Source organism: Ambystoma mexicanum, chromosome 13 (genome assembly GCF_040938575.1).
Source record: "Ambystoma mexicanum isolate Mex_15411 chromosome 13, UKY_AmexF1_1, whole genome shotgun sequence".
Classification (NCBI taxonomy): Eukaryota; Metazoa; Chordata; class Amphibia; order Caudata; family Ambystomatidae; genus Ambystoma; species Ambystoma mexicanum.
This window is the reverse complement of record NC_090938.1, coordinates 157,064,447-157,208,625: the sequence shown is the minus strand read 5'-3', so window position 1 is coordinate 157,208,625 and position 144,179 is coordinate 157,064,447. Positions and strand designations below refer to the sequence as shown.

Sequence of the window (144,179 nt, the reverse complement as noted above, 5' to 3'; positions counted from 1 at the left end):
AAGGACACGCGTGGTGTTAGCGAACATTGAAATTGAGTACATGCCTTAGTAAAATGTTTTTTTGCTATGGGTGTGCTATTGATTTATACGCCGCCATGGGTGTGACATGCTGCGGTGGTTGTGGCCAGGGCCTAGAGTCTTGGATGCATGGCCGTAGGCCGTAGGCCATACTTCCAAGACTCTAGGCCACCTGTAGTATTGCTTACCGCTCAGATGGTTGTGGGGAGTGTGTACAGTCTTGGGTACATGGCCGAAGGCCATGCACCCAAGAACAAAGTTATAAGCACTGGAGTTATAAGCAACTATGGGTTTTATATACTGCATACCCATACATTGAAATAACTATGGCCTTTCACCCAAGACTCTAGTCTCTGGCCACAACTACTGCAGCATATTATAGCTATAGGTGCACCCATATTATCAAACATCATTCAGGTGGTTGAGGGGAGGACCTAGCATCTTGGGTGCATGGCCGAAGGCCATGCACCCGAAACCAAATGTATACATAGTGAAGTTAGAAGCCACAATTGGTGTGATACAGTGTGGTGGTTCTGGGCAGGAGCTAGAGTCTTGGGTGCATTGCCGAAGGCCATGAACCCAAGAACAAAGTTATAATCTCTGAAGTTATAGGCCAACATGGGTTTTATATAGTGCGGTGGTTGTGGGCCAGACGTAGACTTTTGGGTGCATGGCTGCAGGCTGTAGACCACACACCCAAGAGTGTAGACCCTGCCCACAACCACTGCAGCATATCACATTCATACATCACACCCATACAATCAATTATGTATCTGGTAGGTGTGGGCAGGGGCTAGAGTCCTGGGTACAAATTGAGTACATGCTACAGTTATAATGTATCATTCTATGGGTGTGCTACTGATTTATAAGCGACCATGGGTGTAATATGCTGTGGTGGTTGTGGCCAGGGCCTAGAGTCTTGGGTGCATGGCCGTAGTCCGTAGGCCATGCTTCCAAGACTCTAGGCCCTGGCCACAACCACCACAGCATGTCACAGCAATGGATACACCTGTAGTATTGCTTATCGATCAGATGGTTGTGGGGAGTGTGTAGAGTCTTGGGTGCATGGCCGCAGGCCATGCACCCAAGAACAACGTTATAAGCACTGGAGTTATAAGCCACTGCACACCCATACATTGAAATATATATGGACATACACCTAAGACTCTAGGCCCCGGCCACAACCACTGCAGCATATCACAGCTATAGATACACCCGTAGTATTGAACATCACTCAGGTGGTTGTGGGGAGGGCCTGCAGTCATGGGTGCCCAACAGCACATTTATACGCAGTGTAGTTACAAGCCTCAATGGGTGTGATATGGTGTGGTAGTTGTGGCCAGGACGTAGAGACTTTGGTGCATGGCTTAAGGCCATGCACCCAAGATCAAAGTTATAAGCACTGGAGTTATAAGCCAATATGGGTTTTGTATACTGCATACCCATATAATGAAAAATCTATGGCCTTACACCCAAGACTGTAGGCTCTGGCCACAACTACTGCAGCATATTACAGGTATAGGTACACTCGTGGTATCAAACATCATTCAGGTGGTTGTGGGGAGGGCCTAGCGTTTTGGGTGCATGGCCAAAGGCCATGCTCCCAAACCCAACTTTATACGTAGTGAAGTTAGAAGCCACAATGGGTGCGATATGCTGTGGTGGTTCTGGCCAGGATCGAGAGTCTTGGGTGCATGGCCAAAGGCCATGCACCCAAGACTGAAGTCATAAGCAGTGAGGTTATAAGTGAGCATGGGTGTGCTGTGGTGTAGTGGTTGTGTGCACGACCTAGAGTCTTAGGTGCATGGCTGCAGACAATGCACCCAAGAGTAAACTTATAAGTAGTGAAATTACAAGCACCATGATTTTGATATGCTGCGATGGTTGTGGGTAGGACCTATAGGCTTGGTTGGTTGGCTGCAGGGTGTAGGTGGTAGGTTATACATCCAAGACGCTAGGCCATGCCTACAGCCACTGCACCATATTACTGCCATAGATTAGAAGTGTAGATTTGATTATGTATGACAGGAGTGCAATTATACTTACTGTTTACTTGGTTGAGAATCCATATATTTCTTGCATGACTTTAGTACTTGGCGGAAATATCCTTTTTTAATTTCTGTGATAAAAGAAAAGAGCATGTTAGTGTTTGTATTTTATGAAGACTTATTACATTGTACAATAGATATTTTAGCTTTTTTTTTACCCTCATATTTAGTTTACAAACCAGTGTACTGTGCATTTTGCTCAGTTTCTGTGTTTGTTTTTCAAATCCTTCGGTCTGGGGAAAAAAATCCTTGTCGGATTAAAAAAAAACTTTCTTTGCTATGCTACAAACTATTTCTTTTTTTTCTTTGAGTGTTTCCTTGTTCTTTCTGATTAATGTTATGTCTGTTGGCTTGTTACAGATTTTTAAAAACAGTTAGATACCTGTTGGCGTATTCTAACTGTGCATTTTCTGTTACGGATCTGTGGTATTCATTTATTTGTGTGGTTGATATACACTCTTGGGCAGTTAGATACCTGTTGGCATATTCTAACTGTTTATAGTCTTTTACTTGAATTTTTGGTAATGTTGAAGTACACATTAGTTATTAAATTTTGGCTTTAAGAAGATTAAATACACATTTGTAAGATCAGCTGGCAATCTCTGCTTTAGAGTTATGGTGCTATCATTACATTTGAACCATCCACATTTCTTTTTAATGTATGAAGTGTAGTGACCTGCATTGGTTGTAGCTCCTGTGTGGTAGATTATACCTATTAATGTAGAGGTTTTCTGTCCAAGTGACACTTGATCGTGTGTGAATCCAGTCAGCTTGCAGTTGTTTTTGATACCATCTGCATTATAACGTAGAAGCATATGTATTATGTAGTTACTATGTGTTTGTATCAGTAAAGTGGAGCGATTATCTGAATTGCACATAGTACATAATCTGCCATGGTTTGCATTCTGTACAAGTTGCTGAAATGGAATGGATTCACAATTAGGTATGGATACATACACAAATCGCTCATTTAGGATTTGTTCGTGTATCACATTGTTACAGAGAGTGCATGTATGTTTCCACATGTATGAAATCTGGAAGATATCATTTATAGGTATGTTTTTGTTTTCCAGTACTTGTAGTAAGTACATTAGAAATTCTTGTGGATCTTCTTGTGAGTTTATAGTGAATCTCACCATTCCAGCACAGTAGTCCAATTCTTGTCTTATTCTGTGAACACTGTACGTGTTGTCAGGATTGTTTGTTGCGTTTCTATGAAGGACTAACATTTGCAAACACAATTGGTCTGTACTGTGTAAGTAAATATTGTTAACAATTGGTGGCAATTGTTTGTTTGTTTGTTTGTTTGTTTGTTTATTAATTTGTATAGCGCACCTGACCCAAAGGTATATGGGCGCTTAAACTTCGAGTTACAGGCAAGGTAGGGTACAATTATACAGTGATGAAGCAAAGGTATACAAGACAGGATAGCAATTCGTGCATAGATAGTAATATAGCAATTCGTGCATAGACAGTAATATGCTGGCATGGTGCAAAATACAATCAAGCAGGAGGTATGCATTCAATCATGGTAGGTTAATTGTTGAGTAACCAGGTGATGACCTTAGTTCTGAAAGGTTGGAAGGTGGGTGTAGATTTGATATCCAGTGGAATGGTATTCCAAAGTTGTGAAGCCAGAACTGGGAAGCTGGAACCACCAGCTCTTTTGAGGAAGAATTTGGGCACAGTCAATTGTAGTGTATTAGAGGATCTAGTGGTTCTAGTGTTCTGTCTTAGTGTGAATTTGTTGGTTAGATAGGGCGGGGCAAGGCCGTTGAGTGCTTTATAGGTGAGGCAGATAGTTTTTAGATCTATTTTTTGTTGGATGGATAGCCATTTGCATGCGATTCTGGTAGCCGAAATATGTTCTCTTCTGGGAATATTCAGGGCGGCACGGAGTGCATTATTTTGTATAACTTGCAGTTTATTGATTACCGTTTTGTTGGCACCTACGTAGAGACTATTGCAGTAATCTAGTTTAGATTGTATAAGTGCTCTGGCTAGGGTGAGGCAGTTGTTAGGGGAGATCAGCGGTCTACAGGCCCTGATTAGTTTGCCTGTGTAGGCCGTGGCTGAGGCAGTCATATTAATTTGTTTGGCTAGGTTAGTGTTCGTGTCGAGGTAAAAACCAAGGGTTTTTACATTCTTGGCGATAGTGATGGTGTTGCCGTCAATGGTAAGGCTAGTGTAGCTAGGACTAAGTTTCCGAATGGTGTTGGGTGAAATAGAATATTCATTGCTACATTTGCATAGCAACTTACACCAGTTTCATTTGAAAATTTGAATGGACCAGCTACTTCTGTCTCTGAGTCCTTTTTTAAGGGTTTATGTTCCTTATTTGAAGAAGTACCTAATTTACTTTCCCTAATAGGTTCTTCTTTGCTTGTGCTAATTGATGAAGTTTTAGCTTCTTTTGTTTTCTTTGCCGTCGGATTATGTTGCATTTCTGTTTGAATTAGTTTTCTTTTACCACGTTTTACTTTTTCTGGAACAGAATATGGTTTCAGATGGGGGGTGTACAGTGAACACAGTCTATTGTATTCTAAAATGCAAGGAATATCAGCATTCAGTTTACTTGCATCAAAGTTGATTAGAAATAGACTGTCAAGTGTAAGTAAGCGTGATAGTTCTACGTAGCTCATGCCTTCTTTAAAGACTGTGTTTCCTATATCTATCAATGCTTTGTCTAAGGTAAGACCTTGGGATTTATGAATGGTGACTGCATATGCAAGAGTTAGAGAAAATTGTTCGCTACGTACATACATGTCTTTGAAGAGAAGGAATCGAGCAGTTGAGCGCCCTATCCTTTTCACTTCTGAAAGTTTGTCAAAGCGAATATTGACAAACTCTATGTTGTTGTCACGTGGGTATGTTTGAAAGCCAACAACTGTACCCAGTGCCCTATTAACTAGTCCTTGCTCCACGTCAAGGTTACGCTTAAGCATTACTCTACAATTTAAGGATAATTTTAATATTTTTTTAAACCCAGCTGTGTTGGAGATTGAATTTTCTAAGGTATTTAGTCTTGTTGTGGCTTGCTCACACATGGGTAGTGTCATACCATGTACATCTAGTTTGTCTGTGGTGAAAATTTCCATTTTTCTTTGCATTTCTTTTTTTAACATTGTTTCATTGAATTTGAAACGGCTTGTTAGAGTTGGCATTAAGGCCATACAATTGACATTTTTGTGCGCTAATTGTTCCATAACATCAGTAGCACATGCTTTATCGCCATAGAGTGCATGAATGTTCCGTTTTTTCAATATTGCTTGTGCTTCTTGAGATAGTACACCAACTCTAATACTTTTAAAAATGTTGCCGTAAGTGAGATCTGCAGATTGCTGCATGTTTTCTGTTAATTCTCTGTATTGGAAATGTTGCCAAAGGTTGACATTTCCTATGCTGCCAGCAGTTTTACGGCAGAGTTTGTGTCCTAAGGTTTTAAAAATAGGTTCACCTTTCACTGGCGTCAATTGTAGAAGATCTCCGAAAACGATAATGTGTTTCCCTTCCTAAGAGTTCTTCGTAGTTTGTTTTAAGTACTTCTTGCAATCTGAGGTGAATCAAAGCCAACATTAGGTTGGAGACCAGGCTCACTTCATCTATTAGTAGCATTCTTGTTTTAATACTCTGCATATTTCCATTGCAGCTTCTGTAGAAAGTTTGTAATAGTCTAATTTGTTTTGGTGTTCTACTGGCAGGAGTAGTAATCGGTGTAAAGTGACACCGCCTATGTTATAGGCAGCTAAACCTGTGGGGTCAGTTACAACAGCTGACAGTTTGTTGTTAGTCAATTGTTGAAGGAACTTGCTGATGATTTTGATTAAGAATGTTTTTCCTGACCCAGCTTCACCACTGACGTACAGCAGTATAGGTTTGTAATTTTGGCAGGTACATTCCTTATTTTCGTGTTGTACGCCATGTGCAATTTGTTTTGTTACTTCTTCAAGAATGGTGCGCTGATTTTTGTTAAGTTTTGCATGTTGTACAGTTAAGTCTTCTATATCTTCTTGATAGTGACACAGGGTGTTTTCCACTTCTGTCATAGCTAATTCTGCCTCATTTGCTATTAGTGGCTGTCCTTGTGGTTCTTGGCTTCCTGTTACAGAAGGTTGACTACTGTCAGAAGTGTCCTTATCTAGTTGGGCCTGAAGTTCTTCTTCGTGTTGCTGTTCATTGTGCAACATTGTTTTGTACTGCGTAAAGTTCACATCGGTGATAGCGCTTTCATTTGCTTTGAAAGCATCTTCATAGCAGTCATAGTTATCTAGTATATCTTCCTCTTTTCTCCATGGTTTAAAAAGTTTTAGCAGAGACATGCAATATAGTTGTTTCTGTTGAGGAGTTTTTAATGTCAATTTGACATGATTAATTAAGATTCGTTTGGTAAGTGTCGCTAAGCTGCCTTCACAATCTGTCACTCTATATCTATCTTTGCTTTCATCGGGTTTTATATTATTTTTGTTTGCAAAGTTTTGAGCTATTGGTATAGACTCATGCTTTTCAAAGTGCTACTCCTGTTCGGATAGTATGTGTCAAGTAAATTGTTTTTTAAAATGTCTTGGCTGTTGTGATCATTTCTGGCATTTGTTTTATGTCCTCATATGATTTCAGAGCTCTTTTTCTAGATTTAGCAGGACCAAGACTTAGCCATACTATGTTGTCTGATTTTCCATACAAAGCAGTACTGGTTAAACGATCTACCGCTTCATAGGTGCCACATTCTCTATGAGAGAACATTTTTATGCCTAGGCTGTACAATTTCTGAGATAGTGTTTTGTCTGATGATAGGTCATTCCAGAGGTCTTAAATCTCTGTTTTTTCTGCTTTTGTTAAGTAGGCTGTAATATATCGTGCAACTGCAGTGGAATTGTCTGCAATGTTCTGCACATCTATGTTTGCATTCCATAAGAGGGCAATGATTGCATTGTAATCATTGATATATTTTGATTCTTCTTTTCTTTTTATGTAATACGTGTTCTTAGGTGATTTACCTTTAACACTATGTTGAACTGAAGACATGAAGTTGTTCACTTCACCTGTTTCTGTAACTGGTCTAGGGAAACGAAAGCGGCATTTGGTGTAGTATTTCCCTTTGCTTTTGTATTTGCGACGACAATATTTGCCACATTTGTGTCTTTGAAATTGTAAAATCTGTCCATGCAGGTCACTATGTGTCCGTTGTGAAGGGATTTCACAAGTGACATATTTTTGGATAAACTGCAAAACAGTGGCATCACTGTTGTGACCAAATTTAGGTGCACCTTTGATCCATAAAAGCATGTGAATATGTGGTGCTCCTCTCGCTTGGTATTCTTTTCTCCAAAAGAAGTGTAGCACTTCTCCGAGGGGAGGAACAGTTTTATTGCAAATAAAGTGTAGCATAGGAATGAAACGATGATGGAAATATCTTGACACATTAACTGGATCTAGAGAGCAAAGTTCTCCAGGTGTTAATATATCTATGTTGGTTTTGTTGTTGTTTGATATGCATAGAAACTCATGTAAATCTTCCCATGCATATTCTGCATAACTTAGTGTAAGAAACCAAGTCAGTGGTCCAAGATTTCTGATCATACAACGTACGTCTTTGTGCCATCGGAACCAGTATTCTTTTGTACCACGCATGTTTGCAAACAGATTTGTTATACTTGACTGTAAAACCTCATCTTTTTCTTGTACTTTTTGTATTAATTGCGTAGCTGACATATTTTGAAAGTGGGTTCCAGATTTTAAAATGTGTGCAACTCCGTAACATAGGGTTGCTAGTTCACTTTCAAAGAGTAGGTGGAATATGTATTCCACATTTTGTCTAAATCTGGGATCTTGAGAATACATTCGTAATGAGCGGTATTCTGATGCCGTAATCTGAGTGGGTCTATCATCGTATCTTCCGCCTTTGCCAGTAGGAAATAGCAGTGGAAAAGCACGTGCTTCTATACTTTTTTCCCACATGCTCATAGGTGACCATTTGGTTTGTCGCATTTGGTAAGTTTCTAGTGCATCATCTATGCTTTCATTGGAATGCAATGGATGAATTGTGTAATGGTCCAAAAGAGTGGATACTGCAACAGGATCCAGAAGTTCAAATTGTCTAGTTTCTGATGACTCCTGAATTATTTCAGTTGTTTCCCTTAAGCTTTCTTCAATATTAATTTCTTTGTAGTATTCGTTACTGCCTTTCAGATATTGCAAGGCTTGTCTCACTTTATGTAAGTCCACCAGTTGTTGCCAAAATGTTTGGCTTTTGTTGGTACACCATTTACCAAGACAATTAAAGAATGCTCTATTGGACTTGCACTCTTAGAGGGTGTACATTTTCTGTTAGATCTAATGACAAATAAACTACTTTGCCACAAATGCCTTTTACCAATTCAGAGGGAGGTAATTTTGCTGTTTTTGGTTGAAGGCGTATAATTGCTTGAAATGGGTGAACTGTTTGAATCATGATGCTCTCGTACAAATTGAGTTGTTGCAGGGGTTTTGGTAGTGGGAACAATTCCAAATTATTTGTGGTAGCATGTGAAGGAGTTTGGTTGTTGTCCAGTTTTGTACTGCAGTAGCTGCCACATATTAGGGGTTCACTTATTTGGTATTTGTTTTCTGCTAAAAGGTAGAGAGCTAATTCAAACCATTTGGAATCTTCATTGTCTTCTATTTTGTATGTTATGTCTATATTTTTTGTGTTTCTTTTGCAAAACGTTCTGCGGTAACACACCACACATTGTTTGGTACTTCAGCCGATGCACTTTAAAATGGTATTATTTCTTTTTTGTATGTGTGTAATAGAAGGTTGTTATGTGCAGATTTGTTGCTAGTCTGTTCTAAAACTATTGCATTTTGTAAGTGGCTTTCACTTCCAAAATATTTTCTCTGGATATGGTTGATTTCTTCTTGTAGGTATTTGGGTGTACCATGCAGAAGAGTGTTACTTAAATTGGCTAATTCTAAAGCTGGACTTTTAGCTTAGTATATTTTACACACTAGATTTCTTACATTTGAATGATGTATTGATATCCTTTTGATATCATGGAAGGTGCTTTTGCAAATAGGTCCTGAAATGCAGGCTAATGAATGTCCTTGTAGTCCTGTGTATTTGTGCACTGGACAGATATCCATACTTTGCAGCACTTTCATTTTAATTTTGTCATTACCTTTCACATACTGATTGAGGAACTGACGTAAAGATTTGAAAAATTTGTTAGGAATGTCACACATTGACATGCACAGCCATTTGTATACTGGACGGTCTGTTTCAGTCGAATCGAGAGGTAATTCTGAGTTTTCATGGGATACTTTTCTAAGCAGTGTTTCTTGTTCCATGATGATGGTATTGAATTTTTTCATACCCTTGTCCACTGCTATGGATGGCAATTGTGTTTGTTTAATTTTGTTTGTATGCTTCTTCATTAAAATATGGTTCTGTGGTTGTTGTGTGACTCCATTCACCTCCACAAATATTTAAGAAGTTATTTTTGTTGACATTCCGTTTATTGATAAGTTCCTTTTGTAGTTTAGTACTTAGTTTTGTTAATGGTTTCATCCTATTTAACACTTATATGAACAACTTCCTCTTGAGAAGGATTGCACTGTCTACGAGAGCTTGTAGGATTAATTTTCTACGGTAGGTTTTAAGGGTTGAGGATGATTTCGGTCCTCTTCTTATTAGAGTCTGAAGGACTCTGTGGCGAAACATTTTTGCTAAAATACTTTTTTTACTATGGGTTCTTGTTACTATATCAGGATTAATAGGAGCATTGTTAGCAGTACTGGTAGCCGATTTTTTGTGAAGCGTTTTGTGTTGCGTGCAACATTTTGATAGAGGTAAAGTTTCGGTGGTTGAAGCTTCCTTTGTTTTGCTAAACGACTGTATTAACTGTTTTGTTCCAACATTCTCTACAAACTCTGCTACTGAAAGATGCTTACTTTGGGCACTTTTATTTTCATTTGTTCTATTTCTGCGTTCTTTTCTATGGACTTGCTTTTTGGTAGGCATTCTTTGGGGTCTGTTGAAAAAAAAGAAGGCATGGTTTGGTCTGTTGTACAATGTATGTGTGCTGTGTGCATGCGTGCATGAATTTGATGGGGAAGCTCTTTGTGGTGGTGTGTGAATGTGCATTGGGCTGTTACAATGAGTTGGGAAGGCTATTTTTCTGTTTGTATACTACTACACTGTGCTTCAGATGAGAGTACAAAGTGAGCTAGTGGTGTGGAGAAGCATTAGTAGTAAACGTAATGGTATAATATTGAAACAGCTATTTGTTTTCTAGTACTAACATTCTAAGGTTTCTGTATGTTATTTGAGTTCCAAAAATACAGGGATTTGTGAGCCATTCTGCCTGTTATTCTTTGTTTAATAAATGGGGATTTGTGGGTAGAATGGTACAGAAATCAATGTTTGTTTTGGTGCGCAAATTAAATAAATAATCCACACAGTCTCTTTGAAGAACAGTAAGAATATAAAGGTAGTACTGTACTTACTTTTTTTTGCGGAATGACCACGTTTCTTTGGATATGTCGTTTGCAGTGTAGATGCTGTTGATTTTCAGGAGAGTAGTATTCACTGTGATTGTAAAAAGAAGAAGTTAGTAACTTTGTGTGTTTAAAGCAGTGATGTTACTGTACACGTTAATTTTGCATCTTTCGTCAGAGTATTCTCCTTTGATATCTCAACACAGTGCATGTGTGCATTTCACTTCACTATGTGCTGCCTTTGTATGTTATTTGCAGTATGTTAGTTGAACGTGATTCGCAAATGAGTACAATTTTTTGTTTATGAAAATACCTGTTTTTTTTTTAAGCTGTGTTATCCATAGCAGAGAGTTTTGTAAGTGGTAGGTCATTGTAGTAGATGGGTAAAATTTCACTACTTTCATATTATAAGTACAAATCCGAAAATCGGGAGACCCTCAGATGGAGGTGTCACCACAGCAATCGGGAGCGTTTATTTTTCTCATACGATCGCATTGGAAGTAGCATTAATATAGGCGGTACACAGTAAAAAATTGTGACATTTTCAAATGGAAAATCGAGTTTCGCTCTAAATAGGGAGGGTTGTTAAGTATGTATAGGTTATGCGGGAGACAGTAAGAAGTAGTGTGGTTTGTCAATGAAAGATCGGAAATCTTGCACTTAAAGGGGGAGCGTTGGTATGTATTGGCTATGCAGATTTAGTGCCATTAATCTGTTTAAATGAAATCATAAGGGTTGCACATGTTCTCTGATTAAAATATGCATACCTGTACTTTATACTCATGCATGTGCGCATGCATGGAGCTGTACGTAGAAATCCGCGACACTTGCACAGTAGTTTTTGAAGTAGGTGCTTTGCAATGATATGAGACTTGCATTCAGAGTGATCAACAGTACATTTGAAGTGCGGAATTTTGATGACAGAGTTAGATTTAGAGATGTTGAATGTGATTGGTGGATGGTTGTGTGACTGCTTAGCTGTGTCCAATGAGGGAATGGATTCACGAGTGATGTGGAAAGGGTAGAAGGACTGCTTAAGAGTTACGTGCCGTACGTAGACAGCGCTTGTCCGCAGGTAGGGCGTGTCACATACGGGGTTCTACAGCAAATCCAGCATGCAAAGGGGACTGTAGGCATCAGCCAATCAGATGTTCACATTGCTCTTTTGTGTCGAAAGACGGTTCGTATACTGAAGATGGCAGAGGTGGAGAGAGTCAGGGTTTTGGTGCTTGGAGATATTTTTCTCCATGGTTTACTACACTATTCCGAAAGTAGGCATGTGGCACACAATTTCGATGTGAGAAGAGTGGAGGTGGTGTGGAGCGCTGAGACAGATCCCAATGTTGCGGCAATTCTCCAAGTTTGCAGAGACATGCGTAGGATGACCACTCCCCATGTGGTACTTTTGCACTACGGTGGTTGCCATTTGGGCTACGTGAGGTAACGTATTTTGTTGGAAGTTTTGGAACAGTTGGTGCAAGCAGTTATGAACATCTTTCCAACTGCAAAAGTAATTTTTTCTGGGTTACTCCCTAGAGGAAAATGGGACAACAGTTCTGTTTTCTGTCCTGATCAAAGTATTGGGAGGTGTAACATCAATCGCGGCATGCATGTTTTCATGTTACGAGCTGGTATGTTTTTCTGCAGCCACTAGAACATTGTTCCCAGTAATGCGGCTTATTTTGAAGCAATGGTGTTGCGTTATCTTCTTTGGGAAATGCCATGTTCTTTTGGAATGTAAGGCTTGCTTTGGAGAAGGTTCTGTAATGGTTGTAGGAGTAAAGTAAGAAGAAAAAATATTTTAAAAAAAACAAAATAACAGGTGTAAGGCATCTGCCCCAAAAAAAGAAAAAACAGCTTTTTTCAGAGCCCACCTTAAAGGGGAAAAGGGGAATAATATTTAAATGTACAGTCGTCACGCTCTGATCCTCTAGGTGTCAGCGGACATGGCGGTAGTTTACATGCAGCACGTATTACCAACGGGGATTCTGGGGTGGAGATGCATGCAAATGAGAATGTGCGAAGGTAGGGATTGGTCAGTAAAGTTCAGTGGGTGTTTCTGAACGGAGAATTTTCGTGAGAAGGTATTTTCCCTGACAGGAGACCAGACAGCCATGGGTCTGTGTGATCGAAAACAGATTATCTGGATTTTGGGAGACTCATGGATACATTGGTTGAAGGTGCATGCAGAAAGTTGTGGCCTATCTGCAGATATTGGATTTACTCATGTGGAAGTGCACTGGCATGGCGTGCGTGGAATGAGGTGGCTGGACTTGTTACCTCTCTGGGCTATTTTACAGACAGAGTGTCATCCTGATATAATTATCATTCATTGCGGAGGAACCAGTTTAGGCCATGTCTCTGGAATTTCTTTGCAATATGCAATGAAGGAAGGTCTTGCGAAGGTCATGGACATGTTTCCAAATTGCCAAATAGTGTTTTCCACAATGCACAAAGACAAATATGGCTGCGTTCTTCTGCATTTGGTCCACAAATGGAGAAAGCGAGGCGCAATGTCAATAAGGCTGTTTGTGCATGTCCTCATTCCACAATGAAAACATTTTGTTTCGCAGCACTTTCATTTTTCGCAGAGATGGAGTCCATCTCACATAGGCTGGCAATCAGATTTTTCTTCGCAATGTACAAAATGCATTGCAACCTTTTTTGGATTCATAGTCACCTATTTGGCAATCCGTTTTTTTGAGTCCACAGTTTTTAAAACACACAAAACACCACTGAAAGGCTCTTTTCAGAGCCACCACTTACTCCTAGTGAAAAGTGCATTGGTTTTGCTCCGCTTGCACCCTCCATTTCTGTGCGTCCTATGACTGTCCGCTGACTTTTTGAAAAATGCGCGGGGGCCTACAATGGTCACTTGATAGTTCTATTGTTAAACTGAGAAAGGCGGCTCTGAGAGAGCCTTTTTTGTAATTTTTGTTGTTTTCAAGTTTATTGCTTTTCAGCACACGACACATTAGGAGAGGATGGCAAAGGAGGGTAAGGAAGGGACACCAGCCACGGGGATAAGAAAGGGCTACACATGTGATATCATCAGTGATGTCATCAATGACATTTGTGATGCCATCTGTCATGTCCTGGTTGTTACTGTTAGCAGGTGCGGGCAGGTATGGTTGCTTAGTATACCATAACTGGCGAATTTCAGGGGTTTTTCGGTTTTACTTTTCACCATAATGTCACGTTTGTAAAGTTTTTTTTTTGTGAATTTCACAGGTTTTTAGTAGCGCAATCTAACCATAACGTCCCCCTAACAAAGTTTTTTTTAGTGAATTTTACAGGTTTTTAGTAGGGCAACTTAACCATAACGTCCCCTTAACAAAGTTTTTTTTTAATGAATATATATATATATATAACCAAACCAAAATATATATATATATATATATATATATATATATATATATATATATATATATATATATATATGTAGATCTTGGATCTCATACTCCTGAGTTGCCCCCTAGTTTGTGTGCCAGTGGTGGTCCTCTTCTACGTCGCCAGGTAGTTGTAAGCAGGGGTGCATGTGCACTCCTTGGAAGAAGACATGCTTGGTAGCAGTCCGGCTGCTAAGGGCCACAAAACCTCTGTATAAGTGGTCCCTTAATTGTGGCACAGTAAATTATACTTGGGTGGGAAAAAATGTAGCCGAGGTCACTCACCTCCTTTTTTGTTATATATGTATTTTGTGTTAATTACTGGCCCTCCTGCGTCACCTAGAGCAGGGGTAGCTCGCCACGTGTTTTTTGACTACGACTCCCATGACCCCTCACTATTGACTATGTTGGCTAGAGTTCATATAGTAGTTGTTGTCCAAATCATATGGAGAGCCAAAGGTTGCAGGCTCCTGATCTATGGCCCGGAAGAGTGTGGGGGCACAATAAAGAGCTAGGAGGTGGTGGCTTGTGTCAGAATAAGTGGCAAGGCTACAGGGGGACAACTGTAAAATGTCTCATCCAGAGTTGGAATGGATAGCCAAGGACAGCGTCAGGGCCTTTCAACTTTTTCAAATGTAAGGGGCCCGAGCCACATGTGGTCCCCCAGCAATTGCCCCCATGTTGCGTTGCAAGTCAGCAGTGTAACAACACTGTAATATATTCCTTCTTCTATTACTTATGTTCTGGGGCTTGCAGTGTGTGCATTTCAGCGCTCGCCTTACAAGCTGTGTTTGCTGGAGCCTGTCCAGCAGTCACTTCCATTGGGGAAAACAGACGTGTTATCACCTCATTGCTTTTCAAGACTTGTTCCTCCATGTCAGCTACTTGCTTACAAATAAGGATTCATAGCTATTCAGCAGGCATTCAGTGCTTCGACCCCCTGATGGCTCGCCGTGTCGTGATAATTGGCAGCTATTAACCTTATGTTTATCTTCATAATAATGCATGTCCCCCACGGGTGCCTGAGACTGCTTTCCGCTCTAAGCAAGGTGCCCCCAACCATCATGTTGAAATGGCCCCCCAGACATCTTCAGCTGGGCCTGAGGATAGCCCATTTGTTAACTGCTTGCCTTTAGCATGGGACAGCCTCTCGTAGCAAGTGTGAATCCCAGCAAGCCCCACACACAATTCGTCCTTGCTTCGTGGTTGATAATAAATTGACTACGAGTGAATTGGATAACAATTACAGCTCTTGGAAGCTGGAGGAATCTGACACGAAGTGCTATGTGACACTGGATATTAATATCATCATGATTACTGTTGAGTACGAGAGAGTACTTGCAGGGATTGCTTGGAGAGAGAGAGAGAGATATATAGAGAGAGAGAGAGGAGGAGAGAGAGCGGGAGAGAGAGAGAGAGGGAGAGAGAGAAGGAGGCATGGCAGGGTTTGTCCAGACAGAGAGAGAGAGGAGGAGAGAGAGGGGGAAGAGAGAGAGAGAGTGAGAGGGAGGAGAGAGAGAGAAGAAAGTGGGGCGAGATAGGGGAGAGGGAGAGGGAGGGGAGAGAGGGGAGAGAGAGAGGGGGGGAGGGAGAGGGAGAGAGAGAGAAGGAGGCATGGCAGGGATTGCATGGACAGAGAGAGAGCGGAGGAGAGAGAGGGGGCAAGAGAGAGAGAGAGGAGAGAGCGAGAGGGAGGAGAGAGAGAGGAGAGAGAGAAAGAGAGGGAAGAGAGAGAGGGAGGGGAGAGAGGGGAGTGATAGAGAGGGGGAGAGAGAGAGAGCGAGAGGGAGGATAGAGATAGAGAGAGAGAGGATAGACAGTGAGAGGGAGGAGAGAGAGAGAGAGAGAGGAGAGAGCGGAGATAGAGAGAGAGAGGAGAGAGGGAGATAGAGGGAGAGAGAGAGAGAAGAGATAGAGAGAGGGGGAGAGAGAGAGAGAGAGAGAGGCATGCCAGGATTGCATTGATAGAGAGGGAGAGAGGGAGGCGAGAGAGGGAGGGAGAGAGAGAGAGAGAGAGAGAGAGGGAGGAGAGAGAGGAGATAGAGAGAGAGAGAGTGAGAGAGAGAAGGAGGCATGGCAGGGTTTGTCCAGACAGAGAGAGAGAGGAGGAGAGAGAGGGGGAAGAGAGAGAGAGAGAGAGAGAGAGAGAGAGAGAGAGAGAGAGGGAGGAGAGAGAGAGAAGAAAGTGGGGCGAGATAGGGGAGAGGGAGAGAGAGGGAGGGGAGAGAGGGGAGAGATAGAGAGGGGGAGAGAGAGGGAGAGGGAGAGAGAGAAGGAGGCATGGCAGGGATTGCATGGACAGAGAGAGAGAGGAGGAGAGAGAGAGGGGGAGAGAGAGAGGAGAGAGAGCGAGAGGGAGGAGAGAGAGAGGAGAGAGAGAACGAGGGGGAAGAGAGAGAGGGGAGTGATAGAGAGGGGGAGAGAGAGAGCGAGAGGGAGGATAGAGATAGAGAGGGAGAGAGGAGAGAGAGTGAGAGGGAGGAGAGAGAGGAGAGAGCTGAGAAAGGGAGAGAGAGGAGAGAGGGAGATGGAGGGAGAGAGAGAGAGAGAAGAGATAGAGATAGGGGGAGAGAGAGAGAGAGGAGAGAGTGAGAGGGAGGAGAGAGAGAGGAGAGAGCTGAGATAGAGAGAGAGAGAGAGAGAGAGAGAGGAGAGAGAGGAGATAGAGAGAGAGAGAGAGAGTGAGAGAGAGAGAGGCATGCAGGGATTGCATTGAGAGAGGGAGGAGAGAAAGAGGAGTGATAGGGAGAGAGAGAGTGAGAGAGTGAGAGGTGTGCAGGGATGCATGGGGCACAGAAGGCCTCGCCATGTGCGGTCTGAGGTCGCTGCTGTAATTATTGTGGTCACTGAACAGGCTTCTTGCTGAAGGGCCTTTGGATGGGCGCGGATCTGCCACTCGGCCTAATTAATACTGCATGTCACTGATAAAGGGATAAAAGTGTCATAAATAATGCTTTAATTTGTTTGCTTGCCGGCTCAGTCTGTGTTTGTTTTTCATTATTGCTGGCCCCCCCGCGGCTTTGTGTGCATGCTTTCCTTGGACCCTGCTAACGCCGGCGGTTTTTCCTGTTCGAGGAAGCGATGCAGTGCGAGTATGGATCACAAGGCATTCTTTCCCAAGATTCCCTCCCAGTGTCACCCCAGATGCCCACCTTTAAACTAAATGTAATATATTGTAATGGGGTTTTGCATAGCGCCTTTTACCATTGGTATGGTCTTGAAGCGCTGTAGGCTGAACACCCCCTTGGGAACCGAATCCCAGGTATGGAGCATTGGTCAGAGAGTTGTAGAATGGTGTTTGCATTTTAGCCATAAGAAAGGTAGGTAGGGGTGGGCAAGTCCTTATAAGTCCCCCATGTTTTATTTATTTATTTTTATTTATTACATTTGTTATACGCCCAGACCCGGGGGTATCACGGCGTAGTTACAGACAATGGGAGAATGCAATCTAAGAAAGAACACAGAGGACCACAGGAATAGCAATCAATAATATACAATAATATACAAAGCAGTCAGGAATCAATAATATACAATAATATGCAAAGCAGTGAGGTATAAACAGTTAATTGGAGGGGATTAGTGCTCTGGTTCAGTTAGAATTTATTGAAGAGCCAAGTCTTCAAGAAGCTTTTGAATTTAGGGAAGGAGGTTTCATTCATAATGTGGGAAGGTAGCACATTCCAATGTCTGGGGGCCAGTGTTTTGAAGCTACTACCCCCTGCTTTCTCTCTTTTGTATCTGGGGGTTTCAAGGTATGCGTTTTTGTTGGACCTGAGGAGTCTGGTCTGGGGCTTCATGATGACTGTGTTGTTGAGGTATTTGGGTGCTTTGTTAGCCCTGCATATGTGGGTGATGCTCAGGGTTTTAAATAGAATTCTAGCTTGGATGGGGAGCCAGTGGTGGTCTCTTCTGGTGTTAGAGATATGTTCGGATTTTTTGATGCCTAGAGCTGCTCTGAGGGCTTTGTTTTGCATGAGTTGAAGTTTGGCTATGTTGGCTTTGGAAGTGCCAAGGAATAGGATATTACAATAGTCTAGCTTAGACAGTATGAGTGCTCTGGCTAGAGTGACACAGTTGTTGGCTGAGAGGAATTTACGGCTGAGGGAAATGAGTTTGGAGGTGTAGGAAGTGGACGAGGCTAATGTGTTTACTTGTTTAGACATGGATAGTGTTGCATCTAAGTAGACGCCAAGGGTCTTGACTTGTTTAAGAACAGGGATTATGGTTCCATCGATGGTGAATGATTTGAAAGCGGGCTCAAGGGTGTTGATTTTGCTGGAGGAGCCTAGTATGAGGAGCTTGGTCTTGTCGTCGTTGAGACAAAGGCTGTTATTAGCCATCCAGTTTTGGATGAGTGAGTAGATTTGGTTAACCAGGAGGGAGTCTTGTTCATGATTGCCTGAGAGAGGAATGAGGATTTGGGTGTCATCGGCGAAGTTGGTATAGATGACACCCATGGTATCCAACGCTGCAAATAATAGCTTGGTGTAGGCATTATACAGAGTGGGGGATAGGCAGGAACCTTGCGGCACACCTGCAGGGACAGGCACTGGGTCTGCTGATTCTTTGCCGATGGATACTCTGGACATCCTATCAGCCAAGAATGATTTGATCCAGTTGGTAGCGTTCTGAGCTAGGTTGAAATTGTTTGCTAGAGTGTTACAGAGTTTATCGTGGTCAACCAGATCGAAGGCTGCTGAGAGGTCCAGGAGCATCAGTAGACAGAGTTTGCCTGCTTCTCTAGTGGCATCCATTTGGATCTTCAGATCAAGGAGGGCTGTCTCTGTGCTATGGTTGGGACGGAATCCTGACTGGCGGTCTCCTAGTAATTGATGTTGTTCCAAATGGTTCTGAATGTGGCAGTAGGCTATTTTGTCAATTATTTTTAGGAGAAATGGGACCGTTGTAATAGGTCGGTAATTAGTGGGTATTGTTGGGTCCAGGGATGTTTTTTTTAGAAGTGGTGTCACCCAAGCTTTTTTGATACTGGTGGGGACTGTGTTTGTGAGGAAAGAGGCATTGATGAATTCGGTGATGATAGGTGTGAGGGTGGGGGCACATAGTTTCTCTAAGTGGGAGGGAAATTGGTCTTCTTTACAGTTGGATGCTTTGAGTTTCATTATGGTGTCAAATACTTCTTTGTTAGTCACTGGTGTGAATTGAAATGGGGAGCCAGTAGTGGCATTTGATGTGGTCATTGATATGGTGGGTGGAGTTTTGTCAGCTAGGAGCGTTTTTTTACTATCGATTTTATTTTGCAGTAGGAGGATTTTCGATGAGAGTGCGTTTTGAATAGTGGTGCACCAGTCTTTGCTAGCGTTAGAGGGCGCTGAGGTTTGACAAGGGTTTTCGAGCTCTCTAAGGATGGTAAACAGTTCTTTGCTGTCTGAGGACGCATTAGTAATGCGGAGGTTGAGGGCATTGGCTTTTTGGGTGATTATTGCTGATTTATACGTTTTGTTGGCTTCAGCGAAGGCTAATGCCGATTTTGGGGTATTGTTTTTCTTATGGAGGTGTTCAAGTGATCTTTTTGTGCGTCTTAAGGCTACAAGTTCCTCGTTAAACCAAAAACAGGAGCGTTTGTCAGGTCTACGGGTTTTAGTGGTGATGGGAGCAAGTAGGTCAATAGTTTGGGTAAGGCATTGTTGGTAATGTTCTGCTAGATAGGAGGGGTTGTTGGTGCCTAGCGCCGTACGGGCAAGGGCAGCACTCAGGGCTGGAGTGAGTTTGTCGGAGGAGAGCTTTTTGATATTTCTAGTTTCAAATGTTTCTGGTTTTTTAGGGGTGATGTGCTCTGTACTGGCATTGTCTATAGTGAAGTTTATTACATAGTGATCTGACCAATTGACTGGGAGGATGGAGTCAATGGTGACTAGAGAGTTAAGAGTGAGAAGCCAGTCTAAGGTTCTTCCTTTTGAATGGGTGGGTTTATCTATCAGTTGTACGAAGTTCATTTCTGACATGGCTGTATAGAATGTAGATGCTTCTGAGTCCAGGGGGTCATTGTATCCTAGGTTAAAGTCACCGAGGACTATGCATTTACATTTAGGCTTGATGAGGGGCGTTAGGAGTAGTGGGATGTCCAAGTCGGGGTGGGTATTTTTATTGGGTGATCTGTACACCAGTAGTAAATTAGTAGTGGTTTTGGGGTTGGAAGTATACTTAACTAGTAGGAGTTCATAACCTTGTATCTGTTCTATTGGGCAAGCTCTGATTTCCAGAGTGGTTTTGGCAATTATGGCAACTCCACCTCCTTGGGTATTTGTCCTGTCTGTTCTAAGGATGCTGAATCCTGGGGGAATGGCAAGGGCTAGAAGTGGTCCTGCTGCTGGGTGAAGCCAGGTTTCAGTGACCACCAGCATATCAAAGTGATGGTCCTCAATGAGGTCATGGATATCTATAGCATGGGCGCCTAGTGAGCGGGCATTGATGAGTGCACTTTTGAGGGTGGGGGTGGGGGCAGGGGGTGGTGTGTTACCTGAACTGGGGGAAGAATCAGTGGTTTTGTTGTTGGTTTGGTGTTTGAGTGGTGCTTTGTGGAGGCTTTTTTGTTGGAAATTAGTGGGTGTGGTGTTTAATTTGGTCGGTGTATTGGGTGTGGTGGTGAGTGAGGTAGCTCGTAGGGACATTTTAGTTCTAGACATGAGTCTGTTGAGTCTTTCAATACCCAGGATGGGTGTGGTCCTATCATTAATGCTAATAGGTGTGGTGTGTTTGTATATAGTCGGGTTGTGACTAAGGCTCGGGATATCTGAGGTTGCTACATTCTTGATGGTGGTAGGTGTAATGTGGGATTGAGGCAATGGTATTGGGAAAGGGGGGTGTGTGGGGAGGAAAGGGGTGGGGCAGGGGATAGGGAAGTGGCGTGGACAGCCTAGTCTAGCTAATCCTTTGCCAACCTTGATGAAATGTCCTCTGGTACATAGTGTAGCATTAGGGACTATACAAAAAGGGAACATGATAATGGTGAGGAGCGCCAGCATTATATTGGTGGTGGCTGAGTGGGCAGAGATAGAGTTCATTGAACTATTTTGGCACCTGGGCTGGGTGCAATAATCCAGCGCAGGCAGGCAATGCACTAATGCAGTCACAGCATCAGCCAGGGTAGCTAGTAGGGTGCACAGGCAATGGGTCACCTAAATTCGATTTTTCAAGCAGGGCACAAAAGCATAGGTCACTAGCAGGGTGCACAGGCAGTGGGTCACCTAAATTCGATTTTTCAAGCAGGGCACAAAAGCATAGGTCACTAGCAGGGTGCACTGGCAGTGGGTCACCTAAATTCGATTTTTCAAACAGGGCACAAAAGCATAGGTCACTAGCAGGGTGCACTGGCACTGGGTCACCTAAATTCGATTTTTCAAGCAGGGCACAAAAGCATAGGTCACTAGCAGGGTGCACAGGCACTGGGTCACCTAAATTCGATTTTTCAAGCAGGGCACAAAAGCATAGGTCACTAGCAGGGTGCACAGGCAGTGGGTCACCTAAATTCGATTTTTCAAACAGGGCACAAAAGCATAGGTCACTAGCAGGGTGCACAGGCAGTGGGACACCTAAATTCGATTTTTCAAACAGGGCACAAAAGCATAGGTCACTAGCAGGGTGCACAGGCAATGGGTCACCTAAATTCGATTTTTCAAACAGGGCACAAAAGCATAGGTCACTAAATTCGATCTTAGTTAGCATGGTGAGAAATAGCATTATATTACGATCTGAGGATCATACTTTACTAGGGGAGTGACTATGTGTGGGTACACAGAGGTATAGAGTTCCAACTGGAAAGAGTCGATAGTGCAGCACGGTAGCAGTAGCAGCTTACCTGGAGCAGGAAGGGCAGGTGCTGGCCCCAGGCTCCTACAGCTCCGTACAGGCTCAAGACTGGGGGGCCTTTGTATGGAGGCCGGCTCTCATTGGAATCAAAGAACGGTGCGGCGGCCAATAGGTGGCCATGTTGGTGCAGCTGGTGGATCTAAAATGCTGTAGGTCTCAGGATCGGCGAGCAGCCAACTTGGAGGGCCTTAACCGCATGGTAGGCAATGGCGACTTTGCAGTGTGTCGGCCTGTGTCGCATGGAGTGCAGGACTTTAGATACGGCCGCGGAAGGGGGCTGGCCCCCCGTGCGCCACAGTGTGCAAACAGGGGCAAACAGGTTTGAATGGCCTTAAGAGGCCTTCGGATGGCCGCCGGCTCTTCCGCCTGCGGGCGTATGTTTGTAATTAAATATAAATACAAATACGCGTTGCCTAGCAACGTGGAGGCGTCTCAGCCTCGTTTCCATGCCACATCGTGCCCGACATTTTGGAAATGGTGGATGTCGGCGCGTGCGGGTTTAAGGCAATGTTGGGGGGCCAAGGGTGCCGGGGAGGCAATGGGGTGCCCTGGCAGGGCAGGATGCAGCATCAGCTGGTGTCTGCAGGTGGGGAGAGCAGGCTGCCGCTTGGATGCAGCATGCTCCTCGCAGGGACCTCCTTGCAGGGTCCTCGTTCCTGGTGGGCGTGGGGGCTCCTGCCCTCTCCACGAGTGGGGCAAACAGGTTCGAATAGCCTTAAGAGGCCTTCGGATGGCCGCCGGCTCTTCCGCCTGCCGGCGAATGTTTGTATTTAAATATAAATACAAATATGCATTGCCTAGCAACGTGGAGGCGTCTCACCCTCGTTTCCATGCCGCATCGCGCCCGACATTTTGGAAATGGTGGATGTCGGCGCGTGCGGGTTTAAGGCAATGTTGGGGGGCCAAGGGTGCCGGGGAGGCGATGGGGTGCCCTGGCAGGGCAGGATGCAGCATCAGCTGGTGTCTGCAGGCGGGGAGAGCAGGCTGCCGCTTGGATGCAGCGTGCTCCTCGCAGGGACCTCCTTGAAGGGTCCTCGTTCCTGGTGGGTGTGGGGGCTCCTGCCCTCTCCACGAGTGGAGCTGGCAAGTGGGTGGGTGCACAGAGGTAGTCTGGAGAGTGGGATATTTTGTGACACTACTATGGTGTCACGTGCTGGAGAGTGGCCGGTCACCTGACAAGGGCAAGGAAGCGGAAGAATAAAGGTATCACCGGAACTGGCGTCATAACGCCAGTCTGGGTTTATGCATCTTAACGAGTGGTCGTGTTTTTCCATGCGCAGCGACGCGTTGCGCCATTCAGCTTGGGCCAGGTTTCACTTAGTGTTGGGCCCCAACATATGTCCTTGCCCGACACAACACTGGTGACGAGGATCTGCAAGAGCCCCGCGCTCTCAACGCGAGCCACATCCTGCCAGCAAGGGGAGCGAGAGAGAGGCCTACCGACACCCAGCAGAGCCGCGTATTAACACGCACATGTACAGAGCCTCACTCTCACACCCCCAATGTTCCACTACGCGGCCTATTTACATACAAGGAAGCAGAGCCTCACTTCCACAACCCCAACGTTCTGAAGCTGTCAACATAAATGGAAGAAGAAACGAAACCTCGTTCTCAAGCCACTACGTTAATTGGGAAGCACGGACACAGCCACAGCAAGTAACATGTTCCCCAAGCACCACAGGCCAAGAAGACAGGGCTGCAATTATCATATGACATTGCAAACTCTCAAAAGCACCAACCCTGGACATTGGTGAGTGTAATCAAGCCAGCCTGGGCCCACATAGAACACTTCTCATCCAAGGAAGGGCACTACTTACCCCCCATCTCTCACGCGGGAAACACCACAGCGCCAACCATGTCCAGCGCTGAGTTAAGCCCCTCGAGGACTGGTTCGAGCCCGTCAGCAGGGAGAAATGCCAACCCAGACCACCCCGACCCAGCGCTAACAACCCTCATTCCGCCTTTTGACCCCTTCACCACAGGAGCAGCCATTCGCTGGGAGATCTGGCTACAGCAATTTGAAATGCACCTCGATGCAACAACTACCATAAACAATTGTTACGCAAGTTCTAAGAAGTAGACCATGAATCGACAGCTCTTCGTAAGATGTAGAGCCAGTTTTCCATTGATTTCAATTGAACTTTTCTCTCTTATTGAATGTGATGCACATGCCTTATGTGGTTAGCACCTTTTATTCTCTCCTCTGCCCCCTCTTTAGCATTGCCACTTCTCAGATCACTAACAGGATGGCTTCTAGCAGCTGTTTGTTTTGGAATCTATGGTTGTATGAGATGCCTATAGAGGGAAATCTAGTTTAAAGCAATGTGGAGATTATTAACCAAAAAAACAACATTTAGTGACATGGCCATTTCATGCCACAGAATACCCAGCTGGCCTGACAACCAGATATTCTGCTTCCTTCCTAATACCTGCTCCCTATTTCTCATCTCTAACAATGCCTTTTCAGCTAATCCAGAATAAGGCAGCATGGCTTATCCTTGGCCTCAAGCCCAGGGACCGCATTGCTACAGCCCTAAAAACTCCCCACTGGCTTCTGGTTGATTCAAGCATCAAATTCACATCCCTCTGCATCATCCATACGGCTATCCAGGCCGTGGATCACTCTGTCTCCAACTGGCTCTCACCAAATACACTCCCTCTGAATTTGTACGCTCCTCCGGCTCCAACTCCCTGTGTGTCAATCGCTTCACTAAACAGAGAGCTGGTGGCCGATCTCTTTCCTCAGCAGACTCCCTCCTATAGAACAGCCTCCCCCTTCCTCTTGAGCCGATTCTCCTCAAGTTCCAGAAGCTCCCCATGACTTTCCTTTTCACCTCCTTCTTCCCCCCTCCTCTGCTAATCCCACAGTTGCTGAGAGCTATGCAATGATAATAACGAATTTGGAATAACCTACAACTTTTTTAACAACCCTAAAATAATGAAAAATACAAATGTATTTATTTATAATATATATGGGGGTGGGCTAAAGGAATAATACTGGTCTGGAGGGGCTTGGGGTGGGGTATGACCTAGGGAAATTGTGGGCATGGTGGGGACCCCCCAATTTTTTATTTTTTTTAAATCATTTTTTTTCATTATTTTAGGGTTGAGAAAAAGGTTTTATTTATTCCAGCTTTTGTTGTAATCACATGGAACCCTGCTGAGATCGGTGACCAGGACCCTTATGTGTCCTTCTGTGCCCTGGCCTCCCACACCTTATCGTCCTCAGCCTCCGCCCGTTCCCAGCACTTGGCTTGGCACCCACTGGCCTATGCCACCGCATTACTAGACAAGTGGGCAAATTCTACAAAATTAACAGGGTATTGCCCTTAGTAGATTACGTTCACACAATAAGTAGGCAACCCACATCTGTGTTTTAAGCTATTAGCAGCCAGATGGGACCCAGGAGCGGTCCAGTTGGTAAAACCAAAACCTGTGGTAGGGACAACAGTTTAAGCTAGAATGGAGACAAGGCTGTGGCAGAAGACAGAAGGATAGAGCGAAGAAAATACTATCCCTGCCTACTGTGCACTCTCAACTAGGCTGCGGTGTTACAACACCTGTCTAATAGTGACAGAATAAGGGTAAAATTACCACCTTCTATAGTATGTAACATGTTCAGCTTTGTAAGTCCTGTACCACTCTCTTCCAGATGTATTTATATTGGAAGAGACTACAAGTAAAAGAAAAAGCGCACCAGGGAAGGTAAAAAGGATATATTCTAACTTTTTAAACACTCGTGTGGCATCTAATGGGGTAAACAATCCTTTAATAACCCATAGATTGTCACGCTGACCCTGGATTGCCTGCACTTATTTATTGGCAGCTGATCACTCCATAGCACTTCCCTCCTGGCACACCTTGCACTCCCCCTATCCCCATCACTTCTCTTCTCTCTGCACCTACATGTTCTGAATGCCTAGTAGGTTCGCCTCTACCCTTCAACGTTATATTTGATTTTCATTGCCATGTTCCCTCCCTGCTGCCCTGTGGGCGCCTTGAAACACAATTTACTTGCTGTATAAGCGTCTTACGAATGCACAATAAGTACAAATAAATGAAATCAAATGTTTGTGGTTTGCACCACAAAAATGCATCAGAGCCAACAACTTAGGGAAATATATGGAGGGATGGAGAATGGCAAGGAGGGCATGTGATGGGAACAGAGAGGGGAGTTTGCCATCAGTGGGGGGATCAACTGGCTATGAGTGGTTCTTGAAGAGCAGAATCTTCTAGACTGTCCTCAAGTGCATGAGAGTAGTCCATGCTCCGAGTGGCTTATGGGGAAATACGGCAATGACAGTCAGGCCAGACAAACACATGTGTGTGGGCTGGATTTGTCTAGTTCAGTAATTTAGGGCACTGTGTAGCTAGTAGCTTTGCCACTGTCACTGGCCCAACATGGTTTAAAATAGGCAAATGTCATCAAAAAATTCCAATATGTGCTACTCAAATATTTGGTCGCAAAAGTTCTTTTGTTGCCCGGGCTTATTTGTTGTCCAGTCTGATCCATGTTGGTGGCAAACTGGTAAGCGTTGGTATTTTGTTGCAGAGTCCAGAGCAGGAGGCATCCTGTTTTCTGTGTTGTACCCTCTTGCATTTGTTGAAGTCTAGATAGGAGATGTTGTGACTTCTGGAGCCCCCAAGAACGTCCCAGTAAATGGGTGAGTGAGTGGGATTAATGGCACTGTACGCTTCCATTGTATGCTCCTTTTGGTGTAATTCGTCGCTGCAGTTGGGCCCAGACACCAATTAAAAGTTTAAAAGGAAGGCTTCACGATATACTCTAAAGCATTACGGCTCACTTCAAATCTGAGATCCATAGGGAGGGTGTGCTATTGGTGAGGATACCAGATGGCAAAAGGATTGCCACCATGACTGTATGGCAAAAGTGTATGTACCAGTGTATGGAATCTGGGTGATAGAGTACGGCGAAAGAAGTGTGAGTGACAAGGTGCATGGCCAAAAGTACAGCTACCATGAGGGATATAGTCTACTGCCAAAGGACGAATGCTGGGAGTGATAAAGTGTATGGCAAAAGCACGGACATCGTGCTCGATACAGTATCCGCCCTACACTTGTGAGCAGGTATCTCCTAAACTATAAGTCCAAACCCGGGAATTTTGAAGTGCGGCAAAATTGGCGGTAAATATATCACCACCTAAAAAGTGATGCTAACGGAATTACCTCATATTTTTCCTGCACCGTAAATCTAGTAAGGAGCCCCATTGAGCTTGTACTGAGCAGGTTTTTTTCCTGTCATAACACGCTTTTCTTTTTTGGACAGGCCAACGCGACACAGTTCGAATTTATAGTTCCCTATGGTTCAAAAAAGACTACGCGGATTTGAATCAATATATGTCTATTGGTCAAAAAAGCTTTAGACTCAATTAGAACAATAGTGACCTCTTTGCCCAAATTGGATTGAGCAGATTTGAGCCGCGTAGGAGTAGAATTGGACAATTACCAACTCGGCTCAATTCCTCTTTATGAGTCCTATCTGCGGACGCTTGAATGGCTAGAACCGGATCAAACCATTATTTGCCTTCTTGAAACCTGAGAGTGTTCTTCTGGTTATAGTGTTTGATAGATGGTCATACCATAATCCAGAAGCTTGCTACCAAAGGACCAGTGGGCCGGCCCATGGGTGCACTACGTATCTGTTGCAGCAATCTCTTTGACTAATTTGAACATCTTGCCTGAGTTTGTCCTGGCAGGAACTCTTATTGGTAATTTGGGTGTGCTTCCACCATTTCATTATTGATTATTAATATTTATGTTCCTCCGAGCCTGAACTTAAAATCAAGGTTGAGGTGTATTGTTCACGAACTAATGGAGATATAGATGGCCCATTTACAAATCGTACTTATGGGTGATTTCAGGTCTAAAATTCTCCCAACAATCATGACCGCATCTTTGATGCAGACCTCCTGCAAACAAAGCAAGACACAGGTGGTATTGAGTGGGCCAATCTTTTGGGGGCCTTAGACATAGGCATGTTAAATGGTAGATATGAGCAGGATATACCTGGCAAACATACCAGAGTTTCCGGCAAGTGTGTCTCTACCATTGATTACAATTTTGGCTCAGAATGGCTTTTTCTATTGGAGGTGGATATCTTAGTTGTTCCTAGAGAGGAAAGCGATCATTTTCTCCTACTGTTTGTTATTGATATCCTGCTCCCATAGCAACTTAGGATCTCATAGGCGGAGTGGATATAAACTATGGCAAAAACAGAACCAGGTGGAACCCAACTAAACTACACCTAACTAATGACTGCCAATCTAGAATTGACTCCTTGGGCCTCATAAATTTGCCGGTCCGGTAACAACGGTACCGGTAAGCTTGCCAGTACCGTTGTTATGGACCATCAAACTACGAGTACTGCTAGTGGGAGCTTTCCCCCCACCCAGGACTGGCTTGGCAGGCGTACCGGCACCCGCGAGCAGAGCATGTCGGATTCACCGGCACCATTCTCAATGGTGCCGGTGCATCCAAACTCCCCATTCCCATTGAGCCCTATGGGGCTCAAATGGAAAAGGGGAGCATTTTATTCCGGCGCCCGCGAATGGGCATTTATCAGGTACGGCGGGGGCGTAATGACCCAGTAATTGCCCATTCGTGGGTGCCGGAAAAAATCGCAAGTTTAGCAGCAGCCTTCTGGTTTTACCAGCAAGGCTACCGCCAAACTTGTAATGAGGCCCCCGGTGTTCTAATAACTACATCTGGAAAGCCTATGAGCACTGGCTTATAACTATTCATTTTACACCTAACACAACTATTCAAACCATTCCCTTGGCTGAACTGAACTATGTGCCTCGCACTGAGCATTGGATCACTCCTGCCAAGCGCGTTTTAGCTTTATACTCTGGCGTCTTATCTAGAATCCACAATTGAATACCTCCTGATAGATTTAGCAGTAACTGCACTGTCAAGCGATCACACTGTGTTGTACATAGACACAAATTAAATAAAGAAAATACGAGATGATAAAAGATGCTTGAGACGGGACCTATGCAGAATCGTTGCTAATAACCATCTCAATGCCTTTGGGCTGTAGTGCGCTACACAAATTCTAATAAATAAAAAGAAATAAATAATGTGGGGCTCGAGCTTGCTCACTTCATGCGTGAAAGATAAAGAAATTCTCAAAACGGATGAAGTCCTTTCATAAACTCTTGAAACTTGGGCAATGGCACGCCCTGACAATGGCAATTAGACATCACCACGCCCAGCTTTTCTGGCGGCCGGTCAGACCTACGGTCGGACCAGCAGTCGCTTTGGCCAACGTAAACAAGGAGGACAGAGAAACAAATACAAAGTCCACTCTTGGGAAAGATTGCACTGCCCATTTGGAGCTTGTATTAACTGGAGCTAAATGGGTTTATACATTGCTTCCTGTGGACTTGGCTAAAATGCTCAGGTCATTCAAAATCTCCCAGGCCACCGGTCCAGATGGCCTATGTAATGCCCTCATTAAACTCAATCCGGACTGGTGGGCTCACGTACTGTATACGTTATTCAGTGCCTTTAGCCTTACTGACATAATACTTAATACATGGAGAGAAATTATGATCATTCCTATTCACGAAAAGGGATCCAGAAGAGAGGCCAAAAGCGACAGGCTACTTGCCAGACTGGACGCACCGGCCAACATCTTTGCTGGAGTCTAACTAGTTGTTGGATAAGTGGGCTTCTGATCAACGCATCATCCACATGCACCAAACGGCTTCCGTAAAGGAGCTGGCACTTTAACCAACATCCTGACCTTGGCTAACCTGGGTGAATACTCATGGTACACTAGAAGCCAGAACGTCAATGCCGTCTCTATTGACTTGAGTTCGGCCTTTGAAACGGTTCCACATGATGTACCTTGGCACAAATTACACAAATGGGGGGTTCTCTCTGGTTTGTTAAAAACCGTCATCTCACTTTTCTCCAACACCAAAGTGAAAATCGGGATGACAAGTGCAGTAGCCAGCACTGGTTTTATTGGAACACACAAAGGACTAAAACATACATGCACTCTGGACCCCATACTATTCAACCTGTATTTGGCCAACTTACTTGAGGCTCTGCTGAGAGACAAGTTCTTCGCATCCAGATTGGGTATCTCGCGAGTGCGTTGGCTCGGGTAGGCTGAGGACCTTGTTCTACTAGCTAGCTCTCCTAGAGGGCTTCAATACACACTTGCCAAACTTAACGCATACTCGGTTCTCAATGGGCCTAGAATAAACATTGAGCAAAACAAAAAGGTGATGGCTGGAATGTTTTGAATTAAACATAAGCACAGGCACAGCTCTGGGCCACCCTCAAGAGCATTGTTGTTCAGCCTGCCAAGCCATTACAGGAGAAGAAAGACCATATGCAAATCAGGCTTGGTCCCACCCCAAAAGGGGCAGTCCAGCCCGAACTGCTAGTTCACGTCCTTTCTGCACGAGACCGAAAGCTTTCCAGACAGTTTCGGCCCTTAGAATAAACATTACCAAGGCCATGACCTCTAAACCAAAGCAAACTGAGCGTGCAGGTCATGCTGCACTCAAGATCGGGGTTCAACTCATTAGTTTAGTTTAGTTTATTTATTTGTAGAGCGCACCTAACCCTGAGGTATCTGGGTGCTTGGTCTAGTCACTACGTATGACTGTCCAGGTCTAACTATGGACCATAAACTAACGTGGGGCTGCCACGTCAACATGCTGGATGCAATAGTTAGACCAAATCTTGGAGGGATCTTGAAATTTGATCGAGAAAATGCAGGCTTTTCCTTAATCCCTCTTCTAAATTTATACAAGTCTAAAATTTGGCCACTGATGTTATATGGCACAGAGATATGGGTCATCAAACTAGTACCCAAATTACTTCAGATGGAAAAGGGTTACCTTGAAACTATTCTGACCCTTTGCCTGAATCCCACATTGAGTGTGTATTGCTATGTATTTGGCATGGATAAGCATCCAATCTGCTACCACCACCTCTACGGCTACGCTGCGTGGTACAGCGAAACGTCAGCGTTGGCTCTTCTGATTTTAAAGGCTTGTGTAGGAAATAAATAATGCCTTTTTGTGTAACCGCCGTTTGCCCCCCCCGCACCCCCAGTGCTTTTGTTGCATGCATTTCTGCAACGCGTGGCTTGCAGTGCCCGCCTGGAGAAGCGTTTCACAGCGCTTTCTGTTTGTGGGTTGTGTAAGCTTGCCATCGGCTTTGACGTTGATAGATTGAATTTACACTGGAAATTGGTTAATTCTCCCCCCTACCCCCTAATACATTAATATCACTTAACTACGTATTAATTATGGATCAGGTTCCGGTCTATATAAAAACCAGCCCTAGCCTACTGCGTAATGAAGCTTGCAAATAGAACGCCCGTTCTAATGTGCAGCTGAGGGCCATTACTCTACCAAAGTTCACATTTCTTCATTAAAGAAATTATTCTTGATATGGACATGGAACAGTCACTTGACCTCTCAACTAAGTCGCTGAGCCATCCTCATATTTTCTAATATCTGCGCTATTACAATTCCTGCTTGCCAGAATAGCCATATCATTGGATCGTCACTGAGTTTATGCGACTGAAACGTAATAATGTCGATTCACTCGAAGTTTTGGGGGGGCAGATAGGACTGGCTAGAGAACCTCGCCACTGTATTCTATGTGGCACGCAGGTCCTAGAAACAGTAACACAGTAAAGCACTTGCTATTGGGGTGAGAGAGCCTTACCAACATTAGAAGGACCTCACTTTTGAGGTGTGGTTCAGATGTGTCTCGAAATAACTTAACACATCCACCTTTTTTGAAGGAAATGCTGTGGCTTTAATCTTTCATCTGATTGAAATGTGGAGTACAGTAAATCGATTATGGATGCTTTCTGGCACTACTGAGATTAATAATGTGTATATTTGTATTTGATCTTTTATTGAACATTTTAAGTTTATGTGACGTGATTAGCGATTAAGTTCTATGGATTTTATATTGTCTATGACTGTACACAAAGACTTAATAGGCATCGCGTTTGCCTTAGAAGCAAGACAATGCACAGCAACACAGAATCGAATCCCCGGGTCGCGCTTACAAAATGGTCCCGGTACTAAGGGTGTTATAAATGAACAATTATAATTAGTGATAAATAAAATAAATACATTAAAACTTTTTTTCCAGCAGGGTTGATGCACCATTCTGAATAAACAGTCTTTCTGTGGTCTGTGATGTCTTTTAATGCGTATTGGCCCATAAGCTTGGCCCTCTTGCTGGGCAATTCTCACCTCCTGGACATCAAACTGGGGGTCACAATTCAATGGCATGAACTGGTAGTGCCACCTGCTGTCTGCTGCCATGTAACCTGGTAACAGCTTTTCCATGAGGGGTATCTGTTGTGGCTTGTCCTGTGCCCCTTTGCCGTGGCTTATGTCTGGTGTGTGGTATCGTGGCTGAGGTCACTGTTGGAACCCAGGCAGCATCTTGTGAATCGAGGGTTCTAAGTAGTCAGTTGGAAGGTGACCGCCTGGGTGGTGGGCGCTGGTGTGCCACTGCACTGGGAAGAATAAAAAAGAGCCTACACACATACATGTGCTGCTGTCCTTGGTACTACCCATCCATCAGCTTATAACAGTCTCCTTTTCTTTAACAATTGAAGCAGCTCATCATATCTATTGAAATCTAGAAGTAAATACATTTTTCCACTTCTGAAAGCTTAATTCACAGCAGGTGTCCTTCCTTGTTTATGACATTCCATTTTGTAAAATAACACAGATACATTTAGAGTGTTTTAATCGGTATTAGCATAATTGACCTAAAAACATTTGACCTAGAACATTTGATCGAAGTTTTTTTTACCTTTATTTTGGTCAAATCTAATTAAATATATATATATATATATATATGGGCGGGTAAGGCTTTAGATTAGGTTGAGGGGAAGTTAGGGAGAGGGGTTGCGGGGGGGTCTCCCCCACATTTTAGACTGAAAAAAAGTCAAATAAATTTGATCAAATGTGATTAGGTCAAATGTTTTAGGTCAAATAGACCAAACCGTTCTAATCTACTCATTTTACTGCATTACCCGGTGAAGACATGTATTCTGTGTTGTGGTAATTCTTGCTCTAAAAGTGAACCTGCGTGTTTTGCCCACCATGTTTATATAACCGTATATATTGTCCGATTCACTGAGGAGCCCTGGTTGTTTCACAGAAAAGTCAACCAATTGCGAATCTACCTCGTTGCTGTGCAGAGAGATTCCCTGGGGCTGGGTCTTTGAATGACAACACAAATCGAGGAAACATTAGCTGCATCCTATCCCCAAGTCACACAATCAAAGTCACGCCAATCAATCAGTTCGACCCATTGCCCAGTACATGTGTGGGTCAGGTGCTTGGCTCGTTTTCTTGACATGACAATTTGGATTTGTGTGGATGTAAGAGACATTTGTCTCAAACTGTTGAAGACAGAGGTGTATCATTTCTAAGCAGGAAATCTTGATTCTCCACATTACTGAAATTGTGTGATCCTGAGCAAATCACCTCTGCTTTCTACTCCTCTTTCCCCTTAAGTGTGAACATTGGGGATGCATAAAACAGGGTCCACCTTAAAAAGTACTATAAAGAACCTTAACCAGCATTGTTTGCCATTATATTTTGCTTTGGTATAGGGACAGCTGCCTGAAGTCCCAATTAGTGTCATAAGATAGGCCTGACATTGGGTAACTAAATAACACATATTTTGATGAGGTGTGCTGTCCATGGTCATTAGCTTTTAATTATATCAAATCATAGTTTTAGAAAGTGGCAAAACACAGCAGCTTCGGTCGCTTAAAAGTCCACAAATAGGATTTTGTGAGCTGGCATTGGGGATGTTTGGAACAAAATTAGATATAGGCCTCCTCAAAAGCAAGTATTAGGATGGGGCAGAGAATATTTGGGATGCTCAAAATGAAGGACTATGCCTTAGAAATGGCCACTAGGTGGCAAAGGAGGATCTGTCCTGTCTGAAGATTGTGCCCTGTTGGCATGGCAAGGGTGCATGGCACTGACAGCAAGGGCGACAACGATGAGCTTGGTACCCAATCACGACAAACTCATGGCTCTGAAATGAACCTCTATTTAAGAGACTGGCCCTCATTTTACGTTTGTGGAAGTTCCCAGCCAACACGTTGCAAATGTATTTCAAAGGCTCCATGTGGTTGGCAAGTGGGTTCGCAGCATCTTCTACACTACCGTGGAGACACAGAGTTCACTCCAATTCCACCTTGGAACTGGTTATTTGTGTTTAATGAAGTGGACCCTGAATTCACTCCAAAAACGAATAGATGACAATACAAAGCATATGAGCGAGCTGGAACATTCTGCTGCCAGAACATTCTGCCTCCTGCACTGCCTCCGGGCCACCACTTGCACTGGGGTCAGTATCTGTACCCATACAGTCCCCCACCCACTTTTCTTCTGCACTTATCAGATACACCCTATCGGACTAACCTAGCACTTTGCCAATTGCTGGCTGCACTACCACTGTTCATCGCCTTTATTTATTTATTTTACTTATTATAATTGATTCTCTTCTCTCCTCTGTTCCGCACTTTCCACTTCTCCCCCCCCTCCATGCACTTTCCCCATTTTTCCCTTCCCCTTATGCACTTGCGCGCTCTTAATGTCACTGGGCCTAGTAAGATTGTTGTTTTTGTTCTCTCGTGTTCCCCTCCCTTGTGCTCTGAAACAGTTGTGTATGAGCGCAATATAAATAAAGTATCGCTTCATTTAATTTCATAACTTTTGCAAAAAGGGGCATTATGCAAGTACAGGGCTTTCAGGAGGAGCGGCCATGGAGAGAGTGGGCGCATTTGATGACTGAGAGGTTTGATGTTCTGAGAACCTTATTAACACCAACCACATAGAGAAGCAAGGGAACACGTTCTGGCAAGAATCTGGAGGTATATTTTCCCTTGGCTGGAATTGTAATGCACAGTCACCCATTTATATGCTCGATGCTAATAAGGCCACGTCGAATACTCTCATGTCCCATGGTGGAATATGAAGCTGAAAGAGTCACATAGCCCTCATGTCTTTTCTGCTTCAGTACAGCAGAGAGTGATTCAATCTACTCTTTTACTGCAATAGCTATCAAGCTCTAACTGAAGCTCTTCTATTTCCAATATTGAGGCCGAGACATTTAAGAGAATGGTGCGCAAATGTTGCCCTGCATTTATCCATTTACTTTGTGCACACGCTCCAGATGTTTCTTGGGCTCCAATACAATTAATTAACAGAGCTGTGATGATGATAAGAAAAAGAAGATTGCATGTGGTGGCAACGGAGCAGTTTCACCTGTCATTTTATATATATTAAAATATATATATATTTCAAATGCTGGAATATTTGCCATGTTGAATGAGCAGACTGTGTTTGTTGTATACTGGTATAATCACTCTACCATTTTCTTTGTTTTTCTTTACTTCATGATGATGAATAATGCACAACTTTATGAGAAAATGTTATATGAGAAACTGACATCCAGTCCCATGAAGGAACTTGAAAGTAAAGTACGAGCATCTATATTAGAGTGGGAAACCAAAGGTCTACTGGAGGAGGATGAAGAGTGGGAGACCAAGGTCTACTGGAGGAGGATGAAGAGTGGGAGACCAAAGGTCTACTGGAGGAGGATGAAGAGTGGGAGACCAAAGGTCTACTGGAGGAGGATGAAGAGTAGGAGACCAAACGTCTACTGGAGGAGGATGAAGAGTGGAAGACCAAAGGTCTACTGGAGGAGGATGAAGAGTGGGAGAGCAAAGGTCTACTTGAGGAGGATGAAGAGTAGGAGACCAAAGGTCTACTGGAGGAGGATGAAGAGTGGGAGACCAAAGGTCTACTGGAGGAGGATGAAGAGTGGGAGACCAAAGGTCTACTGGAGGAGGATGAAGAGTGGGAGACCAAAGGTCTACTGGAGGAGGATGAAGAGTGGGAGACCAAACGTCTACTGGAGGAGGATGAAGAGTGGAAGACCAAAGGTCTACTGGAGGAGGATGAAGAGTGGGAGAGCAAAGGTCTACTTGAGGAGGATGAAGAGTAGGAGACCAAAGGTCTACTGGAGGAGGATGAAGAGTGGGAGACCAAAGGTCTACTGGAGGAGGATGAAGAGTGGGAGACCAAAGGTCTACTGGAGGAGGATGAAGAGTGGGAGACCAAAGGTCTACTGGAGGAGGATGAAGAGTGGGAGACCAAAGGTCTACTGGCGGAGGATGAAGAGTGGAAGACCAAAGGTCTACTGGAGGAGAATGAAGAGTGGGAGACCAAAGGTCTACTGGAGGAGGATGAAGAGTGGGAGACCAAAGGTCTACTGGAGGAGGATGACTGCAAATTCTTCTTTACTCCTCATTCTATCATTCCTACCATATACTTTCTTCTGAAGCTGCATACAGATATGAGCAGACCTCCAGGAAGACCTAGCATAAAACTGGTGGGATCACTGTTAGAAAATATGTCCAAATATATTAATGAAGTGCTTTTTCCATGTGTGTCCACATTACTCTCCTACCCAAAAGATACTAAAGATTTCTCATGCAAAATTGATGATTTACCGTGGGAATGAGAATATGTCCTAGCCACCATGGACGTTGTATCATTGTATACTTCCCATCTATATAACTTTGGTAAGCAGGCCTGCGCGGATTTCCTGAACACACGATCATTGAACTACTTGCACCTCACTGAAATGATCATGGCGGTTTAAACGCAACAGCAACCTGCGTCAAAGGCTGGTCCACACATATCGAGACAGATCAAAAGAACAATCGATCCTCAATCGATGGGGACTACCGCCCATAATTGGGCACCACAAATGTGGCAATTGCGTAGCATACCTGTTAACGGAAACGAGATGTGTGTTTGAACACAAAAACATAAGATGGGAATTAAAAAAACCTTCCAAACTGCTTGACCAAGAACGCCACATACATTATCTCATGCCCATGTAATCTGTTGTACGTTGGAAAAACAACTCGAGAGATCAGAGTGAGGATAAGTGAACACCGATCAAGCATACGCAACAATGTGAATGACAAGCCTCTAGTTGAACATTTTGGGAAAAAGGGACATAAAGATACAGACCTCAAATAGTTTGTTTTGCAAACCATTAAATACAGAAGCAGAGGTGGTAACATGGCCACGGCACTACATAAACCTGAGCAGCGCTGGATCTATTCTTTAAACACAGTCCGGCAGGGCTTGAACATTTCCGTCGGGTGGAATGCCTTAGTGAACAAATGAACCGGGAAAACATGCATAATGACCGCACTATGGTCTTTTGAGGAATCACGAGGGCACAGTGTTAACCCTAGAACTACCATCAACAGGAAAATAATGCGGGCACCTGGATACTCTGTATTACATCTCCCATAATACGTTGTTGTATGCGGGAAATGTTCGTTGAGTATATGTTGAGAACCAAGATTGTGCCACATCAGACAAGAAAAGTCCAGTAGATTTGTCGCACCCTTCACCAAAAATGGTAGAGAGAGACAAGAAGCAGTGATGCTGACACATGGCAAAGGGCAACATAATGAAACGATTCTGTCTTCTTTCTATGTACAGAAGAGAACATATACAGAAACTCGCGTTTAGATGCTCTACACTGCATCTCCCATAATGCCTTGCGGCACGTGAGAAATATGCAGAAACTCGGGTTTAGATATTCTACACTACATCTCCCATAATGCCTTGCGGCACGTAGGAAATATGGTTGAAATTGTGTTTGACAAATCAAGATAGTGGTACAACAGGTAAGTAAAAGTCCAGCAGATTACCCACACTCTTCGCCAAAAATGGCACAGAGAGATAAGGAATAGTGATTCTGATACACAACAAGGGGAACAGGAGTATAGGATCCTGTCCTCTTTCTATGTTCACAATAGAACATACGTTGAAACGAGCAGTGCGCCTTCACGTAGCAACCGGGATAGTGCGAGCAAGAAACAGGAACCAGGCGAGGCGAATTACCATTCTAAACAAAGCGGTAAGTATGACTCTAGGAGCCTTTCAGTAGGGGCACGCAATGTAAAACCAGTGAATGTAGAGAAGGGGCATTTCTCTGTAACTAAAAATGAAACGCCCAACAAAGAGGGGGGATCGAAGGAGTGGGAGACATTTTTGGACAAGCTCCATATAGTACCATGCCACGAGATGGCATGACTTTATTTTCTACTTTGTCATGTTGTTGATAATGACACGATATTTGGGAATGTGCAACGGAGTAACCCAGCCATATATGTCACTATAGGGATGCTCTGCTGAGAACAGTGTCCCCACGGGATTTGAACAGACATCCATACGTGGTGCAGAGAGGGCCTCCACAATCCACGAGACACGTTTTGGGAATCTCAAATAAGTAAATTAGGCAAAAGGCCACAAAGAGAGATACAATGGGATGGCAATTAGTCATCAATATGTATTCATGTGGGTCTGGGATGGAATACCAGTACCTGCACTAACACCGCAAACTTGCTCCATGGAAGTGGGATATTACCCGGATTCTGTGAGCTGGGACCTAATATCTAACCGCTAAGAAAGTGATTCACTCTGAATTAGTAAGTAGCATTCTCTTTTAAAAAAATACGGATGGCTGAAACCATAAAAAACCGGGTCGGATTGGCCTCTCGGCCTTTCAGGCCGTGGGCGGGCCAAAATCGTCCCTGCGGAGTGAGGGCCGGTTTCTGGCCATGCCTGGGCTGCTTTGGAAAAAAAAGGATTTTTTTTCTTTTTTCAATTTTTTTTTTTCTTTTTCTGAAAGACTTTCATCCTTCTGAGGTCGATAAATGAGTACCAGCACAGGTTGGGTGATATTGTATGCATATTTGTACTATAAAAAAGAGCTTAAGTGCTAGACAATAACATATTATCATTTGGTCTTGGACGTCTGCTTGGATTCACAGTAATTTAGTGTACTTAGGACCAATGCCATTTGATGCCACTTCCTGTTTTTTCAAGGGGTTAAAGGTCGTGTTTCATCGCTTCCCGGATGTCACTTTGGGGTGGGGTCAAATGACATCACTTCCGGTGATGTCATCAGAGGTCAAGGGTCGTGAGGTGAGGGGTGAGCCACTTTTTTTTGGGTGACCGGACCTATTTCTTGTCCCAGTCCAACCCTGATAAGAAATCATTCAAATCAGAACATTGCATTTGTTTGTTTCTTCCTACTGTGTAGGATCTGGTACAGTGTACCGCAATCACGTGACACAATCCGTTGGAGAGTACATTGTCATTTGCATCGTCATTGGAATTTGCACCCTGGGTGAACCAGACTAGGTAAAATTTACCTCCTTGCTCACATTAATTGTGTTTTATTTTGAGATGACATGGATGCCAAAAATCAAAATTGTAATTAGTTTATCATTATATTTGTAGATCACAAAGGCCAATTCCATCTATCATTGAGGGAACAACACTTTTTTGTTATCCTCCGTCCTGAGGAAGTTCGGCTGAACAATTGGGGAAAGATGATCTGCACCCACAAAAATACGACCGGAACACGTGTCGACAAACTGTCACCCTCTATATACAGATAGAGGGATACATCTGTAAAATACCAGAGTTGAAATCTAGGAGATGTGTTTTATGGAGATGGGTAGAATAGACACCCACATGAAAGTATAAGTTTGAATGGAAGAGAACTATACATTGGTTTTGTGAGCTTTTTGATGATTAATTTGAATTGTGTAATGAAGTGAACATTTTTGTATTGGTAAAAAACTTTTGATTTTACATATATGGCTTCCTGTTATTATTTATCTATTGGTCAATGTTTTGTTATTTCCATATAATCTCACCTGGAGGACCATATATTTATACCAGGCACCCTTTAAGTTTATTTATACATGTGATTGACCTGTGGCTAAAAAACAATGCATTTCACTGCATTGACGATTTGTTCGTGATTTGGAAAGGTAACGGAAAAGAGTGGGTGAGCTTTGTGCAATTATTGAATGACAATCAGTACAACTTGAGGCTTACTGAAACACATAGCAGAAGTCCCATCGTTTTCTTGGAGCTGGTTATCAAACAAGAAGGTGGACGGTTGTCTAGTGAACTCTAAAGTAAACTGACAGGCTCGAATACTCCTCTTCACGCTATGAGCAGCCACCTAAAGGATGTCATTTGGAGTATTCCCTATGGGGAATTCATTAGACTCTGCAGAAATTGTTCTTCCATTTAGGCTTTTGACAAGTAGAGCAAGATCACAGCTTGAGGTTTGCAACAACAAGCATACCCCAAAAGGATCATTGAGCAATCTTATATTAAGTTTCGTAAATGCGACAAGAATATTCTGCTGTCAGAGATTCAAGATTCTGAAGTTGGAAGATTGGAGGGGGATGTTACTCAATTGATTCTAACCTTTGGCACTTATGCGCAACAAATAAAAGAGATCCTGAGAAAACATTGGAGGATTTTGAAAGTTGATAAAGATCTCAGTCCAATACTGAACAATTTTCCTGATGTCAGTTGTCGTAAGTCCTCGTATTTTAAAGACACATTGATAATTTGTTGTATGGAGTGGAGTGATGGAAGCGAACCCACAAGGTGGCTTAGAGAATCAGGACAAGGCTTCTTCAAGTGCGCTAGATGCAAGACTTGCTAGTTTGCCATCAATTGATCACCTTGCAGCACCCCATACTGGGCCATCCTATTAGAATTACCACCAAAATCACATGTGACTTTGACTTTGTAGTTTATGTGCTATAGTGCCCATGTAATAAGTGGTATATTGGCAGCACCAAATGCAAACTGAAGGTGCAAGTTCTACACCATCTTAGAGCTATAAGAAATCACGATGCGGCCGACCACGTGGCAAAGCATTTCCACGATGTACATGGAGGCAAATTGGATGGTATTGGATTATTTGGTTTACATAAAATAGATGTAGGACCCAGAAGTGGTGACAAGGAACGCTTGTTATGCCAGCTAGAGACCCAGTATCGCCTTGATTTTTAAACAAAATATCTAATTGGACATAATATAAGTGAGGAGCTGTATACCTTTTGGGGGTACATAATTTGTAGACTCCTCTACTATTTTGCTGACTATATGACTTACTTTGCAACCTGTTTTGGACATCATACTTGTTGTTGTTTCATGTGTGTAATTATCTTTGCTTGCCTGATTAATTGCTCTATAAGAAATTCCTTCTTTTTCCTCTTCTCTTTCTCTTTCTTCTGAGTCTGTAGGAGTGTCTTTTAGTCATATTAATACATAGGGGTTATGTGTAGGTCTAACAATGTGCTATTAATCTATATGGCACCAGGCCCTGTACATCTTGCAGAGTGTAATGCTCCCCAGAATGTATGCCTTTTTCTATTTGTGAAGGCACCATGAACTTTGTCATAGCTGTCATAATGTGTTAGACATCCACATGGCACTTTGCGTTGTAAATTATGCAGATCTTGGTAATGTTCCCCTCTGACATTTTAACTGTGAGTTTTTGGTCCTTGTGAACACATGCACATGCACTTTATATTGCACAGGTTTTTCCTTTTGTGCAAAGTATAAATTGTGCTTTGCAGCAAACTGGGTGTGTGTCTTGGAACGCATCACAGACTGGGAGGTCAGCTGTCTGACATAGGTCAGTGCGCGTTAATTTTTGGGGACACGACATAGTGCATTTTAAAGATGCCTGTAACTGATAAAAGTATTACTTGGCTCATATTTGGCTGCATTAATACCCATTGTTTTGGGATCTAAGGCTGAAATTTCAGTCACTCTTTCCTTATTGAGCCCGTCGCCTTCTTGATGATTATTTCACGGCGTTGCCCCACTTTTAACATGAATTACTGAGACCAAGAGAGAGTGCCTTTGAGATCCTGATGTATGAGGGGACTGGCCGAGACAGAGAGAGAGATGCTTTGAGATCCTGATGCATGAGGGGACTTGCTGAGACAGAGAGAGAGGCTTTGAGATCCTGATGCATGAGGGGACTTGATGAGACAGAGAGAGAGGAGATTTGAGATCCAAATGCATTAGAGGACTGGCTAAGACCGAGAGTGAGAGAGAAGCTTTGAGATCCTGATACATGAGGGGACTGGCTGAGACCAAGAGAGAGGCTTTGAGATCCTGATGCATGAGGGGACTTGCTGAGAGAGAGGAGATTTGAGATCCAAATGCATTAGAGGACTGGCTAAGACCGAGAGTGAGAGAGAGGCTTTGAGATCCTGATTCATTAGGGGACTGACTGAGACTGAGTGAGGCGTGGAGATCCTGATGCAGGAAGGGACTGTCAGACCGAGAGAGAGGGACTTTGCGAGATCACATCCATGCTATATCAAATCAATACAAATTATAACATAGAAGACAGACTGGCAATAGTGGGTTCAGTGTCAGTGTCCACAGAATGACTCCATGAAAGTCTGCCTGCCGGAGTTCCACAATGAAGGGCATGTGGCAAACTCTTACACCTCTCGGGAGTGTGCCAAACCCAAGCGATGCTGGTGCATGCCTGCCCGGCCATCTTGGAAGAAGCTGAAGAGCGTGCACAATTATTAATTAAATTAGCTGCAGTTCCCTGGCAGAAGGAGCGTGTGCATGGCTGGAGATAAAGGCCATGGCCTGGCCACATAGGTGCAGAATCCCTGCACAGGTCCTCCAAAAAAAAAAAACTCTCTTCTCATGAGTTCAACAGCCATATAGTTTGCTGCTGTTAAAAACAAAACTGTATTTTCATTTTAAATAATTATTGTGAGCCAGTGAATTCAATGACGGCAGTGCACTGCTTTTGCGTTAAAGGCCATGGTTATTGGCATCCTAATGGCACCCCCTCATTTGGTGACTGCTGGAGAGGCTGTTAATGGACATCTGGAATTTAAATCTGATGCAGGTCATTTAACTCTTATATTGATATGCTGTGACATTTAAAATATTACTCCGAGATGACGACTGTGCGTGATGCATGCTGCGCAAAACTGTTGAACTATTCTGTCAGCATACAAATGCTGCGCAGCTGCATGTGATGATCTTTGCTTATTGCTTCTTGACAATTAAGTAGCTCATAGACCGTAGAAATATATAACGCTATTAGTGTTTCAAGCAATCATGTTGTAATCTCAGGGCCATTAACAGGTGCTAATGACCAAAGTTAATAGACCTGAACAAAACAAAGGCATTTAACAAGGACCAAGTGACTTAACCACCTATTGGCACCATCAGCGTGTGCAGGAGCCAATCAGGTTGCTCCAAGCCTGGGCTGAATCTACCGATACAAGCCTGGGTTCAGAGCAACCCAAGTGCTCTGCACACCAGCCCTCCACCCAGCACTGATGTTTTCCCCTCCGCTGTGTGATGAACCAGGATTGAGACGTGGGCGCAGAGGATTCATGTTTTGTTTATACATTTTATTCAATAAAGGAGTTGGAAATATTCCTGACTATCCCTAAACTAAGGTATTTCCCTATCTCAACCAAAACGAAGGGCCTGTCCTTCATCAAGATGTCCAAAGCAAAAAATGTCCTGTGTCCAAAGTCCCATGGTAGCCCTCGCACTATAAAAGTAACTCTAAGTTGCTAAGGAAAAATGTCTTTGGCCTTGAAGGTGCACAAATGCTCAAGTTAAAAAAAAAAAGGTGTAACTCCAACACAAGTTCCCAATAAATAGTGTTCACAGTTCCAGTGAATGGCTCCCTTCCCCAGGTTTCTCTTTAAAAATGCAATAGATTGATAAAACTGTCAAAGTTCTTTATAGCCCAAGAGGATAAATCCTTCCTCTTGGCATCACACTCCACTCCTAGGGAAATGTCTCCCTTCCCCAGGTATGTTCAACCAATTCAAAATCCTAAGGGCATGAATCTTCCTTGCGCTTCTTTGTTCATCAAAACAGCTTGGATGTGGGCCCCAGCCTCAAAGGACACCTGGAATATACCCCTGCCAGGTTCTTTTCCCATTCAATGCAATTTGATGAACAAGCTTGTCTTTGCCTGGTGAACTTTCCTCTCAGGCTTTTTTGCATGTGGTTACTTTACACACTTGCAAACTTGACTTTGCCTGGTATACTCCCCTGCTAGAACTTTCACATGTAGTTCACTTTATAAACTTGCAAACTTGACACCTGTTATTATTCCTTTTGACATTTCGGGTTTCAAATCCTCTTTCATTCATTTCACTGGCTCTTATCTGCCCTTGTTAACATTGCTGAAGCGACCAGGTGTCACAGATTCCCTTCTCAGGACTCGCCAGCTTTTTTTGTGGCATTCTCAGGTCCTCTTGCAGTAAACATGAAGCAGCGCACTGGCATCCTGTCTACAGCTTCATGGTTTCACTGGTTTCGCCTAGCGGGTTCCACATCCTGTGCAGCTCCTGCTCTGCTGCTGAGCCCTTCTCTGTGTTTGAGAGCACAGTGAACCCGCTCAGACAGTCCTTCTCCTTCTGTCATCTCTCCACACCTCCAGGCTCTATAGTCTTCTCTGCGGTTCTGCAGTACCTCGGTCAGCACAGAGAGGATGAGGCTTCTCCAGCCAGCGTCTCTCTCCTCCATGCTGGTTTGGGTTTTTAAATGTCCCAGCACCTATCATATGCTCGCAACCACTAGATCGCTTCATGGGCTTCTCAGCATCACCAATCCTCATTGCTCCATTCAGCTTCCTCGTCCCAGTGCTTCCTACCATGAGCAACTGGGAACATTCAAATGTTTATCTTTAGCCTTCATGGAAGGTAGTAGTCTATTATTGCAATATGCAATTGAGACAGGGGATCCGGAGGGTGTGTTATTCACTCTATAAGGGGAATTTAGGTTGTAGGAGTTTGATGAGGAAGGTGTATTATAGAAAAGTTGGCTATTGGGAATAGAAGGAGCATCCCTAAAGGAAAAGGGAAATACCATGTCTTGTCTTGTGAGTCTCTCCTATTCCCCTGAGAGTCTTCTCCCCCATGTGGTCCTCCTGCAGAGAGTCAACCCTAGGGTCAGGTCAGTTAGTGGCTGCCGTCCCCTGGCCATATGAGGAGAGACTTTCCTCCGGAAATGAGTGATGACATCACCAGATGCATCACACCTGCCTTCTGCCCCCATTCCCGCTCCGAAACAGCCGTCCTCTTCTTCCCAGAAAAGAGCTGCTCTGCCCAGTGTTAAGATGAATTTCTGAATGCTGACCTGGTGGGCAGAGGTTCAGAAGGCCAGCCTAGTTTTTTGGAACAGGGTAACATTCTGGACAAGCCAGACCAATCAAGTTAGTTTGGGGGCAGTCAAGAGGAGGGGTGAGGGATGACTGAAAGACCTCAATGAGTACATAGAGTAAAGGACACTTACAAATCACTCCCAGTCAGGTGTAGATATATTAAAAATACAAATACATTTATTTCAAAGCCTTTGAGTTTCAACACACAAATCAAAACACAGTAATACTATTAAGCCAACACAATCCTATCTCAATACATATATACAAGACCAATGGGGTCTAAAGGGTTCATTCATAAAATGGGTCCACAACCTAAATGGGGAGGAAACAGGCAGTACAAATAGTCTTTAGCCCCTTCTACATCCAACACACTCCTAACTAAGAGGCAGTCTCTAAGAGTGGAGCCTAATGCTCAAATGTACATGCAATGCTAGCGCACGCGGTAGTTCAAATGGGCAAAACGGGGTCTCTTCAAGGGTCTGTAGCAGCTCAGGAATGTGGGTGAGGTGATGAAGAATAGGTTCCCACTATTCGAGGAGGGCCTCCACTGGACGGCAGAGTCGACTCAGAGTTAGGAATAGTTTGCTAGTTCGCACTAGCAGTGGAAAGGAGAGGGGCCCTGAGGGGCCACTTGTGCATTAAAATGGGTGGAGGCACTAGGGGCCACCAGTTAAGGTTGCGATTATTCACGACCCCCAGCCTACTCTGGACCAAACTTCGGCACTTCGGTTGCAAGTTCAAATGCAGCAATTTAGCGGCTCTAAGGCTGTCAGTGTCGAAGATACAGTGATGATTCCCAAATGAGAAAGTGGCAATTTCTCCACTTCTGGTGGATGGATCAGGCCAGTTGTGCTGCAGCAGGCTTCAGGGGCAAGAGGGGCACAAATACAGCACACCTGCAAAGTTCGTCACCACGGCTGGGCGACACGGTAACCGCGTATACTCCGGTTCTGGTGCACTCGCCTCACTTCAGACCTGGGAACGCCAAGAGTACGAAATTCAGTGTGAGGGTGCAATGAACACAGAGCTAGTAATATACCAAGTTTCAAGGGCCTCCTCAAAATGGCGGCGGTATAAGGGCATAGAGTCGGCGTAAGCTGGTCAGCATACTGGTTGTTCCAGGAAAACTTCCGAGGCGGCTTACTTGCAGGTTTTGATGAAGGTGCTGAGAATAGTTGGTCCCACTATTCCAATGGGTCGAAGCGTCTTCGCAGACTTTCTAGGATGACCAGATGCAGAGGGGTCCTACGGGAAGACGGCGGTCTCAGGGTGCCAAACCTTCCAGCAGGTCACCAGAGGTTCCTCGAATTGGCTTCTTAGTTTCAAGATACTTGGATCGTATCCTACGTTCAGTGAGAACTCCAGAAATTTACATGGTATGGGTGTTTGGGGACTTCTCTTATCCAGAATCTCCTTCGCGCCAAAACAAAGAGGACCCAATGGTAGAGCTGCTCACATACAGGTTACCATACATGGACCAATCACAGACCACGGTGGTCCCAGGCATTCACAACACTTCAGACTCTCTGGCACCCAGGAAGTGTATTGAGAACAGACATCTCAGCCCACATCCTGGAGGCACACACACAAGGCATGCAGAAGCCCTTGAAAGCTTGGCGTTTCATAGGAGAATGCATTCCCAAATAAGGACTGACCCGGGTTGGCTCCACCTTGGGAAGGTGAAGGGGCAAGATAGCCAAAGGACAGGACAAAGAACCTTGTGGCATGGCCATTTTGGAGTAAGGCCACCTATTTGTGCAAAACGCGGTAAATGCGGTTTACCTGGCAGGAAAGGGTTAAAAATATATGAAATGATAAGCTGCCATAAGCCCTGTTCAAGGCACATCTGCACTTCTAAAAAATCCTTCGAGAGTATCTAGGGCCTTTGGAAATGACTAATAGAGCCAAGTGCTCTGTACTGGAAGGTACATTGTACACTTTTTACATGTTGCAGAAAAGTTGCAACTTTGGAAAGGACTAAGGGAAACAAAGTCTCCCAGTACTGACTGTCTTAAAGGCATGTCAGTTTCCCCATAAAAAGTTCAGAGCAGTGCAGAAGGCTGGGCTTCTCTGGTAAAGTCAGACTATGCGGTTTTGTGAAAACAAAATCAAAATATCGAGGCTAAATACCCGAAAAGGAAATACACCGAACACGGGTTACAAAGGAACATACAAAGTACTTTATTTTATACTGAATTCAGTTACAAAAACAGAGCAAAATCAGATAGCTATCGGCCCTCAGTGCAACACAACGAACTCCAGCGTGGTTCAGTGAGAGACACTGTACATTAGAATGCATTGGCTTTTTATACATTTTGTGAGCACAATGTCCGGCCCCACTTCGGGTTAATATTCCATTAATACATCATCGATCTAGGGCTCATGCCAAGTCTCGAACAACCGCATATAACTGATTTGCTTTTAATACATGAATCAACAAGCCTATACAGCAACTGTGTATTCTGGGATTTTCCATGTTAGTCTTCTTAAACATGAATACAATGTGGTTAAACAAGTGTTCTATGTTCAGTATTTGAATACATTGTCTTTATAGTATACTCGTGGATTAGTTTCTTTACACGAGTAATCCCTTACACACAGGTCAATGTAGGACAAGGTCTCAGTTCACGACCTCAACAAGTGGCCTGCAGGCAAGTTACATATTAGCTATGTACAGAGGTCAAGACGGCCATGTTGTATTTTGGAATGACATTGTCCCAAACTTTCTCTAACATTTTTGTCATCTTATGGGCACATACATGCGTAGGACCATGGGCCATGATGACCATCACCATTACATATGCGTCAGGGGGTAGCCATTTCCCTTCCGCTATATCCACCCAACACCCGTCCACATCAAGTTTCCCGAAGCCTTCAGACCACCTTTTGGATTCTTCTAACGTGGCATCAGCTTGGATATCCCGTATGGACCCCACACCCTCATCCATTGCATAAGCATTTACAGTCTCTATTAAAACATACATCTCCGTAAGGGGATCCGTTGCAGTTTGTCTAGCTATCTGATCAGCGAAAGCATTCCCTTTCCCTATATCATCTGTAACCTTTCGATGTGCTGCACATTTCATAACTGCTAACTGAGTAGGGAGCGCAAGCGCTCAAAGTAGTTGTACTATTAGGGAGCTGTGTTGGATTTTAGTGCCATGTGAAGTTAGGAACCCTCTTTCTGACCAAAGTCTCCCAAAGTTGTGAACCACCCCAAAGGCATACTGACTGTCAGTATATATATTTACTGCAAGCCCTTCAGAAAGTTCACAAGCTCGGGTCAATGCTATAATCTCTGTAGCCTGCGCAGAATTATGCGTGATTCTCTTAGTTTCCACAACCGTACTTAATGTGGTGATTGCATAAGCAGCTGTGGATGTACCATCCGGAAGTTTAAAGCAGGAGCCATCACAAAACAGTTCTCCTTGCGGATTATCCAAAGAGGTGTCTTTCAAATCAATTCTACCCTTTGTCTCATGTTCGGTAGTATACAAACATTCATGTGACTCTTCATCGCTGCAAGTAGTATCTTGCGGGAAAGGTAGGAGTTCAGCCGGATTAAGAACACAACACCTCTTAATTTGAATGTGAGGAGCAAACAAGATCAATTCATATCTTGTCAACCGTGCAGAAGTGAGGTGTTGCGTTTGAGTTCGGTTCAGTAGAACATCTACAGAGTGAGGCACCATCAGGGTTAGATCATGGCCTACGACCATTCCCTCACTCTCTTTTACAGACGCAGCAGCAGCAGCGACAGCTCGCAAACATCTTGGTAAAGCGCATGCTACAGGATCAAGGGTGGAAGAAAAGTAATGTGGGATGTTTTTACCCATGCATCCAAGCCCTACCATAAAACTGTGCAGTACTGGCATGGAAAACATCATGATGGCCAGAACTCCCCAGAGAGTGCACAGGGAAAACATGAAGAATAGCCTGCCACCCATTTTTGCTTATGTTGTGAGCACAGGAGGGCACCGCCTAAAACCACCATTGGGCTACACGCACAGTAGCCTGAAACCATTGGGAATGGCAATGCTGATTGCCAAAAGCAACCCCGAACTGTGGGGAATTAATTTTCTTAATAACAAAAATGGATGCAGTACCGGTGCTCACCACTATCAGAAAGCCGGCGTTTTAAAACCACCAGACTTTTGTATAAAACTGAACCGAGGAACCCAAACCAGGCTAAGGAAAGACTTGCTGAGAGGTGGATACAATGTAAAACTATATTCTGAAATGACTTGAAGGAAGTAATTATTTAATGTATATGTAAAAATTGTAAGTTTGATTTAAACTGGGAACTAAAGTGACATTTAGCTGAATTCTGCCTGACAACTACCCCCGACAGGAGAAACCTGCTCAGCCACTCTTCCCAGGCCTGGCTGCATCCTGTTGCCCCCACCAAAAGGAGATCACACCTCTCTGATTGAATTAAGGGAGGGTGAACAAAGCCTTGCACTGGACTCAGGCAAATGTTATATTGGGGGGGCTGTAAAGTGGCTTCCTCTTGGGAGAAACTGGGAGGGGCAGTGCCTCTGCTAGCAGCTGAGCGTAGGGGAAGTGGATAAACCAGTTATTCCACCATGTGATGTGGGAAGCCACACCCCTTTTTGACCAGGGCATAATTTTAAAAAGACAGATAACTCATAGTGCGGACTGGTCAAAATTATATAATTAATATCATTATTCTTGGGATTTTTCAGTGCACATTTTAAGAGGTGTTGGGACCATGTGGTATGTTCTAGGGGATAGTAGCGGGAAAAAAACGTTGTTACTCCAAATGTATGCATGTTAAAAATCTGACACTTTATCATCTGTAACCCATATCCCTGGTGCACAGTTGTGTAAAATCTGGAAAGGTTTAGAGGTCGTTATCTGGATGAAAAGGGGAGAATTTTGTCATCAGTGGACACAACATTGTACAAAGACAGGGATCGGTTTGGTGCTACAGAAAATATGTTAACTGGACCTATAATATTAGAAAAATGGGACATAGATAAATATGTGTTTGGGTCAGAAATAGATTTGTATGCAATTTGAAAAGGGGAGGTTCCTCTGACCATAAAACCTACAGCATCACTCTGACACTCCATTTCTTCCCCCCAATCAAGGGAGAGAGGAAAGCTTGGCCAATGATAAGTGAGAGGGGCAGGCTTAGCTAGGCCCAGGCACACACCCATTTTCAAAACACATAAAAAGGGCCAATGAAACCCAGGTAGGGGATTCACTTTCCACTTTCTTGCGGGACGCTTTGCCGGGAGACTCCAGACTTCAAATCCATCAACCTCCAGAGACCAGAGATCCAGAGAGACCAGAACTGTGCAGTGCTGAGAGCAGAACCAGAGACCAGACTGCTGTTCAGAACCACCCGCCGGAAGCCCCGTCCAACCTGACCAGACCTTGACGGCTTATTTCAAAAATATAGTGTGAGTACTCATTGTGCCAAAACCAATCTCTTAGTTTAAAATAATCTAATCCAAACTATTTTAGCCTATTAGAACTGCCTCCTAGAATCGTGTCATTCTGTCATCTTTAAAACTGAGAACTGTCATCTGTCATTCTGAGCTTTAAAATTTCAAATCCGAAAAACTACTTTCACAAAATCGGCCGTATCTCCCGAACCGTTTGTGCTAGGAGCGAAATTTAACTTTTATCTTAAAGCTAAGATTCTAAGCTTTCCAACGAGCCTAGACTTCCTACTCCTTATAGTGCCTCCGGAATCGCGCTCGACGCACGTGACTAAATTTGCCGCGATTTGGATTTTGCTCAATTTCAGCCACGTGTAAAAATATTTGTCCTTGCTTTGCTTGCTGAAATTCGTGTGCAACCTGCTAATCATTCATAGAGTATTGTTAAAGTGATCATGAACTAATATAAAGTAGCCATCACCTACCCTGAACCTCTAGAGGGAATTAAAAGCATTTATGGCACATTTCTCACTTCATTGTTATCACATTCAAAGCATTTGGGCCTGTGTTTTAAAACTTCTACCTGTTTTCCTCTAAGCTTGCTGGGGGGAACTGAATTTCATATTGTATTTGATTGCGTTCCTGAGAACTGTGCGCTCCTCCTTCCATTTCTTACATTGCATAGGGGGTGGGGGGTGAATTGCCAGAGAAAAAGTGATTATATTCTCTTTTGCTAAAATCAGATCAAGTTATTTCTGTATTGCATTTCATTCCTCATTGCTTTTCCCTTGAAACCATAAAAGTATTTTCGCTGCCTTATCCATCCTATACCAACTCCTCATTGATTGTAAAGAAGTGTGCTAGTGTTAGGTTACCCATTGTTGATCAACATTATATTCATAAGTGTGATATCAATTATTAATTTCCTATAAAAGTGTGATATATATATATATATATATATATATATATATATATATATATAGTTTAATTTTTCAAATAAACCCTTTTAAATTTGCAAAACAAATCTGCTTCTTGACTCAGTGGGGTCAGGGGGATTCTAAGCGAGGGGTGTTATACAAGGGTTCATCATCCAGATTATAACTTGACATAAAAATATATGAATAAGGGCTTCCCTTGGGCATCCCAGACAAGGCATTGACTTAGCTGTAGTGCTGATTGAATATCGCTTACAAAGTGGGGGCTCGGAGCAGGGATATTCTGGGTTAGATTTACCACCTGTGCAAATTAATACGTGTGCCAACTGACCAGATACAAATATCCGGTTAGATCACCAAGCTGTTTTACACTGTGAAAGCACCCCTCAAAGGAACGCTCTAAGGAAATGGGCTGTTTTGCAAAATAAAATACTAACTGTTGTAAGTCAGGAGGGAGATCAATCTCCAGCATGACGACCGTGGTAGATATGAAAATAGCGAGGGAGCACCTCTTACATAAGCTATTTGTGAGAGGTGAGTGGGCTCATCAGGACCAGGCGGTCTGGTTGCAGGCAATCGCGCAACAGGTCACTGAAACAGGGTCAGATATATGAAGAGATCAGGGTCCCCTAAATGCGGCCCTGAGCAAACTATATATGGCCCCTAAGGCAAAAGATGAACACAATAAGATTGCCAGGATAGCGGCATATTTGTATCTATATATGGGAGCCATGCAGGACAAATGTGCTGAAGGCCAAGATCTGGCAAATAGGCAACAGATGGCGTTAGAGAAGGCCCAATCTGACCTGGTCTCTTCTGAGCCGAGGCTGCACGGGAGCCAAGGGTCAGAAAATGACAGCAGACAGTACATCACTAAAATAAAGGAGGATATGTATAGGCTGCAACAGGAAAAGGCTGACCAGGATACCAGATTTCTGGCCTTGCAGAAGGAGTACCAAGAAGGTTTGGACTCCCTTCTGCAGAGCCAGAAAGAGCTGGAGCAACAACCGGACTTCAACAGGGCATGCAAAGAACAGGTAGCCACCCTGCAAATTCAATTAGACGGAGAGAAAGAGGAGAGCAATAAATTGATTCTGAAAGACCTGGATACCCAGGCAGAGTTTGATCAGGAGCGCCAGAAAGCTGGTGCCTTCCAAAGGCAAAGGGACGACCTGGCAGCACAGATGCAGGCTCTTAGTCAGGAAAGGGATACCTCAGGCCAGGAAGTCTGCCACTTAAAAAGGAAAATGGAAGAAAATCACCTGGCGGGACTGGGTGACCTCCAAAAAGAACACCAGAACTTGTTAGAGCACACCAGGAGGGTGGAGGATGCTCTGGCAAGAAAGGAGCAGGCCAATAGAGACACAGCTCAGGAGGTAACCCTCCTGCAGCAAAGACTGGCCCAGTACTCCAGGACCAATCAGGAGGCACAGAGAGAGAATGAGGCTATCTGCCAGCACAATGATAGGCTCCAGCAACAGGTAGTGATGCAGGAGAGACTGATCGAGTCTAGTAAGGCCTTAGTGGAGGAACTGAAAGCGCAGGCTCTTGCATTGCAAAAGGGAGCAGGGGCTTATAGAGCGAAGTTCGCTGGGAAAGGGAAACGTCTGAGCATAACCTCAGGAGCCCTAGTGCCAGAGGCCTTCACCTCTACCAGTCCCTGGACTCTGCCATCCCCATGTTCCCTGGCGCACATGAGCACGGGGCCACAGGGATGGCAGATTACTATCCAGCTAAAAGTATGGGGCTCATAGGCCAGTACCACCCAGGAATGGAGGGGCGGGCATCCGGGTATGGGCACCCAAGCACAGTGCAAATTAGTGGAGAATTCCAGGAGAGTAGGCCCATTAAGGGCATCCTGAAAACCTCTGCCCGGTTAGGTCAGTGGGGGGGGGGGTACCCATCAAATCCTGGCAGCAAGGAGGGATCTGAAGACTCCTCTGAGCGTTACAGGACACAGGAGAACAGGTCCCCACATTCTGCCAGCCATTCCCAGGCTCGCAGAATCCGGGAAAACCTGGAAGATCAGACGTGCACCTCTGGGAGCAGTGCTTCGGAGTCAGAGGATGAATGGACCAGGGTTGCCCGAACCAAAAAGGCCAATAAGGCAAAAAGGGCCTTGCTTAAGGACCCATTGAAACAAATAAAGGCAATAAGGAGTGTCATCACGCCTTATCACAAGAACGCCAAGTATTCTATTTGGGAACACTTGGAGCTTTACGAGCAAATGATGGAGACTTTCCATTTGAAGGACAGCCAAAGCTGTATTCAACATGTAAAGTGGACCTTCTCACCAAAAAACTCCAGTTTCTTTGCGGGGCTGGAGGACCAAAACCATTCAAGATGGTCCACCTACAGGGCGGCCATCTTGAAACATTTTTCTGTTCACAGAAATCCCCAAGAGGCTTGCAAGGCAGCCTACAATTTACAATGTGGGGAGGATCAGGTCCCACAAGAATTTGTGCAAGAATTGAAGCGTGCTTTTGCGCAGACCACCAGAAGGGTGCGCACGGACAGCAGAGAGTTCATCAATACGTTTTTCCATGCTCTGCCCAAATACATCATGACCCAGCTAGTGAGAGACTTTCACGAGAAGAGGTCACTAGACTGGGTCATTGAACAGGCTACCCGGATCTATGAGGTGCAGAAGCCCATAGACAATAAAAATAATGCACAGAAAAACCCCAAAACCAACAGCAGCCCTGCTGCTGCCAAGGTGGCAGAGGTAAAGGTTGCCCCCGTTTTAGATTTGGAGATGGGGGGCCTAAAAACCTGCCTGAACCAAATAACTCTAACACCAGAAGGCCCTCGGGCCAGTCACAGACAGGGAGTCAAGGAGGTAGTCCCACAAATGGGGTCCCTCGCTCCCCTGATTATGTAAGTCCCCGCTACAAGGGAAACCGACCCATCCTGGGTTATGTGTGGACTCCTCCAGCCTAAGGGGGGGGAATCCAGCCAAGCACCTGACCCAGGGAACTTCCCTCCTAACGTCCACCAGGAGGGCAGAAATTCACCAAATCCTGGGCAGAATTTTTCCCCAGGTATCCACCCAATTTCCAGCCCCAAAATCATCCATCCTTCTTTCCCCAATTCCCTGAGCCCAGACAGCCTAATCCGGGAGAGCGGAGGCCAAGGGTGGAGGGGTTCCCAAATCTTCCCAATCCGGGGTATTACCAGAGAAGGGATAGTTACCCTTCCCGGGATCAGGCCAGGGGAGAAAATAGAGCCCTGTATCAGCCTGAGCGGGTTTCATAACTTGAGCGCCAGGTCCAAAATATGGCACGGGATCTGGGTCACATACTGAGGGCTCAACAGAACCCTCAGATGAGCATGCCACCGCAGAATGCCCAAACCCTGGACCTGGTGCTCCAGAACAATGACGGGGCAACACCCCGATAACCCACCGGTTCCCAGGGAGGAGGCACAAGGGGAAGGGGGGTGTAAAGCCTTGGAGGAAGCTTCCTTCCCAACTTGTAAACAGCCCCTGGAAAACCAGGAACCGGAAACAAAACCTCCTGCCCCTGAAAGCCTGCCTCCCAAGGAGCAGAGGGGTTGGTAGGAGAAACAAAGGACTCAAACAGACCCACTTTGTGGAGGAGGTACAGGTCTTCCAATTTGAGGGAGAGGGATCCTCAGAAGATCCTGGGAAAAGGATCTTCTCCTTCAGAGATGGGGGAACTCCTCCCAAGGAAAAATGGGTCCCAAGGGATGCCAATTCAGACTGGGGAGATGTGGAGACTGAGCTACCGCCGGCCATCATCTCATCCCAGAACCAACAATACCAAAATCCCATGGGCCAAACCGATCCTGATGACTGCCTCCAAAAAGGGGGGGGCAGCCCAGAACCCGAAACCATTTCCAGTTGCCAACTTTTTCTTTCAGATTCCCGAGACTCTGCACAGAATTCTGCCAAAATATCTTCTCTTGCAATGTCCAAAACCAGAAAATTGGCCCACCAGTTGTCCAAAAATGTGCATTATCTGTGCCCCCTTGAGGAGAAGGAGGGAAGATATAATGCCCCGTTACAAGTACAGGGGCAGGGTATAATTTTGGCACTGGTGGACACTGGATCCCAAGCTACCCTTCTGTCCAAAAGGGCCTTTGATGAACTAAATGCAGGAAGGGGGGAGAATACCGTATTCCTCTCACCTCTCTTCCTGGACAACTGCAGAACTTTGACGGGAAGGAAATTCCTGTCGAGGGGACTGCAGATTTGGACATCAAAATAGGGCGACATAAGGTGAAACACCCGGTCATAGTAGTGACTACAGAAGGCACCCCTTGTTTACTAGGGAATTACCTCCTGAGAAGGTTGTCACCCCTAATCGATTGCGTAAACAAGGTCCTCTGGACCCAGACTAGCCGACCAATAAAATTAAAACAGAGTGTCAACCATGTTAGTTTAAATGGCACCTGCCACATGGTGGAACAAAAATCTGACCAAGTTGAATTTGACTTCCAGAACAACCAAATTCCAGACGTGACAGTAATAGCAGTAGGACAACAGACTGGTGATGGGGGGTGCTCTCTATTTCTGAAAATCAACCTTCCTTCCAGTTTAAGGTGGTATTCCACACTGCAAGGAAACATTCTGAAATTCTTTACCAATCCACAATCAGACACTCCCACTCGTATAGTCCAGAAAGATGTGAAATCAGCTCAGAGCCTGGCTGATATTCAGCAAATTGGAGAGCAGTTGTTCATCCCTGTTCAGTTAAATGATGGGAAGGACTCTGTTCTCGCTCGAGTGTGTGTGAACAACGGTAAGAGCTTCATCAGAGAAGCCATGTTCTGCCAACTCCCAAAAGATCCAGCCATTCCCACATTCAAACTGATAGACAAATGGGAAATGGATCTGGAAGCACCCAATTCCAAACATCTCCTGCCAAGCAGGTGTATGCTCAAAATCTCCATTGGCAACAAGAGCATGGTCCATAATTGTTGGGTCGTGCGAGATGTGACTGCCGCCTTTTACTTGGGCAGTGACATTCTCAATTGCTTCGCCATTAGTTTGGACCTAATAAACTTCGAAGCTTGGTCCCGATTAGCGAATAATCCCATGGGGTTTGATGATCCAGAAAAAGCATTTTGGTCAGCTCAATTGCTACCTTATGCAGTTGAAATTCAGATTAAAGAGGAAGTCACCATCCCAGAAAGGACCCGACAATTTTCCCTGGAAGTGAAAGTTAAAAGAGGACATAAAATTGAAAAACCCTGATGCTTACATACATCTAAATGCTTCTCTCCAACAGCAAGGGTTGGGGGTAAACCCAACTCCATTAGTCAACATATAACATGACACCATTCCAATAGAGGTGGATAACAGCGACTTAAAGAGTATTACTCTAGCCGCATGTACCATTATTGGAATGGCGGTTGATGACCGACATTTTTCCATTGATCTAGGAAATGAACTGTTAGGACCAACCCCCAAGGACTGTTTTGACAGTGACAGTGATGACAACACAACACCAGACAGGATTTTCACCCGGCATGGGGGGAACTTCCTGGTGTACACTTCTTGCCCTTAAGGTAAGTAAGATGTGACTTGTGACTTCAGGAGGGATGAGGTGATTTTCCAGGTCCATGAGGGCTGCCTTTCCCACCTGAAGCCTCCAGTCTAAATCAGCACTTTGACCAGGGACTTCTCCACCCAGCTGGAGGAGGCCGCTGAGATAGCCAAACCAGAAGTCTTTCCAGGCTTCAGGCAGATGGTGGAAGAGAGGGTCAACCTAGCTGATGCCTGCGTGACTCTGGAACAGAAGTAAAAGTTGAAACAAGTTTTCTTGGATTTCCAAGATCTCTTTGCAGTAGACTCATATGACTGTGGTCGCACCGACATCCACACCACAACAATTCCCACGGACCCTGGAATTACTCCAGTGTTTGTGAAGCAATATCGTTTGCCTCTCGCATCCATGGAGTCCCTTACTGAAATAATTAAGAACCTTGAGTCCCGGGGAATAATCCGTCCAGTCCACAGCACTTTCAATAATCCGGTGCTGGGAATATTGAAGCCAAACGGCCAGTGGAGACTCTGCGCCGGCCTTAGGAAGCTCAACAAACGGGTCCATACTTCCCGATGGCCTCTGCCCTACATTGACCAGGGGCTGGCCCAGATTCAGGGGTCACAGGTATTCACAGCAATAGACCTGACCAATGGATACTGGACCGTGCCGGTCAGTAGGGAGGGCCAATACAAACTGGCTTTTACCTTTGGGGGCCAGCAGTACACATGGACCCGGACTCCCCTCGGATATCTCAACTCCGGCAATGAATTCAACATTTTCCTACATAAGGCCATGCCCGACCTGGGTGCGAGGGGTAACCTGGCTTATGTAGATGATGTCCTCATCAAAAGTTCATCTGTGGAGGAACACATAGCAGAGATCCGTTATGGTCTGACACAGTTGAGGGCCGCCGGAGCAAAACTTTCCTTTCAGAAAGCACAGTGGTGTAGAACCCGTGTTAATTTCTTGGGGCATGAGATTACTCCTCAGGGTCTCTGTCCCCAGGAAAAGAAAGTGGAAGCACTTCAGAAACTGAAAGACCCCACGACTCTGCGGGAACTAAGGAGCCTCCTTGGACTGACTAATTACAGCAGAAAGTTCATTGAAGGCTACGCAGAGATCACTAGACCCCTGATTCATCTTGTGAAGGGGGGGTCAAGTGGGAATGGGGTCCAGAACAATCCGAGGCAGTAAGACAACTCAAATGAAAGCCTCTCACAAGCACCTTGCCTAGCTTACCCTGTCAGAAACAAGGAGTTCTTCCTGGAGACAGGGTTCTCTAATACGTGCTTAACAGCAGTATTATACCAAAAGCATGACAAGGTCAATAAAGTAATCTCCTATGCGAGCAAAACTTTATCCTCGGTGGAGGAAAAATTCAACGATTGTGAGAAGGCACTCCTGGCAACGGTGTGGGCATTGAAGAATTACCGCCCGTTTATCCAGGGGGAAAACATCATAGTGGAGACTCCACACCAGCCTCTTCAATATCTCCAAAGTGACAGAATCCGGGCCGGAAATGTGAGTAATTCCCGAATTACTTCCTGGATTCTGTCAACGCAAGGCTTTCCTGTAGAGGTCAGATATGGCCAAAACAAGAAGAGTCTCCTCGCGCAAGGTCTGGCTGACTTGCATGATTGTGCCAGAGAAAACTGTCTCGAGGACGAAAGTCTAAAAATCAAGGACAACATGGAGGCATACCTCAATTCCCCACACAAAGTCTTTGAAGAAGACAAGTGTGAGGGAATGCCCACTGTCTATGTGGATGGATGCTCGTACCATGTTGACAACAACGGGGAGAAAGAACTGGTGGCCGGCGTAGGGAATGCATGGGTGAATGAGTCCCCAGAACCCTCCGCTGGATACAAAATTGGTCCCCGAAATAGTCAGGTGGCAGAATTGATGGCTGTGCATCAGGCCATCCTCACTGATGTCCAACATCAACTCCACGAACTGGTCATAATCACAGATTCGGATTATGTACGGAACGGGTTCATGGAGCACCTGGTTAATTGGAAAACCAGAGGCATGTTATGTGCTAATAACAAACCTCTGAAACATGGGAAGCTAACCCAAAATATTGATGATCTGGTCTCATCGAATGGGATGACCATCTACTGGAAAAAGATCAAGGGTCATTCCAAAGTAGAGGGACCAGACAAAACTGGAAATGACTTAGCTGATCAGCGGGCCAAAACCGGGGACATCCAAGGGGATCTAATAGAAATAGAGTCCCTGTTGGGGGAAATCCAGGTCACTGCTATCACTAGGTCCCAGACAAATGCTCACAATGATCATTCAACTGCACAATGGAGTAAGGAGACCCCGGATGCTGATTTGATTACAGCTCAGAAGGGGGATCCAATAATTGGTAAGTTGTACCAACACATTGAGGACCCTGAGAACTTTCCCCTGACGGATACAGATTACATTGGGAAAGAGGACCTAAGAGTGTTGATGAAATGCCCAAAGAGGTTCCGAATCCAAGACGGTTTGTTGGTAAGGAAATCCCAAGCTGGCCATGATCAGTGGGTGGTTCCTACCTCATTCCGAAGCCTGATTTTAAGTCACGCCCATGATGCGGCCACCCCCGGTCATAGGGGATTTCACACAACACTGGAAATCTTAAGAGAGGTTGCATACTGGCCACACATGGGGCAGGACCTCGACCAATACTTGAAGGGGTGTCTTGTGTGTGCACAATTTCAGCCATCATCCCTCACGCACTGTGCACCTCTCCGAAAGAGGGGAATGACACTGCCATGGTCAGATTTGCAAATCGACTTTGTAGACCCTGTAATTCGCTCGTCTAGAGGAAACAAGTACATGTTGACCGTTAAATGCTTGTTTACCAAGTGGGTGGAATGTCTCCCGGCCCCAAACTGCAAGACAGAAACAGCAGCTGCCCTGATGATTAACCACATCTTTTCCCGTTTTGGTCTACCTCAAAAGATTGAGTCAGACAGGTGTAGCCACTTCACCAGTGAAGTAATGACAAAGATGTGGGAGATACTTGGGGTCAAAAGGAAGTTACATATTGCTTACCGGCCTGCTTCCTCTGGGGCAGTAGAACGCTACAACTGAACCATTGTGAGCATCTTAAAAAAGTTTGTGGTAGATTCTGGGCCAAGTTGGGATATCCGATTACCTTTGGTACTAATGGCCATCAGATCTACCCCTTCATCTGCAACTAAAATGTCACCATTTGAGTTGATGACTGGACGCAAGATGGTGCTTCCTCAGCATTTGCTCTACAGGACCCAGGAGCAGACACTGATAAATGCCTCCACAACTCATGAGTATGTGGAGAATTTAAGGAAACACCTCCAACATGCTTTTGCCTATGCTCAGCGGAATCTAGAAAGATCAGCTGAGAGTATGAAAACGCACTATGATTTGAAAACCACCAGGAAGGATTATGATGTGGGAGACAGGGTCTATCTATACAATTTCCAAAGGAACCAGGCCAAACAGCAACATTTTTGCCTATATGGAAGGGACCCTTTGAAATTATAGACACGATCTCCCCTGTTGCCTACAAAATCCGCATCCCCAAAGGTAATTTGGCAGAAGGGGAAGATAAGTGGGTCCATATTAATCAGCTGAAGTGTTGCCATCCCAGGCACCCTCTGCAACAACTGGAGGAATCCACTGGAATCCCAGAGGGGGCCGCTCCAGAGTAATTTAGTTCCAACCTTAAAATATTCCACATATAGTATATAAAATTTTGTGATTCTTGTATATATATGTTCTTGTCTCCTAAAAAAAAAAATGTATATGTTCATATCTTCTGATTTCTAAAATGTATATGTCGCCCCACTATATCAATAGTGGGGGAGAAATGTCTATGAATAGGTATTTCCACTTTTGCTTTCTCATCCTAGGAGAGAGGAAACCATGGAGACTGACCAAGGAGGATGACCTTGGGACCGGGAGCGAAGATCCGAGAGACCCGGGGTACCACCCAATCCTCCCATCAGGACCAGCAAGAAGAACTGATTGATCGACTGGAGGGAGGAAAAGATGCTGAACTGTGCCATCTACGGAATTGGAAGAAGATGAGGCGAACATCCCAGATCTTGCAAGTTCCATCAGTGAAAGTCAGAATGGCCATCGCAAGAGGGGGGGGGCTTGTGGGATGTTTTTACCCATGCATCCAAGCCCTACCATAAAACTGTGCAGTACTGGCATGGAAAACATGATGGCCAGAACTCCCCAGAGACTGCACAGGGAAAACATGAAGAATAGGCTGCCACCCATTTTTGCCTATGTTGTGAGCACAGGAGGGCACCGCCTAAAACCACCATTGGGCTACACACACAGTAGCCTGAAACCATTGGGAATGGCAATGCTGATTGCCAAAAGCAACCCAGAACTGTGGGGAATTAATTTTCTTAATAACAAAAATGGATGCAGTACCGGTGCTCACCACTATCAGAAAGCCAGCGTTTTAAAACCACCAGACTTTTGTATAAAACTGAACAGAGGAACCCAAACCAGGCCAAGGAAAGACTTGCTAAGAGGTGGATACAATGTAAAACTATATTCTGAAATGACTTGAAGGAAGTAATTATTTAATGTATATGTAAAAATTGTAAGTTTGATTTAAACTGGGAACTAAAGTGACATTTAGCTGAATTCTGTCTGACAACTACCCCCGACAGGAGAAACCTGCTCAGCCACTCTTCCCAGGCCTGGCTGCATCCTGTTGCCCCCACCAAAAGGAGATCACACCTCTCTGATTGAATTAAGGGAGGTTGAACAAAGCCTTGTCCTGGACTCAGGCAAATGTTATATTGGGGGGGCCGCAAAGTGGCTTCCTCTTGGGAGAAACTGGGAGGGGCAGTGCCTCTGCTAGCAGCTGAGCTTGGGGGAAGTGGATAAACCAGTTATTCCACCATGTGATGTGGGAAGCCACACCCCCTTTTTGACCAGGGCATAATTTTAAAAAGATAGATAACTCAGTGCGGACTGGTCAAAATTATATAATTAATATCATTATTCTTGGGATTTTTCAGTGCACATTTTACGAGGTGTTGGGACCATGTGGTATGTTCTAGGGGATAGTAGCGGAAAAAAGGTTGGTACTCCAAATGTATGCATGTTAAAAATCTGACGCTTATAATCTGTAACCCATATCCCTGGTGCACAATTGTGTAAAATCTGGAAAGGTTTAGAGGTCGTTATCTGGATGAAAAGGGGAGAATTCTGTCATCAGTGGACACGACATCGTACATCGTACAAAGACAGGGATCGGATGGTTTGGTGCTACAGAAAATATGTTAACTGGACCTATAATATTAGAAAAATGGGACATAGATAAATATGTGTTTGGGTCAGAAATAGATTTGTGTGCAATTTGAAAAGGGGAGGTTCCTCTGACCATAAAACCTACAGCATCACTCTGACACTCCATTTCCTCCCCCCAATCAAGGGAGAGAGGAAAGCTTGGCCAATGATAAGTGAGAGGGGCAGGCTTAGCTAGGCCCAGGCACACACCCATTTTCAAAAAACATAAAAAGGGCCACTGAAACCCAGGTAGGGGATTCACTTTCCACTTTCCTGCGGGACGCTTTGCCGGGAGACTCCAGACTTCAAATCCATCAACCTCCAGAGACCAGAGATCCAGAGAGACCAGAGAGACCAGAACTGTGCAGTGCTGAGAGCAGAACCAGAGACCAGACCGCTGTTCAGAACCACCAGCTGGAAGTCCCGTCCAAAATGACCAGACCTTGACGGCTTATTTCAAAAATATAGTGAGAGTACTCATTGTGCCAAAACCAATCTCTTAGGCTAAAATAGTTTGGATTAGATTATTTTAAACTATTAGAACTGCCTCCTAGAATCGTGTCATTCTGTCATCTTTAAAACTGAGAACTGTCATCTGTCATTCTGAGCTTTAAAATTTCAAATCCGAAAAACGACGATTTTCACAAAATCGGCCGTATCTCCGGAAACGTTTGTGCTAGGAGCGAAATTTAACTTTTATCTTAAAGCTAAGATTCTAAGCTTTCCAACGAGCCTAGATTTCCTACTCCTTATAGTGCCTCCGTAATCGCGCTCGACGCACGCGTCTAAATTTGCCGCGATTTGAGATTTTGCTCAATTTCAGCCAAGTGTAAAAATATTTGTCCTTGCTTTGCTTGCTGAAATTCGTGTGCAACCTGCTAATCATTCATAGAGTATTGTTAAAGTGATCTTGAACTAATATAAAGTAGCCATCACCTACCCTGAACCTTTAGAGGGAATTAAAAGCATTTTTGGCACATTTCTCACTTCATTGTCATCACATTCAAAGCATTTGGGCCTGTGTTTTTAAAACTTCTACCTGTTTTCCTCTAAGCTTGCTGGGGGGGAACTGAATTTCATATTGTATTTGATTGCATTCCTGAGAACTGTTTGCTCCTCCTTCCATTTCTTACATTGCATAGGGGGGGCGGGTGAATTGCCAAAGAAAAAGTGATTATATTATCTTTTGCTAAAATCAGATCAAGTTATTTCTGTATTGCATTTCATTCCTCATTGCTTTTCCCTTGAAACCATAAAAGTATTTTTGCTGCCTTATCCATCCTATACAACTCCTCATTGATTGTAAAGAAGTGTGTGTCAGACAAGCTCCTCCTTTCTCCCGACTTCACCCCTGTTCCCTGTCTTTCTTTGATTCCTTCCTGCTCACCTGGGGGTTTCTCTTCCTTTTCTGCTCCAAATCGCCTTCTCCAGACCGCTTGCTCTCTTGTCTGATGATAAGACCTACCCCGAGAGGATCCACCCTGCCCCTCTAACTCGGGGCAAAGGGGCCCCCGAACCGGGGTAGACCGGCGTAGGGGAAAAAGCCGAGCGGGCACAAAAAACCCCTTGTTGCAGGTCTGGTAGCAGGGCTTGGCAGGACCACTTCCGATAGTAATGCGGCTAAGCAAAGTGGAGAGCCAGCAGGGACCGGGTACAGAGAGAGTGCACGGGGAAAAGATACACACCATCCCAGGTGAGGGAGAGAAAGAACTGGAAGGACGTGGGAGGCAAAGAGGAACGGAAGGAGATGGCAGAGAAGGAAAGAGAGGTAAGGGAGAGAGCGGTGGCAGCAGCCACGGAACGGAAAACTGCAGCGTACCAACCCGAAGCCTGACGCGAAGGTTGCAACGCGCGGGCTTCCGGGTTGGATGACGTTAAATGGGCTCCGCAGAGGAGGGGCAGAAGACTAGACCGCTGCAAGCGGACGCTGGCAGCGTGACGGCCGAATCAATGGCCGCCCCATCGCCAGCGACTCCACAGCCGCCAACGGCGGCCGAGCGTGACAGTATGCCCCCCTCCAGAGCCGATCCCCCCGGGCTTACCCGGATGAGCCCGGTGAAAACTCCTGACTAGTCTGGGTGCATGAACATAGGATTTAGGCTCCCAGGAGTCCTCTGAACTGGGGTAGTTCTTCCAGGAAACCAGGTATTCCAACCTGCCCCTACGATATCTGGAATCATGGATGGCCGATACTTCGTATTCTTCGGGCAGGGATTTGGCATAACTGGACAGCCCTGTAGCCTTCTTAACAGAAAGGTGGGGATCAACCAGACGGAGGAGAGAGGAGTGAAAGACCGGGTGTACCCGGTGCATGGACTTGGGCAGTTGTAATTTATAAGCAACTGGATTGATCTTCTTGATGATTTTATAAGGCCCTACAAATCGGGGAGTCAATTTGGTTGAATGTACCCATCTAGGCAAGAATCTGGTTGATAACCAAACCCGATCACCCTCCTTCCAATCAGGGCAGGGCAAGCGAGCCCTATCAGAAAAAACCTTATACCTGTGCCTAGCAGCCGCCAAACTCCGTTGAGCGGTAGAGTGTGCGGCCATTACCTGATCCAAGGTAGATTCAATAGTGGGTATATTAGAGGGTGAGGAAAAAACAGGAAGTACACTACGAGGGTGAAACCCATAAGAACAGAAAAAGGGGCTAAGACCCGTCGCCGAATGTACTGCGTTATTGTAGGCGAATTCTGCTGTGGGCAGAAGGTTAACCCAATTGTCCTGATTCTTGTTGATGTAACACCTAAGGTATTGCTCGAGGGAGGCGTTAAGTCGCTCCGTCTGACCATTTGTCTGGGGGTGGAAGCCAGATGATAAAGCTCTTTCTATCCCTAGTCGGTGGCATAGGGCTCCCCAAAACCGAGATGTGTATTGGCTACCTCTGTCAGAGATGATTTTATCGGGAAGACCATGGAGTCTGAATATGTCCCTAAGAAAAACCTCTGCCATCTGGACGGCAGACGGTATTCCTTGTAGTGCAGAAAAATGCGCCAGTTTAGTAAATGAGTCTATAGTAACCATGAGACAGGTCGAACCCTGGGATAAGGGCAGGTCTACAATGAAGTCAGTAGAGATTTGAGACCACGGTCTGTTGGGTAATTCTGGTTGCGTCAATAACCCATATGGTTTGCGGGTTGTATTCTTATTCTGTGCGCACACCATACATGTTCTACAGTGACGTCTCACATCCTGGGAGAGCGATGGCCAAAAGAATGAGCGAGAGATCAACTCTGTAGTTCCTTTAACTACTCTATGTCCAGCGGTCACATGGTTATGGCCCCAGACCAGGACCTTCTGCTGTAAGGTTTTGGAGGGAACATACAAACGCTGTCCCACAGGCAAAAGTCCTTCCGACCAACAGATCTGTGGACGTAGATTCCCAGGTATTAAGGTGACTAAGTCCGGTCTGGTTACCATCTTGGTTTCTTGCAGGAAGGAAGAAACTAATCCCACAATCCTGCTTTGGGGAAGCAGAGGGTTACAGACTGGAGGTGTGAGGTACTCGGAAGACTGACTTCTGGATAAAGCATCGGCCAGACTATTCTGAGTGCCTGGTATGTACGTTATAGTAAAATCATATTGGCTAAAGAAATGTGCCCAACGGGCCTGCCTTGAGTTGACACAATCCATACTTCTGAGTACCTTCAGGTTCTTATGGTCAGTACGTAGTACGAAAGGATGGGTCCCGCCTTGTAGTAGGTGTCTCCATTCTTCACAAGGGACCTTGAGAGCCAAAAGTTCTTTTTCTATTAAGGAGTAATTCCGTTGGCTTGTTGAAAGAGTTTTAGACAGATAGGCTAACGGATGTTCCTTGCCATCACTGAGTTGAAGGAGAACAGCTCCCAAGGCGTTGGCCGAGGCGTCGGCCTCAACAATGAAGGGCTGATCCTGATCCGGTTGAGACAGAATCGGCGCAGAGCAGAATCTTTTCTTCAGGTCCATAAAGGCTTGGTTGGCCGATTCCGACCAAAGAAAGGGCTTGGCATCCTTCTTCAGTAGAGCGGTTATGGGAAGCACAATCTGTGAGAACTGATTGATAAATTTTCTATAGAAATTGTCCAACCCCAGAAACCGTTGGACGTCCTTTAGGGATGCAGGAACTGGCCAGTCCAAGATGGCAGAAACTTTCCTCGGATCCATCAAGATTCCATTTTGAGAGAGGATGTATCCTAAATATTGGTCAAGCTGGAGAAATGCCTCTTCTACCAGCATTTCTCCAGCTTGACCAATAGCTGTTGCGACCGTAAACGCTGGAAGACTGTCTGCAGATGACACACGTGTTCAGAGTCGGTCTTCGAGAACACCAAGATGTCATCCAAATAAACTATGACACTGCAATACAACAGATCGGAAAACAGACGATCCATAAAGCGTTGGAATATGGCGGGTGCGTTTACTAGGCCAAACGGCATCACCCGATACTCAAAAAGGCCAAACGGGGTCCGAAAGGCCGTCTTCCATTCATCCCCATGTCTAATTCGTAGGAGATGATGAGCACTACGGAGGTCCAATTTAGAAAATACTGTGGAACCTTGGACGGCTTCTAGAATGTCTGTTATCAAAGGCATGTTTTAACGGTCTCGCACCGTGACCTTGTTCAGGCCACGATAATCAATACAGGGCCTTAGCTCCGAGGAATCCTTCTTAGGTATAAAGAAGAGAGAAGCACCGGCCGGGGATTTGGAAGGTCGAATAAGGCCATTCGCTAAATGGGAATCCAAATATTTGCGAAGGGCCCTCTTTTCCATAAGAGACAAGGAGAACATGCGACTGAATGGCACCAGGGCATCAGGCAGCAACTCGATGGCACAGTCTTCCGGCCGATGTGGGGGTAGTTCCAAAACCAAGTTGTCTTTGAAGAGGTCCGAGAATTTGGTCAATTCCGGAGGGACCTTACAAATCTCGTTTACTCCTTCTTGTAGAGGAGTAAGGACCTGTACCGGTTCTCCTGAAGGAGGGAGTCCACAATTGTGTTTACAAAAATAGGAAGTGAAGGCCAAAGTGTTCTGTGTCCAATCTATAAGCGGATTATGCTTCCTCAACCAGGGGATTCCAAGAATTACTGGGAAATGCGCTGCTCTGATTAAGTCGAACTGTAGCTGTTCCGAATGGTGAAAGATACGAACCGTCATGGTTTCTGTGGAGTGGGTGATAGGACCCGACGAAAGCGGGGAACCATCGACTCCTTCAACCTTTTGGACTTCCTTCCTTTGTACCAGAGGGAGCCCTTGTTTATGTGCCCACGTCGTATCCATAAACACTCCTGCAGCACCACAATCCAACAGGGCCATGGTGGTAAGGACCCCCATCGAGGTAGTCAATTGGATGGGGACTGCCATGAGACGTGAGTCCAGTGTGGTTGGGTGAGGAGCCACCGTCACTGTAAGATAGGGACTAATAGTCCGGCCTCGGTCACTCGTCCCTTTTAGTTCCGAGGTCGTTCGTTTCCCGACCGTCTCGGCGGTACTTCGGGACAATTTCGAAGCAGATGGGAATCCGAGCCACAGTACATACAAAGCCCCAATTCTCTGCGGCGTCTTCTCTCTTCGGATGACAATGGAGTTCTGGCTGAACCGACTTGCATAGGTTCTTCCTTGTTGCTGGGGTGAGCTGGAGAAGGTAAGGAATGGGTACCTTGAGGAAGGGAGACAGGGGACTTATGCTTCCTTCTTTCTGCCTTGCGTTCGTTCAAACGATACTCAATCTGGGTAACTATGGAGAACAAATCCGACAGGGTTGTGGGACGAGCTATTCTTGCCAGCTCGTCTTTTATCTCCTCCTTCAGTCCACGACGGAATACAGTATACTGGGCCTGTTCTGGCCATCCTGCGGTGGAAGCCAAGCGCTTAAAGGTGGATATATACGTCAACAGGTCACTAGAACCCTGTTGAACGTCCAGTAGCTCTTCTGCTGCCACATGAGTAATCGCAGCTTGTTCAAAAGTCTGGCGCAATAAGGTCACAAAACCACCGTAATTATTAATCACAGGATCGTTGTTTGACACCCAGGGAGTGACCCATGCTAATGCGTTCCCTGTCATGTTGGATACCATAAACCCCACCTTGGTGTGATCAGTTAAAAACAAACCTGGTCTGAACGTGAAATACATAGAACATGCTTCCAGAAATTCCTTGAGGCGCTTCGGGGTCCCATCAAACTTGCCAGTAGACAAAGCCATGGGAGGCAAATCGTGATCCCTGGGTTCTCGAGCTGTGATCTCTCAATGCGAGATTGTCAGCCTTAACGTTCTGTAATTCGACGTTCAAGGCCTGGACTGCGGCCAATAACTCTTGTACTTGTTCGGGGGTGGCCATAGTTGCTTCCTGGCGTTGTAATCTGTCAGAAAAGCTCCTCCTTTCTCCTGACTTCACCCCTGTTCCCCGTCTTTCTTTGATTCCTTCCTGCTCACCTGGGGGTTTCTCTTCCTTTTCTGCTCCAAATCGCCTTCTCCGGACCGCTTGCTCTCTTGTCTGATGATCAGACCTACCCCGAGAGGAAGCCACCCTGCCCCTCTAACTCGGGGCAAAGGGGCCCCCGAACCGGGGTAGACCGGCGTAGGGGAAAAAGCCGAGCGGGCACAAAAAACCCCTTGTTGCAGGTCTGGTAGCAGGGCTTGGCAGGACCACTTCCGATAGTAATGCGGCTAAGCAAAGTGGAGAGCCAGCAGGGACCGGGTACAGAGAGAGTGTACGGGGAAAAGATACACACCATCCCAGGCGAGGGAGAGAAAGAACTGGAAGGAGGTGGGAGGCAAAGAGGAACGGAAGGAGATGGCAGAGAAGGAAAGAGAGGTAAGGGAGAGAGCGGTGGCAGCAGCCACGGAACGGAAAACTGCAGCGTACCAACCCGAAGCCTGACGCGAAGGTTGCAACGCGCGGGCTTCCGGGTTGGATGACGTTAAATGGGCTCCGCAGAGGAGGGGCGGAAGACTAGACCGCTGCAAGCGGACGCCGGCAGCGTGATGGCCGAATCAATGGCCGCCCCATCGCCAGCGACTCCACAGCCGCCAACAGTGGCCGAGCGTGACAGTGTGCTAGTGTTAGGTTACCCATTGTTGATCAACATTATATTCATAAGTGTGATATCAATTATTAATTTCTTATAAAAGTGTGATATATATATTTAATTTTTCAAATAAACCCTTTTAAATTTGCAAAACAAATCTGCTTCTTGGCTCAGTGGGGTCAGGGGGATTCTAAGCGAGAGGTGTTATACAAGGGTTCATCATCCAGACTATAACTTGCCATAAAAATATATAAATAAGGGCTTCCCTTGGGCATCCCAGACAAGGCACTGACTTAGTGGGATTGCTTGATTGGAGTCACTTACAGATACCGCACGGCCTATTCTTCCCTCCATGTTCCTGCGTTAATACTGCCAAAGCACATCCATCACATTCATGCACAAACAACACAAAGGCCTTTTCATAGTTTGGTGTGCCCAAAACTGGTGCAGAGCATAATGCAGTCTTAAGCAAGTCAAATGATTGCTGGTGTTCCGCGATCCATAGCAATGGCGAAGAAATGCCCTTCTTTGTCAAAGCCAACATCGGTTTGATCACTAGTGAAAAATGTGGGATCCACAACCTACTGTAAGAAGCCATACCTATCAAGGCTCTAACTTCCTTCTGTGTATTTGGGGCAGACATGGCAGAAATGTGTTTTATTCTTTCAGGTGTCAATCTTCTTCCGTCCTTTGACGGGAGATAGCCTCATTAGGCGACCTCCTGGCAACAATATTGAAATTTTTTAAGCAAAGGTTTGTGACCATGCTTAGCTAGATGGATAAACAATAACACAGTGCCCTCCTTACAGGCTCTCTCAGTCAGCAGCTAAAAGCAAGTCATGAACGTACTGAAGCAATGTACAGGTAGAGGGCAATTCAAGGGTATCAAGTTGTTCTTTCAAAGTCCTACTATAAATGATAGGAGACTCTGGGTACCCTTGAGGTGCACGAGTAAATGTGAAATGAGCATCCCCCTAAGGTGAACGCGAACAAGTATCTACTATCCTTGTGTATAGGAATACTAAAGAAAGCATTCTTTAGATCCACCACACTAAAGTAAGTAGCTGTAGCTGGAATCATGGTTAGGATTGTCGGTACATCAGGCACAATTGGAAATTGTGGAGCCACGACTTTATTAATGGCACGTAAATCAATTATGAAACGGAATGGAATTGCATTATCGCCTTCCTTGTACACGGGTAAGATCGGACTATTACACAAACTTCCTGAAATTTCTTCAATCACCCCGCGATGCACAAAATCGGAAACAATGCATTTCAAAGCTTGCTTACCCTCAACTGAAATCTTATACTGGGGAATGCGTGGCAGCTCAATTACACGTTTCAAAACTATCTTAACAGGTTCAATCTGTAAAACACCAACATCATTGTCGTCAACAGCCCACAAGCTCTCTGGTACATTAATGAATTCTGGTGGCAAAGGTCTAGTCAAGAATTGCGAGACAGAAAATTGCTGTGGTGAAATCGTCAAGCGCACTCCATCAGAACAACAATAGATCACTGCATTTAATTCTTTTAACACATTCAACACCAGCAAGTTCTCTCCACAATTTGAAGTCAACAGAAATGGACAGTGGTCTGTAAAGGGACCCAAAGAAATAGTACCGGCGAAGAAACCGGACAAACAACTGGTGTGCTAGAAAACCCTACAGAAACATTGTTTTGCCCTGACAGTGGAGTGTTTGGAACCCGTGAATGATCAATGGAATACTCCTGTGCTCCAGTATCTATCAAAAACTGATGTTTCTTATTTCTCACCACCATTTCGACATAGGAACCTTTCTGACTGACGGGAATAGGTGTAGGTTCCAAACCCTGCTTCGGGCAATCCTAACGAAACAGAATGTCATCAAAAGGAAGCTCTTCAGATAAATATGCAGCGGAAGGATGATCAAATATGTTCCTGGTGTCCACACTCGAAATCTGATTATCCTGCGAGAAAGGTTGCTGAGGATCCTGTATAAACTGACCTCTACCAGGGCCCCCTACAACCGAGTGACCTCTGGATCGTCTTCCCATATTCCCGAATGTGTTATTCGACCTTTGTTGAAGGACGGGGCATTGTGCACGCTAATGACCCTCTTGACGACAATAGGAGCACTGGTTAATATTCACAGGACCCAAGGGCACATTCCCTTGCGGGACATACTGACCTCTAATCTGAGAACTACCCCCTCTGGGGCCTCTAACAATTTGCTGCAATAGCACTTGGTTTTCAAATCACCTTTTCGTTTTTCAACTCTATCTTTTTAATTATTGACACGGTTCTCATAGTACTGAGCCATGTGCAGTACTTCTGATTGCGATTTCGCCTGCCAAGCGCTCTCAGAAGACATAATTTGTGACTGGATGTCAGGTAGCAATCCACGCACAAATTTGTCCACAAATAACCTTTTACCAGACTCTGTGCCTAGGTCTTGTCCGCTGAAATCCGAGAATACCTGTTCAAACCGATTAAAGAACTCGGTAGCACCCTCAGACTTTCCTTGGACACAGGCCGTACGTTTGTCCCATATAATTCTTTTCTCTGGAATTATAGGTTTCAATTTTGCAATGATTCTATCAGGCAAAGTTAATATCACCTGAGGCGGTCTTTCACCAGCTGGCCTTTCTCCATCGAGTCTAGTTCTATTCACCCATGTATCTCCCAACCCTGGCACATCGTCTATAGTTCTAACTTGCTTCCACAAATCTACGGGCATGAGTACAGGGAATAACAAATCGATATCGCCTAAGGTGAACACTGAGGATTGCAAGACGACTCTATTTCTTTATAGAATCATGTCAGATTTTTCCTAATATCAGGAATAGATTGTCTTATAGTATTCACTTCCTGTCTCGGGAACGGGACGTGAACGAACTGTGATACATAATGTACAGGAATGTTCACAGCAACTATACCCTGTGCAGCATCAGCTGCAACCACAACCTTCGGGACAAATGTCGGAGGAATCTCTCTCATAGGCAACTGAGAAGTAGGTGACTCCGAACGCTTACTAAGCAACAGAGCTAAATCGAGTGCTAAAGCAGTCGAAGAAGTGTCAAGTGAAAAAGCTCTCTTGTAAATGCTCAATAACTCAGTGGGACAACTAATCTTTCTTTTTACACAATCATCCTGCAGGTACTCTATCTTTACCTGTATCACTTTGCTCTGCATTCTGGCGTATACTGACTATATGTGTTATATACTTCAACTGGAGTTATCGACATATCCGAAATCCATCTAAGTGCGTCCTTCGTACAAATTCGTGCTTCCTCAGATATTGATTTACTACAAGGAAGGAACCGTTTCTGTACATACATACTTTCCTCCTCATCATCCTCATTCTGCAATTTTTCAGACTCCTTTCTATACCCAAATAACCTCTCGACATGCTCATTTACTTTCTCCAGTGTCTCTAGAAAACGCTAAATTATTTAGATCCCTTAACCCTTGCGGGAGATCTGTATTATTTTATTTTCCCCACATTACATATAACTGAGTCCCTAAACCTTCAATAAAAACATTTTTCTCTGGAAAATTATCCATGTTACAAAGTGTGGCAAAAACATTAGCTTGATCATCCTTCTCCATACAATACTAAGCCCATGAAATTAACTCACGTTTCTTCTCCGGTGGTACAGCATTGCGAGTGACAATCTTTGACCATGCACATCGATCGATTACAAGCGGCTCAGGACCACTTGGAAGAGAGGGAGCAGGCCAATTCAATGGAGGTACTGTAACTGGTGCAATAAGAAGAGGTGGAGGAGCTGGAGGAAGGGGAACCTTAGGAGGAGCAGGAACAACGGGAACAACAGCAGGTAAAGCAGGAATAACAGGAGGGAGAGGCAAAGCAGCAGGAACAGGAACATACGGAGGTGGCGCAGAGGCACCAGGCCTTCGTTCATTTAACAATTTATCTATAAATTCATCGGAAGCATGGAGGTCTTTGCAAGGATATATTTTTTTAATTCCAAGTAAGAAAGCCCTATCCATCTTCCTAGTCGATTCAGAAAGTTTATCTTGGTCATACAATAATGCTTTTTCGGCGTTCGTCTTATGACGGCGCGCATGCTTTTCTCTACTTTTAAGTTGTTGCAACGCTTCTTTTTTCCAATTCTCCAAAACATCAAATGCTGCAGGTGTAGCCTTTTTCTTTAATAGAATTGGCTCTAAATACTCAATACGAGGGATTTCAAAACTACCATTGATTGGCCACTGAAGTTCGGAGGCATGTCTGGTTTGTCTGTGCCAAATGTCATTAAATACTGTACTTCCAATGCCATGCTTACAGTACATAGTACATGCCGGCGACCCCTCCTGTGGTGCCGGACGGCTAAATTCCAAAGATTGTCTATCACTGCGGAACAACGCCCTGAAGCAGGTAGACAATTTCCCAGGCATATCAAATTATTGGTGTTACCTGGTTAATAATTGTGTCTGCAGATACAATGCGCAAAAATTCAAATTTTCAGGGTTGAATTAAGAGTCGGGTCACTACTCACCTGAACAAACCTAAGGAGGTCTGATCGAATTTCAAAGAATCTTACCTAAATAGTCTTACCTCGTGTATGGTGATTTCGGCAAATCTGCCCGCCTCGATAAGTGGACCCTTGTCAAGATGCCGTCTCGACCACAAGCTAATCGTCCAGGGATCGGGTCGTGCAGCGCTGCTGAGGTGTCGCGTCTTGTTCAGTGGGACCCCTTTTTGTCACACCGTCCGATCCCGGTCAGATAGCGTGTGTCAACCTTCGACAATCCGGCATCAATCTTGAGGGTCCCTATTCGGGCGCCAACTGTGAAAACAGAATCAAAATATCGAGGTTAAGTACCCCAAAAGGAAATACATCGAACACGGGTTACAAAGGAACATACAAAGTACTTTATTTTATACTGAATCCAGTTACAAAAACAGAGCAAAATCAGATAGCTATCGGCCCTCAGTGCAACACGTCGAACTCCAGCCTGGTTCAGTGTGTTCAGTGAGAGACGCTGTACATTAGAATGCATTGGCTTTTTATACATTTTGTGAGCACGATTTCGATCCCCACTTCCGGTTAATATTCCATTAATACATCATTGATCTAGGGTTCATGCCAAGTCTCGAGCAACCGCATATAACTGGTTTGCTTTTAATACATGTATCAACAAGCCTTTACAGCAACTGTGTATTCTGGGATTTTCCATGTTAGTCTTCTTAAACATTAATACAATGTGGTTAAACAAGTGTTCTATGTTGAGTATTTGAATACATTGTCTTTATAGTATACTCATGGATTAGTTTCTTTACACAAGTAATCCCTTACATACAGGTCAATGTAGGACAAGGTCTCAGTTCACGAACTCAACAAGTGGCCTGCAGGCAAGTTACATATTAGTTATGTACAGAGGTCAAGACGGCCATGTTGTATTTTAACTCACAGGGTGACTTTTACAAAGCGAATCCTAAAATGGCGGATTGACCTAAAATGGCGGCTTACATTGATCTAAAGGTCAGGACCTTGCAACACGGATTCTTTTGCAAGCGACTTTCGTGCAGCTTGGCATAGGCCAATTTACATATATTTATTGCAATAGGAGGTACGATATAATTTCTCTGTTGACAGTTTAACATCAGCAAAAATTGAGGGGGTACACAACTGGAGGGAAAATTACATATGAAATGGAAATCTTTCCTAACACCCAGGCCGCACAGTCAGCTTTGTTTCCAGTTCAAGCCATGGAAATGGAAGAGAGGTTCTGAGCAGAGTCCAGAGTTCCATTTCAATGGCAACCCTGACTCGCCCTGGCCGCTGCTGTAAACGAAGCAACGCAGGCCTTTTTTTTCTCCTTTTTCTATTAGCATCTCACGGGTTTGCCTCAGGGTGCTAATAACAATAATCCTAGGTTCTGCATTAGAACCCGGCATTAAGTACCTCTCTTTGCTCAGGCCTTTAACTCAGACCTTTAACTAGGGCTCCTAGCTGTTATCAGCCAGTGAAGCCTGCAGAACGTAGGATTATTGCTTAATTAATGGCTGAGGGAGGTTGGGTGAGATGTGTCATTGTTGCTATTGAACATTCCACACAACGAGGCTAGAACGTTCTTTTTAAAACGAGGAAAGAGCAAGTAGCTACTGTGATGCTGGAAATCCAATGGAGGAACAGGTCCATGTGGGACTCTTGGCAGTGCTGCTCTTCCTGTTTTTGTTTGTGGTGAACAGAGACCCTTGGGGTACCCTTATGGCACCCATGGGTGGGGGTACAGCCCGGTACCCCTAGTGTATATTTTTGGGCACCCGTGGGCGGTCCACAGAGCAGGGCAGGGCCTGGTGGCAGCTCCATGCTGAATTTGGCGGTGCTCTGAGTATCCTCCATTTTGGGATACCCAGGCTCTGCCTTAGGAATCAGTGGATTCCAGATACGAGACAAGATGGCCACTGTTGCCTCTTGAATTCTATTACCGGTTACCTTGTTTTCCCCAAAGTTCTGGGAAGCCCTGACTCTGTCCCTTACCCTAACTGGCTGTTGGGTGGTAGAACCACATATGGTATTGTGGGGAAGTCCAGGGAAGACTGGCTGGCGCATTCCCATTGACTGCGTGTTGTGGGTACACCCTTGGAGTGGGACCTGTATGAATGGACCAATATGCATTCCATGTTATGGGTGTCTGGGTGGAAGTGAATTGCTTGAATGAACTGTGAGCCTGATTGGCTGCCTGCCTGCACTAATGCCATTCTGACTGATTGGTTGACTGAGCGTGGCTCAGCAGTGTGAATGAGGGACCAATGTGTATATCTGGGGACCTCTCACTTACCAATTTGTTCAGAAGCTGAAGTTGAAACTTGAAGCTGCTGAACATAAGGTAGAGCTTAACAGGCCGATGGGTCTTTTTAACCACCTGACATTGCTACCACGTGAACATACGGTCCTTAATCAGTAACATGTCATGCAAAGGATGGGACGCAGAATAACTCTTACATCAACCAATCAGACTGACTCAGGAAGTTGGCAAAGTCTCATCCGACTGTTTTATTATCAATTGTCTAAAACAGCAAGTTACAACAGACATCAACGGACGTTCAATCTTGCTCTTAATGCAAATCACATGAAAATACACTTACATAGCAAAAATGTGTCAATAATGATGTCATACTATGTGGCAAACAAGAAAAACCTACGAGGGATCAGGATTCGATTAAGGGGAACATCCAAGTATATTTTCTATACTGGGGTGGGTTGTGATAGGACATCTACTGTCAGGTGGACAATTTAAGCCTGCCTCTAATGCAAGTCATCCTCAACACTTATTAAGTACACATAATACTATTGGTTCTTAAGCTATAAGGCCTTTCGTTATATGGCCCACTACAATTGGTTGGCATGCTCGTGCCATATCTGGAACATTTGGCTCCTTAGCAGCCATAAGCTCATACCCAGGTGCCAGCAGCTGGACATGACTTTTGCTTCCCACCCAATTATTCCAACTTCTCTCACCACCCATGCCTTCTGCCATGCAAACTGTCTTTGAACGTGGCCTTGCAGTCGATTCTTTTCTCTTGGGAAAAAAAGGGAATATGGGTACATGCTTATCACAGTTCTGGTCTGCATGCCCAACTCCTATTTCCATCCTCAGTTCACGTGACAGGAGACCGCAATTCGGTCCATTTTATAGCATTTAATTTTCTTGAATTAACAAACTTGGCACTCATGGTGTTCCTTCCTTGCACCTTGACGAGGGATAATTCAGCTTCTCACATTCACTGTTCTTTGAGGATAGATGACCAGTTCTTAGCGGCCTTTAGTCTTGATACCAGGCCAGACAGCCCGTCTTGCTTCAAGTATGCGATCTCCAGCTAATTATTTGCTGCGACACACACAGCTCTGAATCCTTTTTTCTCTGTGCGATTGAGCTTACTAAGATTTGTGGCACCAATGTCCAGACACTATACAATGGCGGCGTTGCCTGCAGTCTATTCACTATGTATAGCCAGCTCCTATGATCACTTGGTCTACTTGCGTTGCTGCGTCTGTACATTCATTGAGCAACTTGCGTTTTCTGCAGTGCGTCATAAACATGTGCAATCTTCATTTTGCATAGGATCGTTCACTCGATTCCTTATTAAGTCATCAGTTTCTATAAGGTCCATAAATCATCATCTTCTTAGTGTGTCACTCTCGCTTCTTGTGACATCACCAGCTTCTCTTTCTCTTATTTTCATATTCCTTCAGGGATCTCCTCCAAGAGACTTGTCATCCCTTCGGCCATACATCTGGTATGGCTTTCTTAATGGATACCTTTTCTCGAACACTCGTCGCGGTATGGTCACAACTATTGGTGTCAAATATGGTTCGGTTTCAGGCTTCCAACATACAGGTATCGGGGGTCAGACTTCCTGTAGAGGCATTTGGCTGCTTGTCTACACTCCCCCCTCTGGTCGAGTCATCAACCACACCTTCATTGGTCTCCACATCTTGATGCTCTTTCTTGAAGCAGTGCTTCTTTGGAGTCCAGATCTTCATCACTCTTTTCAGGGAACCAGCTGATTTAACATGTTCGTCCACACTCCAGATCATGTAACTGCATTGCCCATTTGGATTAGAATAGATCCATCATCCCAGGTACTTCTTGTCTTCTTCGGATACAGGAACTTCATTCCCTCAGGAGCTACAATGCTGTCCTGTATTTGTCCTCCGATTTCTTCATCAGTCAATTCCTTATGTTCAAATCCTGATTCAACATTAATCATGATTCTCATTCCCACTGCTTTCTTGGCTGTCTTCTTGCAATGTGCAATTAATATCCTGATCACACAGAATCCAAACATCACCATCACCAATATTGCTCCAAGAAGCTTGAAGATGTTTGCCATCCACTGTGGGACCCAAGAGAAGATAGACGCAACCCAACTGTTGTCTGCAACACCCCCTGTTTCATCTTTTATTTTGTTATGCAGTTTCGTTAGCAACTTTATGACCTCTGTCAAGGTCCCATTCTCATTATCATGAGAAGGTGTAAATGTGTAACATGATGGCCGATTTTGGTGCAAACTCCTCCTTCCATTGCTGTAATCATATCCAGGATGTATCTGTTCTGGAAGGTCATTAGTCATATGGCCCTCAATTCTTCCTCATAGCGTTTAATCATTTTATGGTGGTGTTAATCGTCTACAGAAGTTCCCAGCAAGTGATTTGTAACCGCTTCACATTAGCCACTGTCTGGATCCCAGGCATAAAGATAACCGTAAATATTGAAGCAGTCTTGCTGAACAACCTGTGTTCATATGGGATGGCATCAAAGGCTTCTATTGATTTTGCTGAGAAATAATTCTCCCTTCTTGTTCGATTGAGAAATTCGAGTGATCTTCTCCTTCTCAAATGGGCATCTGCTTTCGGAAATTCACCAATGTTCAGGTCTCGATGTGGTCCTTGATAGTTTTGGAGGAACAGGGGTGAACCTGTTTCGATGAGACTTTCATAGCTCTGACTTGTCTAGAAACCTAGTCTGGAGAGAAAAGGGGAAAGGCAGAGAAGGAGGGTGGAGGGGTGGCTGCAGAAGGGCCAGATGAAGAGCAGGGAATAGCGGGAGGGGGATGAGAGGAGGAGAGTGAGGACAGGATGTCCTGAGTTTTTTAAATGAAGTGAGAAGCCAGTGCCATGCAGAGGGCCTGGGAAGGGACAGGAGAGGTAGAGACTGCGTCAGGATTGGCCAGTTCCTTGCAGATTTTTAAGAGTTCAGCCGAGTTGTTAGATGCCGCAGAGATACGGGCTTGGATATGAGCTCTCTTCTTCGTGAGGACGGAGAGCTGGTATTATCTTTGCAGCAGGCGGCAGGCCAGTTTGTCAGAGGGTGAACCTGAAGCACGCCATTTCCTCTCGGCAACCCTACACTTGCGTTTTAGGTTGACAAGGTCTGAGTCATACCAGGAGATACACTTGGCTTTGGGCTTCAGGCGGATTCTCATGACAGGGGCAAGGATATCCAGAGTATCAGATATAGCAGCGTGGAGAGGGCTGTGTCAGGGTGAGAGTCAGCTATCGGGGGAGGAGAGGGAGAGAAGGTGGCGGCGAAAGCCTCAACTGACACGCGCTTCATGGGTCGGATGACCGAGAAGGTGGGTGGCAGTGACGGAGGTGGATTGGCCTGCGTGGTGGGGAGTGTGAGGTGGGAGGATAGGAGAAAGTGGTCACTACAGGAGAGAGGAGTGGAGAGAGGAAGGTCTGAAGAGATCAGAACATCGAGAGTGTGCCCTGCAGAATGAGTCGGGCCAGAGGGGAGAATGGTGAGTGAGAGAGAGTTGCAGAGGTCGTGAAAGAGTTCAGAGTGGGGACAGAAGGCATCCAGGTGGATGTTGAAGTCTCCAAGAAGGAGGAGTTGAGTGTTTGAGGCCAGGAGTGAGGCTGATGCTGTTCTGCCTTGGAACTGTCCTCTTGTCAGGCAAAGAGCAAGATGCGTCAGGCAATGGGCTTTTTTCACTGATACTTCTGTGGCAATGAATATTATGGAGGTTTCTAAAGCATAAAGTATGAGGGAACACACATAGCAACCCTCCTTAGATGTTCTCTCTCCCACCTTTTTCATGTGCTGATAGCACATGTTAATACTCAGGTGGGCTGCTTTATCCAAGTATTCATCTATCTCCTCATTATCATCCTCCACACTTCTCTTGTGTCTCCTCAATAAAATGGTTGCAGCCCTTGGAAACAACTCTAAAGCAGCTTTACCATGGGAAGACAACAAAAGGGGCTTTGGCTCATCGGTAATAGGTAAATCAACAATAGTTCCTGGGGTGCGGAGGATCAAAGGGATATCTCCTTTGTTTGGATCATAGAAAAGGCAAATCAGGAGAAACAGAAAGACACAAAGCATACTTGTACATATGTATATCACAAACCAACATATGAATCCCCACCACTTGTGCTGTTCTGGAATTGCTTGGGCTTGCTTATTCTCCAAAATCGTGTTCACCTCATTATTCCTCATTTCTACTTTGATCATTTAAGGAAAAAGAACAAAATGCTTTACTCCTGAAGTTGTAATATCTGTTCAATAACTGTGATTAGCAGTCTTCTAATCACTGGCCCATTTTATGAACCCAGTAAAAAAGTGCGAACATCAATGTCTCTTCTGTCAAGAGCAGTATAAGCTTGAAGAATAAACGCAAAGACAGCAAGCACAAGATGAGGTACACCCCCCCATCTGTGAGGACCATAGAGCTAGCCAAATAGATTCTCAGTGAGGAACGAGTCTGGGTATTGCTCTCATTTCCAATTCTTAATCAGGTGTTGTCATTTAGGGATAGTCGTGATGCATCAACACTTTTCTAATGTTCATTTTCTGAATTTCTTTGACTCCTGGCAAAGAACTGCACTCCTGCTATAATATATTTAAGGAGTGTCCAAGGGGAGTCAAAATTCAAATGCAAATCTACATTTATCAGCTATTAGTTATATTGTCCTTCTTCTTTGTCATTGATCAAGTCTGCACTCGCTGAAATTCTTCTTCTTGTCCCGCTTCTAAATTGGCAGCTTTGGGTGGTATGGTCTCACCTCTTTACGGTTTAGTGTCACTTCCCATACTAGAAACTTTGCTGCACAAGTGGAATCAGGCTGTGTACAAGGACCTGCCTTAATCGACCTGGAGAAGGGACACACCACCACCACTATCGGGTATCTACCTGTATCAACTACACACCTGCAGCATATCAACATGGTCAATATGTAAATGCTGAAAAGGAATATTCGGTCAAGGAATTACTCCTCTAATCATTCTTTTGACATATGATTCAGTTAACTACATAAAACACAACACGTTCTAACAGATTTGCAATAAATCAGTCTTCCACAATTGTTACAGCAAGACTTTCCCTAGTTACATGCGTGGGGTAATGCAGCCTGTAGTCATGCTACTGGCATCACCGGCTTTTCAGTGCTATCCTGTTACCATAATGAGTCTGTGGGGGACAAGGAACACCCCCCTGCTCTTCCTGTGGTGCGCTTCCTTGAATTTCCATTAGTTGGGTCATCTGTAATTTATTAAACACTTCTTGCATCACCATAACTGTGACTATCTCTTTCTTAATATTTGGGGTATCAAAACTTGAAATATCTGCAGAATATGCAACCCTCTTGGCTTCTACATCTGTGTCTTTGTTCCCACAAGAAATAAAGTCTGTTCGCTTAGTGTGAGCAGTGCATTTAAGACCAATATGGATAATGGGAGTTGTAGTGCCTTAATAAGCCTGTCCAATAAGGATGCATGTTGCACTGGAGTGCCATCCGCACAGAGGTAGCCTCTCCTTTTCCAAAGTGCTAGCCCTGCATGTACAGTTGACATCACGTAGGCAGAGTCAGTGTTCACATCACTTCCAGCCCTTTGTGTTTGTCGAGCGTGACAATGAGCGCTTCCAATTCTGCTGCTTACGACGAAAAGTGAGACGTAGTCTTGCACTTGCTACCACTTTGAATTTGCCATTTGCTCTATGCCTCACTACAGCCACGCCAGAATGCTGTTCTCCTCTAGTTTGATCATTTTTCGAAGACGCATCAATAAAGAGAATTTCCCCTCCTGGCAATGCAATCTCCTTTATGCAAAGTATATCATCATAAAATTCAACATAACTTGCACAGTCATGCACATGATCGCCCTCTGTCACTGGCTCAGCTATAATTTTGGCAGGGTTCGGGGGCACTTTTGAGCAGCCAAACAAGTTGGCCGCCTAAACAAGGCGCTCCAGCCTCGACATATGCATAGCTGAGATAAATCCATCTGTGCCCTGTATGTTTTTTAAATCTACAACACTGGTACATAGAGGATTGACTGGTGCACATGTGTGTTTAATTCTGTCAAAAACCAGAGGCTCTCTGCGGAGCGCTGGCCCACTGAAGATTTGCTATGGGCCGGCGTCAGGTGTTGGTGAAGAACAAGGTGACTGCGTGGTGAACTGCACAGTGTACTGCCTGATCCCCTCCGGCCCCCGCTGACATTGCAGGTGGAGCGGCTGACATTGCCAACAACAGTGAGCGAAACACCTGCTGCACATACTCCGGCACTCGGGAGTCTACAAGAAACACCAGCCCGCTGAGGTGTCATGTTGAACTGGGGCTGTGGATACTTGGGCTGCATGGTGTACTGCCGTGAGTGCAGCCTGGAGCCCCTTAATTGCCAGGGGCATCACCTGAAGAGGGAAAATCGAGATCAAACCCATGCCCCCTCACCCCAGGCGCATATACAGAAGAACAGCAGGAAGAACAAGGAGCGCACTTATCATTTGAACCAGGCCCCAGCGCACCCATGGGTGACAAATATGCTGAAAGACACCCACTTCACCAACAGTGCAACTTCCATGCTACATTACAATAAATGCAGCAATATCACAATCTACAAATACAAACATCCCTGTTTAAAGGCTTGCAAATGCCTATATGAATTAACATGGTATAATTGTACAGTGTAAAGCCATGTTTCAGGAAAATTACAGCCAAGTTCATTTCTCTCACTGAACACTAGCTGCAGATGCCTTTACCAATACTCCTCGCAAACCCACGAGCAGCCAAGGTCGCGCAGTCAGATAACATTGCTTTCTGCAGACAAACATTTTTTATTTCTCCACTAATGCTACTAAGCCACGGCAAAGCACCAAAGCCCAGTGTGTTTTTTTTTCTTTTCTTTCTGGGAACAAAAGACTTTCGCAAAGACTTGCACAACATTTGAAAAATAATTGTAACAAGAATGGCTCAGCCCTGGCTAATGAGCGCTCAGAGCTCAGGTGCGAAATGCTTGCTTCAGCTAAAAAGTTATGGGAACAAATTCATAATGCAACAAGCTAGAATTAGGTAATGGTGGGCTGGCACAGCTAAACCAACCCACTGACGCAAAAACTCTAATGTCCAATTATCAGGCTCTCTATAAGGGCTACATAGGTAACCTATTACCTAGCAGCCAATAACGGGAGGAGATAGGTTTCTGGGAGCAAAAGTTAGAAAATAATTGAGCATATTTTCAATTTATGTGAGCCTTCTGGGCTCAGCACCTTAGCCAGTGCACTCCACGTTGAACAACCCACTAGCAGCACAGGAGCAAGCAAGGGAGGGGTGCAGTGCATGGAAGCAAATTTGAAGGCACAGGTACAGAGGAATTAAATTTAAAGGGAAGATAACAGGGTAGGTTCAAGGAGTAACAATAGCAACAGAGAGGGGGAACTGGAAAGGGAAGAAAGGGATTGGAGGAGGAGAGAAGGACTGAACGAGACAGCACAGCCAAACATGATAGAGGATCAGCAAGGGGTGGTGCAGCATGCATGGGGTTATGGAAGGCAGGAAGGAAGGATAGCGCGCTAGACATTGACTGTGTGCACTGTAGATTGTGGCAAGAGAAGATGGTTAAAAAAATAATAATAATAATAATAATAATAATAATAAAAAAGAAAACGGCAGAGGCAGAGAAAGGGAGATGAGGACAAATTGGCACAAAATAAATGATTAAAGTATGCAATGGGAGGAGCAGTTAAAAACAGCCACAACACACACGCACAAGCATCACAATAGCAGTATCAACAACCACCACAATATGTACCGCCCATCTGGGGAGGATACATGGGGCAGGACGGGATCATTTCAGCAGACACCACAAGCACCAACGCAGGCACTGTCACCACTACATGTACAGACACAACAAATGACAGCACCACTACCCCAGGACGTACAAGCATCACAACCCAGGGGCAATGCACAGCAGCTAGCACCCATACAGAACACTGACAATAGCAACAGTACCGGTTACATGACTGGGAGGGGTCTTCCTGATGGGGAACAAACCTTTCAAAGGACATAGATTGACATTATACCCCTAATAGGACAGCCCAAGACCAACTTGATTTGACTCACTCTGCCACACACACTCATGCTCCTCCTCCCTGACAGAGCAGACGAGACGCACGCCGACACACACACTCACTCACTCACACTGAATAATGCAGAGGACAATTGCATTGGGGTGGTGATAGGTATCAAAACATTTTCTTTTCTGTGTGACAGTGGGGCGACTAGGCCATGCATTAGGGAAGAGACATTTGGACATCATGAGCGATGTGGATATGACCACCTTATTAACAGAGAAATCCATAGCTTGTTAAACACCAGGCATACACATGTTGAAAGTCAGGAAGATTGTTTAAGCATAATGGGGGTGCACGGTACAGACGAGGGTGCATAATGATAGCGCATCACAAGAGAGTACATTTAGCTACATTTTGAGCACACATCTTTCAGCGAGGAGACTGAGCGCATGAATACACAAATAACACAGAACAATTAAATGAGACACACAAGGTGGGGGGAGGCCTACATTTCATTGACGGTTCACCACGGGAGGAGAGAAATAGGGGTAAAGGGTGGATGATCCATGTTCCCAACAGAATGAATTTGGCGACAAAATAACAGTGCAAGTAGTAATGCCACTAGCGCTTTTGAACACCGCACTGGCACAAATGCATTAGCCAACACACATAGGGAAAGAGGTCATTGCCGCACGAACTGGAGAATAATGGTTGTATTAAAATTTGAGGGCAGATAATGGGGGGAGAAATATATTGTTTAAATGTAACAGTAATTACAGTAGTGGAGTAATAAAATACTAGACTAAATCAGTAATTAACAGAGTAGGTAGGGTTTAAAAAGTGGACATGAGGTGGGATAGAGAGAATGGGAGTAAATTGTGACGGTTGGGTTTGAAAGAAAAGAGGAAGTAAATAAATAAATATATACAAAGAGGGGAGAGGGACAGGTGGCGAATAATTGGTAGCGAATTTCATTAGTACCAGCTTAAAGTGCCTGCAGTTCACTGTGAGACAAGCCCTGAGAAGGTGAGAGAAGAGCCATAGAAAAAAAGATTTGAAAACCCTGAGATTATCTTAACTAAGTAACATGGTCCACTTAATTTAGAAACACAGCCACCCTATATGACAAATGTACCACCCTGATGTTTCCCTGTTTAGCTTATCAGTGCCTGATGCCCCACGGGACAAAGGGCACGCACTATAAATAGCTTACAACAAAAGCACTGTAAATATAAAGATCCAAAGATCCATTTGTACACTAGCACCTAAATTGCGTATATATGATCCAAGTGTGTAATGAGTATCTTCACATAAATTAAGTGCCTACCCATTTTCCGGGTACATTTCAAATAGTGCAACAAGTTACGGTCAGACCGTCATTGAACGCCACCAGGTGGTGACAGGATGGTGCATAAATGTACCATTGGCTCCTCCCACTAGGACACAGAATAGTGCAAGAGTAGTGCAGAGAGGTTAGGTCAAGAAATTGAAGAATATGTAAATGCTCAGGTCTCAAGCGCTTCCATTTAATTTGTCGCCAGATATAAAGGACCCAGGGCAGGCCTGAAGACAACGGACAACTAACACCCAATGGCTACGGACTACAGTGGGACATTTTGCCCTCCTGACAGAATTTGTTAGATGTGTGAGGCATAAAGCCCTACAAAGCGGTGGCTACCCTGGCAACGAGGGAGCAACGATCAACAGGGCCAACACAAGAGATTTTCATGAACTGCAAAATAGCACGAACACTCCCGAGCTAGGGAAATATGGCCATCCTCTGGTCCAACGCACACTAGCAACTAGGATAGGGACCGACACACCCATGTCCAAAGTTTAATTGAGTTTCATATTACATTTTGTGCACCTACAGCTGTAACACTGTTTTGTTCCTTCTCTTTTCCCCGCACATGCAGGTTGTTGCTTATGAATGATGTAATGTTATCTTCCATTAGTAACCCTGAGGCCTACTCATTAAACCATCGTGAAGCATTCCCCACTCAATTGCCCACCCTATCAGGAACCTCAGACCCCTTAGAGCACGTTTCCCTGAAGTATATTGCCTTGCTTTCATTGAATAAACAGCCCAAGATTTTCCCTACCCATATTCAGAAATTTTGAAAACACAAAATGTCCAGGGGGAGGTTTCATTTTTGCCCTTAGTGATTTTTTAGTTCGCAGAGCTTGAGGTTACTAACAAGTACTTACGTATTAACGCCTTTCTTGCGATTTTCAGGCGGGCAACTTTATCATCTCATCAGCTGCAAGGACCCAGCAGCGTAAGTGGTTATGGGCAAGCAAATAAGGACTTTTACCTTCACAATGGGACTATTAATGATGAACGAAATAATGGGGGTGGTAATTTGAAAATGATATGTAATAGTGAGCATTACCGCTGTATCCCCTGCTAACATTCCTTAACCTAAGCAGGAAGAGTTACGGCGTCAGTGGGTGAGGAAAAGCTGCTGCTAAAGTAAGGAGAGGTAAGGGCAGACACAAAGCGAGTAAAACATACACATAACACACATAGCAGAAGTGACGAACAACATGCACACATGTACAAAATTGGTAGGGACACCACTGGAGAGAGCTGTCCTGACTGCTCTTTAACATATGCCGTGAGAGAATTGATTACAACAGAAATTACTACAGCAGAGCACAACGCCCATGTATCCCAAGGTGTAAAGAAGATTGCAAGGGAAGACGGCAACATTGAAATTGATAAATAGAAAATGAAAAAAAAGGGAGGTAATCCCCTATGGAAGATGATTACATAAAGCAGCTAATTGGAGAAAGACTGTATGTGGAAAGTGACCAGAGAGAGAAGAAACAACAAGAAAATGCACCAGTGAGCAAGCTGCAAGAGGAAACATAAATAAATAAATAATAAAAGAAGAAAAAAAAACAAAAGAGAGAAGAAGAAAAAAAAAAGAGACAAAAATATGATAAGTGCCTAACAGAGTGAGACAAAAGAGCGAAGATGGTCACTTGGGTGGAGAATGAAGAAGGACATATACTGTGAAGGTACCAGTCTTATGTTACCAGCACAACAGTGACAAGAAGTGGACAATCATGCTGGATGCAAGAAGGTTGAGAGAAGTTGGGAGATGAGAGCAGGAACATCACTGCTTATGGACTACTATTGGACACATGCATCTAAAGAGCAAGAGAAACTACCACCGAATTGGGGAGGAGACTGTTCGTTGGTGCGCATCAGCATGCCCTTGTTGGTGATGTCCAAGGAAGATGTGAAGAATGACATTCACCAAGATGGAAAACAACGGAAGAGGAGAAGAGAAACAGACAGAGGAGTGAAAAGAGGGGGGGGGGATTACTTGTCGTGCGAGACAGAAGCAACATAGGATAAAGTACCAGCACACAGAAGAATGCTCAGCAGAAAAATACATCTGAACAGAGAAAGACAAGAACTGGTTAGTGCTTGCATGGTTATGGATGACATCATGACTGGCTGGTCGATTGAAGGTGGTAACGGAAGCACTACTACAGAGCGGAGCATCATTGTGCAAGATCAAGATACGTTGCAAGATGTGAGAGAACAGAAGAAGACTTCGGAATGCAAATAAGAGACATGGTGAAAGGAAGAGCTGGACTAAGGGAGAAGATAGCGGTGTGCGACATGGTTCCAGCAGTAATAAAGGTGGCCACTCCCTGTGATCCGAGGAAGTACGAAGGGAAGAGAGTGTGGTGGAACACAGAAGGAGAACACTCCTATATGTATTGTTCATCAACAACAATGCGAACAATTATGGACACCTCAAGGAATTGACAAAGATATGCAGACCAGAAGGAGGTGAATGTTGCTTGGTGGTGTGGTCGACAAAGTCGACCAGAGGGGGGACTGAAGAGGGAAAATCGAGATCCAAGCCATGCCCCCTCACCCCAGGCGCATATACAGAAGAACAGCAGGAAGAACAAGGAGCGCACTTATCATTTGAACCAGGCCCCAACGTACCCATGGGTGACAAATATGCTGAAAGACACCCACTTCACCAACAGTGCAACTTCCATGCTACATTACAATCAATGCAGCAATATCACAATCTACAAACACAAAAATCCCTGTTTAAAGGCTTGCAAATGCCTATATGTATTAACATGGTCTAATTGCACAGTGTAAAGCCATGTTTCAGGAAAATTACAGCCAAGTTCATTTCTCTCACTGAACACTAGCTGCAGATGCCTGTACCAATACTCCTCGCAAACCCATGAGCAGCCAATGTCGCGCAGTCAGATAACATTGCTTTCTGCAGACAAACATTTTTTAATTCTCTACTAATGCTACTAAGCCACAGCAAAGCACCAAAGCCCAGTGTTTTTTTTCTTTTCTTTCTGGGAACAAAAGAAATTTTCGCAAAGACTCGCACAACATTTGAAACATATTTGTAACAAGAATGGCTCAGCCCTGGCCAATGAGCGCTCAGAGCTCAGGTGCGAAATGCTTGCTTCAGCTAAAAAGTTATGGGAACAAATTCATAATGCAACAAGCTAGAATTAGGTAACGGTGGGCTGGCACAGCTAAACCAACCCACTGACGAAAAAACTCTAATGTCCAATTATCAGGCTATCTATAAGGGCTACATAGGTAACCTATTACGTAGCAGCAAATAACAGGAGGAGATAGGTTTCTGGGAGCTGATCCAATTCTGTGAGGTCAGCCTGCAGTGTGATTACAAAGCTGGCTTGCAAGCCGGCCCCGGGGGAGACGGCGCCTGAACTCTCGATGTGCACGACGCTCCGCGTGTTTTTTTCTTTTTTGCTGCCCAGAAATAAACGCAGTTTGGAACATGTGGCTGCCTTCTGGGGTCTCTGTTGCATTTCTGTGGGCCATATGGGAGGTGTTGGGGTCTCCCATAGCTGGTGAGGGTATGGCTGCTGGGCCCCACAGCCCTGGTGGGGGTCGAGCTTCTCCACAGCACACCAATGGCTGGAGTGATGCGGATGCCCACTGAAGCGACCTGAACACCCAATGCACACGGTCTGAAGACTGGCCGGCAACGAACCCTGGGAGACCCGGATCTGGCTCTGGCTTGGGGTGCTGTGACTATGAGCGGAGGAGCCTGGTGATCTTCCCCCAGCGATTTGGGTACTGAGGCGTGCAACTCTTCTGCTGTCCTTGTCTTGGCACCCTGGAAATAAGGATTCCCCACACTGCTTCCCGATTTGCTACACGAGACTTTTCCCTAGAGTGGGCTGATTCCCTGCCCTGACACGAGATAACCCTGCTTGCCACAACAAACATAGGGCCCTGGTGACGCCCTCTACTATACAACGCCCGAAATGCCATCCAGTTGATGTTTCACATGTCCAGCAATCGGATAATTTTGCAATTGAACTAATCGACGACCTGATTGGAACTGGTCGGCAAGAGCAGGGACGGGCCGCTGTGCCTATGAGGACACACTCACTACAACTGCAGCTGACGAGCTGGAGGGGGACCACATGCTGCCACCTCATCTCGCACTGATAGTCTAGTGTGGACCGCCCTGCTGTCCTGGGGGCCACATCAACACCGCCCCCTACATTGACATTGTCTCCTGTGCAACTGACCCACTCTGCACAGTGCAGGGCTGCACTCCAAGCGCACCGGCTGGAATCCACATGCTACTGGGGAGCCCGCTGCCAGATGCATAACGAGGAATAAGGGTCATCTGGAATTGGATCCATTGGCATATACCTACACGGGCGTGGGTGTAGTTTACACACCCCAGCACCTTGGCTGTGCCTGGCCCGGCACATTTGCCCACTGCACAGCGCTCACCTTGTTGACCCTCGCAGCAGCAGTGCTTCATACAACACCCAACAAGCTGTGAAGCGGGCCGCGCTCTCCTGACATACTCCTGGGTCGATTTGGAATTATTGGAGCCCGAGCACCCCCCTACAACACCTCACGTGCAATCCTAATGAAATCTCTCTGACACCCCCCTATATAGCACTGGATCATTCAATGTAAGAATGGGCAGATGAACTCTGTTACAGAACAGCACGGATAGAAGTGAAAGCCGACAAACCTTCACTCTACGAATGGTTGTCTGGGAGGTGCCAACATGACAAAGGGTGCCGGATCTAAAAAGAAGGGCCCTATGGACACTTACACCAGTACTCCTGCAAAGCCTCCAACCACAGCTGATGATCTTCCAGAGGACGAGCAGGTTCCTGCGTCCACTTCCAGCGTAGACGATCATCTCCTTACCGCAATGCAGAACGGCTTCCTGGCGGTGAACGTGAAACTGGATGACATAGGGCCTCATTACGAGCATGGAGGTAAAAACAGATTCATTTCCGGCATGGTGGTAATAGCGTGTCCGTGCACCCTTGATGCCGCTAATAGCGGCTGATTATGAGTGTGCAAGCACGCGCGTACCCCCATGCCGGTAATGGCTGCACCGCCATGCCGCTAAAGGCCCTCCAACCCCCCGATAGCACAATCATGGGACCCGCCGATACCGCCTCCGCCAAGGAGCGTCCCCTTAATAACGACACAGAAATAACATCATGCAAATACCTGACTCGTAATACCGGACCCGGATGTAACGTCATCGCGTCGGAACGGGAAATGTGCCGGCGGCCATCTTTAAAAACGCAATCCATTGCAATCCTCTCAATCCAGCAGTGCTACAGAGTTAAGAGCAGGGCCATACTATCCAGCATGTCCAAGGCAACCCGCAAGACCACCCCCCGCCTGCGCAAGAAGCGCTTCTCCGACGAGGAGCTCAACATGCTTGCTGATACGCTTGCAGCCCATGCGGATGAGGTGTTCGCCAACAACCTCAAAAGGGAAGTCCAACTCAGAAAAAAGAAATATGGGAGGAGGTTGCGTGTAAGGTGACGGCGGTTGGCACCACCCCCCGTACGGTAAAGACTGCAATAAGCGATGGGATGACCGTAACATCCTGGCATCAAATCACAGGGAGGCCCTGGCCACAGGCGGGGTTGCCAATTCACTTGTAAAATAATGCGATGGGAAGAGACCTGCAGCACCACAATAAATATGGAGGCCATTGAGGGCTTTGGTGAAATGGAGATGGGTGCGCCGACATCGGGAGATGGAGGTGAGTGACCCCATAAACCCCAGTAAAATAAAGCATGGTGCAGCACAACAGATGTGAAAGTGAACCAAGCCAATGCATGGGCCATCATACACCACATACACATTCATGTCCAGATGGTGGCCCAAACCCGGGCACAATGAAATGTATGCTGTGTGCCAATACCATTACCAACAGACACCCAACACACAGGGATCAATCACATGACACACATCACGCAAACCGCAATATAACGGTATGACACCTAGAGTACAACACACCAGAAATGAGAGTTCATTGCGTATGCCAAATGGCACCCCCACATTGCAAGTACCCCGAGTGTCATACCTACAAGATAGCAATGCATGAAATGTGAAATACTGAACAGCACCACATCATGAATCTTGCACGTACCACCATCACTGATGCCCTGCATCACTTGTACCCTCACAGCCACAGAAGCAGAAACTGATAGCCAGCAGTCTGCCCCAAAGGCCACCACATCCACCAAGGGTACCAGGGCCACAAAAGAAGCCAGTGGAGCTTCGACCTCCAGGGCAACAATGCCCAGAGTCCAACAAAGGCCAGCAGTGCAGGCCTGGACAGCTGTGGAGGAGACGACACCAGGCAACGAGACATCCACAATGGAATCGACCACACCTGCAGAGGCAGAGGGTGATGGAACCCAGTCAGCTACCGCAAGTTCCATTGGGGAGTTAGCAGCCATTGCCCCCCTCAGCGACTTGGAGGGCCACGCAGAGGAATTCTCTGACATGGAGAACAATATCCATGTTGTATGTCCGTATACACCCAGTCCCCAGCCCACCCCCCTGCACTCTACACAGGGCACACCTGTATGCCCCATGTGAGAACATCCCACATTACTGGCCAGTCCACATCTGTCCAAAACATCTGAGTGAAGTCCAGCATTGGGCTACCCTGCCACAGCACCTTCCACCTCTGCAGCCCCAACAGACATGGAGGCCCGCCTCACGAGGGTTGAAGCCCGGCAGGACTGTTTGATCGAGCTGGTCCGCCAGTATGTTGCGGAGGGAGATCAGACCCGCCGCGAGATTCGGCAGGCAAATGCGGCCTCCATCACTGCCATGAATGCCAACACCATAGTGATCAGGGACAGCTTAGCTGCGGTCACAGAGGTCCTTGGCAGGATCTTGGAGAACATACAGCAACAACAAACGGCGGCGGCAGTGGCACACCCATCCTCCTCCACCCCATCCACCAAACCTGCCAGTTCGACTCGCTCTAGTCCTGTGCGCATGGTCAGGCGCAGCACATGCCATATGGACATGCCGCCCCCAGACCTGGAGAGAGGCCGGAAGTAGCAGGCCCACCGTGCATGTGGCAAGTGCCACCTTGCAAAACTCTTCAATAGAACATCGTGTGTGTGCTGACAATGGGTGAGGGGGGGAGGTGGTGTTGGCGGTGTTTGTGTTGTTGGTGGTGTTTGTGTTGTTGGGGGGGGTATGGGTTGTTGGGGGGGTATGGGTTGTTGGGGGGTATGGGTTGTTGGGAGTGTTGGGGGTGAAGGGAGGGGGTGTGGGAGGTGGAGGGTTCTAGCACTACATTGTTATTATTCCAATACACCCGTTGGGGTAAAAATCATTTCATGACTGGACATTGTTCATTTCGTGTGTGTTTATTCAATTCTTGACTGCGCACAGTGTCCAACTGCCAACATACCCTGTGTCCATATCCACATGGTCCCAGTGTCCAGTGTAGTCCTAACACAGACCCATCTGCATCCCTGTGGTTCAGAAGAAATCGTCAATCAGTGATTGGCGCACAGCACGGCCATCCTGTGCATCGCGAACTGGCAGGGGTGCTGATGCTCCACCATCATCCCCATCATCCTCCTCATCCGGTGCATGCAGGTCAATATCAGGTGGCATTGGTGTGCTTCTCCGGATGCACATGTTGTGCAGCATGGCACAGACCATGGTGATCTTTGCCACCTTCTCAGGCCTGTAAATGAGTGCTCCACCAGACCTACTTAGACAGCAGAACCGTGCCTTCAACAGGCCAAAGGTCTGCTCGATCACAGCACGAGTACGGGTATGAACCCGATTGTACTCCCCTTCGTGTCTGTTCTGCGGGTTCCGTACAGGGATAAGTAGCCACGGGTTCAAGGGATAGCCACCATCACCTGCATGGGGGCACAATGAGGTATGTGTTAGTCGATATCAGACCTGTTTCCTTAGTGATCACTACCATGGCTGCTGCTATTCGGTATTGACATGCACATGTCCCTGGATGCATGCACGCAGGGTCATTTCACACAATGTCATATGTTCTGCTGGTGTGCGTTGCACTGTCTAGCTGATGTAGGGCGTTCACTTGCATGCTGAGGCAGATTTACTGTACTTGCAGGACAATGTTTATGCACCCATGTTGGTGATGTGTGGTGCTCTGTATGTATTCCCAATGGCGGCATTGCCACAGGTGTGATCATGTTCTGTCATCCATCGCTTGACATTCCCATGGTGGCCTGCTTGTACATCTGGCATATTGTCGTTGCTGTGCTACATTGGTCTCATGTGTGGCATTGATGTGTTATGTTCTGGTTGGGATGTTAAGGGCTACAGTGTTTTGCTGTATGTGCATTGTCCACTCGCCACCCAATCTCACCCAGGTGAAGTATGCACCCCCCAATCTCACCCAGGTGAAGTATGCATCCCCCTCAATCTTACCCAGGTGGAGTATGCACCCCCCCCCCCCAATCTCACGCCCCCACTGCACTGCCATGGACCAGTCAAGCAATTTACCAAGCAGCCAGGCACGTCGTCCAGCATGTCGCTTCGCTCCATGTAGCGGGGTAGCGTGGAGTTCCGCAACACCATGGCATCATGTGTGGATCCGAGATATCGGGCACAACAATGTGTGATGATCTTGCTGGAGTCACATACCATCTGCACATTGATGGAGTGGTATTGCTTGCAATTGCGGTACACGGCCTCTATGGCATGAGGGACAACCAATTCGACATGGATGCAGTCGAGGGCACCGATGCAACTGGGCATGCCTGCCAGTGCGTGGAAGCCTACTTTAGTGTCAGCAAGCTCCTGGGCAGTCCGTGGTAGGGATATGTGGGTGCTTGCGTGCTTCAGGAGGGCATTCAGCACTTGGGTCAGCAAGCGTGAAAAGAGAGGTCGTGATATGCCATGCAGCTTGCCCACTGTGTGCTGGTAGGTGCCTGTGGCCAGGGATTGGAGCACAGTCACTACCTTCAGTAGAGGGGCGGATGGCAGTGCAGATTTCCATCAGGCTGACGATGGCGTCGTTTTTCATGTCCACTATGTGGGTGATGGTGTCCCGATCCAACCGGTACAGGGTGTGGATCTGTTCAGGGGTTGGATTGAATGGACTGGCTCTGATGCGAGGGATTGGTGGCTGCCTATGTGGTACCACTAGCTGCACTGGTGGTACATGCTGGGCCTGTCTCGCCCTCCTTCTCCTCGAGCATCTCCTCTGTGCTGACTGTTGTTGTAGTTGCTGTTGTAGAAGTAGAGGCATGTCCTCCAGCCCCAGGAATGCAACAGCTAGTGGGATCATTTTGGAGTAGGAAGGAGTGTGGTGTGTGGGCGTGCTCTTTTTGTACTGGGACATGCTCCATTGACTCCACCTGTGGTGATTGTGTGCACCTGTGGCAGTTGGCTTCCCTGCAGGTTGCTATTTGCGGGTGGTCCACGATGCCTGTATTGCTGCCATCGTGCAGGCCCTAATGACCGCCTTCGGGGTGCCGGTAAGTGCATGCTCGCGTAACTTGTGATGTCCTCCTGTTAGCGACATCCCGGTATTTCCGCCACGAAGGGGTGCATGTACGCGCGCATGCCGGTAAGAAGGGTCATGGTATGGGCGGTGGCAGTATTGCCGGCTTGTCGGCTCGTAATGGCCCGGACCCGTTAACGATGCCGGTAATACCATTTCGTCTTCCTTTTTTCATTAGCTCCATGCTCGTAATGAGGCCCATAGTCTCCACCATCGGCTCGCTGAAGACCAAACTCGAAAAGGAGGGAGCTCGCATCATCGAAGTTGAAACGAGAAAGAGCGAGACTGAGGATCAGGTTGTGAAGCATGGCTGTGACATCGCCCATCTCCAACAAGAATTCAGCAAAGTCCGAAGTAAATGTGATGACCTCGAATCACGCTCTCGCCGTAATAACATTCTAATAGTCGGAATACCGGAGGCGGCCTGCAAAGGCCTGAAGGAGCAATTAGTTGAAAACCTGCTTAAAACGCTATCAGACACCTCCAGATTCTCGTGACATTTCCTGGTTGAAAGGGCACATCGAGTCTTGGCCCCAGTTCCTAAACCAGGAGCACCTCCACGAACTACCCTAGCCAAACTACTCAACTATCGAGACAGACAAATGATCCTTCGCATGGCTAGGGAAACAGGGGCGCTGAGATTCGAATCCTACGATATTCACATATATCGAGATTTTTCTGCGAACGTCCTCACCAAAAGCAAATCATTTGATCCAGTCAAACTTCTACGAATGCGTCAAGTGCAATATGCGCTGTTATACCCTGCAAAATTACGCATACAATGAGGTGGAAGAGCCCACTTTTTTGAAGATCCAGAAGAGGCAACAGCATACATTGAATCCAACATCTCCATACCATTGCCTAGATGAGACTGTGATGACAGGGGACGCTTGCCCTCAAGAGCCAATGTTCCGGACAACGTTATGGACAACGACTGACAATAATGGAAAGCATAGACTTTTTACATATTGTTGACTTGGGCACAAGTAATTCAAACCTCGGGACTGGTGGCAGACCGACAACCATCTGTAATAACCCAAGGCTAGCACGCAGTGCACCCCAAGAGTGTTCGAAATGTTGGAATATGATGGGGGTATCATCGTCAAGTTGGAGGTGAAAATGTGGGTGGGGCTGTGGTGGGGGCATTTTCAGTTGCATTTTTTCTGACCCTATTGGTGAAATGTTTAGAATTTGTCAGTCTATTGTTGGCTGTTTATTTGAGTAAATTGATAACCCGTGAAGGCTGCTCCTCGTCTACAACTCATGATAGCATCCCAAACATATCCCAGCTGCTACCGGGCCTGAATCTTATATGCCCGAGCTATGCTGAGTACTAATATTACGTTTCTATCTTGGAACATACAGGGCCTTAATCACCCTATAAAGGCGCGCAAAGTCGCTGCTTATATTAATAGACAGGCTCCTCAAGTGGTGATGTTGTAGGAAACACATGCTCAGGGGACCACCAATGACACATTTGCTAAAACATGGGGCTCACAAAAATGCTATACCAACTACTCGACTCAATCTCGTGGAGTACTCACCCTAATACATGGCTCTACATCGTTGCAAGAGACTAAACGTGCCATAGACCCGCTTGGCAGGTATATTATTCTGTGGAATGCTCTGGCAGGTGTTGACACCACACTGATAAAATATCTACGGTCCTAATGTGGATGACCCTCAATTCTATGGCCAGATTTTGGACATCCTGCTTGGCAGCACCTACTCTCATCTTATATGGGGCACGGACTTTAATTTGATCCTACACTGCACCATGGACAGATACAGGGCCATGCAAAGAGACCTGTCCGCGGCGGGTCGGATGCTGTTAAACGTGATGAGACACTTGGGTCTTGCGGACGCGTGGCACGACCGAAACCCAATTCAGCGTGAATACAGATACTACTCTTCAGTTCACGACGCTCAATCTAGAATCGACTTATGGTTGGTTTCCACCTCACTGTTACCATGTGTGGCTGGGTCCAAAATCCTCCCTTACACGATATCTGACCACTCGGCCATCACATTAACCCTTGAATGGACTGCATGGCCCACTACACGAACAATCTGGCACATGCCTCCATATTGCCTGGCTGACCCCATACTCCTGGCAGGGCTGCACAATGGGACGATAGATTTCTTTCAGAGCAATGATGGGACGGTCCAACACCATAGTACGGTATAGGAAGCCTACAAAGTCTGGACCAGGGGAGAGATCATCTCAATGGCCTCTGGGACATTGCGTGCAACTAGAAGGGAGCTAGACACAATTGAAGCTGACCTTAAAAAATTGGAAAATGTATACAGCAACACTCATGACCGGGCGCTCCTCGGCTGCATAAAAGGGAATCTCCTAAAGTTGAAGGATCTCGCAGGCAGGGATGTTCAGCTACTGTACAATCATGTGCGGGCGGGGGGATATGTTGAGACTGATAGACCGGGTCATCAACTGGCAAACAGGTTCAAAAGTGAATTTGGGACACAGCACATCACAGAGATTCTCTTCCCCCTCAGGACACACCAAAAACACCCAAGAAACGGTCAACGTGGAATACTATAGATTTAATAAATCCCTATATGCTAATTGCGATAACTGTACGCACACAGAACTAGAGACGTACTTGGACAGAATACTGCTCAAAAGGGTCTCCGCTTAGGGCCGTTTGGCACTGAATAAACCCCTGACCACTGACGAAATTATTGATGCCAATAAGTCTCTCCCTTCTGTTAAGGCATCGGGACCTGATGGGCTGGGGGCCGAACTCTATAAAATATGAACTCCATCCGTGCTCCCAATCTGCTACGGATATGGGAAGAGTCACTCCAGACTGGAAGACTCCCTGCTTCGATGTCAGAGGTTGGGATTACATTATTGCTGAAGCCTAACGGGCCTCCCTCTGACATGGGTTCATACAAAACCACTGTCCTTAATTAACTCTGATACGAAGATTCTTGCTAAATTATTGGCCACCAGACTCCTCCCACATATGTCGGTCCTAGTGCACCCAGACCAGATCAGGCTTTATCCCCTGGCGGACGATTGCATTAAACCTGCGTAGGCTCTTTGCCGTCATTTCACAGCTCAACCCTGGGGCGCAGGCTGTGGCTGCCTTCCTCGACGCTGAGAAAGCGTTTTATTTGGTCTCCTGGCGATTCCTGTTCTCGGTGCTGCGCCGCATGGGACCGGGCAAATTCTTCATACAGTGTGTACTTCTGCTGTACACCTCCACGGCAGCTAAGGTCGGGACCGGAACCACACTATCCCTGATGTTCCTGCTTGAACGCGGCACGAGACAAGGCTGCCCGTTATCCCCGATATTCAGGTTACCGCATCAATGAGGCCAAATCAGAATTGTTCCCTCTGTATGAGGCTACTTCCCCCCCCCCCCAACTAACCTTGAGAGCTGTAGATGGGTTCAGAATACGTTGAAATACTTAGGCATCATCGTCACATGACAGCACCACACTCTGTTACTCGAGAACCATGAAAAATATATGCAGACACTCAAAGACAGACTGAAATTATGGGCTAGGCTTCCAATCTCACTTTACAGCTGGCTGTCTAACCTAAAGATGATAGTATTCCCCAAACTATTATACTACTTCGACAATATCCCGGTCTGGCCTGGGCGCATATTCTTTGACAAGCTAACGTCTTGGGCAATAGGTTTCATGTGGGGTGCAGACACGCCACAGATGAAAAGGGAGGCCATGACCAAACCTTATGAGCAGGGTGGGCTCCAGGCTCCCGACTTTGAGTTGTACTATGAAGTGGCGCAAGCACACTTTGCCGCCTACTAGTACTCCTCACATGGCCGACCACTCCACACATACCTCAAGAAATACAGTGCACCCCCATCAGACCTGTGCACAATAGTTCTATCCAACTGTCACCCTGACACCCGGTCCGCAAAACAGTTAAAGCCTTGTCCAGAATTTTCAAGAGGCCACAAGTCAGCGAACCATACGCAGGCAATATCCATCTCTGGTGTTGCCCTAGGCTGCCCCCAACATATGACAAGGCTATTCAGTATGGGTGGGATCTGGCTGGCACTTTGACGCTGCATGACCTCTTCCCGGGAGGCTCTTACGTAACACTGTCAGACTTTGCGGAGAAACTTGGCTCTGGTCCCATTAAAACACTACAGTACTATAGGATTAGAGCAGCAGTTAGAGCGAGGTGGCCATCGTTCCATAGTGAACCTGAAGTATGTGAAATATTGGAATTAGTGACGACAGTCGGGAATCCCAGAGGTCTGGTCTCCAAATTGTACAAGAAATGCCAGGACACACGACCACGACCCCTGAAGGTGGATTAGGAGGTGGTTTTGGGCACTCAGTTGGATGAAGAACGCTGGACTAGGTGGTGCCGCCTCACCAACGAGGTGTCCCTGAGCGCTAGACATAGGCTCATACAATTTAAGGTACTCAATAGGCTGCACTACACCCCTTCGAAAATTGCAAAATTCGCCTCTCTGGCAACGCAGTTATGGCTGATGCACTTCACATGTACTGGAAATGACACCGGTTAGTGCAATTCTGGCAGGAGGTTGCTGATATACAATTGCACTGGAATCTTGCAGTCTCTAATGTTACCCAAATACTTGTTCGGGGATATCAGAAAGGTTTCAATTAAATTGAGGCGATTGTTCAACATTGGTTGCCTGCTGGCCAAGAAGTGTATTCTGCTCAGGTGGAAGTCCAAACTGCTCCAGATATTACAATGTGGACACATGAAATGACATATGCAAATGAATGTGAAGAGCCCTATGTTTCTCTAATTACACCGAGCTGCAGGCCGAAAGACATCTGGGAGCCCTTCCGTGAATATTTGCGGGAACAGAGTACTGTTTAGTTATTATTAAACAAATGTAAATGCATTCAAAGAGGTGATTACATTATCACTATGTGCGGGCACTGAAAACCCAGGTTGATGTAAATGCTACCACTCAATAATTGCAGACTGTAATTGAGGATTTTTGGCTTTGACTGTGTTGAAAATAAAGTGCTAAAAAATAAATGTGGCAGGGATCACAATTTTACACCTGACAATTTTGATTGTTGGCTTTGAAATCATTACTTCAAAGGCAGAAGCTCTCTGAGATGTGAATGTACCCTTGGGTTTCTCTAAAATGACAAACAGAGCATGCTCCACGAAAAGCACTATAGAACAGCCCATCACAATTCTTGTAGACTTGTCAATTGCGAACACGACGGCTTCCAACAACTGTTCGCAAGGAAAGTGTCCTTCCATAACTGGGTCTAAAATCCCACTGTAATACGCTAAAGGATTGTACCCCAATGTGGTCTTCTGTTTGTTTGTTTGTTTGTTTGTTTATTTGGTATAGCGCAGAAACCAAACCCGAAGGGGTAGCTGGGCGCAAACAGTACAAGGTTGCTTAAGAACTTAGTTACAGGAGAAATACACGTTATACATTCGCAGTTAAATCATGAAAGTGCAGTTTATACAGTTCACCTTAGATCAACGGTAGGTATAGTGAGAAAGCAACGGGAAAAGAAGAAAAAAAAAGAAAAAGGGGAAAAGTGCAGAGCTAGGGTTAAGTCTAGTTGATCGGATGTCATTCAGCTGGTTGCAGATATCTAGTGTCTATGTGGGAGGGGGAGGTCCAGCTAAGTGTCATTGGCACGGATCCAGGTAAGGACTTTTCGCCTGAAACTCGAGTAAGGTTGGTCCATTCTGAGATCCAAGGGAAGTTTGTTCCAAGTTTGCGCAGCTATGATTGGGAAACTAGTGCCGCCGGCTGTACTCTTTTTGAATCTAGGCATCACTAAGGTGAAGGCGTTGGTCAGTCTAGTGGGACGGTTAGAGGTTCTCTTGTGGATTCTGTTGGCCAGATAAGGGGGGACAATGTTGTTAAGACATTTGGATGTGAGTGAGAGTATTTTAAGGGTGATCCTGTCTTTGATTTTTAGCCAATGGATATTTTTCCTAAAGGTGGAGATGTGGGCTCTGTTAGGAATGTTTAAGGCTACTCTGATAGCGTTATTTTGGAGAGTTTGTAGTTTGTTAAGGATATACTTGTTAGAGCCTGCATAAAGGGCATTGCAGTAATCCAGCTTGGATATGATGAGAGCATTAGCTAATGTGATGCAGCTAGTCTCAGTTAGGAAAGGTCTACATGCTCGGATTAATTTGCAAGTATATGCCGTGGAGGATGCTAGTGAGTTAGTTTGCTTTTTGAAGGTGAGCGCTGAATCAAGATAGACCCCGAGGGTTTTGACTGCAGGCATCACTTTGATGACGTTATTGTCAATGTTGAATGTGGCATAGTTGGGGTCAAGTTTTTTGATAGCCAATGCTGAGCCAATGATCAGTAGCTCCGTCTTGTCGTCGTTCAGGCAGAGGCCATGGGATGCCATCCAAGTCTGAATGAGGAGATCTATCTTATTTACTAAGTCCGTGTCTTCCAAGAAGTTACCCGAAAGGGGGATTAGAATCTGAGTGTCGTCTGCGTAGTTAGTGTAGATAACACCCAGTCTGTCCAACTTATCAAACAGGGGCTTAGTAAAGATGTTATACATCGTCGGAGAAACACATGATCCTTGGGGAACACCGCAAGAAACTTGTATGGGATCAGCGGCTGCTGAAGGTGAGAAGACTCTCATTGTCCGGTTTGCAAGGAAGGATTGTAACCAAGCTATGGCATCACTTGAGAAATGAGCGGCTGAGCTGAGGTGATTGCATAAGACTGCATGATCTACCAGGTCGAAGGCCGCAGATAGGTCAAGGAGGAGTAGCATCGCTGTTTTACCATTGTCCTTCAACTCGTCAATTTGGGTCTTGAGGTCAATCAAGGCTGTTTCAGTGCCGTGAAGGGGACGGAAGCCAGATTGCCGTGAACCTAGTAAATTGTTAGTTTCTAGGTAGTCCTGGATTTGCAGGTATGCTACTCTGTCTATGATTTTAAGTAGGAAAGGGACAGTAGTGATGGGTCTGTAGTTAGTTGGTATAGCAGGGTCAAGTGTTTGTTTTTTTAGTAAGGGAAGCACCCAGGATTGTTTGAGGTTGTTCGGTACTAGATTAGACTTAAAGGATGCATTAATGATTTTTGAAATGAAAGGTGCTAGGTCACGAGCTGCATCTTTTATAATTTGGGCCGGACAGTTGTCACCTTTACAGTTGGAGGGTTTTAGAGATAGTATAATTTTTTCTGTCTCTAATACGGATATCTTTCTGAAGCTAAATAGGTGAGGGGTGTTAGATTGGTTAGGGGGGAGCTGAGGTTGCAATGTGGGTTCTGTTGGCAGGAGCAAGGAAGCTTTTTTATTAGCAATTTTAGATTGGAGCGAGCTAATTTTACCCGCCAGGGCATTTTGTATATTAGTGCACCAGGACTTGTTTTTGGGAATGTTGTCAGGTGGGGTTGTGGGTGATTCCATTTCACGGAGGATGGAAAATAGCTCCTTAGTGTCTGATTTGGCTTTAGAGATTCTGTCATTGAAGGTATTTCTTTTAGTGTTTATAATTTCCTTTTTATACTGTTTGGCAAGGGTGGCTAATTTAGATTTGTTCTCCTCGGTGGGTGAGTGTTGCCAGATAGACTGCAACTTTCTTTTTTGGATTCTAAGGTCTTTCAGGTGTGGCGTGAACCAGTTGTTCAGGTGACAGAGTTGTTTGCTTTTGCGCAGCTTGGTGGGGGCAATCAAGTCAAGTGCCTTGATCATAGAGCTGTTGTAAGCTTCAACAAGCGACGTAGGGTCTGTAATGTTGTCTAAATTATTGAGAGTAGGGAGAAGGTGGGGTAGGAGTTGTTCTGATGTGATGTCTTTTTTACTTCTGGTGGGAAGTGGCGGGGCCATGAGTATAGGTTTGGGCCGGATAAGGTCTAGTGAGGCATTGAATACAATTAAGTGGTGGTCAGTCCAGGATTGTGGTATTATGTTGGTAATGCTGATGTTACAGTTCCGATCAGCAACCCAGTCTAGGGTTCTACCTTTGGCATGAGTAGGAGAGGAGACTTTTTGAGATAGGGCGTAGTCATTCAGGAGTGATGCGACAGATAGGGCATGTTTGTCGTTGCTGTCATTAAAGCCCAGGTTAAAGTCTCCCAGTAATAGTATTTGAGCGTGGTCTTTAGTATTGTTGGTTATAATGCTGGTTATGTCGTCTTCAAAGGTACCCAGAGGTCCAGGTGGTCTGTAGATAGCATGCAGGGTGAGAGTCCGGCTGCAAGAGAGGTGCAGTTTGGCAGTAAGGAGTTCGCAAGATGAGAATATCTGGGTAGTAACTAGTTTGATAGGTAAGGTAGCTTTGTGAATGATGGCTAGGCCGCCACCTTTAGTGTTAGGTCTATCGACTCTTAGTAGTTGGTAGCCGTCAGGTATAGCTAGCATGATGGCAGGGCCAGCTGCGTCATGGAGCCATGTTTCGGTTATGACTAATAGGTCTAAGTTTTCGTTGGTTAAGGTGTCCGAGATCTCGGTAGCATGGGCGACCATGGACCTTGCATTAATGAGAGATCCAGTTATTGATAGGGTACTGTTTGGTTGAGTCGAGGAGGGTTGTTTGTTTTTGGAGGGGGTATCTCTTTGTATCTGTGGCTGGTTAGTGGTTATAGGAGCAGGGCGAGGGGTGGTAGGTTTGGGGTATTGCGAACGTTTGCAAGTCATGACGGTCCCATTTGTGTGTGAGAATAAATACAATTCCTCAGCATAATTGGGAATCCCCAAAACAGGAGCTCTACAAATAGCTTTTTTTCAACTCCTCAAATCCCTCCTCCCTCTCCTCAGTCCATTCAATTGTACTTTGTCCACTTGTGCCTTTTTCAAAGCCTGAAAAAGGGGCCTTGTGTATGAACACCCAGGCTCTGACATAATTGAATAATCCCAAAAACTGTTGCATCTGTTTTACCGTAGGCGATTTTGCAGCTTTCATAATTGCCTCAGCTCTTTCAGGTATCACCTTCTTTCCGTCATGTGAGATCAACTGTCCTATGTATAAAAACCTCTTCTTGTCAATACTGTAATTTTTTCTTGACCACTTTTTTATCCCTTGTCTGCTAGGATAGTCATAAACTGAATCGAGTCTTGTCGCACTCATCTTCTGTAGTGCTACAAATTAAAATGTCATCTACGTACTGTATCACCAGGCTTTTCAAATCAATATTACCTAGGTCCATCTGGAGAACCCTGTTAAAGATCGATGGGGACTTACAGTACCCTTGGGACAGCCTAGTATGTTTCGACGTGTCTGGAGGAATGTAAATGAAGTCAAGTCTTGTGAGTCCATGTGCAACATGATTGAGAAAAACGCATTTTTTAAATCAATCACTGTGAAATATTGTGCTTCTACTCGAATACTGCATAGTATCGTCGCTGGGTTAGGAACTAAAGGAAACTCAGTGTCTACCATCTGGTTAATCGGTCTCATGTCCTGTATGAATCTCCTCAACCCTCTCTTTGATTTTTTTCGCAGGATACCCACGGTATTACACAATGATTCTGACTGCACTAGAATAACTTGTACCATCAGGGCTGAAATGGTCTTGAATATACCCTCATTGGCCTCTCGAGACATGTAGTACTGTTTTTCTCAATGTAAAATTGCCCCTCGCTTCAACTTTATTTTGACTTCCCCTATCCCCTTTAACTAACCTACGTCATAGGGGCCTGTGGTCCAAAGGATGCTTGGTACCTTGTCCAAGTCTTCTTCAAAAAGTGCTGGACGCTGCTGCATTATTGCCATTCGCTGTGGGACTTCCCTTTCTCTATCCTATCTAGAATGTAATGCTCACAAAGAACACTACTTCGTCTGTTGGGTCATCTCTAAACATGTCATCGTCAGTAATATCAGGCAACCTGTACCCTTCTTAAAGATCTATCACTGTCCTCCATGGTTTACCCTCATCATCCGTTCCTTCGAGTATTGCCATTTCCCTTTGTAAAATGGCTGCTTTTAGCTTAATAGGGATAGTATGTCCCCCCTCTTCGTCCATAGGTATCTGTGGTCTGAACAAGAATTTGTCAGGTATTCTCACAGTCTTCCCCACTAAGCCAGGTAGCCATGTTAATAGAATGCTCACCCCATAAAGAAAAACCTTTGGGTCAACTGGCACGCCTCACAGAGCCACTTGCCCTGTGAATGCTAGTATAAATGTTCCCATGTTTAAATAGTGTATTCCAGGAGTGGAACACACTATCCCTTCGTCAGTAAATGAAATCGTCATGTTAGGTTTTGTCATCAAATCTCTTCCCAAAATATTAACTGGTGTCTGTCGTGAATACAAAAATGTAAAAGACATGTCACACTCTACTATAGAGACACATACACCATGGTTTACAGAGAACACTTGAGAATTCATGGCAATTATCAACATTGGATATTTTCCCTCTCGTATACATGAATGAGTGGCCCCAGTGTCTACTAAAAAAGAAAAAAGATTTTCCTCCTATTGTCACATCGACCCTTGGTTCCTCTTGGGGGTCTGGTGTCACAGATAGTACTGAACACATGAAGTCACCATGTAAACTGTCATATTGTGGATATATGCATACCCCTGTACATGTGAAAGTATTCCCCCCACTACAGTGGCACCTCTTATTCTAGGTGTCAATAATTGTCCTGTGTTTGCATACTGCTGTGTTTGCATGGAGGCATTTTGCAACTGCCCTTGCGGTGGATTCACTTGCACTTGCTCTGGTTGTGGTGTCTTTTGCATTTGCGGCACTTGTATCTGATACACTGTCCGATCTTGTGCTATCCCTTCCCTAGGTTGTGTGCTACACGGTTGGTGGAGGATAAGTTGTCCCTTCTCTTGAGAAGTTGGCCATTATGTACACTCCTTGGCTCCCACATAAGCTTGCAATGTGTCCTATCATTCCACAAGTCCAACATACAGGGGGAGATCGCCTAACTAGTCCCCCTTGGTTAAATCCTCCTTGCACCTTCTGATTCTCATTCTGTGCATTTTGAAACCTGCCTTGATTATTTTGAAATTCACCTCTCCCTCTATATCCCATACCTCTGTCTCGTGACATGAGCCCACTCCCTCCTTGGTCCATCGGGCGTTGATCATTTGCACTCACTGTTTGCTGCACTCCCAATCTTTCTCTGCTTGTCAATACTGCCCCTTCTATGGCATATTTTGACAATTTATTCTGAACTAATTTGGCTTCCTTAGTTTTCCTAACCTCATCTTTCTTCTTGTTTTTCTCCTGCAATAGCCAACAATGATGCCCTATTGTCAACTATATCTCAGCCCAAGGTTTGGCTTCCATTCCCACCAGTTTCTTCATTTGTCTCTGAACTGGCTCAGGCAACCCTTGACATAAAATGTTTTAAAATAATGCCACTGTTTTTTCCATGGGTCTTTCGATTCAAGTTGCCACCGCTCTCGATTATCCTGAATGTGAGCAATAGGTTCTTCATCTTCTTTCATCTTACGTGGCATAATTGCACCAATATCTGATGTGCAGGATACTGTACCCTGAGAGCCCTTCACACATCTGCTCTGCAATTATTAAACATCGCTCCATCATGTGCTGTATTTTGTGCTGTTATACTTAGATATCCTGCTCTCCTCCAGATGTCATCAGCTCTTTCTCCAATAATGGCTGTCAAGAGACCCTTAATGTCCCCTATAGCCAACGTGTTTCCTCCTGTCATCTTTTCTAACTCATATATCCATATATAGTCAATAACTAAGTGTGGTACCACATAGACATGTATATATTTGCCACATTAGATTTGCCAAAGTACAAAGTGTTTTATTAATTGTGTATATATTATGGTTAAGTTGCTGTTTCCATAGGAAGAGTACTTTTTGGGTGGCTTATAACTTCGCCCCCCCCTGGACGAATCCTTACCAAACTTTGCAAAAAAAGTATATGGCCCGCTCTGAATTCTTTTGCAAAGTTTGTTGAGGTTTGGTCAGGGGGGGAAAAGTTATAGGGGGCGTCCCAAAACGTCTTTTTTTCCCACTTTACGCAGGCCTACAGCCCAAACCGCTGGACGGATTTTCACCAATTGTGTGCCAATCCGTCCAGTAGTTTCCTTTTAAAACGACAAAAAAGTATGTCTCAAAATATTAGTGATATCTATGTCCGCTCCGCGGTTACACTCCCCTGTTCGCTCCGCGGACAAGATACAGATTGGCTAATCCGTAACGTCATGCCGCGGACATGTGACGCGTTCACTGAATGGATGTTGAACAGTGTGAAGTGCGTCAGATTGTTTCGCTGCGCCCGCCATCTTTCATTCATGTTTTGGTGTACGCGGACATCGCCGCTAAAGCATATAAAACAACACAACATTGCACTTGTAAAACTTATGAAATACTGTCTCGGAAGGTGAGAGTTAATGAGGCAGGGATGGGATGTGGCAGTAGGAAGTCAAAAAGTGGTGGTTTCTTGTCACCAAAGTCATACGGCAAATTGGAAGTTGCTGCTCAATATAGTGTCCGTTAAGTACAGGCTAAGAATTACTGTGTCTGTGTTACAATGTATTTAAAATAATATTGCAGTCAGACTGGCATCCTAGAGTTTAAAATCTGAGGCAGCCACCTGCACGGTTTGTTGGAAACAGCAGGTCTGCAAGTGTATGGGAGTACCAGTTCTCATCAGTGCATTGAGACATGTTGTTGCAAAGTCAGTGAAGATCACTTGGTTTGCTTTTTTGGTTGCGAGCTCAGTAGGCCCACGCATCCGACTGAACTCATAAGGGTCAATTGTTTTTTGACCTTGAGCGAAAGGGAAAATTCAGTAAGAATGCAGGGAGTCAAAGTTTGCAAAAAATACCATTTGATAAGGTCATGTGTTCAAACCGTTTGTAAGGCACATGTGATATCAGTTCAAGAAGATACTTTTGTAAAAGTACATTGCTGTCTGAGTTTTAGGAAGACAATGGAGACGGTAAATATAGTGTAAGTTTACTTTTGACGACTCTACACCGGAACGAGATTTAGGGGGGAATTCATAGAATGCAGCGCACAAGTGGCGCACGCGGCTGGCGCACAGTGTGCGCGTGCGAATCCCTGCGCCAGCCGCGTGCGCTAAAATCCATTTCCACGCACAGCGTATTTATGGATTCCAGCCACCAAAACCAGCCATGGCGCACAGTGGCGCAGCGACCCTGCAGCAGCACCAGTTATGCCCCCAGGAACGCCTCTCGCGCAGGGAAAAGCCATCAAAATCCCCAATCCAGTGCAAAGGGCTGCGCTAACCCTGTACCAGCACGGCAAGCGGGCTACGTGTATCACTGGGGTGCGCGGGAAGTACCTCACGCGATTGGCCCCGTGCGAGCAGGGTACGCGTATTTCAGGGGTGCGTGGGAAGTTCCACACGCGATTGCCGCAGGGTACGTGTATTTCAGTCGTGCGCGGGAAGTTCCACACCCGATTTCAGCAGGGTACGTGTATTTCAGGGGTGCGCGGGAAGTTCCACACGCGATTGGCCCCGTGCGAGCAGGGTACGTGTATTTCAGGGGTGCGCGGGAAGTTCCACACGCGATTCCAGCAGGGTACGTGTATTTCAGGGGTGCGCGGGAAGTTCCACACGAGATTTCAGCAGAGTACGCGTATTTCAGGGGTGCGCGGGAATTCCACACGCGATTTCAGCAGGGTACGTGTATTTTGGGGTGCGGGGGAAGTTTCACACGCGACATCAGCAGGGTATGTGTATTTCAGGGGTGCGCAGGAAGTTCCACACGCGATTGGCCCTGTGCGAGCAGGGTATGCATATTTCAGGGGTGCGCAGGAAGTTCCACACGTGATTCCAGCAGGGTAGGTGTATTTCAGGGGTGCGCGGGAAGTTCCACACGCGATCTCATCAGGGTACGTGTACTTCGGGGTGCGGGAGAAGTATCACACGCAACATCAGCAGGGTACGTGTATTCCAGGGTTGTGCGGGAAGTTCCACACGCGGTTCCATCAGGGTACGTGTATTACAGGGGTGCGCGGGGAGCACCACACGTGAATTGCACGTGTGGGTCCTCCCAGGTGTTCCCTCTACACCCTCCACGGCCCCTGCAGGTGGCTCACACCACAGGGGCCTACCCTGCACATGTCCTGCAGGCACCCCATCCACCATGGCCATGCCCCCCAGCCAACCCACATGTCAACTTGCACTAATGCCCACCAATGCATGTCCCCCTGCACCCCCAGCCACAGGGGCACCCTCCACCAGGCCCCCACCCATGTCTCCCACCCCCCCACCCCCCAGCACTGTGGGGCACCTGCCAGCAGGCCCACACCCATGTCCAACTCATGTTCCCCACCCATGTCTCCCACCCCCCAGCACTGTGGGGCACCTGCCAGCAGGCCCCCACCCATGTCTCCCACCCCCCAGCAGTGCAGGGGCACCTGCCAGCAGGCCCCCACCCATGTCTCCCACTCCCCCACCCCCCAGCACTGTGTGGCACCTGCCAGCAGGCCCCCACCCATGTCTCTCTCCACCCCCACCCCCCAGCACTGTGGGGCACCTGCCAGCAGGCCCCCACCCATGTCCAACTCATGTTCCCCACCACCCCAGCACTGTGGGGCACCTGCCAGCAGGCCCCCACCCATGTCCAACTCATGTTCCCCACCACCCCCACCCCCAGCACTGTGGGGCACCTGCCAGCAGGCCCCCACCCATGTCTCCCACCCCCCCACCCCCCAGCACTGTGGGGCACCTGCCAGCAGGCCCCCACCCATGTCCAACTCATGTTCCCCACCACCCCCACCCCTCAGCAGTGCAGGGGCACCTGCCAGCAGGCCCCCACCCATGTCCAACTCATGTTCCCCACCACCCCCACCACTGTGGGGTACCTGCCAGCAGGCCCCCACCCATGTCTCCCACCCCCCCACCCCCCAGCAGTGCAGGGGCACCTGCCAGCAGGCCCCCACCCATGTCCAACTCATGTTCCCCACCACCCCCACCCCTCAGCACTGTGGGGCACCCACCACCAGGCCCCCACCCATGTCTCCCACCCCCCAGCACTGTGGGGCACCTGCCAGCAGGCCCCCACCATGTCTCCCACCCCCCCCCCACCAGCAGTGCAGGGGCACCCACCATCAGGCCCCCACCCATGTCCATCTCATGTTCCCCACCCCCCCACCCTCCAGCACTGTGGGGCACCTGCCAGCAGGCCCCCACCCATGTCTCCCACCCCCCACCCCCCAGCAGTGCAGGGGCACCCACCACCAGGCCCCCACCCATGTCCAACTCATGTTCCCCACCCCCCACCCCCCAGCAGTGCAGGGGCACCTGCCAGCAGGCCCCCACCCATGTTCCCCACCACCCCCACCCCCCAGCACTGTGGGGCACCTGCCAGCAGGCCCCCACCCATGTCCAACTCATGTTCCCCACCACCCCCACCCCCCAGCACTGTGGGGCACCTGCCAGCAGGCCCCCACCCATGTCCAACTCATGTTCCCCACCACCCCCACCCCCCAGCACTGTGGGGCACCTGCCAGCAGGCCCCCACCCATGTCTCCCACCCCCCCACCCCCCAGCAGTGCAGGGGCACCCACCACCAGGCCCCCACCCATGTCCATCTCATGTTCCCCACCCCCCCACCCTCCAGCACTGTGGGGCACCTGCCAGCAGGCCCCCACCCATGTCTCCCACCCCCCACCCCCCAGCAGTGCAGGGGCACCCACCACCAGGCCCCCACCCATGTCCAACTCATGTTCCCCACCCCCCACCCCCCAGCAGTGCAGGGGCACCTGCCAGCAGGCCCCCACCCATGTTCCCCACCACCCCCACCCCCCAGCACTGTGGGGCACCTGCCAGCAGACCCCCACCCATGTCCAACTCATGTTCCCCACCACCCCCACCCCCCAGCACTGTGGGGCACCTGCCAGCAGGCCCCCACCCATGTCCAACTCATGTTCCCCACCACCCCCACCCCCCAGCACTGTGGGGCACCTGCCAGCAGGCCCCCACCCATGTCTCCCACCCCCCCACCCCCCAGCAGTGCAGGGGCACCCACCACCAGGCCCCCACCCATGTCCAACTCATGTTCCCCACCCCCCAGCACTGTGGGGCACCTGCCAGCAGGCCCCCACCCATGTCTCCCACCCCCCCACCACCCCCCAGCAGTGCAGGGGCACCTGCCAGCAGGCCTCCACCCATGTCCAACTCATGTTCCTCACCACCCCCAGCCCCCAGCACTGTGGGGCACCCACCACTAGGCCCCCACCCATGTCCAACTCATGTTCCCCACTACCCCCACCCCCCAGCAGTGAAGGGGCTCCTGCCAGCATCCCCACCCATGTCTCCCACCCCCCCCATCCCCCAGAACTGTGGGGCACCTGCCAGCAGGCCCCCACCCATGTCCAACTCATGTTCCCCACCACCCCCACCCCCCAGCACTGTGGGACACCTGCCAGCAGTCCCCCACCCATGTACAACTCATGTTCCCCCCCACCCCCCAGCACTGTGGGGCACCTGCCAGCAGGCCCCCACCCATGTCCAACTCATGTTCCCCAGCCAACATGTCATCACAATCTAGATCCCTGGTACCTATGGTCAGCCTCCAAATGCAAAACAACCACCAGAGTATTGCATCCACCCACTCATAATTGGCAATTACATGACAGAACACCAATTGCAAGTTCCGAAACAAACACATTTCCCTCACATACACCCAATGGGTGTCTGTGAATCTCAAAACCCATATCATGATATGCATGAAACCAATGAGATGATACTACACATTGAAGTTTGATAAAAAAATATGTATTAAAGGAAACATAAATAGAATAAAAAATGAAGAAACATAAATGGGAATGTACAAAAATGAAAAGATGCATGTCCGTGAAAAAAAGCAAAACCAAAAATCAAAATCCAAAGTAATGTTGTCCAAAGTCACTGTCCACAAAACAAAATGCAATGGGAAATAATAATTGAAAGCCATTGCTCCATGGTTAAAATGTGAAAGAAAAATACAATCCAACAGTGAACTATGTACATACAAACAAGCCAGGGTCCATTATCCCAACAAAAGAAAGGAAACCTATCTAACTACACTAACTAATAAAATAAACTATATACAAATATGTGGCCAATGTCCAAAAGGTCCAAAATAAATCCAAATAAAAATGAAACCTAACACTACCTACATAACTATGTACAAGGGCAGCGGGCTAGTTTGACGGCTCATTTTTGGATGTCCCGGGCCAGGGCATCATCGAACTCCTGCTCAATGTCCCGGAGGCGGTCCTCCTCCATGGCCCCGAGGGTCAGCAGGGCCATCGACGTGTCCACCTCCAAACCCCTGCGGATTGCCTCGAGGCACTCGGCCCGCCTCAGGGCCCTCCGCATGGAGTTCTCCGCCCTGACCATTGTGAGCCGTGCCTCTTCCGCCCGCTGCTGCTCTGCATCTATGGCGTGGCCCAACTGCTGCCACATGGAAGACACTCTCTGTCCTGGGTCCTCCTGCCCTCCGGCCGATGCCTGCCCCTCCGATGTTGAAGGCCCCGAGCCTTCATGGTTCCCACCACATTGCTGCTGCTGCTGTGCCTCTGCCCGTGCCTCTGCCTCCTACTGCCTGCACATCCTCCGCCGCTGGGGTGCAGTCGTTGATGTGGCCACCCCTGCGGGACGTCCGACTCCCGACTGTGGCAGGGATGCCTCCTCCACCAGCCTGGCCGCACCGTGAGAGGCAGCTCCACAGGGCACCCAGGTGACTGATGGGTGGGAAGATGGCACGGAGGACGACTGGCGCGTACGGGGTTCAGTTGAGGAGGGGGTCGTAGCAAGCCCCATCATACGGAGGAATCCGGCCTGGGTGACCTGTCCCAGCAGGCTGACGTGGTCAAGGAGCCATTCGAGATGAAGTTCAGTCTCCTCATGAAAAGACTGCAGGTCACCTCGCATGGCCCGTTGACGCAACGCCACAGCACTCAGAACAGGCTCAACCCGGACCCGGATAGCCACATCCGCAGGCAGAGGAAGGCCAGTTGACATGAGCTCATCCCCTGCCTGAAAACGGGTCTGGACGTAGGCATCCCTGCTGGTGCAAGATGATGCAGGGACAGGATCAGGGACAGGATTGCACACAGGCACCTCCGCGGCGGCCTGTGCTGCCTCCTGTGCCTGGTCCTGCACTGCACCACTAGCACCAGTGGGATCCCCACCTCCAGACCCCGTCTCTGTTGCTTGCACGGCCTCCTCCTCCACCAAACCCCCACCAACCTGGATGACTCAGTGCCATCTTCCCCTGTTGGGCCCTGTGGGGTCCCAGCTGCCCCTTCTGCTGCCGAGGAGTCCAACTCCAACCTCCGCCTCTTGGACCTCCCCCCGGCAGCTGCGGCCTGGGACGCGGCACCGGACTCCTCACTCCCCGACGAGATGAGAACATGGGAGGGGAGCCGGGCCTTGCGTCTCCGGCTGGCGGTGGGATCCCCGCCGCTATGCTCCACAGCACCTTCTCCGCCCTCTTCATCAGTTGACGCTGCAGACAGGGAGAAATAAAACACAGGCATCAGGGCACTGTACAATGGACACATACACACATGACAGTTGTACATGAGTGGCATTCTCAAACCTCAGACATGTCATCACAATTCCCAACACACATGTCATTTCAACTTGCACACATGAGCCATACCACAGCCATATCGCAACTGCCAGCACCATCCATACACATACAACAGCATGAGCAGGCAAAGGTGAGCCAGACATCACATGCAACACAGGAAGTGCACCACATATGTACACACACCACCACACTTGCATGCATGTGTACACCTCTGCCAAGTGTCGCAGTGTTCAGATGGGTATCCATGTCACATCTGCCGATCAGGCTTCCACATACCGCTGTCACATGCATCCACGTTGCATCACTGTTGCCCCCTTGTCAAATACACACACATGCACATGTACACAGTGCTGATACATGCAGCTGAAAACAACATACATGCGTGACATCACGGACATGTCTACTTACATACACATTCATCCAAACATGTGTGCCCACACAACGGCATTTGGCATGCAAGCCTACACAAACAAGCACCATCCATCTCTCACACATTCCAGCCCTCGCATGTGTTAGCCCCACGGCCCTGTACACCCCCACCCATACTCGACCCCATACAAACAGATGTGCAACCTGCACACTACTGAAAAATCACCACACGCACATCTCACAATCAGGATGCATGTACACTTACCGCTCGACTCCAGACGGGTCTGCCTCTCAAGGACGTGGAGCGTTGGGGAAATGCGTTCCAGGACCCTCATCTGTTCATCCGACAAGTGGCCCCGGCGCCCCTTGGCATCCGCTGCCTTCAAGAGGCGCCGGGCCTTGTTCAGGGTCCTGGACCTGAAGTCCTCCCAGCGCTTCTTGACATGTTGTAAGTCGGGGACTGCCACCTCCTCCGCCTTGATGGCAGTCACGATGTCAGTCCAGATCCGAGTCTGTCCTTCCTTGTCGGCGCGGGAACTTCCGAAGAGGGCATCATACTGCCCCAGGACTTGCTCCACCAGGACACCAACTTCGGTGGCACTGAAGCTGGTGCCCCTCTGCCTCTCTGGCCGGATGATGTCAGTGGTCTCAGATGGTGTTTGCCCCGACATGACAACCCCAGAGGCAGGAGTGGGTGGGCAACTGGGTCCTGGGGCTGGGCTGTGGAGCGATGGAATCCCAGCCGGGAGTCTTCAGTTCCAGCAGGGTTGGTCACAGCAACAGCACCCCTGGCTGATGTGCAGGCAGCAAATGGCAGGGCATGTGGGCAGCAGGCAGTCAGGCAGCAGCAGATGGCAGGTGGGAGCGTGCTCGGGGCTCTGGGGGGCAGTGGTTCGGCCTTCTGGGCAGGAGCGTGGTCTTCCGTGTGCTTACGCGTGGCGAGCTTGATACGGAGTGATTTGGCACGTGAAAATTCGGCACGTCAGCGTGTAATTCGAGGAAAGGCCCTTAGCGCATAAGCGCATCTGCACGCATACGCATTTTCATTGGACAGAAGGCCCCTCAAGCTCAAGTGCCCCTGTGACGTGACGCGTACAGGCGTGCATGGGCATTTCAGCGCGCGTGAAAAACTGCACGTTAGCGTGTAATACGAGGAAAGGACCCATGCGCGTAAGTGACGTGACGCGCCCGTGCGTTTCCCTCAGCACGGGTTAAAGGTGAGCGGGCCCAGCAGTTCGCTGTACGTGCCTTTCATGGAGACCGACGTGTGTTGCTGCTCCCTGTTGTTTCGCGCGCCATCACAACTTCACAGCTATCAAGGACGTATCTCTTCTTTTGGCGGGGGTATTGGCTACGCGTGTTTTTCTGCATCGCGCTAGTCAGACGGTGAGTCACACACGCTCTTTTTCCCACTGCGGGTGCCCCTGTGTATCGCACCCATTTTCGATGTCATAGTAGCCTGCGTGTCCCACGCGTACGCGTTATTCGTGTTACTGGGTGCCACCGCGTACTGCGGGAGGTTGAATCCACGCACGTAGGCTGCAGGGTTGCGTGCACGGTTTTACTGCAGTTTTGGGGTGCCTGAGCATTGCGTGACCCGTCACCACATCACCGGGGTCACATACAGCCTTGCAGGTGCAGGGGGGCTGTTAACATCTTGCTTCCCACCCCCTTCACCCCAATTGCCCAGGTCAATTGTGGTGTACACCTCCCATTGGCACCACTCCATCTGTGCCAGCACTTCTACATCAGTGCCATGGTTTGGAGGCCACCAAAGGTGAGGGGCGCCTCAGCTGGGCGTCCTCCTCGTGTCGGGCGTGGTCGGGGACGTGGCTGTGGTGACCAGGGAGTAGGGGGACTCCAGGGTGTCCAGGGCGGCCACAGAGGGGGAAGAGGCAGGGGTGCACCACTTGAGCACAATGTTGTGCCATGTGTTGGTGCAGTCATGCCACCACCCACTGTGGTTCCGGGGGATGCAGCTCCTGCATCTGGCACTGGCACCCGTTCAACCCGGCAGTCCGTTCCATCGACTGCCACGGGCCCAAGGGTAGTGGTAGCTGCAGGTGCAGCTGTGGACACCGCCACCCAGGCTCAGGGTCTGCCAGCGCAGGCTGCGTTGGCACTTGAAGAGCCCTTGGTAGATCTCCAACAGGCCAGGGTGGAAACCATAGGGGCAGGCCGGGCTGCTCAGACCAAGACACGTGTCCCTGGGGCAGTCATGTCATCTGCTGCCGGGAACAGCCGGGTGTTGGCAAGTGCAGGGGCAGATGCACCCAACAGCACCCCGGTTGTGATTCTGCCAACCAGGACCGTTGCGGTCAATGACCCTGCCACAGCAGATGTTGCTGCGCAGGGTCCATTAGTGGGCACCCAGCTGCCACTGACACGAGTCAGGCATTTGGTCATCCCTCCACCTACCACTCCTTTGGCGCATTCCACTGAACCCACTGGCCATACTGGTCAGGGCGGCATTAGCCAGCCAGGGTCTGCGCCACAGTCCAAGAGGAGGAAGGTTGCACCTGCAGCACAGGCTGGGACCCCACACACAGCCACGACCTCCTGCACGTCGAGGAAGAAGCCTTTCTGTAAGCAGGAACTGAACTTCCTCGTGGACTACGTGCGGGGCCACAGCCGTGACATGCTAGTGGGTGCCAATAGTCAGACTACGGCTGCCCAACGTGACACCCACTGGAAGCATGTTGCGGAACATGTCAGTTCATTCGGCCATGGGGTGAACACGGCGCAAGAGTGCAAAAAGCGTTGGAATGACATCAAGCGCAGCACTAAGGCTAAGCGTGCCTCTAATTACAACTTGACTCTGGTGACTGGCCGTGGGCCTGCACCAGAGGAGGAAGAGCTCACTCCGCATGAGGCTCTCGTTGCGGAGTTCATACAACCTGAATTGGTCGAAGGAGTGGGAGAGATGCTGGACTTTGATGCGCAGTCCAGTGAGTGTTGATGCGTGTTTGTTGAGGACGTTTGTGTTTCACTTGTGGGATGTGTTGTGCATGATTGCTGCTACATGTGACGTGTACATGGTTCTGATGTGTAAGTAATGCAATGCTTCCGTCATGCATGTCTCCTCTGCCTGCATGCGGGACTCCATGTAGACATGCTCCCTTACCCCTCCTCCGCCACTCTGCACCCCAGTTCCACCTTTGCACTGGTCTGCTTCAATCTTGCCAATGTGTAGTTTCTTGTTCATGTGTCCTGTGTAGATGCTAACTTCCAGCGTAGAATCTGCCAGACATATGCCGTGTGGTACAGCCTTAGTACTCGATGCAGGGTACTCACTTGTACTGTGCATGGGTCAGATGTCCCACAGGGACATGAGTGCCCATTCATGCTCCATGTGCATTGCACGCATGCCCCTATGTGTCCTTGACTGGATAATCACTGTAATATAAGTCCTTGGTTACATACATTGCCTGCCATCTCATCAGCCTTCCCATGTCAACTGTGGCTCAGTGCTGCGTTGCACACATGTTTATGCTCTGACAATCTGTGTGGCTCACAGGCCTCAGCCTGTTCAATGGCCAAGGACTCTGTCCAACTCTTGTTGTGTCTTCTTCACACGTGGGCGGCCTCCGGAGTTTTCATCATGTGTCCTGCCTACTGTCCCAGCATAATTTGCAGTGTTGTCATTTGAATCACATTAAGCTGTTGATGCCAGTCAACACTGCCTGTCAATACACAGGTGTATGGTCAGCCTTTTGATACCATGCTAGGCATCCCTGCTTTGGTACTGGGGGGGAGGGGTGCTTGGCTTCTAGATATGGTACACATTGAATGCACAATGCACGTGATGTCTGAATTTGATATTGCACTGCCTTCACATTTCCTGGCACACACCATGGAGTGCTTGTACATGTAGGTAGTGGGTGGCGTACACATTTTCTGCACTGCATAGACCCACTTCCATGGGAACTGCCACCTTTCAACAGGTCTGATCACAGAAGCTATTCAAAGTAGACCCAGCATGAATGCCAGGTTATATGTTGTGTGTCACATGTCTGCCGGATGCGTTTGCTCTCGGTGTGTGTGTGTGTCGTGTGCTTCTGACATGTGTAGTGACCTTTTTTCTCTCCATTTTTCAGGTGATGACGCAATGGAGGCGGAGGATGGTGTTGTCATGCCAGACACAGGGTTGGTAACACCACATCAACCCGGCACTAGTGGGGGTCGTGGGGTGGTAGGCCACGAAAACCCCCAAGTGCTGCAGTCCATCTTGTCTCTGGCTGCCTACGAGTCCAGCCTTGATGACGACTCTGACGTCCATGTTGAGTTGGATGAGCATCAAGTCCATGTGTCAGGGGTGAGTGATTCTGATGTGGACACTCCTCTGTCTGCGACCCCTGCACTGAGGAATCAGACAGTCTTGGTTCCTCCGCCCGTGGTGGATCGGGACGCAGGGTCACCCTCCACACCAGTCACTGATGTGCCTGGGATATCACGTCGACGGGGGCATGTAGTCGTGCAGCCGCGGGCGGTGCCAACACAGCGAGGACCCCCGGTCCTTGGGTCCCGCAGGGGTCAAGCCCGGCAACGCGGTCGCCGCGCGCAACCGCTGTATACTGAGTGGGAGAAAGACATGACTGCCAATTCCGAACAGCAGGGGGCAGCAATGGAGAACATCGCTGAGAGCATGGAGCGTGTGGCCCGATCTGTGCTCCCCCCTGCTAGGCAGGTACTTCTCCAGCAGCAGGCGGCGCGGTCCACGGGCCGCTTGCTCAGGCTGGGCATGGCGGCCTCAGACAGGGCACGCCAGGCTGAAATGTCATCTCTGAGTCAAGCAATTGCTGCTCACGCAGAGGGGCACATGGATGCCCTGAGGGAGGAGTATGCTTCCCTCAGATCCACTCTGGGTGTCCTTATGATGTCCCAGAGGCAGCAGGCAGAGGAGAGGTTTGCACAGCTTGAGCGTACCATCTCGGCTGAGCTACAGGCTTGCCGGGAGGTGCAGCGGTTGTCCAGCCAGGCCTTGCAGGAGGAACTCCGTGTTACACGTGCTACCTTGCAAGAGGAAGCACGTGTATCACGTGAGGTTCTGCATGCAGACCTATGTCACATCGCCACACAGAACCAGGCTCACCCGTCCGGCAGACTTGCTGCCGACGAGGGGCAAGCTGCGGGTAGGCGTGGCCAGGCTACTGTGCCACGTCCTCCTTTACAGGATGAGCCAGACTCGGACGACCATCTATCTCCCACATAGGTCGGGCTGTGCAGGCGTTGAGCCCATGGAGGTTTTTTTTTTGGCTCAGCATCATCGCATGTGGATGTTGAGCAGCACCCTGTACCTCCCCCCTCCTGGGTGCCTCCCCTCCCCCCCGGGTCGTATGTGGCCATTTTTGATTTTTCTTTTAGTTTAGCTAGTTAAGTTTCTGTTTGATAGTTAGTTTAATTAGGTAATGTAGGTTTTCCATTGTTAGTGTAGTTAGTTAATAGTTGATTTAGTTTAAAATTGCTAGTCTATTGTGCTTTCATGTGACGGTGCGGTGCTTTGTGGCTTTTGAAGGCATCCAATTTCTGTTCCAGCTGGGCCCTTTGGGCTTGTCTTGTGTATGTGTTTGCTGCTTGGGGTCCTTGACTCACATATGCCACTCCTGCCTCCCTTATCCATGGGCTCGCAAGGATGGTTCGATGTTACAGAATATTACTCAAGGGCTTTGGACTGTCATATCTGTGGCATGTCTGGTGCTGTGTGACTTGTGTTGACACCCCTAGTGGGGATGATTTTGGTGTTATTGTCCACTGTTCAGCTTTTGCTAGATGGGGTGTGTCATGATTAATGTGTACATTGATTGCTATGCATAGTGTAGTATGTTTCATATCTTTCCTGTACACGTGCTTGTTGCAATTCATGCTGTAGATAGTGTTCCACACTTTGGATGTGAAAGACGGACTGATGGTGTGATTTGTGATGTGACTCTCTGACATGGTCAAGTAATGAGATGCCTGATGAGACACACACAGATGACTTTGAAGCATTAATCATGTGTTTCATGCCCTTTCTGCAGGGGGATAAGTCTCCAGAGCACCTTTGCCAGCAGACATGGCCCATTGGACGACGGAATTCTGGACCCGTTTGTTGGTGCCCACATGCACATGTGTTCACAAGCAGAGGCACAGGGATTGCAGACCCACATCCTAGAACTGCTGACATGTTCCAAGGAACTCCATGCAAGGTGAGCAGCACAGGGGGGCCACGACACAGCAAAGCTTGCACCAGGCGAGTTGCACATGCAGGCTTAGTCACTGCACTGAGGGTGAGCTTAGACGAATATTGGTGTTGAAGCACACAATGCAGCTCAGATGTGTTGGTGAACTGATGGCTGTTGATAGTAGGGTTGTCTGGGACACATGCAGGGGCAGTGGCACATACCCTCCGGTACACCAAGGTCCATTGAGGCACTTGTATCAACCATGTAGCCTTTCCGAGACATGGAAAGGGGCAGCTCACAGGGACATACAGCAAGGGACATACTCTGGTGCAGTGCATGTCTTTTCCATGTACTTTATGATAAATGCACTGCCAACTTTGTTTCGGTCATGGTGGTACGCAACTTGCTCTGAAGTCATGGCTTGCTATATGGGTCTGTCTGCTTACCCAGGGAACATTGCATGTTGTGTGAATTGTGACACATTGGTGTTCCATTTGCCACGCACCCACCAGCGGCTGACTTACTGCATTGACTGTGTATGACCCGTCACAGGGGTGATGTTATATATGGGTACGAAGCATCTACACCAGATTGTCTGTTTGTAGAGTAGTTTGTTGCTATGGGGCATGTTTGGTGTTGTGTTTTTGTGTAATTGGCACGTACAGGTTGTTGACTGTGGCTCTCTTTGCAGCATTGCAGTGCTCCTGTAACCGGACCTGAGAGTGCGCAGGCAGGAGGCCAGCACTCAAAACCAGAGCTAAGTGTCTTGTTGTTTTTCTTTCGAACTGCTCTGCATAGGCTTGCTGGGGAGTGTACTAATGCATGGATGTATGTGTGGTTCAATTTGGTATGTTTTTTCTCCCTAATCACCCGTGATCCTATGCAATTTTGAACCCTGTACCCTCTACCCGGTGTTCCTGCTTCCCGTACCTATCCAAGCAACGTTCCCTGACCCTCTTTCCCCGCTGGGGTTGCGGATGCCTGTGTAAGCCCCGAACTTGCAGGCGCAAAAACCCTAGAGGGGGTGGTTGGTTCGTACCACTCCTGAGCCTGGACTACAGAAGGCCATGACAATGATGTCCAAGCTTGTTTGGATTGTGTATGTGTTCATGCAGGTAGTACATTTTCATGCATTCCCTAGTTTCATGTGTCATTCCTCCTCCGCTCTCCTGCCACTCATTCCAGTCATCCAGTGTGTCAACACCTGTCCCAACTGCATATCCCTGAACCTCCTTCCCCACCAGGGTCTCAGGGGCCTGTGTGAGTTTGACCTTGCAGGCACCCGGGACATGGTGGGGGTGGTTGTTTCGTGACACTCCCGCGCCTGTACAGGCGACCTGTGACAGTACACATCCGTTCATGGTGCACCATCCTATGTCATGTACCACACATGTTTCACATCCTGTCGTGACATTGTTTTGCTGTGCTACCTTGGTTGTTGCATCATTGTGGTAGTACTTGGCCTTTGTGAGGTACTGCTACTTCAAGTCATCTACTGGAGGGTGTTCTGGTTCGTTTTTCTGGCTTGGATTTTGTGATTTTGGACATTGATTATGAGGGTGCAGGCACCTTTTTACACTCAAGGTGGGAGATGGTGACGAAGGGTAAAGGTGATCCTGTGGCCAGGTGGAATTGAGGTTTGAAGGCTCCATGACCCAGGTGCAGTTGTTCAGTGGGTCATGGTCATTTGTGAGGGAGGGGGGGGGGTTGTTGTTGATAGTTGCCTTGCCCTGCAGTGTGATGGGAACTCTGACATTGTAATGGTGGTATGCTATGTACATGTTGTGTTCTGCTGAGCAATGCCTGTTCATGTGTTGTGTTTACCTTTCAGGTGCGAGGGGATAGTTGTGGTTTGACATGCTGGGGTGTACACATGGTGAATGTTCACATATGATGTGTAGAGAACACTAATGGTCACTTGAGTGCACATGCATATGTGGAGTGCATGTCCTTGCAGAACCACACACTTGCACTCTGATGCACTACATGTACTCCCACCCTTGCATAGCCACGTGTACACTGTTTGCCTTCTGGTGCCCACTGTGTCCCTGCAGCACATGTTCTGTGACTGATTATAGATCCTGTACATGCCTAATTTGCTGTTTGATGTGGTCTGTCACTTAGATGTGATGCTCAGGGTGTGCATCACACACAATGGCTGTTCACTGTGCTGTGCGCTGAGCAGTGTGTTGCAGGAGTAGGACACTGCACACATGAGCTGCAGTGTTGATTTTGCAATGCACAATGTGCATGTAGACAGGCATTCATTGTTATGTTACGTCTACGACTCTTGTAATGCATTTGGAAATGACTTATTTTGGGTGGGAGATTTTGTTGGTCTGTCATTTCATCTGATTCCGGGTCAGGCATCATTGTCTGATGCCACTGTACATTTAGGACATGGCAATGTGTACCTTATCGTTACTGTGTTGGTGTATGGGTATTGCTTGCCATGTCATGTTGTCGTTTGGGAGGGTTTGAGTGACATGACAGTGATGGCCATGGCCTGTTTTGCAGGTGTGTGTGATGCACACCTTGCATGTCAGGGTCATCCACTTCTCAGAGCAACTAGCTGGGGGTAGATCTCTCTCCGCGGCAGGGCCCTTCCTGCCTCACTTGAACTTGAGGGGAACCATCTCCAGTTCTGGAAGCACCTCAAGACCTTCCTCTTTGCTTCTGCTTTCTCTAGCCTCTCCCATGCAGAATTCTTCACTGGAGCTGCAACTGGGCACCTCTCACTGACCTCGGTCCCTGGCCCAGCCACTCTCCACTTGCACAGCCTCCCTGGCAACCCCTGCACTGTGGTACTGTCTCTCTATCGCTACAGCCCACCCTTCCCAGCACTTGTCTGCACTTACCTTTGCAGTTGCCACCAGCCGACCTATGTATTTTCTTTTGGGCTACTTCCCCTGTACTGCACTCCCCCTCCCCTCCCCCCCTCTTCCCCTTGCACTTTTCCCTTCCCCCTACCCCTGCACAATCTCAATGACACCTGGCCTAGTAGTACCGTTGTCTGTATTCCCTTGTTCCCCCCTCCCTGCCTCATCGCACCTTGAAATACTTGTGTATAGGCCATATCATGTCATATGTGTGCCTTTTGGTCACACAGGATAGCTTGTGTTTAAGTAGCTAGGGATGCAGACTCTGTGGTACTTCCATGGCAACTATCTCAAGGTGGTAGGGTTGTGACAGTTGACTGTCTCTTTGTCATCATCGATTGTCACCTGGTATGTGCCAGGCCTGTGTGCACTCCGCAGGGGTGGGAGTTTAGGTGAAAAATGTGGCCACAAGCTGGGTCCGGGCTTCCTCGCCACGTGCCCTTTCCCCTCCCATGGGCAGCACCTGTGCCTGTGGTTGGGGATGTGGGGGCACCACCATGTCCACCGGGACGCCCTGCCGTGTTGCAACATTGTGCAGGACACATGCTGCCACAATGATCCTGCACACTACTGGTGGTGCATAGAGTAGTTGCCCACCAGAGCGGTCAAGGGAGCGGAAACGTGACTTGAGCACTCCGAATGTGCGCTCCACTATGCCCCTGGTTGCAATATGGGCAGCGTTGTATCTTACCTGGGGTGGTGTGGTGGGGTTCCGGATTGGCGTCGTCATGTGGTTGCTCAGAGGGTAGGCACTGACCCCTGGGGAGGTGATAATAGTTGAGATTATTAGGGTTTGGATATTTGTCTGTGTGTGACTTGCATGCATGTGCAAGGGCATTTGTACTGACCTAGGAGCCATGTGTCGCCATGCTGCCCAGCTTCCAGGGCCCGGCTCCGGGCGGACATTCTGTATATGAAACTGTAATGGGTGGAGCCAGGGTAGTTTGCATAGACAGAGGTGATGATTCCCTTTGCATCGCATACCACCTGTACATTGATGGAATGCCAGTGCTTGCGGTTTCGGTAGATGTGCTCAGTGGCCCTAGGTGGACGTAGGGCCACATGGGTGCAATCTATGGCACAGAGCACTTTGGGGAAGTGTGCCACCCTGAAAAAATCCAGGACAACGGCCTGCCTTTCTGCGGGTGTTCTTGGCATGTATATGTGCCTGCGGACTGAGGGGCGCGCTGTCATGATTGCCAGTACCTGGTGTAGGCAGCGTGACAGCGTGGCCTGTGAGACCCCCCCCACTATGGCAGTGGTCCGCTGAAATGACCCAGTGGCCAAAAAATGCAGGACATAGAGCAGCTTCTCCAAGGGGCTCAATGCTTGGGAGCAAAGGGTGGGGATATAAGGTCACCTTCCCACTCCCTGACCAGGTCTAGGATGATATGGGGTGGAAACCTATACCTGCCATAGGCCTGGTCATCGGGCATCCCAAAAAGGCTTGTCCGTGGTGCGAAAATGCGTGCCCTGGCTATTCTCCTCCTCCTGCGGTGTCCCACGATCAGTGCTGCGACAAATGGGGCATTCATCGTAGCTGTATATATGCGTTTGTTGTTTGCGCGCACTTTTATGCTGTGCGCGGGGACGCTTCCGCCTGCCTTCGTGTGGCGGACGCGTTGACACCTGTGCGTGTCTTTTGCCGTGCGCGGGTTTCCAGTATTCGGATCCATGAATACGGGTTGTTCGCGTGCGTGTGGGCATTCCGTGTAGTTCCCTGCAGTACTTCCCCAGTTACGCCTTCTTTTTCACGCGTTGTTCCCCATTCCGCGTGTTACGCCCACTGTTCCGCCCACTTTGGTTGTGTGCGCCGCGCTATGTGCGCTTTTGCTGTGCGCGTAGCGCACGCCGTGTATGCCTGCGTGCGCCATGGCTGGATTGGGCACACGGACAGCGGGAAACATGCGCAGCATCTTCCTTGAATCGCACGCGTGCGCTGCGTTTCTCACGCTTGCGCTCCCTTGGGCCTGCTTGTGCATGCATTTTCGGCGCACGTTTGTTCCATGAATCGGCCCCTTAATTTTTTATTACCAGAACATTAATTTTGGCAATGTAACTGAAGTACTATCTTTCTGTGTAGTTGTCATTTTTTTTTTACTTATGGAGAGTGCAGATTCTCAGCGTTTGTAGGCTATCACTAGATTCACCCATGTTCAACTCTAATATTTCTTTACAATGTCATGTATGACCACATCGATTTGTGTATCAGTTTCCACGTTCTTTTTGTCTTTTTTTAAATTGTTTGCTAAAGGTTGGGTATTGATACGTATTTTCTGTTCTGGTTTCCAAACAGCTACATCCTGCCTTATTGTGATTGCCATGGATTCCAGATGCCAAGTGATGGATTCTTTGCACTCCAGATGCACGTACTCGTGACCGGCTGCCTAACCGTCACTGTTTTGTGGGACGATCACCCAGGACCCATTTGTACGTACGCTGCAGTGGCCATTAGGAGTAACATAACATCTTTTATGGTGGGGTAGGCCGAAGTTCATGTCGATGTCTTGGAAATCACTGTGCAACCGAAGCAGTTGCTTTATCGAAAACTAATAGTTTGTTTATGGGAATAGAACAACGTGTGCCTCACGATTAACATTTTCTATGATGACCGAAGAAACAAAGTTAGTATTTGATTGAAAATGGGAATAGTCCGATGGTCTCGGACAGTTTATTGTGAAATAAAAGTACTTTACAAATTCTAAAATGTTAATGTTTTCTTTTAAAAAACAGTTTATTATTTCAAAATGTGACGTGCTATGTTGTAGGTCGCTTTGTGTTAATTTTCATTTTGCATATGGGCGCATTTGGCTACGCTGGAGAGGAACGTCATCCAAAAAAGTTGTACAATATCATTAGGGTTGGTTATGTGACAAGATGTGGGAGTGTTATCGTATTAGACAAGTGTTGTAATGTAGTTAAAAAAACATAGCAGCATACGTTTACTGACTGAGGGGTAGGCTGTAGCCATGGGGAGTGGGCAGAATGTCGGGGTCATGGTATAAGGTCATGATCCGCACAATGTGGCTACTGGCCATGACCAGAAGGGTGAAAAGATAGGATTACAGTGGCCATGTCCACCTGGGACTGGTTTTGTGGTAAAGTTGTTCGACATTAGGATACATTTGAAAGGGAAGAAAAAAGTGCTTGTGGTAATATGTTAACAGGGTTTCCTTTTTGCTTTTTGCAGGCTACCATGGAAAGCGAAGAGGGGCCCTCTATGGAACAACCGCCTTCCCTTTCTATGGTGGCCATATTGGAAAAGGATTTTGTTTTCTAATCCGGGCCGAAAAATCCTCTTTTTTAGTAGCATGGGTTACTGCTTTGGAAATCTAGATTGTTAATGGCATTCATCCCCCATTTTAGGGGTGGAAGGGGGGTAATGATCCAGAGATCGCGTTATGCACTCTTGCTTCGATTGGGCTGATAACTTGGCCTGCTGGCCCTTTATTCACTGTTCCAGTCCCTGGAACGGAGGACGAACACTACAATATTCCCATTAGCATAACATAAACTGCAAATGGAAATGTTGGAAAACCTTATTGCATTGATGTACGTTACTGAGAAATATAAAGTAGATGGAGTGCATGCAATTTTTTTTTTTTTTTTTTTTTTTTTTTTTTTTTTTTAAATTTATATTTTTAAACTGTGAAAGGTGGTTCTTAAGGGAACATTTAATTTTGTTTACGGATGGCTTTTTTTGTAAGGACAGCTAAGAAGGATTGTTTTGCGGACGGAAATGAGCAAACAGGCACCAAACAGTAATATGGAGGGGTAGGTGGACGGGGGAAAATGTTGTGCGTGTGTTATTTGTAAGGTAGGGGCAGTGTTTCTCATGCTCCTTCATTACAGCAGTGGTGCTGTTTCTTTGGGAGGAGGGATGCCCTTAGCTGATGTCATTTTCAGATAAATAGTACTTTTGCTAAAAGTATGTACTGTTTACTACATTGTTAATGGCTGAGTACGAATAGGTGTTGGAGCTGTGCAAGGGAAATATTGAAGTTGCAAGTTCCTACATCAGTAAAAAATGCACTTCCACACTGTCCACGAGGCATAGATCTTATTGTTAAGTGTGTACGGATTCTCGGACATGTCACTGTGCTGTGCGCCAGCATATGGTCATGTAGCAGTCTCCTGAAGGTGTGCAATGAAGTCAGATGTTAGTTCACATTATGGTTACATGCCACTACGAGAAACCTATGAACTTCAGTAAAAAAACTTTAAAGGGACGTTATGGTTAAGTTGCGCTACTGAAAACCTATGAAATTCACTAAAAAAAACTTTAACGGGACATTATGGTTCGAAGTAAAACCGAAAAACCCTTGAAATTCGCCAGTTATGGTAAGCTAAACAACCATAATAATAATAATAATAATAAGAATATTAATTTTTCATTTATATAGCGCTACGAACCCTCAGGTATCTGAGCGCTGCTTATTATTACCCACATTGTGTGGTGCTCATTTATCGACCTCGGAAGGATGAAAGGCTGAGTTTGGCCCTGCCGGGATTCGAACCTGCGTTAGCAGACTCTGCATGGATGTCAACTCGCTGTGCCACTTTACCGGCTGCCATAACTCGCGCCACCACTGTGCACTGCTAAGACTAACATCCAGGACATCAAAGATGACATCATAAATGTCATTGATGACATCACTGATGACAACACATGTACATTTACTTTTCACGAAAACTCTGTAGAAGGTATTCTTATTATAATGTTGACCAAAAAGTGTCAAGGATCATTGGAATAAATATCAAGTGCTAATTAGAGCACTAAGCAATGCGTTGATATAAATAGCATTTTATTATGAAGTTCTATCCAGTATATTAAGTTACTCATGTAGGAACATAGAGATTGTGTGCAGCATACATGATGGAGGTGCAATATTCATAAGCTTGCGATGTAGAATAGTAAAATGATAACTGCTTTCTTATTAGAGTTTTGCATACTGTGAAACATGTAGGTAATAAAACCCACTTACTACATAATTGTATTATTATAGACAAAACACAAAGAGACAACAACACATACAAATATGAGTATATACAAGGAAATTGAAGTGAGGAAAAAAGCAGCAGTAGTAGCAGAAAGTGTTCATAACCTAACTGATTACCTTTATGTAGAGAAATGATTGCTCTGTTTCAAAGGTGCTACTTACCCTATGCATATGTATCACATGATTTGACTGGATCCTAAGGGAATTACTGTAAGAACATACTTGAAGGATAAGTCTACAAATATAGTACCTTTTCAATTTTTAATTCCTGACTGTTACTGAAGAAAACCATGTGGCCTAGATATGTCAGTAAAGGAAAAAAGGGGAAGCAAGACATGTGATGTCATCAATGACATTTGTGATGTCATCTTTGATGTCCTGGGTGTTAGTCTTAGCAGTGCACAGTGGTGGCGCGAGTTATGGTTGCTTAGTTTACCATAACTGGTGAATTTCAAGGGATTTTCGTTTTTACTTCGAACTATAACGTCCCGTTAACAAAGTTTTTTTTACTGAATATATATATATATATATATATATATATATATATATATATTGAACCTTATTTTTTTAAATAAAGAACTGTATTAGCACATAACATATTGTGTGGACATTCCTTTGTGGGGGCTTGGGGACTACACTGTACTCAAGAACCAGCCTGCATGACCTCCTGAGAGCTTAAGCCTTGATTGCTCGTCCATTCTACCATCTAGATAATCTTGGCTGGGGTGCTCTGTGCTTCTACTCTGCCATATAGAGGGCAGGAGTACAGACACCCTCTCCAGTCTTTACATGTACTATGGAATGTTTGGACATGTGGGACATATTTATTGGCAACAATTAAAGAAGGGAGTTCATTCCCCCCAAACAGCTCCACACCAATTGAGCAATGACTTAGATTCTTAACTAACTCTGTCTTTGATTCATATAACACCAGAGTGCTCCCCCATCCCTTTCACGGTTTCTGCTCTCTTCAGCTATCTGCCAAGTACTATACACTGAGAACCGGTACTTATACTGCCTAAAATCAATTAACTCGGTAGTCGCTTTTCATTTCTTATATTATGTACAAACGTATTTACCAAACCATATTTAAACATGTGTCCTTGCAAACTTTTAAAGTTTGAGCCTATTAATCTTGTCTTTTCAGAATGTTTTTGTAACATGGTGGCTTCTTCACTTCTCTTTCTTTATCATTCCATGTTAATGGGAAACTTCTTTTCTTTACTTTATCCAAACAAAAACGTTTTTTTTTTTACTTCACTGTTGATTCTGTGCTTCTTCGCTATACAGGAACTATGGCGAGTATTCAGTTGCTTCACCTACATTGCTGAAGAAGACACACCACCTCTATGCCTTACCGAGCTGCATGACTTCAGGGCCACATGCCTTACAAGATCTGTGTTGCGAATGATTATGGTCCTTATGTACGAACTTCGATCTACAGTTTGCCCTCGTAATTCAAATAATGAGTAAGTTTGCTCTCTATATATTGTGTGTTTGACAACCGAGACGGCTTATATAATATCTTGTTCCCGTACGTCAATATAACTTAGGTGGATCACTGATGAAAAAAAAAAGTCTGTAAACTGAATACATTACTAATTCGAATCTGAAACCATCGTGTTCATCCTTAGATTTATTGTTCGAACAATTACGTTTATTTCTTTAGGAAGCATTTCCCAAACTGTTTTTGCTGGAATGTGCGTTCACGTTTCTAATTGATCCCTACTTGAAATCACAAATACTGTCCGGTACCTTTTAAAGCATAACAATGCCTTCCATTTTACAAGGTAGTGCGAAAAAATGCAATTATTGGGTTCATTTAAGTAAACTATTTCTGTATCTCTTATACAGGTGGTACAGGTTTTTGGCATATCGTGCGTTTACATGGTGGATTCATGGAAGACTGGGATTTCATGTTCAATGAATAATACCTGCCTGTGTGGTTCTAGCCATTCATGATGAATTCCCAAATGACCATGGACAAGACCGTGGATTTATTCAGCCAGTACTTTGACTGCAGGAGTATCATTTTGTAGTGTCATTGCCGTCCACTTTACCAAACAAAATGAAAAAGAATTAAACATTATGTACTCTGAATAGTTGTTATAAATGTTTTGTAAGTCCACAAGTCCAAACATATAAGAGTATTGTAAAAGATTGGTGTGCTTTAACAAGTTTACTGGCCTATGGCGCACACCTCATCCACATTCATCCACCTCTATCATCAATGACAGTTCTCACCTGTGGACGTGTGCTCACAAGCGGGCTGGGTGGATGAGAATGCTCAAGGTGCCGAATACCATGCAAACCTCAAAGGGTACTTTCGCATGGCGACCCTTATCCACATTGCCACTCCAGACCCAATGTCTCGAGTCTCCCATTTGAAGACCCCGTCCCTGCAACCAACAAATGTCTGTGTCCATAGACTGTGTTCTGGGCCTATCACACTCCCCTTATCCATCCCCCTCTGCTAGCAATGACAGTTCACACCTGTGGCCATGCGCTCACAAGTGGGCTGCACTGGCAGGATTGAGCAGGTCAAACATTGTTATAGGGGCCCAGGGCCATTTTAATAGTTTTGGGGGCCCGGGGCAGAGACAGCCTTGGCCCCCCCTGAAACCCATGTTGCCCCCCGAAACCCATGTCCTACTCCAACCCCCCTCCAAACCCATGTTGCCCCCTGCGACACGACACCCATGCCCCCTCCATATCTCGAGTCTAATTCAACAGATACTCCTCTAAGCTTCAAATGGATTATCTAGTTGTTAATAAAATATAAACATTATACATCATGTTTTGTTTCGAATAATATATTTTGTAAGAAAATAAAGGAAAAGGATTTTAAGCAAGCATTTATTAAACAAAATGAAAACCTAACAGTTCAACATGAACTTTTTTGCCTGTATGAATGTGTCCAAAATACAAGCACTTGGAAAAACATTAAATAAATAAGGCAGTACATGAATGACAAAAGCATGTAACAAAACATCAAAATTCAATTGGCATTTCAGTTCATGTCCGCACGGCAAACAAATTCAAGTAATCCTAGAAAGAATGGGATGACAGTGAGGATATGCTTTCTACATCACCAACATTAAACTATGGCCCTCGTTACAAGTCCGGCGCTGGACCATGGTGCTATTAGCGCCATGGTCCATGCCGGATTCCGCCATGGTGGATGGCGGAATTACCGCCCCATTCCAAGGTGAGTGGGGCGGTAATTCCCCATTCACCATTTGCCCTTCCCCATTCCCATTTTTGCCCCATAGGGCATAATGGGGATGGGGAAGGCGCTAATTACGGCACCCTAAATTACGGTGCCGTAATTAGCACCAAGCGCGCTTAGCGCCTTGGACTTTAACGCCTGCAAAAAGCAGTTAAAGTGTGAATCAGGCGTTAAGGGTTAACGGCACCGACGGCGCCGTTAAACCCTTAAACCCTTAACGCCTGACTTGTAATGAGGGCCAATGTGTTTCCTTCTAGATTTGCATATTGCAAAATCCTTAATTATGTCTGAAAATTCTATCTCTTGAACCATTTCAGATTCATTGCTTAACAGGGCCAAAGAATTCAGCCTGGCTTGAAGCATACAATTTCGTAGCTCACTTTTTATCAACTTCAATTTCCAAAATGAACGTTGCCCACTGCAGTTTGTCACCATCATAGAGAGGAATATTCTTAATGCAATTTCTAGATTTGGGAATGCAGTGCCAAGCTTATCATTGTTTATTATCTTGTAAATACATGACATTGACATGGTTTCTTTCTTTTCAAATGTATAATGCTTAAATTGTTGGCATTCAGAAATTAGGTTCGATTTCTCAAGATCTTAGTGGTAGTAAGAGGCAGCTTTATACAATGTTCACTCATTTCTTTTCCATCCATGTCTCTCAGGTTCACGAGGAATCCAAATCTATTGCTGATATCTTTGTATGCATCACCTCGTCTTGTTAACCCGTTAATTATTGAGTCCATGATTAGGAAGTATGTTTCTATGTGAAATTTCTGCCGTCCGTGAATTACTGTGTCAATATCAGCTCCTTCAAAGCCAGTTAGACGAGAGCTTCGCTGTTTCACACGTTTACCTTGGTCACTGTAATCTGCCTCTGGCGCTTTTGCCTTTGCCTTGACTTCATATTCAATAAATTAGTCTCTTATTTCTTGTACATACAACTTCAATGACTGGATGATATTAACTGCAACAGAGAGGTTGATATTTTCTTTCTGAACAGTTTTGCTTGTTTCATTGAAACGTAACAGAATGTCATTCCAAACAAGGGTTAGTAAAATGATTTCCAGCTTCTCCATTTTTTTAAGACGACTTAGTGCATCGTGTGTGGTGTCTTTTGTTTGTGTGTTATTACTACTCAGTGAATCAAGAGCAGCTTGAATTCTTTCATAGCCATCACACAGAGCATTAACTGCATCTCTATGAGATGACCATCTAGTGTCAGACAAGCGCTTCACAATCTTCTGAGCTGTACCTACAGAAGACACCAGCACATTCCAGCAATGAGCGGAAGCAAAATAAAATGTGTACAAATGTTGAACAAAGCAAAATAAGAAACTACCTGCATGTTGCACTCAGCAGTCTGTACACCAACTAGATTCAAGGAATGTCTTGCACAGGGAACGTAAACAGCACAGTTGTTGATCTCTTTTATCCTTGCCTGCAAGCCTGAGTACTGTCCTGCCATATTGGATGCATTATCGTATGACTGGCCACAGCAATCTGATATGGGGATCCCTGCCCCTTCCAAGAACCGGACGACAACATCTGCAAGGTACTCTGCTGCATGGCCACGAATTGGGAGAAACTCCAGAAATCTCTCCTTTGGAGCATCATCCTTTACATATCGCACCGTAAAAGTCAACTGGTTGAAGTGACACACACCTGGAGTTGAGTCGATGCTAAGTGAATAATACTTTGCTTCTCTCAGTTCTGAAATAATAGCAGAGAAAACCTTTTTGCTCATCAGTGTGATGAATTCTTCACAAATATTTGACAGAGGATGGATTTCCCTTACTAGCATTTCCATATTTTTGGATGTGTTCGTCCAAGAACGGGTCAAATTGGCTGATCAGCTCCAAAATCCCTAAATAATTTCCATTTTGCTGTGATCCTATAATCTGATTTTCTCCTCGGAATGCTAGACCCAGCGATGACATGAACTTTACAACTCTTTTAAGCCCATCCTGTCAGTAGGTTTGTCCATGTTTTAACTGTTCAGCTAATGCTGAGTCAATGCGGCCAGTTTCCTTTTGACGTTTCCAAAGTATTACATTGCACCTTTCATGTTCAGGAGCATGTTCATGTTCATGAATGCGGGAAGATGCATGCGTCCAGTCATTAAAACCAGTTGTACTGAATGCGGAATCAGTACTAGCAAACAAATGGCAGACAAAGCAGTAAACTGAACCTTGTGATGGGGAGTATACCAACCATTCGCGGTTTACAAGTTCACCATTCCGCATTTTTCACTTAAGTAACGCTTGTGTTAAGCATCTTTTTATTCTTTTGTCACCAAGTACATAAACACGGGCTGACTTGGAAAAATTGCTGTTGAGGTTTTGACAGGCTACCGAACCTTTTTTAATCCAATAGTACCGCAATTTGTTTGTGATAGGATCCCATAGTGCGGGATCTGTGGAAGAGCATGTGAAGCTCACTAATGCAGTTTCCAATATTTCTGCAGGCTGGTTCTCATCTTCTTCTCCTCCTGCTACAGGGGAATGCTGTGCAGCCACTATTTGTAGATGACCACTACCGCTCACTAATGCAGTTTCCAATATTTCTGCAGGCTGGTTCTCATCTTCTTCTCCTCCTGCTACAGGGGAATGCTGTGCAGCCACTATTTGTAGATGACCACTACCGCTCACTAATGCAGTTTCCAATATTTCTGCAGGCTGGTTCTCATCTTCTTCTCCTCCTGCTACAGGGGAATGCTGTGCAGCCACTATTTGTAGATGACCACTACCGCTCACTGATGCAGTTTCCAATATTTCTGCAGGCTGGTTCTCATCTTCTTCTCCTCCTGCTACAGGGGAATGCTGTGCAGCCACTATTTGTAGATGACCACTACCGCTCACTGATGCAGTTTCCAATATTTCTGCAGGCTGGTTCTCATCTTCTTCTCCTCCTGCTACAGGGGAATGCTGTGCAGCCACTATTTGTAGATGACCACTACCGCTCACTGATGCAGTTTCCAATATTTCTGCAGGCTGGTTCTCATCTTCTTCTCCTCCTGCTACAGGGGAATGCTGTGCAGCCACTATTTGTAGATGACCACTACCGCTCACTAATGCAGTTTCCAATATTTCTGCAGGCTGGTTCTCATCTTCTTCTCCTCCTGCTACAGGGGAATGCTGTGCAGCCACTATTTGTAGATGACCACTACCGCTCACTGATGCAGTTTCCAATATTTCTGCAGGCTGGTTCTCATCTTCTTCTCCTCCTGCTACAGGGGAATGCTGTGCAGCCACTATTTGTAGATGACCACTACCGCTCACTGATGCAGTTTCCAATATTTCTGCAGGCTGGTTCTCATCTTCTTCTCCTCCTGCTACAGGGGAATGCTGTGCAGCCACTATTTGTAGATGACCACTACCGCTCACTGATGCAGTTTCCAATATTTCTGCAGGCTGGTTGTCATCTTCTTCTCCTCCTGCTACAGGGGAATGCTGTACAGCCACTATTTGTAGATGACCACTACCGCTCACTGATGCAGTTTCCAATATTTCTGCAGGCTGGTTCTCATCTTCTTCTCCTCCTGGTGCAGGGGAATGTTGCTTAGCCACTATTTTTAGATGACCACTGCTAGATGAAGTGGGAACAGCAAATAACCCCTCGGTGGACTCTTCTATGGACTCAGCATGAGCCTCAGTGTGTGCGCTTTCGCTTTGTGGTTGCTCCTCAATAGAAGTATCACTACTGGATGGTTTTGGCTGTACAGAGAAAAAGGATGACAGTTTTTGTTGATTACCATGCTTCTCTTTTCTTTCTACTTTTTTCCTTTTGGCAGCTCCACTTTCATATGAACGCCTCATTGTGAGATCATGTATTGATTGGCTTTTTTTCTTTGCTAAAACTTAAAGGAGCAGAGCCTTTCTTTCAGAGCATTTCATTCAGATAGACTTGAAAAATGCTGCCTTGTGGTATCCTCTTTTCGTGGATTGTGAACCTGAAAAGACAGAGTACAAGGAAATCATTTTAGTACTGTACCTTTGAAGTTTAAAACATGCCATTAATTAGAATATGACAATACTGGCGTATATTACAACACCTTGAAGTGGTGGTATATGCATTTTACTGAGGGTCCACTCCACAGGCAGTGCAGACAGTGCATCAGAGCAGGTCAGGTGTCAGGTGTCAGGGCAGAACCTGCAGACATCTGTTATCAAAGCAGGTACCAGCCCTTGCATTGGCTGACATGCGGCCAATGTGGGGTATTAGCCAAGGCCCAAGGGTGGACAGGCCTGGCCAGCTACCCGAGTACAAAGGTGTCCTAGGTGCCCCTGTGAAATGGCCCCTCTGCGATTCCCAGGGCTTTTAATCTAGCAATATATTGGGGATTAATCATGCCCTGTGATATATTGGGTGTGAAATGTGTCAAATCCATGAACTCATCCCATTGCCATTAATATATCTTTCGGGGGGCACCGTCGAGTGCCAGCTATGAAGAGAAACAAACGCCAGAGTCCCCCCCCACTCCGTAGTAAAGCTTGTGAGTAAAGCCCTGTCTCCTTCGCGCAACGCCAACCGACACGCCCTGTGCCGTTCTGCCGCCTGCCTGTGGGAGTGAATGATACTAAATTCCTGAAGCAAGCGGCCTAGTAGCAGCTAGCTATCTCGCTGGGGCCGGGATGTACCTATAAGCAAACCTCCCCTTGCACCCAGTAGCAGAGTCAGGTTTTAGTGCGGGGTGGGGGCGGATAATAGGGCGCCAGCGGGAGACTGGGGGTGCACTCGGCAGCATGAGAGAGCAAGTTTGGGCAGCAGCCCCTACTGCCCTCCCCCACACACAAACCACCCCTCCCTGGCCAACTGGCTCTGCGACGGCGTGTACCTTATTTGTAATCCGACTGGTGCAGATCGTATCATCTGGGAAGTGTGCTGGTATGAGTCACTTCGCGGTGGTGCTCTTCAGCCCATTTCCTGCTAGGTGTATCCGCTTGCCCTGTGTGGCTTTGCCTGCGGAGGTGTGCAGACATCATAGAATGATCAGGCTGCCGTACTTGGACCAGTCGATGTACTCATCCCTCTTACATGTATATGACAACATCTGGCTGCTGGTGACTGTGTCAACAATTAGCCAAAACTAAAAATAGTATAGAAGGGGAAATGCACGTGATACGGCTGATCACAAATGAATGATCAGACAATACATATAATAGCATATTCAAAACTGAAACACATTGATCAGCAATTCTTCAAAACACTTTACACGTACATGTGTGCTTTTTAAAAACCAGGAGAGCAGACTATAAATGATGCATGAAATACTGGTCCTACGCCATCCAGGGATCGTCTCTCTTCTTAATTAAAAAAGGCTTATTCCAACAAAGCACTACGTTAAGTACAGCAGGGCAATCACTCTCTCGGCAGCTAAACAGCACTTTCTCGGAAAATGGAATTCTGCTAATCCCGCACGCACCAGATATTGCTGGAACGTAGGACTAGACAAGTTACTAGATAACGTGTTACAGGCTAGTTCAGGGCAGCAAAGTCATATTCACTAACATCTGGGATTCATTTGTAGAATGCATTTTAAATAATTGTTCGAGAGGTGTGGACATACCCTTCGGCTATGGCATAATCCGTATAATTGTAAATACATGTGTTTTTGCCGAATTTCAAATACAAATAAGACTTTTCAATTTTAGAAAACATATAGGCCCTCATTATGAGCAGTGCGATTTGACATGCAATAATTATCTCACTGCATGTGGTAATGCCGCAGTAATATCGTATGTGCCGGAAATGCCATTACTGTCTGCAAAATACCTAAATGCATCAAGAATACTTCTGCATGCAGTTTATGACATGCAGTAACAGTAATTCCAGAGTTGTGCATTATAAGATATTGTGGTGGCCATTTTGGAAATGCAGTCCATATGAAATCTTCCACTTAACAACTGCATACATTGTAAATGAGCCAGATAACTTGAGGTGTGGACACTGTGGGAATGGCAACGGTGGCAGAACATGTTTTAAAGCAGGCGCTCACAGTCCTTGAGGAGAAGTTTGGTATGGAGGCACCAAGGCTTCTAGGCAACCGAATGACCACAACCTCAAACCATAAAATGACCAGAGGAGAGAAGGCAGTTAAGTTTTCATGGCCATTTCAACCCAGTACCAGTGCTTGAAAGTGGTCAAGAGACATTGAGAGGTATGAAGCAGTGTGTGTTCATCCTTCTGGCACACAGGCTGCCAGGAACTACTGCCAGTGAGCCCCGGCCGGAATAGCAACCAGAGCCAAAACTCCTTTGCTTTCGAGGCCAAACACTTGGAGTTTATCTCCAGATGAAATGTGGCCATAATGCTAAGTTCCACCCCCGAATTCATCACACAGACACACCAGCACCCGTTTGCCCATGCCCACTACTAACAGTAGTCATTGGTAGCCACTGGCAATGTGTAGTCCTACTTTTTAATTTTAGAAAATCAGTCAATCTGGTACAATCAGGCCTGCTTCCGCCTCTCTCTCCCCTTCTACAATCAGGTGTAGCTTTTCAGAAACAAGTGAAGCGCGACAAGTGAACCAGGGGCGCTTCTGCTGTCTATTCGCATGGAGCACAGCAAGCCGGGAGAGGGGATTCCCAACAACACTGGGATTCGATATATGTGCAGTTGCCATTGATTCCCAAAAGGCCCTTCTTACTTTCCGACCAAGAGCCTACACACAGACACACTGCAATTAAAGTTAAGACCACTCCCCGTCCCCCCGCGAGAAACCTTTTGAAAAATGGTTTCCAAAATGTGCAATTTACTGACCAAACCCACAGAAATATGATATAAAAAGCATTAGGTTTTACATACTAATGGTGGTACATTATTCTTGTGTGTTAGTGTGATGATGTACTTTACAGCAGCTTGTATTTGAGAATAGTTTGTACCATGTTGTATGCAACATAGTACCAGCTATTCTCAAATCCAAGCTTGTATGCATAAAGAAAAAAGAAAGTTATTATGTAGATGATTTTCCAGTAATTATGGAAAAATATAATTTTGTCATGCTGTTACTGGCACTCATGTGTTCATCCTCTTACTAAGGTGGGATCGTAGGCATTATCTGAAAGGGGAGAAACTCAGCTAAAATATTATGTTTTTACCACTTAGTTTGCAACATTTGTCCTACCTCTACTGGCTGTCTGCCTCGGCGATTCGCCATTGCTTCAGTTGCTCAAGCTGAAAAACGTGCAATGCACAGGTCACAGAATAGCACATACATATTGCATGGAGAAAAATGTATTCTCACAACCTACAACCATAGCATCATAATCTGTTCTGATCAACAATTAAACAAACTTCACATATCTCACTGTCGCAGTGTTTTGAAAGTTAATGGCTTAATTGGAGTTGGAAACCCGCTACTGGTGTAATAAAAATGGCTTAACTAGGTCTGCCTTCAGCTGCTCGATTTGCAAGCACTGTGTGTGTCCTTTAGCAAAGACCTGTTAAAACCAGGCATTGGCAAAGCCAACAGTTTTTGCTTGTGTATAAGTATTAGGCCTTTGCCAGGCACTGCTATTCGATGCTGAGGTAGTACCTCGGAGGTACTCACACCATTTTGCACCTGCTACCATCAATGACCAGTTAATACTATTCCAGCCAGGGGTGCCGAGTACGGGGGTGCTGCGGGGCCCGGGCCCCACCCCCCCGGCAGAATGAAGTCAGGGCTGAGCCCCCCCCCCGGGCCGGAGAGAAGAGACGCAGTATGTTTGGTCCTTTGTTCCATCCATACTGTGTCTCTCTCTGGCGGCCTGGGTAAAAGCCGGGGAAAAACGATGTTTAGAAATTGTGGGACAGATGCAAAGCAAAGGCTCTTACTTTGCACCTGTCCCTCAATTTCTAAAAATCGTTTTGGGTTGGGTATACTTCTACATCTGTGCACAGATGTAGAGGCACACCCAACCCAAAACAATTTTTAGAAATGGAGGGACAAATGCAAAACAAGTCTGTCCCTCAATTTCCAAAAATCGTTTTGGGTTTGGTGTATTTGTACATCTGTGCACCCCTGTTGGCAAGAGCGTTGCACAGATGTAGAGGTACACCCAACCCAAAACGATTTTTTGAAATGGAGGCACAGATGCAAAACAAGTCTGTCTCTCAATTTCTAAAAATCGTTTTGGGTTGCGTGTATTTGTACATCTGTGCACCCCTCTTTCTAAGAGGGGTGCACAGATGTAGAGGTACGCCTAACCCAGAAGGATTTTTAGAAATGGAGGCACAGATACAAAGCAAGCCTGTCCCTCAATTTCTAAAAATCGTTTTGGGTTGGGTGTATTTATACATCTGTGCACCCCTGTTGGCAAGAGGGGTGCACAGATGTAGAGGTACACCCAACCCAGAAGGATTTTTAGAAATGTAGATACAGATGCAAAGCGAGGGAGGGGGCAGGGAGCAGGGGCAGTGAGAGGGCAAATGAGATTGTTTGCATGTCTCTGAGAGTGCACGTGGTGAGGGAGAATGCTATGGGTGGGGAGCGGAGGCGTATGAGCCAGCACTTTCTAGTAGAGCTGCCATATTTGAAATGGGGCAATGCTGGTACTCCTCAGTTAGTTCGATATACTCTTGATGGGATAGTACTCCTGTAACAAGGCTTCTATAATTGTTGAATCTTCTCAGCGATAATACTATGCTTTTGTTGAGGCAATGCTAGTTCATCTTAGTGGGGCTGCTATACTTTTGATGGGACAACATCAGCACTTCTCAGTTGAGCTGCTATACTCTTATTGTCAAGGCCCCAGCACTTCTCAACAGATGTATTTCTTTTTATTTTAATTGGTTATTTATAATGTGTGTACTACCCAGAGGTTTCTAAGCGCGGACTGAGGGAGCGAACCTGTGTTGCGTGGACTGAGGGAACGAACCTGTGTTTTGCGCGGACCGAGGGAGCGAACCTGTGTTGCGCGGACCGAGGGAGCGAACCTGTGTTGCTCTGTGTCGTCGATAGCAGAATCAGCAGGGTTTTAAAACCTGCTCACTCCTTCTGGAGGGGCCATGGGGCAAAATGAGCCTGATCCCACATATAGGGGGTTGTTACCCCTTTATCTCTCCTGAATGAAAGACAGAGCTCTCTCAGACACAGGTTATCAACCCTGCACACACATTGAATGAATATGGTATGAATCTATAGATCGAGAAAACTGGAGTGACAATTCAGAGTGTTTTAACAGAAATATAATTGTGTTCCCAGATGGGAGACTGACTCCATTAATATACATGGGGTCACTGAGATGACCAAGAGTGAAACTGTACATTCAGTAATGAGATTACCAGCAACGGTTGATACTATGTTCCAAGGAGTGAGGTGCCCACTCAATATATTACACTGTTTATAGGTGTGAGACCCATCCTGAATGCTTGCCCAAAGAGCCTTCGTCAGAGTTTCACACTGAAGAAGTGAGCATGTGATCCGGTGTCTGCAGCCCACAACACGCAGGGGATGCCCATGCTCCCACTTGCGAGATTTGCACCAAATTAGTGAGATTGTGCTCCTAGGTAGGAGGCACACGCACAGTCTTTGCTCTGACGTTTGACACACTCACAGGATGGGACGGCATTTTGTTCTCCCATCCTATTTGTGTTGGTCTGCTTTTTGAGGGCTACTACAACCTGGATGATTATAGAAGGGTGGAGTAGGGGCCCTGATGGCCTACTGGAATACAACTCGAAGGCTTAAATCTCCTTCTTACTTGACTTTAGTATATGCAGTACATCCTAGCCAATGTTTCCACTGTTCTGTGCTGTGTGTGCCTCCACCCCTCTGCGCGCCATTGCACCAAGTTGCTGACTACATGCAAATTTTCGGTCCTATAACTGTCAGTGATGTCACTTCCTGTATTTGGGCCCCCCGGAAAATTCATAAGTCGGATCCCCTGATTTCATCTGTGCCGGCAAGTGTCTTTCCCATGTCTACTAAAAAGCTCAAACTGTTGGCATTGCCAATGCTTGTTTCACTAAGCCATTGAGCATGTGCAAAATGACAGGGCAGTTGCAATAAGCATAGTGTGATCCTGTGGACTCATCCTTTCATAAAGGCATTTTGGGCTGAGGGTGGAGGGTACAGAGGCTCCATCACTGCTTACATTTTCTAACATCAGCGGATCATTTGCATATCTTTGGTATTTAACAAATGTGACGTACAAACTGTTCTGATAAATAGCCGATAGCGATACTATCTTTATACACAAACGTGTTCAAATGACACCTGCAAACATTTCCAAACTATTCCTTTGCACCATTTGCAGGGGCGTAGGAGACCCATAAAATATGGGAGGGACAGGGGACACCTTGGGACTTTTCTTTTTTTAATTTATTTATTGTTTTTTAGTCAAAGAACTAAGGCTATTAGGTGGTGTTGTATGCACTGCCCATAAACTAAAACTATTGGCATGGCAAGTGGACATGCGAGACACACATGCATCAAGACAAATCACACCAATAGGGCCCAGTGTTTACAGACTTCCCCTTCTACGGCACCTAGGCCCCTAATAATACCTGAGGGGCATGGATGCCCTTTCTGTTTCCAGTGGCTAGTGCTCCTTGTGCAAATTCTGCATACTGCAGCGCCTTAATGCAATCGGGAGCAAATGAAAGGCAGCATACGAGCCTTATGCAAAATAAACCATGAAACCCAACCATTGATGTCAAGACCTTCATTGTAACCCACAGCCCAAAATAATTGCCACATTTGATCCCTAAAAAGGCTAAATTGGTAGAAACCCGTTGGCTCGCTATGATGCTGTCGATTTAAATGGCAAGTGTGTCCATCACACAGTATACTTGCCTCTTTCACCCTTAATTCTCAGTCCAGTGGCAAGGGCAGCATGTGTGCTCCTCTCTGTATCATGGGGGACTCGCCTGCTGCACCAGTCTGCTGTAGACTACAAGGTCACATGTGCTCTCTTCAGTAACAGCAAGAGAACAAACAAGAAGCCAGGGCGCGCCATGTCCGCAGACGGGCCTTGCACTTGGTGTAATTATGCGAACGGTATCCATGGCACAGCACAAGAATGAACACAACACTTCGGGGGTGTTCTCGTTTGCAATTGCAGACACCTCACTTGGGACTTAGCCCCTCACCCTTTCTGCTGCACTGCAGAGCATTACAGACAGGACCTTTAATAGCTGTACTACCCGGATGCACGGCCACAGGTCTTCTCAGAAGACAAGGATGATAATAATACATTCTGATTAGAATTCTGAAACTTAAGGCGATCGGAACACACACTTTACAGCACAACATTCCTCTGTCACTTAGGCAATTGGAAATGCAAAAAAATATTGGTGGGAAGAGCAGGAATTTGGAGAGAAAGAATGCAAACTTTTTCTCGAAAACCGGGAAACAACGCAAATTGGGGGAACCAATTCCAGAAAAGCAGCACTGCAAATAAAAATAAAAATGCTTAATCTGTGCTATGAATTCCAGAATATACCTGCCCGCATAAAGTCTAGGAAACTTTTTTCCCAGATGTTTAAATTGCCAGGAGTGAGTATAAGCAACAATGGCATGTACTAGTAACTAACATTGGGAACCTACAGCCAGGAAGCTAGAACCATTTTTTTGCTACCAATGCGGCCATTATGATGTCCTTTGCGATTCTGAATTATGTAGCAGACAGAAGGTTAACCATGAACACCTCACTTAGTCTCCATGATTATCACAAGTACATCTATTCATCAATCAGAGTCCACAGGGATAATGTCTCACCTTACTACTCAAAGTATGTCCATTCACCTAAAGGCCCGGGGTACACACCTTAGGACATCACATTATGTTGCATTACAAGAAGGGAAAGCACATGACCTTTTGGCAAAGAGGATATCTTAGACAGCGATTTTGTGACACCTTTGTCCTTGTGACTTATATTAACTAGTGCACTGCTGCGGTTACATGCCAGGGGTGCAGTTATTATTTCACACGGGCACACTCTGCGATCACTGGTGGCCAGTATAGCCTTAACTGTTAAGTCAGTTACTACCATCTCAAGTCATTTAAAGCTGCAATCCAGGTATACTCATCAAATACAAGGTACACCGTCACGTACTCAGGGGGCGTCATCAGCTGATAAGTGCAATTTCAGGGCCAAAACACTGATATTAACACCAGGAAACGCCTTGCTACGCAAGCTCCAGAAGAGCAGCCTCTCCTTTCCAAAGTAGTTTGTGCGCAATTGCCCAGGAGGTGGAAATCCAAGTGACTTGTGAACCATGTTCCAAAGTGAGATATAGATGGAATGCGACATTCGAATGTAGAGTGTATCATGCAGAATGGTTGTGATGACAATAGTGGGCAAGCAATTGTACAATGGTTATTGTTGGGCGAATGGAAATATTGACATAAGAAATTTGTTTCAAGCAGAATTGTTGGTGACATGGTTGGATGCATAGAACGAATAGTGAAAACAGTTCATGTCAATTATAATGTTGCACAAAGAGGAAGGGAAAAGGGAAAGGAAAGAATGGTGATAGAAGTAGAGGTTGCAGAAACTGGGCTGTCCGAAGCCAAAGCAATAAAGTTGGATGTAGATATGGTTCCTTACGTTTGTTTTACAGCAAAAAGATTATAAGTAGGATGTGGGCTCCAGTGTGGTGGCTCTGTTTATTAGTACTGGCACCGTTGGGGAGGGGAGGCATGGGCTATGTGTGACGGGAGCGAGGCGAGGACGCTGTGTGGGGGGGTTGGGGTTCTTCTACTTCTGCGCTCCTGCGCAGAGATGAGCAGAGGCCGGCATGCGGTGTAGCACCCTCCCCGAGACTGCAACCACCAGGATGGCTCAGAGTCTGGAACCCGGCCGTGCGATGCCATCTGCTCCGGAGCTGCTGCCCCTGCCGTGCCCGGACTCCACCGCGCACCCATACTGGCTCTGCCCCACAACGAGAAGGAGCCGAGTCCTGTCACTGACGATGCCCCATTAGACGTGGGAGGGACTTGGGCTAATTAAGGCAACTTGGGGGGCGAGGGGGTGGGTGGAGGCATACGGGATCTGCATGTGAGAAGGACAGGAGAGAGCCGGCTGAGGTGACAACCTGTGGGGTAAGCATAAATGGGGGCTGGGGTGGTAACCTATAGGCCCGGTGGGGGCTGTGATGTAGTAAACACGAGTGTCAAGCAAGGCTAGTGGCGGTCTGGTTGGGTGGGAGGTTGCCCTGTGGCTCGCGTGCTGAAGGGTGAGTTCCTGGATTGCTGCAAGAGTGAGTCTGAGATATTGTCTGCAACAAGGATGGCCTGGAGGCACGGGTTTGTGCTCATTTACAAAAAAACAGCTGGTGTGCTGGGTGGGAAGGCCTTCTGATGGGTGCAGTGGCTTGTTAGAATATGGAGGGAGTCTGGGCGTCACTGTGAGGATACCTCAACTAAAAAGGAGATC

General features: G+C 46.3%; 1 long non-coding RNA gene across 2 annotated transcripts; it reads left to right on the top strand.

Moving 5' to 3' along the window:
* Positions 1–37,669: 37,669 nt before the first annotated feature.
* LOC138520095 (uncharacterized) lies at positions 37,670–130,648 on the top strand. Of its 2 annotated transcripts, none has more exons than XR_011282788.1 (3): positions 37,670–37,744; positions 128,871–129,049; positions 129,435–130,648. It is a non-coding gene; the product is annotated as an uncharacterized lncRNA (long non-coding RNA). The 2 variants fall into 2 exon arrangements; XR_011282789.1 differs by lacking the exons at positions 128,871–129,049; positions 129,435–130,648 and adding exons at positions 38,933–39,033; positions 39,133–39,489 and having other exon boundaries at positions 37,683–37,744.
* The last annotated feature ends 13,531 nt before the right edge of the window (positions 130,649–144,179 follow it).